Source organism: Heliconius melpomene, chromosome 19, assembly GCF_056956725.1.
Source record: "Heliconius melpomene rosina isolate 202511_hmr_F chromosome 19, ASM5695672v1, whole genome shotgun sequence".
In the NCBI taxonomy this organism is placed as follows: domain Eukaryota; kingdom Metazoa; phylum Arthropoda; class Insecta; order Lepidoptera; family Nymphalidae; genus Heliconius; species Heliconius melpomene.
The window spans coordinates 16,697,926-16,800,244 of record NC_140407.1 but is presented as its reverse complement, the minus strand read 5'-3'; the positions used below and the strand labels follow the sequence as shown (position 1 = coordinate 16,800,244).

Below are 102,319 nucleotides of genomic sequence, written 5' to 3'. Positions count from 1 at the left end.
ACCTAACCTAACCTAACCTAACCTAACCTAACCTAACCTAACCTAACCTAACCTAACCTAACCTAACCTAACCTAACCTAACCTAACCTAACCTAACCTAACCTAACCTAACCTAACCTAACCTAACCTAACCTAACCTAACCAACCTAACCTAACCTAACCTAACCTAACCTAACCTAACCTAACCTAACCTAACCTAACCTAACCTAACCTAACCTAACCTAACCTAACCTAACCTAACCTAACCTAACCTAACCTAACCTAACCTAACCTAACCTAACCTAACCTAACCTAACCTAACCTAACCTAACCTAACCTAACCTAACCTAACCTAACCTAACCTAACCTAACCTAACCTAACCTAACCTAACCTAACCTAACCTAACCTAACCTAACCTAACCTAACCTAACCTAACCTAACCTAACCTAACCTAACCTAACCTAACCTAACCTAACCTAACCTAACCTAACCTAACCTAACCTAACCTAACCTAACCTAACCTAACCTAACCTAACCTAACCTAACCTAACCTAACCTAACCTAACCTAACCTAACCTAACCTAACCTAACCTAACCTAACCTAACCTAACCTAACCTAACCTAACCTAACCTAACCTAACCTAACCTAACCTAACCTAACCTAACCTAACCTAACCTAACCTAACCTAACCTAACCTAACCTAACCTAACCTAACCTAACCTAACCTAACCTAACCTAACCTAACCTAACCTAACCTAACCTAACCTAACCTAACCTAACCTAACCTAACCTAACCTAACCTAACCTAACCTAACCTAACCTAACCTAACCTAACCTACCTAACCTAACCTAACCTAACCTAACCTAACCTAACCTAACCTAACCTAACCTAACCTAACCTAACTAACCTAACCTAACCTAACCTAACCTAACCTAACCTAACCTAACCTAACCTAACCTAACCTAACCTAACCTAACCTAACCTAACCTAACCTAACCTAACCTAACCTAACCTAACCTAACCTAACCTAACCTAACCTAACCTAACCTAACCTAACCTAACCTAACCTAACCTAACCTAACCTAACCTAACCTAACCTAACCTAACCTAACCTAACCTAACCTAACCTAACCTAACCTAACCTAACCTAACCTAACCTAACCTAACCTAACCTAACCTAACCTAACCTAACCTAACCTAACCTAACCTAACCTAACCTAACCCGAGTCCCGGTTGAGCCCTCGTAGCGATCAGACACGAACGCGGCTCCCTAGACTACCAAAACAAGATTTTTCGGACGAAAAAATTCATAACTCGGGATATACTAGTGCGATTAAAGTGAAAGTGACACTGAAAGTTGCGCGGAAGTGTACCCTATCCGACGGTGCCAAAAAAGTAATTTTTGGACAAGTGCGAGTGACAAAAATCATTAAAAAACTATTAAAATCTTGTGAAAAAAGACACTTTTTAGTTTTAAAAATTAAATTAAAAATACTAATAGTGAACTCAGCGACATGCCCGACCACATAGGGATGGTCTGGGAAGTATCCCTGTAAACTAAGTGTTTTTTGTGAAAATCCGAGTGCGGGAACCAAAGTTAGCGGGGTTTTTCCCACAAAAACGCTTAAAAAACACGTGGTTTTAAACAAAAGTGCGTGCGGCGCCGTTTTTAAAGCGGTACCCCCCCTTTTTTATTACTCCCCCCTGTGTGCCTGGTGACCCCCCAAGTCCCCACAAAATCTGGGATTTTTTCCCCCGCGCACCCCGGAGATATTGGAGTTTTCCTAAAAACCACGTGGAGACTACTTTTGAAACGGAGAGTCGGAGAGTGACACCAAGAGTGTCTTTCGACGCGGACGAACTTTCCCTTGACACCCCTGAAAGAAGATCGAAGATCCGTGAACCACAGAGCAAGTTATTTAGAAAATACTAATTTAAATTTTCGAATTTTACTCTTCCAAATTTTGTACATTATTTTCCAAAAGATTTTCAGCGGTAACCCCTAATTATTTTTGTATACCTAAGTAGCAGCACTCTTAAAGAATATACCCTGAAAGTTTCAGATTTTTCCAAGTAGTAGTTTCTGAGTTATAAAAAAAGTAACAACTTTGGTCGAAGCGCCAGTTTTTGTTCTATTTATAGAACAAGGTAACAAAAGTGTATCTTCGTTTATAACTTGACTTCCAAAAACCGGATCAACGTGATTTTTGGTGGGGATCATTTTTTAGTGGAGACCTACAAATTGAAAAAAGTTGCATAAAAATCGGTCCATAAATAAAAAAGTTTTTTTCGGAATCCACTTACGTAAACTAAAAATTTGTATATTAACAAACTGTGGTGTGTACACAGAGTATAAGAACAAATAAGATACACATTTTCACTTAATATATTGTAAATTTTTACTAACTATTTTTAAGATATAAATGGACTAAGCACATAGTTGGTTGGTATAGTATAGGAGACGGCAGTGGCTTTCTACACCACTACATTTTCTTACATAATCATATTTTTTTTAAGCTAATATTTTAGATATAATTTAGACTAAGTACCTAGATATTAAGTATAGTGTAGGAGACAGCAGTGGCTATTTACACCACTGCACTTTAATATTAAGACTAGATATTGAGTATCTAAAAGTTTATTATTTTATTTTTCTTTCTTTCCTTTAATTCTCTGTTGTGACCATCTCGGACAAAGTGTATAAATATACACATTTTTATTCTGTAAAATTGATTAAATTTTGAGACAAGTTTAATATAAACTTATATTCTTTACATATATTTTGACAAGTTATTGTAACACAGACATATACATACATTGACTAAATATATACACACAGATATATACAAATTGATACAAACATAGAGATATACATAGAGATATATACTTTTGACAAAAACATTTAATATTTACAAACTGACTGGTTTGGTTGGGTTGGGTTTCAATATCAAATAAATAAATATACTTATAAAAAATTTCAATTCTAACAAATAAAGGGGATAGTCTGCGGCTCCCTACACCTCAGACTATTTAGACCAGGAACCAGTGGTGGAAATTAAAACTTTTTGGTTTTATTATTTTAATTATTCTCTTCGTCAAAAATATACATATAAATACTTACCAGACTACTTAGACCAGGAACCAGTGGTGGAAATTAAAACTTTTTGGTTTTCTTTATTTTCTTTGTCAAAAATATACATATAAATACTTACCAGACATGTCGACGAAGAACAGCTCCAAGTTGACCGGCTCATCAGGACCTGCAAAAAAAGGAGAGATGTTAGAAACAGAAGGAAGGAAGAGGATTGTTCCCAAGGCGGCCCCACCCAGGGAGGTACAACAGGCTCACACCTCAGAGGAGGAACCTGAGAACCTCAGAGTGGTGGCGAACCGTCTTTTCCAGGACGCCAAGCTGCACCTGGAACAGTCAGGAAACATCAAAACCATAATAAAAGAGACAGTGATAGAAAATTTGGGGAGGATGTACGAGATTATTCTCAAACTGAGCGAGGACAGGCTCCAGCTCAGTAACAGACTCCTCCAAATAAAAGCAAGGACAGAAGAAGGGGTAAATAGTAAAGAGGTCATGCAGGAGATTATGGAGCAGAAAGCCATAGTCAAAGAGACCATGGAGGAGGTCAAGAACATGAGGAAGGAGATGGGAAAGATAGGAGAGGAAGCAAGGGAACACCGGGAAAGGGAAGGGCCTACCTATGCAGAGAAAGCCGCCATGAAATGTACCCCTATGCCGACCAGGGGTCCAGCCGACCTCCCGATCCACTCTATCGTGGTGTCGTCGACAAACGCCAAGGACAGCAGTGAGGATGTGATAAGCAAGATCCGCACTGCTGTCGAGGCCAAGTCGACAGGCATCAGGGTGGACCGGGTCAGGAAAGCCAAGGACCAGAAGGTCGTCATAGGGTGTACAAACAGGGAGGACCTGGAAAAGGTGAAAGGAAGGTTGAATGCAGGCCAGCCGGATCTAACAGTAGAGGAAAAGAAAAATAAGGACCCTCTGGTTATAATAAAGAACGTCTTGAGTTATAACTCGGACGACGACATTTTGCACGCAATTAAAACACAAAATTCCCACTTGATAGGCCATATTGCAAAAGAGGAGTGCAGAATGAAAATAAAATACCGAAGAAGAGCAAGAAACCAACTTGAGTGCCACGTGGTACTGCAGGTGTCACCGGTAATCTGGAAGGCGCTGACGGATGCTGGGAGGGTCCATATCGATCTCCAAAGGGTGGTCGTAAAGGACCAGACTCCCCTCATCCAGTGCTCCAGATGCCTGGGTTTCGGTCACGGCCGTAAGCTGTGTACCGAGACCATTGACATCTGCAGCCACTGCACAGGACCTCACTTGAGGGCAAACTGCCCAATCAGGTTGGCAGGGGGGGAGCCAACCTGTCGAAACTGTCAAGCTGCAAAGCTTGACAAGCAAGAGCATAACAGTTTCGACGAGGCATGCCCAGTTAGAAATAGATGGGACAGAGTGGCAAGGTCCACTGTAGCTTATTGCTAAAGTTGCTCCAGGCGACCAGGATGGTATAGAGACGTTTAAGCTCCTACAGTCAAACCTACAGAGAAGTAAGCTGGCCTTCCAGGAGTTCATACTCGAAGCAAGTAGGAGGAAGGCCAGCGTGGGGCTGATCCGGGAGCCGTGCGTCGGTACTGAGGGGTGCGTAAAGCGCAGACCGGGGTACCGAATAATACAAAAGATATTAAACAGTACCAAACCGGTCAAGGGCTCGGTGGTGGTATTCGACGACAATAATGAAACTATTGGAAATCAAATACCCACCGCCGAGACCATCGCTGCCGCAACCCTCAGGACCGACGCACGGACCCTGGGGGTGACCCCTGTATGCTTCAAACGCAATAAGGACATGAAACCGAACATCTGGCACGTGGGCCACATTATAAACATTTTGGGAGGTGTAGACATTATCTGCGGGGGGGATGAAAACGCCTGGAGCACCTGGGGAATAACAAAAGTACACTTCGAAAACACTTACGCGACCTTCGCACTCATTTATACTTGCATCAAACTAAAACGGAACTTACTACTTACTTATACTACTTACTATACTTATATGGAGGAGGAGATTCATACTGAATCAAACCCTCACAATATGCTGACAAAAAATAATTGTAAATATAGATATAGTTATAGAAATAGGATTTTGTATGCATATTACAAAGTGTATTACAGCAGACAAAGAGGAAGCACAGGTAAAATATAGTTAAAAAAAAAAAAAAAAATAATAATAATAAAAAAAAAAAAAAAAAAAAACCCACAATAAACAGAAGAGTATATTTGATATACTAATTGTATATAGCACATATGCAATAAAAAAAAAAATAAAAAAAAAAAAATAAAAAAAAAATAAAAAAAAAAAAAAAAAAAAACCTGTACTCCGACTACAAGTACTAAAACATATGTATAAGAAACTTTATATAGCAGATATAACCTGATGGTTATATCTACCAGATATAAACATCAGATAGTAAGCAATATGCATTAAATATAACCTTTATTAAATAATAATGTATAAAATAAAAACCGTAACTAATGTATAAATAAAATCTATAAAAATGTAAGTGTAAATTAGATAATAAGTATTGTGGAAAATGTATAAAATTAAACCGCACTTAATGTACTTATTAAAACATATAAAAATGTAAGTATAAATTAGACAATAAGTATTGTGTAAAATAAAAAGCACCAAATAGGCAGCCTATCTTTCCAAAAGAAAAGTCTCTTTAAATAAAAATTTAGATAAAAAATGGCCTTGGTCAAGCCAGGGGATCACTGGATCATTAAAAAAAAAAAAAAAAAAAAAACCTAACCTAACCTAACCTAACCTAACCTAACCTAACCTAACCTAACCTTTTTTTTTTTTTTTTTTTTTTTTTTTTTTTTTTTTTTTAACGTGAGGAAATCCTTTTACGGATACCGGCCCGAGTGGGGACTCGAGCGGGTTATGTGGGACTCGTGGACCGGCTGAAGGCCGATCCCAATACCCACTAAAACCTCACGGTGCTCCTCCTCGACCGCCACTGGCCGCAAGACGCGGGGACTGGAATCGTCCACGAATTGCGGCGGCGGGAGCCTGCTAGGCACGTCGCGGAGTCAAGGGTGTGTGGGCACCCTCGACGGCCTGCTCGGAGTAGCGCGCGGGAGCAACCTGCGCGCGCCTACTCGGGCCAGGTAGGTAGGCGGCCAGCTTCCCCAAGCTGACCGCCCTCTGGCACATTAGGGCGGAAGGCGGCGGTCGTGTGCCGCCCTCCGGCGACCCGGTCTCTTACGGCGGATGGCGACTTCGGCAAAAGCCTCCCTCGCCCGTTCCGCCGACTCCTTCTCGAGCACCACTGCCTCGCAGAAGGATGAGACCGCGTCCCACGACGTCTCGCTACCGGCCATGGCCTTGACCACAGCCGGCAGGGAAAGGTCGTCCCCGATGACGTCGCGCAAAGCGCGACGTTGAGACGCCCAAACCTAACCTAACCTAACCTAACCTAACCTAACCTAACCTAACCTAACCTAAGGTTATAGAAATACTAAAATAAAAAGAGTACACTATTCAAGGGGTTACGCAATATTTTCAAAACAAATAATATGGCCACGGCCGTTGTATAATAAAATTGTTTAAAACGTCTGGCGTTTTTTTCGTTTAAGTGCTAAGCTAAAATAAAAAAGATCCCGATCTATGTTTTAATATTACGCTAAGCTTTAATATTATTCTAAGTCTTTAATGTTTTCATCTTTGTAAGTTAATGTTCAAAATTAATCAATCAATTAAATAAACGATTAGATTAGAAATATTAAAATGAAAGGACGCTCGAGTTTATTCGATTACATTCAAACAAATTTATAGTTAGTGCAAATTAGTTTCATTTTCTTTATTTTTCTTGTTCATTCTGCAACGACTAACATTACTGTTGAACAAAACTTCCTATAGAATGATTCTGTTCTGTTCTGTTTTTTTTATTATGGCGTTAAGAGCGTGCCAGTTGAGCACAAAATCACTTCGCCAGTGTCACGTTGATTGGAGAACTCACAAAAGAGGTTGTACAGTTGGGAGACTTCTGTGCTACAAATGTCAACTGTCAAATATAGTACTGCAATGTGTCAATGTCACTGTCAATGTCTTCCGCTCCCGCTATTTTCATTTTGTTATTAAGTTACTAATTTAAGCGGGAAGATATATTTGGCCCCCATATACTTGAGGTTACACGTGTTGTAGTCGATGTGATTTGTTACTAGGTTGTTAATAGCTCATTATTAGCAAGTTATAAAGTAATTTAAATGTTTTAATTAATAAATATTGTGAATTGGTTAAAAGAGCTGCTATAATTAACACTGAGTAAATACCTACAGTGGGTAAAAAAAGTATTTGCACACCTAATTTTTTTGAAGTTACACCTAGAAAAACACAGAATGATTTCAGTTAATTATTGTATTTAATAGCTTAATCTATATATATTTAGAATTGATTATTAAAAATTCTTAGAAAACAGAAATAAAAAAATTTGATGGTAAATACACCTTTTTTAAAGTCAAATAAGTATTTGCACACCAACCATTCCCTAGATACAATGTTATTCCCGCGACATTTTGTCACTTTAGGTAAAATGTGAACATTGTATGTATACATGTGAACATCGAGAAACGTATTCTAATAACGAGACATTTGTTTAGTGTTCAGAAAAAATCCGGAAGCCAAAATGCCGAAAGAATTTGAACTGTCGTTATCGACGCGTGAAGAAATTATTTAACTCCGTAATGAAGGTTGAAGTTATCGCCAAATCGGGTCAAATTTAAAGTTAAATTACTCGACTGTGTAGTAAATTATAAAAAACCGAGAAGAAATGGGTAGTGTTGAAAATAAGGAAAGGTCCGTTCTTCCGAAGAAGCTCAGTACGAGAGAAAGGCGACAAATTTTAAAATCGGTACAAAATAAACCATTTACAAGCGCTCAGACCTTAGCAAATGATATCGCGTCAAGTTCAGGTAAGGTTGTCTGTGCCCAAACTGTAAGAAACGTACTGGGTAATGGTGGTCTTCGTAGCAGAACAGCGAGGAAAAATTCTTTCATAAGTGAGGCCAATATAGCAAAAAGACTAACTTTCGCGAAAGAATACTTAAATACCCCTTTAGAATTTTGGTACAATTTTATTTTTTTCTGACGAAAGCAAATTTTATCTTTTTGGAACGGACAGACAAACATTTGTGTGGCGCAAGTCAAATACTGAACTTCAGGCGAAACATGTGCATAGTACAGTCAAACACGGCGGTGGTCTTGTGATGGTTTGAGGCTGCATGACAGCAAATGGTATGGGAAACTTGGCTTTTATCGAAGGAATAATGAAAGCAGTAGATTACGGTAAAGTGTTGCGCGATATTTTGTCTTGCAGCGCATCGAAATTAGGCGTAAGTGAGACATACTACTTTCAGTAGGACAATGATCCTAAGCATACAGCTATGAAAACCTAAGGAATGGGTGATGTACAATGTCCGTAGAATGCTGAAAACTCCGCCATAAACGCCAGACATCCACCCAATTGAAAATTCATGGCATCTGCTGGATTAAAATTTGAGGAAAATGAAATTTTTAAATAAAAATGATTTGAAGGGTGCTTTGGTGGAGAAGTGGGCTCAAATCTCGATTTAAACAACGTCCAAATTATTGGAATCGATGCCAGGGAGATTGCAAGCCATCACTGATGCTAATGGAATGCACACAAATTATTAAGTGTCTTTTCTTTCATTTATTATTGATTTTTTTTACAAAATACGTACAAGCTGGTTGGTGTGCAAATACTTATTTGACTTTAAAATATGTGTTTATACCGTCTCATTCTCTAATTTCTATTTTCTGAGAAATTTTATTAACCAATTCGAAATATATATAGATTAAGCTATTAAATACAATAATTAACTAAAAGCATTCTGTTTTTTTTGTAGATGTAACATCAAAAAATTTGGGTGTGCAAATACTTTTTTTACCCACTGTATATGTGTTTTCGAATGTTGTTGGTGTTTTATATAGGTTTCTAGTTATTTAAACTTCAGTTTATAGTTATTTTGATTTTTAATAAATAAGATTGTATTTGTAACAATAGTGTTGTATAGTTTTCTTTTGATATTTCACTTCTGAAACCTAATTGTACAGTAAAAAAAGAAACATGAATATACTTTTATTAAATTAGTGAATCAATTTTGCATTTTTAAATATAAATTAGAAAAAAAATATATATATTATTACACAACAGAAAAATACATGTTTAAGAGATAGAATTATTGTTTTTCCTATTAAACACTATGGCGTGGCTTGTCACTCTGACCTGACACCGATCGCTGACAGAGAACACATTTACTCATCTTGCCATCTTTCCAAAGCGTTCGACTGTCTCTGTCCTTTTACAGAAATTAGAACGCATAGGAATCAGAGGAATTGTGCATGACATGTTTAAAAATTATTTGGTAGATCGTTACCAGTGTTTTAGGATTGGCGATGTCATCAGTGACCTAGAACCGCTAGTCTAGCGTACCACTCTCTTTCTAATTTACCTGAATGACTTATTTTAATTATATTTTTTTATACACGGAGAAACCTGGTCTGAGGCTCAGCGACATGCCGAGATAGCCCTAACTGGTTGTCCCAAAATATCCTAACCTTGAATGTATCGCCGACTAACTTTATTGCATTTGCCACTAATCCTACATCTCTTTCTACGAGCCTATCCTTGACACACCACACACGACTTTTTGCAACCTAAGGACGTGTTCATGTCGTCGACGTCAGTCGATTGCCGATGTGTCGAAAATCAAATACTTTGGTGTTTGGATTGACAGCCACCTGTCAAGGTCTGAACATATAAAACTTACGACGTCTAGAGTCAGAAAGCTCTTCTAAGAAGCTCAAAAATCTAAGATCGACCCTTGACGTGTCAACATTGAAAATCGTGTATTACGCCCTGGCACAAGCTGTATTACCTTATTGTATAACCGTCTGGATTGCACACTTTCTCACACCACACACAGACGTACATGCACACACGCTCATACTCAACTACTTTTTTTAATATTGTTATTTTAATCTTGCATGCCTTTACTGTAAATAAGATAGTACTTGTTACTTTTATCCTATTGAGGTGGGCGATAATGGCTGCAACACAGTTCTCACTAATGCGGTCAATATCGAACTTATTTAAATGTTGTACCTGTGTTATTTTTAGTTCCTAATAAAGATTATTATTTTTTAGTTACCAGTCCTATCTCACGGCACATGCACGGGGCCCAACGGACAAACTCCCCTCTGATTAGCATATGCAGGGCATTCCCCTGCGAGCTATTCTCGCCTCTTTCCCCCCGGGTACGCTGTCAAGACCAGTCCAGGTCAACAGCAATAAAGTCCATTCATTGCTTGTAGGCAAGGGCCGTGATCGTTAAGCTCGTGAGGTATTGTTATTAGCTGATATATATCACTTAAGTATTACAATTACGTAGAACCTCTTTAGAAACAGGCGACATGTATAGACACCGATCCGTTACGATTTTATTATAAGTATAGACTAATGGAAATGAAAGGTTTGGCAAGTTTACAAAAAAACAAAATAGTGAAAACTTCATTTAAATAGGTTAACGTGAACACACGCAGAAAGAGACAAAAATTAAATATCATTGTTGTGGGTTCTATTACAATTAAATATGCCCCCAATGATAGATCAGATTTATTTTCCACGTATAGACACCGATCAGTTAAGATTTTGTTTTATTAACAAACCGATCATTTTGGGCCTTTAGCCGCAGCGAAGAAGCATCTGCAGTTCACAGTCCACTCGCGCCCATTCACGTCACGTGTTCTCACATCCACAATGCACATGTGATACAATATGACATGTGTGATTACATATGTACACTTAATAATATCTTTATTTACACACTTATAAGATATACAATAATTGGTTGAGGTACTGTCCTCTTAGATAGGTTACAAAGTAGCCCGTAGTAAGGAGTAACAGTGCCGTGTTCCACGGGGTACTAAATGAAGTGTTTCTTTAAATACACGAGTTATCAAGTCTTAATGTACATAATATATTATAACCTAATTATCTCTTTATTATATTTTGGTGAGTATACAAGATGTGTGTGTATTTGTGTTATTATATGAGTATGTATGTGTGTGCATGTAGTATAAGATTTTTATAATATAGTTTGTTTGTAGAAATAATTCTGTTTCCTCTTATGTTTTCTCTTGTAAGAATGAACGGACAGTTGTTTTACATATATGGATCGATAAATTATACATAGAAGTACTTGTATTAATTTTATTATATAAGAAAGGGCCCAGATAGAAAAGTAACGTATAACAGGGAGAGGACAAACATTAACTTTACGTCGCTTAATTATTTTAACGTAGGGGGAACACCATAAGACACATAATCCATTTATATTATTTATTTCAAAACAATTGCGGTCTTTGACTGCAACGAGTAGAGTACTATTATTCTTAAAGTTAAATAAAGCAAATGACAATGTTTTACAAAATCAGTCTTAGTGTAAATAATGAACAACTCGAGGTGAGCGAGTGTCAGCAGTCCATGGGTTCCGGGGCGGGCGCCAGCGCGTGCAGCGGCGCGGCCAGCTCTTGCGCGCGCGGCGGCGGCGAGGCGCCCGGGGCGTGTGCCAGCAGCGCACGCCGCAGCTGCAGGAAGCGCCGCTTGAAGGCGAGCCCGCAGCCGCGCGAGCGCCGGAACTCCACCACGGACTGCGCCTCGCTCCCGGCGCCCCCCACAACGCCCGCGGGCAGCGCCCACGCGCGCATTCGTACCTCGTCCACGCACTCGATGGCGAACTGAACAAAACCAATAGACGTCATTAATTCCGTCATTATTACTTAGTCACAACTCATCAGTTATGATCAGTACTCACGATGCGCGGGTGCACGCGCCGCCAGACAGCGCGCGCATCGCCGAGCGCGGCGGCCAGCGCACGCAGGGCGGCCGCGTCGTCGCAGCGCAGCCACACGCGCGTTGCGCGGCGTACAAGCGGCGTGCAGGCGTCGGCTGGCGAGGCCGGCGAGGTCGGCGAGGCGGGCGCGGGCTGCGAGTAACTCAGCAGCGCGTCCATGTCGGCCGCGCTAAGGTCGCCCGCGGGCTGCGAGCACCACACGCGTCCGTCCGCTGCGCGGGCATACATGTTATGTAAGCGACGAGCTCCACTTTACTTATGAAAACTCAATTGCATGACTTAAGAAAAATAAATTCTGACAATGAGTTCCAATGTCTCACTGAGCATATAAGGAATGTGGACTCAAAACTGAGCTCTCACTTGTGGAATGGCTCTGCCGAGTAACGACAAGATAGTCTTTATATATGACTTTTAATTTTAAAACAGCTAAAAATTTGACAAGTATACACTCTTACTAGTCCTATTGTAATAACTTCTATAAATCCCATTAATTAAAAAGTTACGGAAATAAAAAAAAATATTGATTAAACAAAGGACTTCAGTCGTATTGAATTCATACAAACTTTATGATTTTCGTCTCTGATGATTTTCTCAAAAAAATTGATTATAAATACTTTTTAAAAATCTGTCAACAAATAAATTGTCTAAGAATATGAATATTTTTAATTAAAATCGTACGACTTTTTGAGTGTCAAAAAAATATTGTAATAAATTTTTACCAATAAAAATATTACCAATTTAAGATCTATTTAAAAAGAATGAAATAGTATATAGAAAAATTAAATATTAAACTCAAGTTAGACAAAATACTAAAATACATAAAATGGTAACTGATCGATGACTCTACATGGAAGATCTATCGGAATTATTATTACTCTTTGTGTGCTTTCGTTTTTCACGTTTATCTCAGATAATAAATAAAGTAAATGCAGTTTTCAATTTTGGATTCTGACAAGCTTCGCTTAACAGTTAGTCTTTTATTACAATCAACAATTAATTATGACGACTATGACTTAAGTTACGATGTACTTGGAGCATTAAAGTATAGACGGATAACGGACGGAAAGTATAGACTATACAATTTTTTTGTTTTTCTTAAATACAAATATTCTGGAGTCTGGAATAGCCTGGAGGCCGCTAGTAACATATATTTTTCCAAAAGTTCTTACCAAAAAGCAATTATGTAGAATTGTCTTCTGATGATATTTGCATCGACGCGATGCTTTGGTAATCTAGCTTTATGAGCATACACGCAACGTCATGGAGCTAAATCGCCAAAGCGTCGCATCGTGCGTCGCGTCGAGTCACGTCTCGCCGGCCCGTCGTCACGTCGCTGTCTCGTCATCGCCGCGGCCGCGCCGCCGTGCTGAGGCACGAGGCGTCTCTGAGACCATTCCACTCAGAGTCACCTAGTACCTGACACGACGCGCGCGGCCGCCCCACCCCGTCACGTCGCGCTGGCTGCATGCCCCGCCCGGAGTGACGCACTCACCGTGTCGCTCGCCCGACTCATCGCGCTCGGTCTCAGCCAGCCAGCGGTCCGCCTGCAGCTCGTCCAGCGATGCGCGCCGCGCAGCGTCGGGGTGCAGCGCACGCCGCAGCAGCGCCAACGCGCCGGCCGGCAGCTTGCGCCACACGCCGGCGGGCGCGGCCGCCCCGTCCAGCACGTGCGCGCTCCACGCCGCGTAGCGAGCGTCGGCGGCGGTGGCGCGCTCCCACGGCAGTTCTGCAAGCAGAGTACGGGTGAGGGGTGGCTAGGGCGAGCAGGGTGATTAGGGCGACCAAGGCGGTAGGGCAGAGGCTGGCTGGCGACTGGCCGCGCTCGGTGGAGGCGCGGTACGGCTCGTAACTTCGGTACCATAACTTTAGGGTACGAGGACACGCCTACAGCTAGGATACCAAAGAGACGAGCCGCGCCGGACGCGGCGTGCGGTTAGTGCTCGGGCTGGTTGCATGCTGTGAAACAAACACGAAGGACCTGCGAATTGTCCTTCATATTTATATAAAGTAATGTGATATAATTTTTGTATTTTTTCTCGGCTGCACACGGATTTGCGTGGGACATTTCACGGTCACTCAAAAACAAAGACAAAATAATACAAAGAAACTAGGTGCTGTCGCATGCAGTGGTACTGACCGCCGGCCAGCATGGCGAGCAGCACGAGCGCGGCGGCCCACACGTCAGCGGGCGGCGCACGGTACGGGCGGCGCGCCGCGCGCATCACCTCGGGCGCCGCGTAGGGCACGGTGCCGCACACGCGCGCCAGCAGGCGCTCGCGCGCGCCGTGCCGGAACACGGTAGCCAGCCCAAAGTCTGATATCTTGAGGTCGTCGGCGTGGTCCAGCAGAAGGTTCTCGGGCTTGATGTCGCGGTGCGCCACGCCGCGCGCGTGCAAGTAGGCGATGCCAGCGGTCAGCTGGCGCGCGAGACGGCGCGCGTGCGCGGGCGGCATGCCGGCATCGGGCTCGATGCGGTCGAACAACTCGCCGCCCTGCGCGTACTCCAGGAATAGGTAGTGCAGGCGCAGGTGGCGGCGCTCGCCCAGGCAGCGCAGCACGTGCGGGTGGCGCAGCGCGCGGTGCAGCGCAGCTTCGCGCGACGCGCCCTCATCCCCCGCCGCCACTGCCTTCAGCGCCACGCACGCGCCCGTGCGCGAATGCACAAGCAGCCTGACCCTATGAATACAAACAGCCTTGAGTAAACTCAAATGGATCTCAGATTAGAACCCGTCATGACTCAACCCACGCTCTGGGCGTGATTTACTCGTATTTAAAAACTTTATTGATTTAAGTTTTTAAGTCATTTTAATATGTCACTTCTTTATAAGCTTCACGCTTTATCCCGCATACAGCAAAGTAGGCAGAGGCAGAGGCAGAGGGAACCTAATGTTAAGACACTCTGTTCCTATTGTTCCACTTCTGTAGGCTGTGCATGTTGAGTGGCAGATCTCCACCGCTGTGCATCGAAAAATCGAATAAAATATAAATTTTTCATTTCCTAGAGTGGGAATCGTCGTACCAACAACACTAGTGCCCCTGCACCACGATTTTCCTCGGAGTCTCTTTTTAAATATTCAAAATTTATAAATTCAATAATATACCTATACTTATAATTATAATAAAATTGTATTTGATCACTGTAAAAATCGTCATCGGGAAAATACATGAGGAAACATATTATTTGGGGACATTTAAAATTTATGTAATAGAATCCAAAATTGTTTTAAAAAAAATGTTATGCTTGTGCGTTTGCTAACCTTAGAATCGGTAAATCGATTTAAGTGCAGTTCATTTACATCTGTCCATAAATAAAAAAAAGTAATATCTATATACTAGGGGACGCGCGCAACTTCGCCTGCATATTACGCTCAGGGGTGAATTGTAATAAACAGTGAAACACATGTTCAATGAAATATTTTTAAGAGTGAATTTCAAATTTAATAAGAATCGGTGCCAATTAAAAGATTTCCCCATACTAACTTTCAATCCCTTATTTGCACCCTTAGGGGGTGAATTCTAAACAACCATGAAACACGTGTTCAATGAAATATTTTTAAGAGTCTGAATTTAATATTTTATACCTTCTTAGTGGGTGTCCACGTTACGAAAATAAACATCTGTCCAAATGTCACGTTTCTACGCATAGCGGTTACGGATGTGCGTTCGTCTTACGTCAGTGTCAGTACATGTCCTTTTACATATAGACTAGCGGACGCGCGCAGCTTCGCTTGCTTATTTGTTCCCTTAGGGGTGAATTCTAATAAACCATGAAACATTTTTAAGTCTAAATTTAAAATTTTATAAAAATCTCTGGCGTATTAAAGTTTTTCCATACAAAGTCCCAACCCCCTTTGTTTGCACCCTTAGGAAGTGAATCCAAAAAAACCATGAAACACGTGTTCAATAAAATATTTTTAGAGTCTGAATTTCAAATTTTATAAAAATTGGTGCCGATTAAATTTTTTTCCCGTACGAACTTTCAATCCCGATTTCATACCTTTAGGGTTAAAAATTTTCATAATCGCTTCTTAGTGGACGTCTAGATTACGAAAATAAACATGATGATGAAGAGATGAAGATGTTTATTTTAGATTAGGTTCGACAATATTGCTACAATTTTGTATTCAATTGGCGTGATAATATTATTAGAACACGAAAAGAATTCGAATTAGCAAACAAATAATTGTGTAGTTCTAGCGGGTGAACCAGCGGATCGCTAGTTATTTAAATAAAAATTGACCACAAAATGAAAATAATTCTTCCACTATTCCATACAAACTAAAAGATATTGATAATTTCACTGAACAAAGATCTTCGAAACGTAATACCTACCTAAAGAGTTAATGAAGGCACTGCCGGTGTTTTCTAACGACAGTAAGGCGGCGGCGGCGGCGGCGGCACTGACCGCGCGGGGTGGATAAACTTTCAAGGATGCGCTCGCCTCCGTCGCCGCTAACAATCACTTTTTTCACCAAAGTTGCACTCTTAAATCTAGTTCCGCGTTAGATCGACACATTTCGGGGCTCTGGCCTATAGGAACTTGTACGACGCTAGCTCTGCGGGGCGGCGCCTTACCACACAATACTATCCATATCCATTATTAACTTCTTCCTGTAATTTCTCTCAATTTTACATTGACTTTCCGCCTAGTGTCAAAACACTCCATTCTCCACTAACAGGCTGGCTTTAATGTTTACAAGTCACAAGCATGGCACCGTTAACAACAAGAGATGACTTTTATTGAAGGAAGGTAAACCCTAAAGGCAACATGTTCTTATAATATAGGCACCCCGAGGTAACTTCAAATTAAATAAAATCAGATTTACTTTGCCTTATATGATTGTGAAGTTGATTCAGAGTGGGTTGGACTGCATTTATTGCAATTTGTAAATATGCCTGTACTGCAGGTGCAGTATCCAGTCAATAGTATTATTTATTTTTATTAATTAAATAATTATTATATTATAACATCCATCATGGTCTGCTAAAAGTTATTTGAACAAGTAACATTGAACTTAAACTAAAACTTCTCATAAAAGATAAATAAAAAATATTTAAAAAAACAAAAACCCCCGGCTGCATAAAACTAAAACAAAATTAACAAGCCCAATAGTTTATTAGGATTAACAATCGGAACCTCTTCAAATTGATTAGGTCCCGACTGTTAATCCTAATAAAGTATTGGGCTATTTTTCTTTTTAGTTTTATGCAAAGTTTTTAAATAATTTAGATTTTTCACTTTTTTGTTAGGATTCATTATGGTAATGATAATCATGATATTTTTGAAATCCTTGCGGTGAGCTCTTGAATTTGATACCCATATTGTGGTATTCAAAACCACCTACCTAAGAACACTTGGGCTGCTCAAACAAATCTAACGATATTTCAATTATGGAAATCCGCAGTTCTGGAGATATGAGGTAGCCCATCCTTAGCAGTTGGCAATAAAAACTTAAAATGAAGCACTTAGTAAACTGATGATAAATGTGCAATTTTGTTTGTGACCTTTTTTGGTTGATAACCATAATTGTAAATTTTTTTACATGTTTTCTTATAAAAATCAGCTTCACATTGTGTCCCCAACACAGATAGGTAGGCAGAGGGAATATTAAGTAATATAACAGTCAGTGAAGTATTATAAGTCTTCTTATACATATATTACTTAAGACAGACTGTCCCATAAGGCAAATTCATATCATGATAAAGTATTATTATATAAATGAATACAACAAAAGCATATTTATGTAAACATTCCAAGAGCAATGTTCAGTAGATTGTGTATTAGTTGTGAAAAGTGATTGTTCCCAAAGTATTGTAAAAATAAGAAAATTGTAATTTTGAAAAGATTCACTACACACACTCATTTGATTCCTTAGTTATTTTACGCAAAGGCAATAATAAGTTGTTTAATATTTAAAAGATGATAAAGATAACAATACGAAAATTGTTGACATAAAGTATCAACAAAGACACTCACTCTCCGTAGGCGCCCTCGCCGAGCACCTGCGCAACCAGCCAGCCGTCCACGAACTCTCCGCCCGCGGCCATGTCCCGCCGCCTGCAACACCCGGCACTGTCACCACGCCGCCTGCCACCCGCCGCCAGCCCGGCACGACCACGCCGTCAGCTGGACTCGGCTCATTACAGTATGACAAATCACTCTAACCCCGTAGATAAATACTAATTATTCACGCTTGCCAAAGATAATCCTACTAAGCATAGTAATGACTAGCTGCAATCTTTCTTTTCTGAAAATAATTCTAAATGGCGGAAGGCACGTGGAGTTTGGCGAACAAAGCCTCTGCTGAGCACAGCCGTCGCCCCGTCAGCCACCTCGCCCGATAACGGTAATCGCTTACCGTAAAAAATACAAGAATAATCTAATAAAGACTGAAAATTGAATGTATGTGACGAAAGAATCGAAATATTAAGTAACTAACCTTTTCAACGACTTCTACACCATTTTGCCATTTTCTTTTTCCTTCCCTCTACAATTCGTCCACCAATCGCCAACCAACCCGACCGCGCCATCGTTCCGTACGAGCTCAATCGGCTTTTTTTCGAATGAAAAGATCAATGGCTGCTTTCGTTCAGAAATTTTATATTTTAATAAATATTAAATATTGAAACTAATATTATATAGTATATTAGATGATATATATATATAAATATCTGTGTTACTTGTAATATTTTAAATTCTAATTAAAAATATTCGAATTGATTATACATACGGTAAGATACATATAGATACATTTTAAAAAAATAAATATTTCTATATAAATATCTTCACTTTGTCAATAAGCTATAGATGTTTATATTCCGCAAGTAATAGCTCTTACGGAGTGTAGGCCAACTATATACATAAATTTATATTCAACAAACTTCACATTATTACAATACTGTAATAAATATTTCCGTTTTATTTCCTTTATTTTTCCTTTCATTACTCATCAAGTGGTCAAATATCAATCATCACTTGTGCAGATGTTTACTAGTTACTGCATACGACTCTTATTTTTTTATTCAGTAGTTTAAACAGAGTGTTTTTGTCAGCACCACTTTAAATAAAACTATTCACAGTTTTAACTACTCTATAAAAACCTAATACAATTTTAAAAATCCCAAAAATGTAAAAATTTTATTTAAAACAAAATAAACAATAAAATTATCGTTGTAAAATAAAACGCCATTTGTTAAGGACGACGCACGCACACATTAACCTATTCGCAGGGACACCGTCGCACACGCCTCATTCCAAAATCGAGTCGTAGATATTAGCGATAAAGTTCAAAGTTGTTTAACCTTTAGTATTATTTTTGTAGTAGTAAGTGTTTACGTTTTTAGTCTGTGCGTAACTGCGTCGCACGAAATACAGATATGGATAAACTGTTGAGGTATCTTAATTAATTTCTTCAGGCATGGTTTTGAAATATTTTACACTATATGCTGTCCCCGTATAAGGAACGCTGACGCTTCCACTCTGTATATAATGAAAAAGAGTTGATAAAGACTAAAATAAATAGGTACAGTTGGCTTTATAACCAACAAATTTGATTTGTTAGCGTTATCAAATAAAAATAAGATACCTCAGAATATCTCATAATATCACAATTATATAAAAACGCTTTTTATGACTTTATATGCGATAAAAACATGAAGAAAATCTGATGGTTTTCATATTCACAATACAATAATTAATATCTTTATCAATGATATTTTTTTGGTAAGGTCTTTTATTTTAAGCATAGCAATAATAAATATTTTTACCGAAGTAGCGAATGAATTTAAATACATAAATTTAATTTACATTTTTCATTACTCATGAATAAGAAGGCCTTTATACTATTCTAATTATAAATGTATATTTTTTATTTTTAGAAAATTATATAAATAATTCGATTTCGTTCTGAAATTTCTTACTCACAATAACTTGCGTCACGTATATTTTTCTTAACTGTTTGTGATGTCGTTGTGTATCTGTTATCTGTATGACAGTTGGTGTACGCGGAACTAAAATACATAAATTTTTAATTAAATTAACTTGCTTGAAATTTTGATAAAATAATGGTAAAGTATTCACTACTCAAATATTTTATATTGTTATAGATTTTTTTTAATTTACACTTTTTTCCAGGCTGGTTACTCCGAAGATCAACTTGCAGGTGAGTCATACAAAAGATATTTGTTGTTAAGATATTTATTTATTATAATTATTTACTATATATATATAAGAGTAGTCTTAAATGAAATCTTAACAGAAAGTACGGTCGTTGAGGCACCGTCGCGCAATGCCCTATGACTCACGTCAATCAACTCTCTCACTAAAAGCATTGGCTCTTACAAGCGCCCTAGTTTCCTTATATGGTTTGTATTTTAATACATTTTTACTTGAGGCCATTTACTGTGCACAGTATTGCCATATCGTCTTGTCGAGCAACATGTTTATGTACGACCCACCTACAAAGCTAAAGCTTACTTCAGTAGAAGGTAATAAGAATATAGGTATTATATTCTTACTAAACTTAAAAAATACATATTTTATTATTTTATAGAGTTCCAGGAAGCTTTCCAGTTATTTGACTCCCGTGGAGATGGCAAAATTCATGTGGCACAAATAGGGGATGCCCTCCGTGCTTTAGGACAAAACCCAACTGAATCTGATGTTAAGAAGTGCACCTTACACCTCAAGCCTGATGAGAGAATATCATTTGAAGTGTTTCTGCCTATTTATCAGGTTATTTTAAACAAGCTATAAATATGTGATAAAAAATGTTAATTTTCCAATTATACCAAATTTTATCAATAATTTTTTAAAATAATTAACTTACTTTTTTTACTGAGTGTAACTTGTATAAATATTTTCAATACCATTTGTAGGCAATTTCTAAAGCCAGAAGTGGTGATACTGCAAATGACTTTATAGAGGGTCTGCGCCATTTTGATAAGGATGGTAATGGTTTCATTTCTTCAGCTGAACTCCGCCACCTACTTTCCACTCTTGGAGAAAAACTGAGTGATGATGAGGTATTATTTGATTTTATATTTTAATATGCATAACTACAAAGTTCACTATAGTACATTACTATACTTATTTTCTCCTTTACATTTTTATTTTATTGCCCTTGGTATAGGGAATGGGTAGTATACTGGTAATATTAAGCAAATGCAAAGCATTCTCTTCCACATTATTGGATATCTGTCAGGGCACCCTCTGCAGGCACACTATATAATAGTGTAAGTGTATTTATTATTGTATTTGCAGGTGGAGCAGTTGTTGCAGGGACAAGAGGACTCTCAGGGGAATATCAACTATGAGAACTTTGTACACCTCATTATGCAGGGATAGACGCGCCCACCTGCAGTCCACTGTTATATAGTATTATGTCATTTTATATTTATTTCTTTTTTATATCTCTTCAATTGATAATGCATTTATTAAAATGACTGCGATATGATGGCTCATATATGACACCATTATAATTGTGATTTAATCAAAAAGTGAAGAATATTCCGAACTGTACTTTATATATTTGACTAACAATATTTTTATTATTTCCATTACTTTACTATAATTTAAGAGCATATTCCAAGATTTTTACATAATTTTAATATATTTTGTGATTTAGTTAAGTTCAGTTGTACAAACACATGGTTAATAATTAATATTGTAATCCAAAATAAATTTCTAACAAATATGAATGTTTTATTTTTAACTCTAGCTTAGGTTGGTTGGTTTTACAAGGTTTATAAAATTTTGTATAAGTTTTTTAATTAAAAAATTGACATCCAAAAAATGTATAATTTAAATTAACTCCAACATCAATGTCATTCAACAGATTTTGGGTAACTTAAAAACTATTGATATTTTTCCGATCATTATATTATGAGATAAATTGATCAACTATTATAATTACTTTTACATCCTAAATTACGTAAAAAATATAAATTGATGTTTAAAAATATATATATAAATCAGCGATTGCTAATCACGCTGTGCCCGCACACAGCAAGGTAGGCAGAGGGAACCTAGTGTTAAGACACTGTCCCCACTTTCCGTTACATTCTGGGGGCATTGCATATTATGTTACGGAATTCAACGCCGCGCTTTGCCTGGACTCCAGAGCGAACAAATGGAAATAAATTTAATTAAATATATCATCTCGAGTGGGGATCGAACCCACAACCAGTCGAATTTACAGTCACACTTTATGCCCCTGTGCTATGTGCTACTACTGGCCTCGACTTATTGTGTGATCCATCCTAGGCTGGACGGCTTACAATGAAGCATATGTACATAACGAGATTATGATGTATGATTATTGGCTTTCTAGCGTTAATAAATCGGAAAGCTGATTTTATTATAAGAAACCCGAGAAAGCAAAATATATAAAAAAGTATTTATAAAATTTTATTGTTTGTATACAACGAACGTAGTAAAATCCCGGTCTCCTAGATATTATTTGTCAAACAAAGAAAAATATTTTGTCAATTTACCATCCATTCACGAAGCCATCGTGGCGCAGCGGCACCACGCCGCTCGTGGGGTTCCCCACTTAGCCGCTGATAACATAATTAGGTACTCTATGAGCAAGTGAAACGCCTCGAAGCTAGACAACTTACGAAGTATAACGCCCAAAAACGCGGTCATCTAATAAAACATTAAAAAATATTTTGTCTGTATATTTCGTATTTTTGACTGAAATGCATAAAGGGACACTTAAAAAGAATAATAGAAAGCAATTTTTTTTTTAAATTTCTTGTCTGTCTGTATGTATGGTTACGCTAATTTCTGAAAGTAATGAACCGATTTAAGTAAAACTTTCACCAATTTCTTTGTTTTAACCCAGCTTAACATCTAAAGTTAATTCAAGGTATGAGTTTGCCTGCAAATACCTATATAGAAATCCATATCTATACTGACTACTTATTATAAATCTGTATTTGTTTGTAATTAATCTGTATTTTAATCAGCTTTCAAGATAAGGAGGTTCTCAATTAATTATTTTCGATTCGATTAATTATTTTGGATTCGATTTCGATATTGGATTATTCGATTCGATTTGGGTTTTTTTTGTAAATTGTGTGATGATTGCCATCACAGTTATTTTACAAAGAATATTATTAATCCTTACCCAAATCCATAATTTAACATTTAAGGCTGTTTCTGAACGAGTAAATTAAATTATTCATTGACATCAACACATTTGACTCTCAGTCAATTCTGTTTATTAAATGAATAATTATGTAGTTCAAACGGGCAAAGCCGCGGGGGGCCGCTAGTCAATCTATAATTAGTAGTCAATATATAATTATTGATATATTATATAAAAAGACATGTTCCCACTGACTAAAGTAAGACGCACGCACAGCCGTAACCGCTGTGCGTAGAAACGTAAAATTTGGACAGATGTTTACTTTCGTATTCTAGACATCCACTAAGAGATTTTGTACATTACAAAATTTTAACCCTAAAGGGATGAAATAGAGGTTAAAAATTTATATGTTTTTTTTTTAAATCGGCACCAATTTTTATATTATTTGAAATAGGTACTTAAAAATATTTTATTGAAGACGTGGTTTTTTAGAATTCACCCCAATGGTGGAAATAAGCAGGCGAAGCTGCGTGAGTCCACTAGTTATTAATATATTCTAATTAATTATGAATTATACGCCACCACTGCTTACACTGCGTCTGCTCTCAGAGTAGAAAAGATCATTTGAAATTTCATACGAAAAATTCTACATAGGTATATTATATATATTTATAGGTATATTCTCAGTTACAATTCTGCGCTGAAATAGATCTCTGGAGACAACCGAAGAATGTCGACAGCGTGCGACGAGCAGGTACTGGCACTGGCAACGCCGCCCACGCTCAGGTGCTCCACCGGCAATCGTGGCATTGCATTGCATTGCATGTTGTCACTCGCGACCGCGACGACGACACGGCAATTAGCGACGCCGAGGGAGCGCCGCATTCGCGCGCGCCCCGCTGTCCGCGCAGGTCGTGATGGCACCGGAGCGAGCTGGAGCCGCGCCGGCGCTGGCGGCGCTGGCGCTGCTGGCGAACGCGCGCGCCGCGCTGCTGCCTCTGGACACGGAGCGCCTGCACGCCAGTGTGGGTGGCTACGCGGTTATGAACTGTCACCTGGACTTCCCGTTTGGAAATGAGATACCCTATCATCTACAATGGGACAAAGATGTGAGTGTTCTCGGCTTCGAGCTACGTAGTTAGCTATTTAATTAAATTTATTATTTATATTAATTAAATTACTGTGCACCTATAATTAATACTAAATTCCTATTTCATACCTTATTTAATGTATCAATTTAAATAACCCTTAATGTCATTTTGGTTACTCTCAGTCTGTTTGAGGCACTACGCATACGCAGATAATGTCACGCCTGATGCAAGAGACGCTATCTGCGTCTCAATTCTACTGTTATTAAATAAGCACGTTCTTTTCTTTTCATCGCTAATGATACAATAATTTCTATCTAATAATAATAATAAAAGGATAGAAAAATTATATCTGTACCTACATGAAAGATAGCTCGGTTCTGGCGTCGCGCGTCGTCGGTGCGGCCGAAATATACAAATTATTTAAAATATCGATAACTACTGGAAGTGAATGGTAATAGCTCAAGGCTTAATGCAATTACAAAGTTGGTAAAAAAATAACATAATTATAATTTTTAACAAAAAATACCGATTTCTTCAATTCTAACTGGATCTCATATTCAGAACTTAACCAACTTTCAGCAAACTACCCTTGCTGTACGTTCTCTCCAATAAAAAAAGAATAATCGAAATCGGTCGGGTTGTCGCACGTAATACCTACTAACTTAAATATCATCCACACCATCTGGATACGTGGCACTCCACTACTGTGCGGTTTCGTAGAAATTTCCTTCCACGCGCCACCGAACTGTGGAACGGTCTACCCGCGGCAGTGTTTCCAGGTTGGTACGATATGGGTACCTTTAAAAAGCGCGTCTATCTCCACCTCAAAGGCCGGCAACGCACCTGTAGCTCCTCTGGTGCTGCACGGGGTCGTGGGCGGCGGTGATCACCATCAGGTGACCCTAACGCTCGTTTGCCTTGTCCTTTTATCATAAAAAAAAAATAAATAACATAACTACTTAATGCAAATTTAACACTTATGTGATGTTCTCATGGATACCTGCCATTGTCATTTATTAATGTTTCCTGAATGAATACCTTCATAGCGTCGAAATACGCATTTCTTGCGGGCCATATCTGTTTTCTAAGTAAATATAGAAATATATTTTTATCAGGAAATCATGGGGCCGTAGATCTGAGTAGGTATATGGTTTGATTTTCATCCGGGTATCTCCAAGCTTTCCTCAGATAAAGAGAAATGGTCTGCGAACAATTTAAATTTTAGTGTGGTGAGGCGGTGAGGCGGTGAGGCGCTGAGGCGTTAGACTCACTTCATACCGGTACACGAGTGGGGATCGTCACACGCATCTACAGAGTGGTCCCTGCTACCAATATTCATATAAAAGTGGTGTTTGTAAATTGTAGATTGTTTACGTGAACATTGGACCTGGCAGTGGCGTAGCTAGGGTATTTGCTGCCCGGTGCGGCTTAGGAGATTTGATGCCCTTTAAAATGGTCTAAGGTCTAAAAAAACAAAGTGATCATCGACTTTGATGAGTTCAAAAAAAAAAACGTGATCGTCGACGTTCGTGAGTTCTAAAAAAAAAAACATGATCGTCGACTTTGATGCCCCTTTCCTTTTGATGCCCGGTGCGGCTTAAGGGACTTGATGCCCTTTAAAATAGTCTAAAGTCTAAAAAAACAAAGAAAATCAAAGTAATCGTCGACTTTGATGCCCCTTTTCCTTATGATGCCCGGTGCGACCGCACCGCTCGCACCCCCCTAGCTACGCCACTGGGACCTGGACTAGAACTGTACCAATTCTTATTAAATATACCTATTTATGATATTATTTTCAGTCATCAGTTTTATTAATATAATTATTTACGACATCACAGAACCCTCAACAATAACATCGTTCTCTACTGTACGGGCATCACCCTTCCTATTCCCATGTATCATGAAGTCTAGTAATTAAACATTAACGAAATATTACCATTTCGCTTTCAAAAATATTGACGGAGTGATCCCGGGCCCGGCACAGTAGCTAGTAGTAGCAGTCGTTCGGCCGGCTCAAACCGGGACATTGCGTGCGGTGGCAGGTGGCAGGTGGCAGGTGACACATACCGACATATTAGGTAAGGATAGTAAGGCGGGAGATAATCAGGCTTGCGAGGCTTCTCATTGTGTATTTGAGCAGAGTAGTTTCAGAAAGCATATGTTAATAAATCGATTATGATCCGGCCTATTTACTTTTGGCTAAGATTTGTCGTGGGGTCGGGTTCGTTCGTCGACTGCTTTGTAGTGTTGCCAGGAAACCCACAATGCCCCAATGAACGTAAATGGCGAAGGTGACAATCAAGTAGATATATGTACATATGTGTACCTCTTAATAGCAGAGATGATGTCCATTTGTTCCTATTCATTATGTGGTACGTACAGTGCAGGCGAGGTGTAGGTCAGACCGGGGAGAGGCGGAGGAGGGGAGGTGTGGGGGGGGGGGCTCGGCGCTCCCACTGCGTCGTCAGCTGTGTCGAAACACTTTTATTATGTGTCCACTTATGAATACCTACAAGCTGATTGTGGACAACTCATACATTAACTCCCGATTGTAGTCTCACAGTCCTCATCGATTGTTCTGTAAAGTGATAAGAGACGAAGTTGCGGGTAATGGAGACCCGCGACCGCATTGCGGTTGTGCTGTTTGACGGCGTTGTCTCTCCTCACTTCACTTCACTTCAATAATAACATCACATTTCATGAATCTATTATTGTTCAGAGTAGAAAACTTGATAATCCATATCAACTAATAAAATAAAAACAAACATTTTGTTTTGTTGAACGTCTAATTCATATAATAGAAAATATAAGTACGATTTGAAGAATATTTTTTATATTGGATTTATTTAGCCCATTTATCGAAGATGTTGAAAAAACTGCAGAACTCGAGAGCTTACGTGCGTAAACGGCTAAGCGGAGGTGTTGAACCCTGGCTCCCTGGCACCGCGTGGTGTCCGCCGTTGTTCCTCGGCCGTACCAATAACAATCAACCCGCAATAAGGTGCTACGCGTGCGCGAGTGTACACATTGACTTGCTTAATTAAGTACAATTCATTTGTACTCGTATGTAGGCGTCTTGAGCCTCTAGGGGAAAGGTGCTATTGTTTCATATTGCTAGCTCAGTTTATGCTATTTTTGTAACATAATTGTTTATATAGGTATCCGTATATATTATATGTAATAATACTTATCCAGTACTCCTGAGGTGGGCAAACATATAGACGAGGTGCGTGGGAGAGGGCCGACGACTGCGTGAATTGGTCGGCTCAAGGAGGTGCCTCCGTCGCTGGTGACATTGCTACACATTAGGCGATTACGTAGCGCGGTCCGGCTGCGGCGGGCGCGGCCGATTATCCTGTTGAATGCGGGGACGGGAGTGCGGGGGAGGGAGAGCGGGCGGTGAGGGATGGGGGGGGGTGATCAATATTGTCTCGTGTCTAATACACGGGACTGGAACTCGCGACGTGGTATTCACTTCTGAGGTGAACATTGTTGGATCTCGTTAGCGGATGAGGAGGCTGAGCGCGCATCGCCGCCGGGAAGAGGCAGGAAGCGCTATAATTTAAATGACCTACTATTTACTAGGCATGATGAAATTATACAAATCTTCCGAACGCCTCGTCACCGCGACACTGAGCAGTCCTTAAGTTGTTACTCTTTATTAATCTTTCTTGTTTTTGCATTTATGAGAATTTATTTATTTTAGATGATCAACTAAGTTATTGCTGTTTTTTTATAAGACTATAATATTATTGTGATGAAAACATTACATATAAATTATTCGAAGTATTGCCCATTGCTAGCTACAACTTCTCCTATCTTTCTGGCAGAACTTGAATACCGTTGCGATAAAAGTGTTCGTCATTTGAGGAAATTCACGAATGAAGTCATTTTTCCATGTCTTCATATACCTAAGCAGAACTTTTGGAACAAGTAATAATTAACCGGACGAGACAATAAGTATCTGTAGAATATAGCGGCCGGGGTCTGCTTGGCCATGTCTCTCGGCATTGTGGCCGTGCAGCCGTGCAGCCGTGCAGTTCTCGGCAGCAGATAACAGCCTGATTGACCAACAGCGAAATCTATGTATTTGAGATTGTTTCCATCTCCCTGGTCTGGCAAAACAAAGGTCAGATCTGATTTCGTTTCGGAATTCATAACGATAGGGCCCACTTCCAAACCCAACCCCAAAACTACCTACTACTACTTAACACCCAAATACTACTTACTATCCGTATACTCTGTCGCCCAACTTCGGTGAATGCGGGAAAAAATAGATGATGATGTGATGTGAGTGATGCGTGTGATGACTGGTGATGGAAATGACTTGATGTTACATCCTTTAAAGAAATAAATCATTACTTATTTATCCCATTCTTTAAATCTCAATAAGGAAGAGATCGTCACTCGTCAGTGCTATAAGTTGAACTATCGCAAAAATAGTTTTACTGTTGTTAACTTTGCTGTTGCATACTATGGGTACCTTCACAAAGTTACTTATAGAATTTTCATTCCACATTCATCATTTTATACATTTTTTAATGTGTTTTTTTTATTTTTTAGGCGAATTCGGAGTGCAAAAATTATTACCGTAAACATTTATTATCGAGCCAAAGTGCGGCGTAGCATTCCGCAACAGGAAACGCGATGGCTCGAATTCACGCGGAAAGTGTACAATCTCTCTTCTTCTCTTAATATTCCTCCCTGCAGTGCGTACCTACTTTGCTGTATATAAAGAGTAAAAGCGTCAGCGCTCCTTTTACGGGAACAGCATATGGGGCAAAATATTTTAAACCTAAAGAAATCTCAACAGTTACGCATAGATACCAATAAAGTAAACACTTACTACTACAAAAATAATATTAAAAATTCATCTTTGAACTTTATTGCCAATGCCTGTGTGTGTCGCTGCGGTTAGGTTTATGTGTGCGTGCGTACTGCGTACTGCGTCGTCCTTAACAAATGGCGTTTTATTTTGCAACAATAATTTAATTATTTATTTTGTTTGAAAAACTATTACACCACACTACATTTTTGGGAAAAAAATAATAATAATTGTATTAGGCTTTTATAGAGTAGTTAAAACTATGGTTTAACTTGAAGTGGTGCTGACAAAAACACTGTACAGTGCTGTGTACATACATAATTACATATACATGTTTTTTTCTCATGAAATAAAGAAAAAACATTTAATATAATGGCTGCTCTGCTGTAACTAAAGGTAGATTAAATTCATCGTCGTATCTTCATAACTAAACACCACAGACACGAGGTACGTACCTTTTTTTTTACTTTTTCACAAATTATCAGCCAATAATTTTATTTTTAGCTCTTACAGATATGACAGTTATAGCTGACGTTAAAATAATCCTTATTATCTTTTTAGCTCCACGCTGTATCCGGTCCTCCGCACTTCACAGGTAGGTAGAGAGATAGTTATAATAACTCCACTGAGGAGTCGGGCGATGTCACAAGCAGAAGACCTGCATAATAAGAGCCCGTAATAGTAGCTCCCCTTTCCAGGTATTCCACCATAACTTTTCCTTCAGTGTCCCAAGAAACGGACGCTAGACACTGTGGAGGGGCAAAAGTTCCCGGAATAAAACGACGCAAGTCTTCATCACGACTCACCAAGATCAAGATGTCTATAGCCGGATAAACGCTGCCTGGGCCAAATGGCGGGAGGTTACAGGTGTGATCTACGATCGTAGGATACCAGAGCTTCCACCGACCGATTCTTTTATACGGCAACGAATACTGGCCAGCACACTCAGGAGCTTTACATCACGGAAATGAACACGATCTGACCGCATACGTGCTATCTTCATAAGAGGAGGTCTGGGAGTCCGTGACGTAGCAGATTGGAGAAGCTCCAAGAGCAACGCTGGGGATAGTTTGGCCACGTTACTCGCCGGCATAAGAACTATGTCAGATGCAAGTACCTTGCTATATCAGTCCCTGGAAAGACACGTCCCGGATACCAAAGGAAACGCTGTTTGAATGAAGATGCAGGATATGAGAGCCAATGATATATCCACTGTCGGCCGTGCAAAGTGATGTAGGAAGACAGACCATGGCAATAGCCGGCACTAATGTCAAGAAGAAGTTTATGCATAATATAAGTATAGAGTCAATGGCATTTATTTTTGTATTAATATGTTGTTAGGGTGAAACAATCTTCTCGTGGTACAGCGGCGATGGTGAGCCGCGCGTCGCCGACCGCTGGGGAGGTCGCGTGAGGCGCGCGGGCGGGCTCGGCCTGGGCGGCGGCTCCGTCAACGTGAGCGCCGTGCGCGAGACCGATGCCGGCCTCTACCGCTGCCGCGTCACCTTCCCCAACCGCACGCCGCCCACCCGCAACAACGGCACCTTCTATTATTTAGACGTCGATGGTGACAATTATTGACATTTTTAGATAAATTCACTTGAATTCCCACCATCTTCGTATTCATTTCACTTTATTGATTTATGTCGTAGGAGGAAACTTGATCGTCACTCCCCCTATGAACACTACGGTACTAGAGGGAGAGCGCGCCGAGCTCGAATGTTTGCCAAAGAGTCCAGAATGGGCTGTGCAATGGTATCGCGAGGGCGTGCCGGTGGAAGCGCTACCAGAGTTAGCGTTGAGGACAGAGATGGCCATCAATGGCAGTCTGGTTATACGCACGACCGTAAGCACTGACCTCGGAGAGTACGAGTGTCGCATCAGTGCTCTGGACGGACAAGTGCAGAGCACCACTGCCTTCTTAGATGTTCAATGTTTGTATCAGCTGTAATAATATATGTATCCCGCACACAACAAGGCAGGCAGAGGGAATCTAGTGATAAGACTTAGAATAGACTAGAATTTTGGAGGCATTGCGTGTTAAGGGGCGGAACTACCCCGCGCTTTGCCTATGCCAATAGAAATATAAATTTTAAAAAATATTTCACTTCGACTACAGTTCGGGAATCGAACCCACAACCGTCGCGTTGCAGTCACACCCTTGTGCCACTGCGCCACTACGGCCTCAATGTAATAATTATATCTATTATGTTAATTTTCAGATAAAGCTAAAATTGTTCACTCTCCAAAAGAAAGATATTTACCATACGGGAAGGCGGCGAGTCTCGATTGCCACTTCAGTGCTAACCCACCTTTGACTAACTTACGTTGGGAGAAAGATGGGTTTTTGTTCGATCCATATAATGTTCCCGGAGTTTTTTACAGCAGAAATGGCAGTCTGCTTTTTAATAGGGTATGCATTTTTGAATATATATATTTATTAAAATATATAATTAATATTTTCAAAAACGATATTAAGTATTTTTGTACCAGGTAGACGAATCCCACGAAGGACTGTATTCATGCACTCCGTACAACTCTCTGGGTAGCGAGGGTCCGTCGGCCGGCGTGCGAGTGCGCGTGCAGCGACCGCCCTCGCTGGCCGTGCGCCCGCAGCCGCTGTACCTGGTGCGGCTCGGAGCCACGGTCACGCTGCCGTGCTCCGCCGCTATAGAACCTCACTACGCGCTGCCGGCCACACGCTGGACTAAGGTGTTTTGCATTTTTAATGACGGTTAAGTACTCGTATATAAAACATGAAAACACTTGTAACTGATAGTTGTCTTACGTAGAAAATTATTCATAACCTCGGTTATTAAAAATTAAATTAAGTCAGCTTTACTCTGTATCACAGAGCAGGCTAGGCAGAGGGAATCTTAAGACACTCCGTTCCCAGCTTTCCTCCGAATCCTGGAGGCATTGCGTGTTGACTGGTAAGGACTCAACGCCGCACTTTGCTTCGACACAAGAGCGAAGAAATGAAACTATAAATTTAATTAAATATTTCATTTCTTCGAGTGGGTATCGAACCCACAGACAGTCGATCTTACAGTCACACTATGAGCCCCTGCACCACAACTGGCCTTAACTCTAATTTTAAATAGTAGGTACATTAATAAATTATAGTATTAGTAATTTAAAATTTGATTTTATCGAAATGATGAACAGAAGGATGGTAGCGAGTTACCAGCTGGTCGCTATTCTTTAAATGAAGGCAACTTGACGATTAGTGAAGTGTCGGAGGAAGACCGCGGCGTGTACGTGTGCTCGGTGACGAACGAGGCGGACGAGCTGGCGGTCGAGACCGAGGTGCTCATAGAGAACGTCCCTCCCCGCGCTCCTTACAACCTCAGCGCTCTGCCTTCTCTTGAGTCTATCCACCTGTCGTGGGTAGCTGGTAAATATTAAAATTTCTTCTCTCTCCTGTTAATGTGGTATCTTATAAAAATGACTTCCATGATCATGATTTATATGTTAAAGGGCATAATGGACTCGACGTTGAGTACAACGTGTGGTATCGAGAGCGGTTGGACAGCGAGTGGCGGACTATGAAGATTCTCTCCCGCGGCGTAACAGACGCCACAGTGATAGGGCTGCGCCCCGCCACCGAGTACGAGCTGCGGGTGCTCTCACAGGACCACATCGGGGACGGACTGTTCAGCAAACCTATCTTTGTTCGAACTTTGGGTAAGTATAAGAACCTCTGGTGATATTTTAACTATCTCTATATATAATAAAACAGTAAAAATATTTTGTCTGTACATTTTGTATTTTTGTCTGAAATGGATAGAGGATAAAGAATAGAGGGGCACTTGAACAGAATAATAGAAAGCAAAAATATATTTTTTTAATTTCTTGTCTATATGTATGTATGATCACACTACTCTTCGAAAGTACTGAACCGATTTACTTGAAACTTTCCCAATTGCTTTGTTTTAACTCAACTTAACATCTAGTTTGTTTCATCAAAATCGGTTTATTAAAAAAAAGTTATAGCCATTTGAAGGAACTCAAGGCATGAGTTTGTCTGCAAATATAATAAATCTGTATTTGTTTGTAATTAATCTGTATTTTAAATCGACCTTAAAAACAAGGAGGAGGTTCTCAATTAATTATTTTCGATTCGATTAAGTATTTTGGATACGATTTCAATATTGGATTATTCGATTCGATTTGTGTATTTTTTGTAATATGCAATCATTACAGTTTCTTTGCAAAGAACATTATAAATCTTTACCCAAATCAATAATTTAACATTTAAGGCTGTTTCCGTACGAATAAATTACATTATTCATTGACATATACACATATGACTGTCAGTCGATTCTGTTTATTAAATGCCGAAGCCGCGGGGTGGCCGCTAGTTATTAATATTATTATTATAAATATTAATCAACTCGCAATGCCTCGGAAAATGCGGAACGGAGTGTCTTACTACTGTTCGGGATACAGCGTGAAGCTGATTTTTCTATTTTCTAGATCCTATGTTGGAAGAAGGGGAAAGCGCCACAGTTTTCGTGTCGTCAGCGGTCACAGAAGGCCCCACCAGCACGGCGATGGGGGGCCCCACTGGGGTGGCGGCCGCCGCGGGGGGCCCCGACGAGATGTCGGTGAGCGTGCGCCTCATCGAGGAGGGCGCGCTGGTGCGCTGGCGCCGCGGCGGCGACGCGCGCTGCACTGTACGCTGGTACGACTCGAGTGCGCCCGAGCGGCGCCTCCTCGCCACCGTCACTACGCAACAGGACTATATACTTGGTGAGAAGTCACTTTCTACTATGTTGTCCGTCTGTCAAGGGCGAGTCTTTCATGCTTTCATATAAAACGAAAAAAGTATAGAAAACCGAATTTAATATGATCATGTTTAATACCAAAGACAGACAAATATAATAGTTAACTACATTTTTAATAACAGGTACATTTCACAATACTCATAAACCTCATGCATGCATGCACTTGCAGTGAGCGAGGTGGAGGAGGGCGCGAGCTACTGGGCGCGCGTGGAGTGCGGTGGCGGGGCGGCGGTGGGGGGCGGCGGCGTGCGCGTGCCCGAGTACGCGCGGCTGCGCGGCGTGGCGGCGGGCGCGGCGGCGGCGGCGCTGCTGCTGGCGGCGTTGGGCGCCGCGCTGTGCCTCGCGCGCCGCCGCCTGCGCCCGCGCGCGCTCGACAAGCGCGAGCGCTGACGCAGGACACTAGCGTAGCGCAGTTATTGTCAATTATAGTATTAACTAATTGTACATAAACAGAAGTCTTTTGCTTTTTTAAGCAGTTGGCATAGTTGTTGGCGTTTTCAGTAATTTTTAAACTTTATTTTATCTAAGTTTTTTACCAATTTATTATGAGAATTGTTATATTTCGGCAGAATTTTTATTTTCTTCTTATGTATTAATTAATATTCTATATTTATTTAATTGCACTTTGAATTTATTAAAAAATATATTAGTGTTTTGGACGAGCGGACAGTCAAGGACGTAGTTATTCAAGTAAGTAGTGGTAGTCGGTGCTTACGACATCCGCGTCACACCAATGCTACCACTACGGATGGACCGAGGTCTGGTCGGGGAACGCAACTTCCTAAAAATAAACGTTTTAATACTTAAGTTGTTTTTATATAATTTCCTTGCCTTCCTTAAAAATGATTAAGAATGGTAGTCCCATTAATCATATTTAAATGTTTGTTAAAAACTTAATATATTAAATAATAGCGGACCCGTGCGGCTTCGCCCGCTTGTACTCTACTAATATTTATTAAATATAATGTAATGCAGGATAGCTGCCAGCAAATGTAATAGATTGTACCATTGATTTGAAAAGAGCAACTGTTGAGTTTCTTGTAAATAAGTAAAATACTCTTTATTGTACACCAGTTATAACAAGTACAAAGATGTTCATAATTATTGATATGATAATACAATATTATGATAGTACCTTATTGCTAAATGAGCTATGCCGGCTCTTCTCGGCAGAACTGCCTTCCTAACCGGTGGTAGCTTTTTGTTCATATATTCATTCGACGATTCAAAAGTGCTTGTAATACCTAGTCTATTTGAATAAAGAATATTTTGAATTTGAATATACATATTTATCAAAATATTTTCACTTTTCAATAGGATTAGTAAAAAAATATAAGCCTACATAATCAAAATGAGCCCAAACAGAATAATAAGTAGAGAAAAATCTTATTTGAAAGAAATACTTGGGTAATTGATGAATGCAAGAAAATAAGTAAAAGTAATAAGGAAATTCTTAATTTGAGGAAAAAATCCTAACTAATTAAAAGGAACAAAACTACTAAATAAACATAACCAAAGAAAAATATTAATTAAAAAACTAAACAAAACCAGCTATATTATCGATTTTATATAAGATAAATACATACATACATACATAGCTTCACGCTGCATCCCTAGCGGGGTAGTCAGAGAGAACGGAGCGCCAAACACTACGCTCTCTCTCTCTCTTCATGCCTCTTCCGCTTCGTCCACTGTCATCAACCTCTTCACACATGCCCTGATTATATTTTATTTTTAACTAAAGGAAATTCTTAATATTAGAAAAAGTACCTAAAGTTTGCCGTGCGCGCTGTTATATACTAGCCATGTATGTAATAACCCTTACTCCTGTAATTCCATATTTCTCTGTCAGCATCTTTTGCGAGTCTCTCAGATTGAGAAGAGTATCAAAGTCAGTCTCAATCCAACGACTCACGAGCACGGTAGCTCAAGGGTCCCATTGTAATATCCCATTGTAATTAATTATAATTAAGTAATATCCTTTTATAGTTAATAAATATCCTTTTATAATTAATAAATCTTTTTTTAAAAAGACATCCGCGTGGGCCCCTATAACAGCGCGTACTAAATATTTTTTTATATTAAATAATTATTAATTTGTGCGAACAATATATATATAATATTAAATAAAATTCCAAATGATTAAAATTACGATATTTTAAGTGTATAACATCGGTATAGATAACCGAACTGAGATTAATTAATTATATGCAGCAAATAATTACATAAAAAATAATAGTAATTCGAAAATATATAAAAACTAGCGACCCCCTTGCGGCTTCGCCCGCTTTTACTACTGGATTATTTATATAATGTATGTTTGCAAAGCAATAAGATAATGTGAAAATTAATTAAACCCTAATGCAACCCGCATTTTCGTAGTTTCAATAAGGATTTTCCAATTGTTTTACTCCTTTTTTAGTAGGTACCGTAATTTTAAATCTGTGCTACTAATCTTTTCAAGTACTTATTAAAATATATTTAAATGACTATTTTTAGATAGTTAAATGACTATTTTTAAACGGAAGAAATTATAAACAAAAACCTACCTACTAATAACTACTACAAAAAATATGAAACCAAATATATCGCGCTGAAATAATACATTCAACTCCAATTATCCAATACGTGCAAACGCATCTAAATCTTCGTTGCTATGCCTCTATAGCGGGCGGGTTTTTTTTTAGAGCTTGTGATTAATGTTGAAGAGGGTATTCTGTCCCTGATGAAAAGCAAGCACTAAGTGGCTGCCTGTGAGGAAAATTAAATAGAATGCATCGGCATGGAATCGAACCCGGGCCGCCCGCGTGGCAGGCGAGCATTCTACCACTGAACCACCGATGACTGCTCATGACGCGCTTGTATAAGCAAAACGTCGCGGGGCGCGTTTCGCAGCAAGGATGTTTTGATATTGTAACAACTTCTAAAGTACTTATTAAAATGAAACTATGAATTAAAATGAACAGTAAAAGACAGTTTTGATCTACATTAAATGGCCAACGTAACTAATACACTTATTTATATGCTAAGAGTAAGGGATAAGTAAAACTTGAGTCGGCACAGCTGATGAGTCAACGGCGTGATGTATCAACAATTAAATGCGGTTTTCTCTAAAACTATTCGCAATTTCGAAATAGTGTAAACAGCAAATTTTATCTTCGTTTAACGTAGAAAATTAATAAAGTATTTTAAAGGATAAGGATTAATACCATTATGGAAAAATATCCCTCACAATAAAAAATATATTGAAATTACTATTTTTAGACAGAAATATGATCACTACACGTTATCCTTAAAAGATAGAAATATACTCTCGCGGACTTTTTTGTAGATCTTATTAAGAGGAACAATACTCCAGTATTATTTATTATTTTCATGTAGTACTTACCATTAAAGCAGCGCATGCGCGAAAGTGTCTCAACGGGTAGGACTTTATACACATTTATCGTATTTATGTTAATTTACATAAGCATGTACAAATAATAAACTATATATAAACCTTCCCTGAGAAATACTCGACCTAATGGTGATAACCGCATAAAAATCCGTTGGGTGGTTTAGAAGAAGAAGAGTTAGAAAGTTCAGACAGACACGAAAAGCGACTTTGTTTTATAAGATATAGGATAGGATTTACAAAATCATCTTAGTCGGTCATACTATACCACTCGTAGGCTAGGTCATTTGGAATCAGTGACATCTTAATTATTTATTAGAATGTTGTACAGTAAACTATAATTTCCATCAAGATGAAATGCTAAAAGTGACTATTATATTTATTTTCATAAGGATGAATATCAAATTAAAGAAATCATCTAATTTTTGTTAATGTATACAAATCTATATCGGCGCGCGCCATGTATGCATTAAGCAAACTCACTTTGGGTGACGTTTTCTTAAAACAACAAACTTTGCAAGCCGTTGCTTAGCAACGCGTAGCGACGATTGTTATTAACATGGCGGAATAAATTGCATGTCAAATTAATTATTTTAATATATTGGTATATATCGAAAATATTACAAATCTGAGAAAAAAAGTATCCTATGTTCATCCCGAGACTCTCAAGTATCTCTGTACGAGTATTTTATCACAATTAAATTAGCGGTTTGGCCCTGATTGCGTAAAAGACAGACAGACAGACAGACAGAGTTACTTTCGAATTTATAATATAGGTATGGAAGGTATGGATCTATGAAAATAGTGTTAGTTTAGAGGGTCAATCCTAATAAACCACGAAACACGTGTTGAATTAAATATTTTCAAGAGTCAAAATTTCAAATGTTATAAAAATCGGTGGCTATTTAATTTTTTTTCCATACAAACTTTCAACCCCTATTTCATCTCCTTAGGTGTGTAATATTGCAAATTCCTGTCTTAGCAGGCACCTACGACGTTCTATAAATAACTCCTCCAAGATAAAAAGAAAGATTCCAAGCACATGTAGTTTCTGAGATTTCATGAGTCAGTGACCTTTCGATTTTATATATATAGAGAAGAGACCTTTAATTTAGTTTTAAAATTATAAATTTTTTTAGATATTTTTATATCTTGCGGTAATTTATTGTAAATATGTGCTCCTTCTTAAATACGGTTAAATATTTTTATTTTTCTCAAGAGATTTACATTACTTACATTATTTACAAATAAGTTACTTACAGAGAAAATTACAAAACACTAAGTACAAAATATATATATCGAATAAGTAAGTACTAAGTACGCGTACACATACAGAGCACAGAGCATGCAAACAAGTATGAACATGTTGTTAACAGTTGAAATGACAGCAACTAAGGCAGGTGACACATTCAATGTTTTACTTATCATTTACATTATTCTTATTTTACTTTGTTTTGTTTAGTATCTTGTTAGGTGAAATATAGTGTAGCATTGTATTGTAATAAATACATACATATATTAGTTATGACATTAATGCACTATTTTGTTATATATTAAATATATTTTAGGAGAAATAAAAATAAATAATATTATTTTTACCAAATTGGTTCTTGTGTTTGGTAAGTATAAATTTTTTCCTCGTCTAAGTGATCTTTTTGTCCCTCTATCTGAATTGGATAATTCAGTAAAAAATACTAAATGTACAGACAAAATATTTTTACTGTTTTAATATATAATAGAGATGTTAATGGCTTAAAATGGAGAAAGAGTTTTATTATTTTATTTTGAATAATCAGCGAAGATTTTAAAAGCGCTAGGCTCCCTCTACTACCCTGCTAGATGCGGGATACAGCGTGAAGCGAAATAAATGTCAAATTGATTTAAATCCGAATAAGTAATTTTTATACATAATAGAGATCCTCTAGCTCTATAAATCTTATTTAAAGCCCACAATGTTATCGTTTGTGATTTTATTATTATAATGTAAAGTTATTTTACTGATATTTTATTGCTAAACCTTATTAGAATTATGGTACAATAAAGTTGTAATAATATAAAGGTTGTAATAATAAAAGGCATGGAATTGGCAGTTCGCATTCGTTCTTTGCCTGTGCCTTGACACGTACACTTCTACTTCACGACACAGTGGTGTATAACAAGAAATTATTAAAGAGATAGGAGTGAAGAGCTGTTTCTTTTATTTAACTACCCGGGGAAGCTTTTAATAATGTATTGTAATACTGCAGCTATTTCTACAAAGTTAGTGAATATATACATAATTATTATATAAATGAAAGATATTCTTAATAAATCGCTTTATTACAAAAGTCTATCATCACTCGACAGCAACATCCAGACTAATCTCTAAGTCGCAAACTGCACTAATCCTACGAGCAACCTTCACCTATCGAATGAGGTTAACTTACCCTACTACTTACTTGTTGTCGCAGCTCTCAACTCGTGTTACTTATTACAGCTTGCAAATATTATTTAAGTAACTACTTAGAAAATTGTTTGTATCTTTTGAGCGTATATTAAAGTAAACAGAGTTAGTATATTTTATTAAACGAGTTAACAAACTTTACAACACGTTTAAACAAAGGCTTAAAGAAAGAGTCACACGCAGACTGCGTTCATACAGCGCATATACCCCGCTACTAACACAAATGCACTATATATACGAGTATACAGGCCGACAGGACCGCTCATACATATATCTTTATAAAAACTACTTAGTGTAACTTTTGGTATGGAGCGGGAAGTGACGCGTGACGTTGTACGATGATATGTCTCCAGCGGGCAGCAGCTCTCGGCCGCCTTCTCTGGCGATGTCCATTTGAACGCGTAATCTACTCTTATATTATATATACCAACGCGGAACTTCCCCGCACGAGCCTTCTGAGATTTGCTCCTACTTACAATAACTTAAAGAGTTTTCGCCTTTTCTAACAAATCATTTATGAATTTCTGAAAACAAATAAAAACAATTTTATAAATAATGCACATGAAATTTGTCTCACAAAGTTACAAAGAATATATAAATTAAATTGCAACTTACATGTACATCTTTCTGTGGTTTCTTAGCGTCTGCTAATAATGTCTGGAAACAATTAAAATATCATTTACTCAAAAACAATATTATAAGCACTTCAGAGTCGTTAATGAATATAAGAATAGCAGGAGCTCACCGCCAGATGTCGCCGCCTTATCTCGTCGCTGTCCATGTCGAGCAGCTCGTCCACGTCCACCTCCACCTCCTGCGAGTCGGCGGCCGCGTCGCTCTGCAGACATCACAATTAACACTTATTCCTGACGAGACGAGACGAGAGGGGAAATAACTAATCAATGTTCGCATTTCCCTCGTCTAGTAAAACAAAGCGCGATAACAAGCAACCACTGTAGAGCGATAGTAACGGCAGGCAGTACCCTATATAGACCGAGAGAACCTCTTTAAAAAGTTTTACAAAGACCGCCACAAGTCTTCATCAACCAAAACTTGTTGTGTACTCACAGAAGCCCCATGGACGTCGCCTACGCACACTGAGAGATGTATCCTGATATATACTCGTCTAAGAAAGCACACGGCATACACACTGTGTCTCACATTTACCCAGGACGAGAAAGAATCTCTGATCGGCCAGGGATGGGGAGGCGAGGCTGCAGCTGCATTACAGCATTTCGCACGCCGTCGTGAATGTGAATTCGGAACGGGACGGGGGCAGCGACTAAACACATTGTGGAATATAACTTAAAGATGGCTTTGAAAGATGGAAGAGGAACGCAGCGGTCATCTCTTCCACCACAGCGATCATGCCTTTATCGTAGTGCAAAACTCCTCACGGTCCAGTCAATTATTATAATAGTTTAGTATGTAATTATATGTACATTTAGTATTTTTCACTGAAATGGATAGAAGGGCACTAATAGAAAGCAAAAATATATATTTTTTAATTAATTGTCTGTCTGTCTGTACGTATGTATGGGCCCGCTAATCTCTGAAAGTAAAAAAAAACTATACTTATAATAAATCTGTATTTTTAACTGACTTTCAAAACAAGGAGGGGGTTCTCAATTACATATTTTCGATTCATTTATTCGATTAATTATTTTCGATTCGATATTCGATTAATTATTTTGGATTCAATTTCGATATTGGATTATTCGATTCGATTTTTGTAATATGCAATCATTACAGTTATTTTACAAAGAATAACACCTTAGATCTAAGTAAAATTTTATAGAACAATGTTAAGTTAAAAATAACATTTTCTTATAATAGGTATTAATTGTATGTGTAAAAACAATAATGTAAGTATTATATGTGATAAAATAATTAGATATAATAATAAAGTAAAAAAGGGTACGGACCAACCGTCTGTAATACTGAAATAAATAAATAAAACAAGCTTTTAAAAACGAAAAGCCTATAAAATGTACGAAAAGTGAATAATGGAGTTTTTTGGCACTCAGTTTATACCATGTTAAAACGAAACAACCTACCGGAGTTTCGTATAGCTTCTGGAGCTCGTCGTAGAGCCACATCTCAACAGCGAGGCGTTTCCTGATCAGTGCCATCTGGTGGCTCCCGTATTTAGCTGTTAGGAATTTTTCTCTTCTCTCCTTCACCTGAAACATGTTACAATTTTTTTGAATAAGATATGAACTTGCATATTACGATTACTCAAACAAAAACCGGTCAATTGCGAGTCGGCATCGCCCATCTCGGGTCCGACGACAGGCACTCCTTAAAAGATAAATATTCCACGCGATGTAAGTTTTATAGCATTGTGCGCCGTTATCCACGTGCTTATAATGTGAACTAGTCCTATACCTATATGTTCCATATTACAAAAGGGTAGCGTTTTGAAGTTATTACATTGTAACCCAGTTTTGTCACTGCAACGGAAGGGAGGTCGAAATATAGGAAAAGGGCGCCTGGGGATCCTATATGGTATCTTAAATTTTAAAAGTTTGAGTAGCTGGGGGCAGTCAATATTGAAATAGGCTGCTAACTAAGGCGTTGCACAGGGTAATACGTGTGTGTCACCGTTTAACAATATTATCTATATGAGGCAATATTATTCCCAGGTCCCTGATGTTGTCTACTTCCTGAAATGCCTTGCCGTCGATAAGATCCTATTAACACGACACCAATTACATAACCTGTCTCAATCGTGCTGCAACATAAGAACATCAGCTTCAGATTGTATAGTTCTGAGGTTATATTATAAAGCGTCGATTCATACCCCTTAACAACTCAATCAGATAAGGGCGAATCCAATTGTTACAGTTTCCCGCAAAGCCGTATACAGCTAGTTTGTCAACAACGTCTACATCATGGTTGTCAAGAGCTTGCTAGACTAGTCCATATTTAGGGAACCCCCTTACCCTACTGATTATACAGAACCCTAGGTAGGCGAGCCCGACTCACGCTTGTCCGTTTTTTTTCTTTTGAGGAACCTTAAGAGTAGTGGGAGTCTAGGATTTATTTTACTTACCTCGCCCTTATCGCTAAAGTTGACGTGTAATCCTGCTTTCGCGGGTGACCGCTCGGTGGGCGACAGTGCGGGGTGCGCGGGGTGCGGGGCGCGCGCCGCTGCCGCCAGGCCGCACTCCATGCCGCCGCTGCTGCTGCCGCTGCTGCGGCTCTGTTGGAGAACATAGAAACCTGAAGCCAGAGATTTCATACAAAGTATACGAAATTGCATAAAAAGCTATTAAATGCTTGTAACCTTAAGCATTGTGTTAGTAAATTTATTTGTAGAATTGAGGTTTGACACAAGTAGTTGTTAAAGAGGTGAAGAAATAACGCGTTCGTTGAACGCCGAGAATAAAGAGGGACGAGGACTTAACATCCGTTACCCCTCTCCGGCGACGGCGAGTGAGCCTGCCCCCCGCCCCCCTCTTTGAGGCGCGTAAGCCCACGTGAGATTGTAGGATTGGGAGATGGCTATCGCACTATCGCACTCAGCCGAGCGTGCGTCCTGCCCTCCGCAACCGCCGCCGGATCTACACTATCGTATATGTTATCTAACAAATAGTAAAGAGCTTCTTAGTTGTTCAAATTTTTGCTACAAGTACACACACAGTGCCCACACCAGAGCGCGCGATGCCAGACACCCCGTCATTAACAATTCATGTTGAAAATTGTTTTTAGTTTTCAATACTTATATGCACAAACTTAAACAAAACTTAAATGGTAGAAAATAATACTTCATTGTAATTGATGAAAAGAAAAGAAAAGGAAAGAAAATTGAAAAATAATAAGTGATTTCTTTTGGTAATGTTTTGAAAAACCGTGGAGTTCCTCTTTCTTGAAATTTTAACGTGCTTCAGTCAATTGTTATCTTTTCATAATATCGATACAAGGAATACAATGACAAATCAGCTTACCCGAATTACGTGATACTATCGCACTTTAGCTTTCTATAAGGTAGTATATGACAGTACCCACCGAAACCTCTAATACACCGTTCCAATTTCAGTATTGTATTAAGTTTGCGTGCATAATGTAAACTCATTTTGTATGAAACGAACTACTCATATAAGCTTGTAATATATTTTATTCCTGTGAATTACCTATAAATTTTCACTTTTTGGACTTTTTGCTTTATTATTATTGTAAGTGTCACTTCACGTCAAGTCACATGTGAACAAATTGGATTCCGTTTTTACCTTTTGAGGTTATTCTTCCTCCTTTTTGAAAAAAGAAATCGGTTAAAAATAACCGTTAGAGTCAGCGCTCTCGAGGCAAGTTTTACTCGTACATTAATATTAATAAAATATACATTTCTGTAGCTCATAGTATACCTAAATAGAATATTTCGTAATTAATAAGTGGAAATGATGAGAACACAGCGAAGCGAAGCGCATTAGCCAGGAATGAAGTAAGGCGGAAACGGCACGAGTGGTACTCGAGAGAGAGCTCAGCTCGAGCATCTGCTGGCTGCGCCGTGAGGGCCCGCGCCCGCCCCCGCCATCGCACATCGTATGAACCAGACAAGGTACCTAGTAACATTAAATAAGTACATAATATGGGGAGATCCGACAACTGACGCTCTGTATATACCACACTGAATTGTAAACGCAATTGTAACTCTCTGCTCTTTGTCTAAGAGCAAATGTCATAAGTAGAGTCGCCCTCCCGCCTTCCGCCCTCTCGCCTGACTAGACGCCTCTCTAAAAATATTTCTTTTTCGGAAATTCATAACCAAAAGTAATTGTTAGTAAAGTAAACATTACTAGTAATATATATATTTGTAGGTTGCTTGTGACGCTCACCGCGTTAATCAATATTTAATTAAATTGAAACTTTAAAAATTTAAACTTAGATTTTACATAATTAAATTAGTACTAGTTTAGTTACACAAGTAAACCGCGCGACAAGCTTTTATGGTCATATAAATTGTGTACAATGAGGTTATGAGTTGATAGTTTAAATTTAAGAGACAAATTTTATTTTTTCCTTTTCAAAGCGTTTAAATAAAAGCTTTTTCTAAAAATGATTTTTTGCTTTTAATTTATTATATTTTTACTCGAAAAACAAATTATGAAATAATAATTTAATACTTTTCATATAACTTACAATTGTTATTTGATGGTATTAGAGCGTAATTGATCCTTGCATACAAACGATTCCAAAATGTAAAGAAAAGGAAGACGAGAGGTGCGCCCTTGTGACGAGTTCAAAAGAGAAGATCAAAAGGAATTTATCAAAAAGGAACGCTTATAATTATTACTGAGTCGTTCATCTATATGTTCATTTAAAATATTAGTTTTTCTATCAGCTGTATAATAAAACACCTCCAGGTTAAGAGTACTTGTATAGTACCTTGCTTCAAATGGAACAAAGCGCGATAAAAATCTACCGTCTGGAACGTAGCCATACAAATGCATCTATTTTGTTCTTTTTCGGAGCTTTCTTACCGCGCTCTCGTGCGAATGACATGTTAAAAAATCACATATAAAATGTGCGAATAAAGAAATGTTCATATTTGTAAAGTAGCTTTGCTAGACGAAATAAAACAACAAACCTCGACACGCTACATCTCAAAGGCCGCCTCCCGGCCTCCCCGACCAGTGTCGCTGTAGAAGCCAACAGGGCACCATTAACCTCGTGACGGAAATAAAAAAACTATGTTTCTTTTTTTATGAGAGGTTCTGATTTTGGGATCCGGTTGAAATAGACTAAAGTCGGTACATATTTTGCTAAGCTGTGCATTACCAGGGCGATCTTTGTTTACAAGGAACAATGCTCCAGTGGCTTAATGTAACGAATGTGAGTTATTGTTGTGCAACACAAACGTCATGCGTGCACCACCACATCACATCACATCCAGATACTAAAACAAGAGCCACAATCTATATAGCACTTAAATAATTATCTGTAAATATAAATATGATTGATAATTGTTGACCTACGAAGTAGATAGATACGGGCAGGGCAACCGCTGTCACCGCCGTCATCGCCGGGATCTGTGGACGCGGTATATTGCCCGATGCCCAAACGTTAAGTTAATCCTGATTTATAAAGATCCATAACATTTTACTAATGATAATCTAATGTATTGAATTTTGCATCTTCTCAAAGGAACATTTTGCGTAAGCTTTGCTTAAATAACTGTATTTTTTCACAATGTCTACATTTATTTACGCATTAATTATATTTATTATAAAAGTCATAATATTTGAACATTGTGTGGCCTAACTCCCTCTCCCTCTTTATTTCATTTAGTGAAGACGCGTCATGAACCACGGGGCCCCGGAGCGGCATCGCCCGCGCTGTAATTAGACAGTCCGTGTCGAATTACCGTTAATAAGATAAGATATAACCTTCCCGCACGATGTGGATTTTCCTAAATAAAAAGGAAATTTATAGCTCGCAGTATTTTAGACTTACAAAGCTACTGGATTTTAGGGCTCCTTCTGGCGGATATTTTATACACATTAAAGTGGTCGTAGGTGCCGGTCGGGGCAGGTCAGCGCCCCCGCGACTCTTCAGTGTTCACTCGCGCACTAGTCGACACTGCGCGCATGCACTCGCAACGAGGCGTGGACCGCGACTGATGAGGGCGCGGGCGCGGGCGGGGCTGCGCGCGTCGCGGCAGGGCTCCGGCCGCGGCCGCGAGGCGCTCAAACGAACTTGGAGGTAATTGACCGTCCTACAAGGTCTTCCCTTGTTAAACGTAATCAATATTCGATTCCTAATTATTATTATGGGGAACTAATTAAGAGACAAATTAACTTTTTTAACCGCTAGCTAGGATTTTACGGAAAGATCTCTGGTCTTTACAATTTTCCACCGCAGTCAATATTTCCAAAATGAATACATCATCTCGGTTCCGGGGACATGGATGTTGTTAAAATGCAAAACGGAAAATTGTCTTTGTTTAATGCATTATCAGTATCAAAGATTAAAAACACAATAAATACATTATTAGTATTTTAAATTATCATTTAGGATAATAACATTTAGTAACATAAAATTCGTGTGAGAACACCGCGTAAAATCTAAATCAAAATATAATTTATTGAACTAGACTATTAGACTTCTGAATAGTGAAGTTACAGTGACATGTCCTACTGGAGGACTGGAGGCTGGAGGCCACCACCGACTCCGACGGAAGTCCTGCGCCTGCCAGAAGCACCGGCAACAAACTCAATGGTTGCTCTTTTTCAAATATAATCTACATTTATCTATACTTGTAATAGACTCGGTACTGATAGATGTCCGTCTGTTCATGGTAGATATATGAGATCAATTGTTATTGATGCTCCCATTGTAATAAATAGAACCCAAAAAAATATAAGATTTTTGACTGATTGTCTGTTCGTCTATGCGTCTGTGCGTTTGTTCACCTTAATCTAAAAAACTACTAAACCGATTTAAATGCAGTTTTCACTATTGTATTTTGAAAAACTTCCCTTAATATTTTTTTATTCCAATCGGCTCGTAAATAAAAAAGCTATATTAATATAAAGCATTTTTTTCGAATGAATAGCTGTAGAATATCTGTTTTAAAAAATTGAGTAAAAGTTTAATTTGAAAGGTTCCGTACCCAATCAGTGAAAGTGAACTATCACTGTATTACTACGACTCCAGCATCCGCTCGTCATCGTGCTTTCATCAGATGTTCCAGATCTTCAATTTTGATATGTTAATGGAAAATGGTCAGGGATCAAACCCACAACCGTCGCGTTACAACCACACCCTTGTGACATTTCATATAGTGATGACTGACTGCCGCTGCCCCATTAGGCGTGGCAGGGGAGTTCTAAGGTATTAGTACAAGTGAACCCTATAACAATCCACGAGGCGATTGAAATACAAAAACATACTAATCTCAATAGACAAGACGGTTACAGTACCAAACTGTTACCGTCGCACCTACTGGACGTGACAACGATCTAATAAAGCTGTTAGATAACAATGGAATATAAACAAAATAAACAGTTCTGTCCGCGGCTCGGTGTGGCGGGCGAGGCGGGCGAGGCGGGCGAGGCGGGCGAGGCGGGCGAGGCGGGCGAGGCGGGCGAGGCGGGCGAGGCTCTCCGCGGTGACCTCTCAGCCTCTGCCGCGCGCCCCGCGGCGCACATACATAATAGTGTCCCTGATATTACGTCCCGCGACGCAATCAATTTTAATTTTATTTAGTAGAGTAAATAGATATTATTCAACCGAAATACGCACCACCCACACTAAGTGCAGATATTTCTCAAAATCTATCAGCAGATTGTCTCACTTTATATTACTTAGTTTGATAAATTAGTGATATTTACAAAACACTAGTAAATAAAAAGTATCATTTTAAATCCTAAAACTTTAAATAATTAGAAATTGAGTTCCACTGATATACTGATATATATTTAATAGTTGTTATCTCTATAAACAAGGAGAGTCCTGGGCGTCCACGTAGGTCGTCGCACACTGGCCGTTCTCGTTGGCTCCTTGCTAAGTTTTATATATATAAAACTTTGAATGCATTCAAACGTGGGTTCTATTAAACAATGTGAAGAGGCAAAGATATGGGGTGATGTTACTCACGCCGCTCCGGAACTTGAAGAATAGCGACATGAAGAGGCGGAGGCGGACAATGCGCTCTGCGGCCACTCGCGGCCTCACTGCCGGGAGTGCCGGGAGCGCCGCGAGTGCCGCGAATGCCGGGAGCGCCGCGATGCCGGGAGCGCCGCGATGCCGGGAGCGCCGCGATGCCGGGAGCGCTGACGCGCTGTTAGAATTGTTTACTTGTTTAGTGGCGCTTTGTTACAATTTTTTTGTTTATTTGAAGGCTCACTTCTGTAGCATTGCAAATTAATAATCATATGTTTATTACTCGCAACGTAATAGCCACAGAATGATTTAAACAAACAAATGGATGGTACGTGTCCTTTGTACATTATCGAGCTACTCTCAGCTAATTTATCAGAGCCACATCGTACTGTAATCTCACACGGGGAGTGTGGTGTGAGAGTGTGCTCCTTCCTCCGTGAGGGCGCCTGCTGTCTGCCCAGCGCGGCGCATGCGCGGCGGCATCGACCGTGCCGTCACAGACCGTACACTCTTCAAATTAAATAAACCACTCGCATCGCCGACATGTCGGCCAATGAAGCGTGCTGGTGGTGGTGGACGGTGGTAGCGGCAGTGGTGGCGGTGCTGGCGCTGGCGGGCGCGCACGAGCTGGACCCGGCGGCGTGCGCGGCGCGCTTCGACGTGCAGCGCGACAAGATCATCCGCACGGAGGAGTCGCGCGAGATGGGCGCGCGCTACCTGTCCGAGCTGGACGTGGGCGCGCGGCGCGAGTGCCTGCGCCTGTGCTGCGAGACGGACTCCTGCGACGTCTTCGTCTTTGAGGAAAAGGTATATTTGTTACGATATATTTAATCTATATTTATTATTATACGAGTTGTTTATACCTACCGCTACCGTCCCGAACGTGTCCCCTACGTGCAGAGCCCTGGCAGCTGCTACCTGTTCAACTGCGGGCCGCCGGAGGACTTCCGCTGCAAGTTTACGGCGCACGGCAACTTCAGCAGCGGCGTGCTGGCGCTGAGCCGCCGCCTGGCCGAGTTGCAGGACCAGGAGCGCCTCGCGCACCACGAACGGGAGCTGGCGAGCCTCAGGTGTGGTGTCTACACCAAATAATCTCATCATTGTTTGTAATATTTTTTTTCTAGAAACGTTGTCATTTTCAACTCAATAAAACGATAATGTGATGGTAGTAAAAATTAACAACACATGCCAATATATATATAATCAACGTTTATAGAATTTTGCAAAAGAATGATAATATTTATATATATATATATATATATATATATATATATATATATCAAAGTAGTGAGTGCCACTTCATTAATCTATAACATTGACGTCTCTTAAAAACTAGGGAGAAAAATATATTTGAATATTTAATTAATACGAACTGATGAAACAATAGCTTTAAATGTTGTTTCTCTTTTCAGGTGAGTTTGTGATAGATTAAGGTTAAAGAATATTTGTAAAAGTGTGGACATTTATTTATGTAATAAATCTCTTTTCAGAGCAACTCAATTCTAGTTATAGTTTTAATGTTCACTCTAATATCCAAGGATAATTTTGAAACACATTATAAAACAATATTTCTACAGCTGATTCCCAAGAATTTACAGTTCGAATTCATGGCCAGGGCCCCTGAACATGTGAAAACTAATATTATTTGTGTAACGTCAATGACATGATGCAATACTACAGACACAAATCTTTCAAAAAGTGAAGGCTACATTACAAAAACGACATGACCGACGACAGGTGTGGATATCAGTGAGCCCAGAGACGAAGGCGGTTTATTGTGATGAAAATGGAAATATTTCAGCTTCATTGCTAGAGATTCTTACAAGATTATCATATAAATATACCTATACAGCTCTGAATTAAAATGCAGTTTAAATATACTTATAATATCCAAATAATTGTCACCATTCTAGAAGTCCGAGTACCACCACAGTGAGCACTACACAAGTCGTACATACGACGGAGCCCCCGCCGCCGCCGCCGGCGCCCCCGCGGCCGCCACAGGAGCCCGCATTGCCGCCGCCACTGGTGCCGAGTAAGTCTGGTTCATTACCTTCAGTACTGAGCTAGTACCTACTACATATTTCATAACAACTAGGTCAACTGGAAGTACCATAATAATTTAGATTTCCTTTACAGTATCGAAATAAGCGTTTTTCGCTTTATAAACGGCCATATGGTTTTTTTTAAGTAAATGTAGAAATACGATTTTTTCAGAAATTTCGATATCTTTACGCTCCCGATATAAAGGCTCTTGACAAACAGACGGACAGACAAACGGACTGACGGACAACAAAGTGAACTTACTTACGGTACGGAACCCTAAAAATAATACAAGAATATTACAATCATTACACTAATAAATCGTTACAGAAAAACTCTTATTTTAAGTTTAAATTCATAAAAATAATTGTTCATATTTACAAGTTGGAGTTCACGATATTTCGATTTAATTGTGTATCTATTTGTTAATACTGTTAAAAAGTATGATGAGCAGGTTCAAAAACAACAGATTAAAATAATAAGTATACCCACGTATAGAGTTGTGCTCGTGGTCATGCTCACTAGTGCACTAGTGGAGTAGGAGGTACATACTACATGGTCTCAGGTCTGGAGTCCGTTAGGTGTGTGCCAATGTACATAATTAGCATGTGTTGGCCGTATGAAGCAGGGCGCTGCAGCCGCTACCAGTTCGAGTGCAAGCGCGGCGCGGAATGCATCGCCGTGTACAACGCGTGCGACGGCGTGCCGCAATGCGCCGACGGCAGCGACGAGGCGCCCGAGTTGGGCTGCCCCGCGCCCCCGGCGCCTCAAATGTCCTCAGCGCACCACGCGCCCCATACACCCCCTGTGACGAAGCCTGCTTCTTCGCCGCCTTTATCACAGGTAACTGACGATGATGTAAGCGCGATATCCATGGGCTCAATCCCCTTATAGAGATTCATGAAAATTTTCATTTTCCCCCTCTAGTGAGGCAAATCACGATGTTGGTTTCCGCCGGTTCCTCACCACATTTCGAAACTGTCAAATATCTCGAAATAGAGCAAAGGGTGGCTAACGCTCTTCTCTCTGCCCAAACTTTTCCCAATTTCCTCAGCAGGATTGCTTAGAAAGATATACATGGAGCTGGTTTTTAATGTTCTCAGTACCCTAAACCTGCTTATCATCAATTTGTTTTTACGTTTACTTTAGCAGGCGCCAGTTCTAGACAGCAACGAAGAGTCTAGTGGACCTGTAGTAGCCGTGAGTAACGACGTTTTAGTGGAAGGCGCTGATATTTGGCCCCATCGCCTTACCCAGGCGCAGCCGCAACACAGGTACAATGCAGGTAGGCTCAAACAACAAGTACGTAAGTAAGTAAATAATAACTAAATATTTTAAAAATTAAAATGATGTACCTACATTATTTACAGTGAATGGTGACGGCCTTAGCGCGTCGCACATCTTCAGTCACAAGGGCGGGCTGCTGCAGGAGAGCGCCTTCGAGGCACCCGCGCCCAAAGCGCCGTGGCCGCATCGCGTCTGGCAACCCCCGCCGCCACAACCAGGTGGATAACATTTTCTCTTTTATTAAACAGATATTTTTATTGTTGCAAAACTTTTCTTTTTAATTTTCCTTAGAACACTAAATTATAATGATGAATGACGATTATAATGTACACCAGAACTAAATACATTCTTTAAAGCATTAATATCCTAAGCTGCAGATAGCATGGAAGGTTGGAATGTGTATGGGAGACTGGACTGGCCTGACGTCGAGTCTCAACGCTCCTGGCCGGTGCCTCAGCCGCGACCGGAACCGGTAAGCTACGAGATAAAGTTACTAGTGCACTGCCATTACCATGCCAATGACATGCCATACCACTCCTTTTTAATACTAGGATCTGTCACATGCTGTGCACGGCGGGTATTGGGGATACTTCACTGGGATCACCGTTCATCCACAACGTTTCTGCCCGTTTCTACGTCATTTTAGAGCTGTAGGTTTAACGTTCTAGGAGGAGTAGCATTACAACGAAACTCACGTTTGACCACTAAAATAGGTAGATAAAATATATGAGCCCTTTTCAGGAAACGCCCGTGTATATTCCACCTAAAACGATGCCAGAGCTGCCCATGGTATACTCTCAACAGCAGACATTGAGAGATAGTCCCAAGAAGGGGTTTGAGTTGATGACAAAGAACAAGATGCTGGAGTTCCCTACGGAGCCGCCGCACGCGCCCCTTGCGCCTCATGCGCCTCTGGTGGATAACACCATCGACCAGAGAGAAGACAAAATACCTTTAATAACAGAAAATACTACGAAAAAGAAGGTTTTAAAAGATATTGTAAGTTTCGTCCTGCTATTATGCTGTATATATTTGAATAAAATATTAATTGTAGCATTCTATAATAATTGTAGCATTGTATATAAATAAGTTCTATATAATATTTCTGTGCGTAATATTTCTGAATATTAGTTTCTTAATGAAATTTTAAATTTAAAGAAATATTTTCTTGATAGTATATTCTGGAAATATTTCTAGAATATACCATCAGCCAAAACTGCGAGCACAGCAACCGCCAGCGGCGCGGCGCACGCGCAAGCAGTGGTGGCGGTGGTGGCGCAGGATGCGCGCGAGCGCTGGCCGCCCGACGAGCGCGACGGGCTCAGCGAGCGTCCGCCCGCCGCCGTCATGCTGCTCGTGCTCGGTACACAACTCTACTCTGAACATAGTTGAAAGATCAAAAATTAACAAAAGATACCGTCCACGTGTCAGTAGTAATAGGAAAAGTCAACAATATGATAAAAGAAATAATACGCCCTTATCAAACTAACCACTTTTATCAGCACCGCTGTCTATCTGTCTATCTGTCCCCAGGCTCCGCGCTGACGGCGGCGCTGGGCGCGCTGCTGGCGTGCCGCGCGCGCGCCGCCCGCCGCCGCCGCCGCGCGCACCCGCGCCTCGCGCTGGATGCCGACTACCTCGTCAACGGCATGTACCTGTGACCACGAACTAAAGAATATCTTTATGTAGGAAGTGCTATTTTTTCTTATTATATAAATAACACTATACCTTACCTAACTAACTTTATTGTAGTATATTTTAAGTAAGCATCTTTTAATAATTAAAGATTTGTTTTTTTAACCGACTTCTGTAAGAAAAGGAGGTTATCAATTCGACTGTATTTTTTTTTTTTAATTTATATTGTTCACTTACATGCCAGGTATGCTATATGCATGTTAACGTAAGATCATATTGTTTGTACAGTTTAAATCTTTAGATAATAATAAATTTAAAATTAATATAATAAGTTCTTTGGTTTTCACGATTATTATACATTTTTATTTATGCGTTTATTTATGATAATTACCTACATATTTTTGGGAACCCGTTTCGAACACTTTACAGTAGTCCGTGGTCACGGGTAGACCTACCCGTGGGTGGGTAATTTATTAATTATTATTTTTATTATATTATTTACTGATTAATTCGGTTAAAATAGTTTAATTTAAAATGTTAAAATTAATTTGTTTGTTGTATTATTTTAAACAGTACAGCAAAAATCTAGGTTTTAAGTCAGTTCAAAAGTTTGGCATTTACTTACTATGCATCGTTTTTGCTCTACTATTATGAAATTCGCCGCGTAATTAAAACTTATAGGGTACTTTTCATTGAAATACAATTACGAAATTTTACATGATTAAGGGAAAAATGCGAAAACGGAAAATTTGTTTATAAATTTATATTTTTAGTTTATTTGTATACGTCCATAAACTTAAGTTTATTTATTTATTCATTCATTTATTTATTTATTTATTGACATATCAACAATACATCAGTGGCGTAGCTAGGGGGGTGCGAGCGGTGCGGTCGCACCGGGCATCAAAAGGAAAAGGGGCATCAAAGTCGACGATTACTTTGTTTTTCTTTGTTTTTTTAGACTTTAAACCATTGTAAAGGGCATCAAGTCCTCTAAGCCGCACCGGGCATCAGAAGGAAAGGGGCATCAAAGTCGATGATCACGTTTTTTTTTTTAGAACTCACGAACGTCGACGATCACGTTTTTTTTTTTTAGAACTCATCAAGGTCGGCGATCACTTTGTTTATTTTAGACCTTAGACCATTTTAAAGGGCATCAAATCTCCTAAGCCGCACCGGGCAACAAATACCCTAGCTACGCCACTGCAATACATGTAACTTGAAGTATAAAATAATAATTCATATATCGGTTCTGTTACAAATATCAATTACAGATACGTACAGCATTCACAAAATAATCCTGATTAATTACCAGTGATAATAATTTAAAATAACAATTAGCAATAGATAAAATTACAAACAGGTCGACACCTACAGGGTACTTCCACGGGAAGTAGGTATGTCTACGAAGACGTACCTATAATAAGAAAATTTATTGAAAAGAAAAAAAATATTGAAGATAAAAACTTTTGCGTCACAACACCCTCTATCGGTCACGAAAAGTCCCATAAAAATCAGTTCAGCTGTTGAAATTCAAATGTTCTTTATTCAAGTAGACTATTACACTTTTGAATCGTCGAATGACCATATTAGCAAAAAGCTACCACCGGCTCAGAAGGCAGTTCTGCTGAGAAGAGCCGGCAAGAAACTCAACAGTCGCACTTTTAAAAGTCAATGGTATATTTTATTATTACATTAGTTGGCAGCTATCCTGCATTACATTCAATGGATATTAATTCCATACATGTTTATCCTCTAAATATTCTTGTACAGTGTAATAAGCTTTACTTCTTAGAACTTTTCTTACGGATTGTTCAGATGTCAAGTTGTTGTCTCAGTGGGCGAGCCTGAGTCGCCCTTTACGAAATTTATTGTTAAGTATGGGTAAGTATGATAATAGCATAGATTACACAGAACATGATGGCCATCTCTGCTATGTGCGGGAAACAGCGTAAAGCTAATTTAATATGTACTTAAAAATATGGTCAGAGCGCTGACCATTTTAAACCCTATAATAAAACGAGTATTTTAGAACAACATTTTATTAGAGCAATGTGTTACAATTTCACACACGCCGCACGGCCAGTGAACGAGAAGTGCTGAGGGCGTCGCTTTTGGAGCTTCAACTGATAGTTATTCGTAAAAAATGCAATATAAATATAAAGAAGGGTCTAGGGGTCTAGACGAGGCCGACAACATGTCTCTTGTCAGGAGTCGTCACGTCATTTTTGATAGGCACAAGGTTTGATGGAATTAAATGTTGTCAAGCGACTTCGTCAATTTGAGGAGATTAGAAAATATATGAATATATAGGTCATATCCTCTAGTGTACACTTAAATGCAAATATTGATAACAACTGATACAACATTACAAATAAACAAGGAAGTTTTCAATAACGTACTTGTGATATGAAGAACTAACACAATGTGTTATAAATTAATATGATTCGCTTATAATACTATACAAAATAAGTATTTATATTATAAACAGAAACTATTCTTATATATATAATAGACACAGAGTACCTTGTTAGTACCTCGACCCACGTGGCTGATAAGAACATGTTACGGTGGCGTTATCTTAGTATATATTAGTCGTCACAGATTATTGGATCCGTTCACATCGTTAGTCGTCTACTTAATCACCGTCTGAACTAGCATTTTATGTATATTTTATTTGATATACAAACTAAATAATATAAAATGATAGGAAAAATAGCGTACATCCGGTGCACGCTTCACAACGAGTGAATCACTTAAAACTAAACAACGTGCGCGTCTCTGAGACCGCACACACACACACACACGCACACACGCACGTACATACCATCAACTTAGGCCATTACCAATATAACCGGAGATTAAATTAAGATCAATAAATTGACAATTTTGAGTATGTTTTTATGTAAAAATGTATATGAAATAAGGAAATCGAAGAAATACTTATACATATAAAAAAATAGATTCTGCATAGAATATTTGGACCTCGATTGCAATTGCCAGTTTACAAGCATGTACTTTAGGAAAAATTCATCAAATGCATTACTTTCATTTCAACAACTTGATAGTATGACCAAACATCAATTTGTATTAAAAAACTCAATATCTAAGGCCGCTAGTGCACTTGTATTCTTTAAATATATGAAAGTCATTGAGTGTGGATATGTTAGGAACTTACATATGAGCAACAGAACCTACATGTGAATTAATTAACTCACAAGTCTACAGATTATACATTGTTTTTATAATATTAGATAATTTAAACAGTCTGTCCATGATGCAATATGCGTACCCTTAGAATCTAAATTACTTAAAATTCTGTTATGTACTTGATTTTACTAAATCTGCTTGAAAAGCTTATAAAGATAAATAAGACGACAAAAATTCTTCCAAAAAATCTAATTAGCGGGTTAAACATTAATTCTGAGTCTGTCTTTTCATACTAACACTACAATATATAAGAGTGCGGCGCGCGTCAGAAACCGTTCCAATATCACAATCAAGTAATTATTTACATTAACTTAAAATAAAGAATCACAAGTCGATTAAGTAATCTATCTGTTAGTAAAATTAATATTTTAATACGTATTTTTCAAATAGAATATCGTATATAATGCTACAAAGTTAGTATTGTTATACTATTTAATAAACGTAAATCAATATTAAGCCCTTTCACAATGAGTTATAAGTTCTATTTTTATTATCTGTATCGTTATTAGAAGCCACTAAGAACGTTTGATTGTACTTGAACCTAATATTATACAAAAGAAAGTAAATAACGAGCCATCTCGTCGGGACGGAGACGGAGAACTTAAGAACAACAACAGTGTAATAATAAATTCCAATCAACATACATATGTCCACTAATAGTATATAGTAATGTTATATACAATATTGATTATATATTACTCAAAGGCACTTTCATATCCGCGGCTTTTTAACCAACAGATGAGTCAGTCCTAATTCAAAAATAGTATATTATTAGCTTATACTAGTTAAAAATAACTAATAAACAAATAACTCTCTACATGTATTTATATGGATTTTCGATTTAAATCATCTTAATTATCTTAAATGATCACAATTAAAGAGCTTCAATGATTTCTCTTCATCAAAATCAAAATATAATGTCCATGATAAGTTATATTTCTATCTTGCTGTTTAATATATAATGCTCCCTGCGTTGTCATTATGGAGCGTCTTGGTATAAAGTTGCATAGGGCCGGAGTCTAAAAGAAACTTGTTGACTGTTGTTCAACTATCAAAATACATAAAACAGCTGTCACTAACAAATTCTTTTAAAAATAAATCGAGTCTAAAGTCTATTGTTAACAACCGAAATTAGCTTCATAAGCTAACAGATAATCTGAAATAATTTTAACTCCGCAAACAAAACTAGTATAATATTTGTTTCATATCCTTATCAGATCTGAAATGTTACATTCTACACAGTCGATGTAATCATATTACACATGAAAGAAATAATAATCTCTATGAAGGAAGTGCCTCGAGGTGTATAGCACAGTTACTATTGACAAAACAGGCTGATACAAGTACTGAACCCGCTACAGCGAAGGTCTCGGCCGCCGCTGATAATCTCATTACTCGAGGCACAATCCATTTAGTGCAGATTAGGGGCCGCCCATACATGACGTCACACATTAAGGGCGAGGGAGGGGGGCAGGGGGTTTCACATATGCGACTGTTGAATCTGTAACCAGGACAAGGGAGGGATTTAAAAAGTAATTAAGTAAATAAATTAAAAACTCTTGACGTAGTGACATTACAATATGTGAGCTAAATAAAACCATTTGTTTATTTAGTTTTCATTTTGGAGTTGGTACGTTTTCAGGCGAGTATATGTCAGGGCAGGCGCGCGGGGGGCAGCGGAGGTAGGCGAGGCAGGTGCGCCAGGCGACAGTTCTCTATGTACAGATCCTTGACCAGCAGGTCGGCGGCGGCCAGGCGCGCGTGCAGTCGCTGTGCCACGCGCTCGGCACGCGCCGCGCGGGCCCGCAGCGCAGCCGCCTCGCGCCAGCGCGCCGCGCCGTATGTCGCGCCCGCTGCCCCGCCCCCGCCGACGCCCGCGCCCCCTCCTTCCGGCTCCGCGCTGGCCGCCGAGTTCACTCGTCGCTCCAATTCATCTGTTTTGGCTTTGAGTTGTTTGATTTCTTCAATCTGTAATATTATTATTGATAGGTTAAAAATGAATAATCATTATTTTAAGCTTCACATCTATATTAAGTAACTCTGCCTATAAATTCAAATTCAAATTCAATATATTCTTTATTCAAATAAACTTATAATAAGCACTTTTGAATCGTCAAATGAACATATGAACAAAAAGCTACCACCGGTTCAGAAGGCAGTTCTGCTGAGAAGAACCGGCAAGAAACTCAACAGTTGCTCTTTTCAAAATCAATGGTACAATCTATTACATTAGTTGGCAGCTATCCTACGTTACATTCAATAGACATTAATTCCATACATGTTTGTCCTCTAAATATTCTTGAACAGTGTAATAAGGTTTACTTGTCAGAATTTTTTTTACTGATATTTTAAATTTTCGAAGTGGAAGTGGTTATAGCAACCTATGCAGAGAAAACCTAGAGTCAAGATACTTCATTTTCCAGTTTCAAAGCAATCTAAACATTAAAATACAATATAAAACAATACACTAATATACCTTAGTCTTCAACTCAGCTTCTTGCTCGCTCTTGTATTTAGCAAACTCATCCTCTAAGTCGCTGAACTGCAGCTCCAGGCTGTATGTCTCGTTGATGGTGGGCAGGCCGGCGTGGGGGGTGGAATGAGGGGTGAACTGTCGCTCGTAGTCGGCAATCTTCGCGACGAGGTCAGCGAGGCGTTCGTCACCGGCGCGTTGTTCCTCCGCGAACAACTCGCGCTCATCATCCAACTTGCACGTCCAGTACTCTTCGCACTTGTCGTACTCCAATTTCATTTGTTCTAAGCTTGACTCCAGCTCCCTGTAACATGGTCATATTTTTGTTTAGTCTATTATATCACATATATCAATTTTCTTGTTGCCAGAACTAGGAAACATAGTATTACAGTCAGACACTATGTTGCTGCGCCACAACGGCCACAACATGTTAAATGTTTATTAGAATTTGATTTTATTTTTATATTATCTGTATAAAATTTAATAGTTATTCTAGAAATAGTAATAATAACAAAATTTAGGTGATTACTTTATCACAGATCTCAAGTTTTTTTTATCCGTCTCATGCTGCTTTTTGACTTCACTTAGATCTTTCTTCAGAGCTTCAACAGTTTCACCATTCATCATAGATTCTGTCTGTAAGGGGATATTGCTCCTGTGTGTATTTTGATTCAATGTATCTGGCCTGACTATTTCATCACCTAACTCCTGAATCATTTTTTGGACAGAGGTAACGGTGTGTCCTACAGTGCTGCACATTTGACAACCATCTTTAATTTGTGAGGGAAGCCTTGCAACATTGTCTATAATTTGTTGTATCCTCTGTAATACATCAATCGAATCTAGTGCCTTCTTCTCTTTTGGTGACAATGATGAATCTGACATCTGAAAATATATTTCCCTTAATTTGAATAAAATTTACAAATTTTTACGATTTGATTTAGAACACCTTATTCATATTGAGAGTGAATGGGCCTTTTTTTAGTATATTGTTAGGAATCGGAAGCAGTTAACATTGTTAAAAAAAACAAGTTAAAACACATATTGCCTATGTTTCTAATAATTGCAATAAGTGATATTACATCAGTCAATAACAATCTTTCACAAAGTTAAGTTTTCACCTACAAGCAACTGCCCCCATTTGATCACTTTCTTCCTGCTGGCCCTGCTTGAGAAGCATAAGGAACGGCCTCAGGGTGTGGCCCTCTGCCCCCGTTTGACAGAATTCCACTGCTTTTATACTCTTTTTCACATACATTTACCCTGTCTTATACAAGTACACTAACAATATATTATTATGTTACATATGAAAAAAAAGATTAAATCTGATTTCCTGTGCACCTCTCGTTTGTTAGTAGCATTAGCGTGCATGGGCACGTCCTGCATGGCGACCTCGTCCCGCCAGGAACGCGCACGCGGCTGAGCTCCGGCAGCGTCGCGAGCTGTTGCCTCCAGTGCCGCGCACAGCTCGTCGTTGCGGTCGCGCAGGCGCTGCGCCTCTCCGCGCAGCTCCCGCACGCGCGCCTCCAGCGCAATTAGCGCGTCACGCGCCTCCTCCGCCTCCTGCCCAGCGCGCGCCTCCGCGCCCGCCATTTCCTCCTGCAGCCGCGCCTGCTCGCGCTCCGCCTGCTGCGCCCGCGCCTCCGCACCGCGCGCGCTCTCCTGGACGAAAATACAATATTAAATACGTCGCAAGGGCTATGTCCTTTTACTTGATACACAATTCAAAACTAACAAGGGTTGGCAACAAGATCCAGCAAGCTGTTGCCAGTCAAACCAAGCACCGTGTTTACACGCTCGATGCTTGTGGATTCTTGCTGAGCCTTGCCAAGAATGTAAATGTATCATTGATGATTATTTATCACTCAATTAAAAAAGTATAGACTTTTTTAATTGAGATTATTTATCACTCAATTAAAAAAGTCTATACTTTTTTAATTGAGTGATAAATAATTGTATAAATGTAGAAAACCAACCTGGAGTTCATCAATATGTTCCCTCAGTGCGGCGGTCTCGGCGCGCAGTCGCGCCTCCCCCTCGGCGCGGCGCGCGGCATCGTCCTCGAGCGCACGCTGCGCGGCGGTGGCGCGCTCGCGCTCGGCGGCGGCCTCGGCGGCAGCGGCGTGCGCAGCCTCCGCGTGGCGCGCCTCCACCTGCCGCAGGCGCGCCTGCAGCTCGGCCTCAATGCGCGCGTGGTTGTCGTCCACGTCCTGCGCCAGCAGCCGCGCGCGCCGGTTCGCCTCTGCGAGGTCTTCGCGCAGCTTGCCGCGCTCGGCCCGCGCCACATCCAGAAGGCGCCAGGTGGCGTCGAGGCGCAGGCGCGCCAACGCGTGTGCGGCCAGCAGCAACAGGGCGCGCGCGTCGGGCGCGGCGTCCGCGGGGAGGTTGAGGGCCCGCAGCTCGTCGTCGAGCGCGCGCTCCAGCTCGTGCGGCCGCAGCCCCGCCGCCGTAAACCCCAGCTCGATGAGCAAGCGCCTCGGGCTGTCCACGCCGGCTCGCTCCCAGGCCTCCACGACCGCGTCGCTGGAGATCACCTCGGTCTTCAGCTTGGAACTATCGTCCACCAGCACTGACGCGGCGATAGAGGTCGTGAGGGAGGAGTTCAGTCTATCAAAAAATTCACCGACAGATATCTCGTCGACGGATGAGGTATCGAAGACGCGGTCGACGAGGCCGGCGTCGACGCCGTGCATGCGTAGCCCGCGGCAGAGCGCCAGGGCGCGCGCGCGGTCCACGCGGCGGCCGTGGTCAAGGTCGGCGTCGCGACTGTCCCTCTCCATGGCGGAGGCGCTGCGCTTGCACCGCATGCGGGGCCGCGCGCGCTGGCCGTCCAGGCGCGACTCGGAGGCGACGCGAAGGCGCGGCGCGTCGTCGGCGGCGCGCTGCGGCCGAGAGCGGCGCCCGTACTTCTTGGAGCCGAAGACGAACTTGGGCGCCACCTCCCGGCCCGAGGAGTCGTCGTCGCTGGGGTGCTCCTCGCCGCCCAGCACGGTGAGCAGGCCGTTGCGGAACTGCGCGAATGTGACGCGGTCGGAGGACCGCTCGAACAGCGTGTCGACGAGCGCCGCGCCGCGATCCTCTAGCTGCAACGTGTCACAGAGCTGAAGCACCGCCGATCTGTCTAAGGCTTCCTCGTTATCTACGTCGAAGGTTTTGAACACACTGTACAGCTGTTTTTCGTAATGATTCATAGACGCGCTAGCCATATCTCGGGGAAGTTTCCGCGTGAGGTAAGCCACTTAAAACTAATACAAGCTAATATTTACGTGTTAAGGATCACATGTTGCGCTAAAGTAAAACAACCACAACCGACATGGCCCAGTGAGAGTCCGCCTTGGTGCAATTGTAATCATGGACAAGTGACTAGACGTCACAAGTCAAGGTGACAGTGACAGAGCAATCAGAACCCGTCTTCGTCAGAAACTTCTGATAAGGCATATGCATTCATATTTAAGTTTTATTTACACTATCTATATATTAGTTTTATATACACTTCGAATAAATTAAAGACAAATTATTTTGCGTTATGGTTTTGAAATGTTTTATTTTTATGAAAATTTAATAAATAGATATTCATTACAGTAGCGTTCAAAAATATCCCATACGGTATTGTATTCAATTTATTGTAATACATAACTTAAAGATATATATTTAATAATGGATGTTGAATTATTGCTTATAGTAACATATATTTTTAAATTCAAAAAATAAAATAATGTAATAAAAAATTATGCATGTCGAGTGCAATCGATCAATAAATTTTCAATGACGTTAGTAAATATTAAAGTTTAGGAACGCAGAGTCGCTGACGCTGACCTTGTTGTTTAATGGAACAATAGTCAGTTTATTTATATCTATTTGTTTTTAACTTTGTTTTTGTATAAATTTGAAAATTGACACTGTTGTGCTAGCATTTATTTCATTTACTAATTCTGTATTGTAGTGATAAAAGATATTGTGTACTTGTGAATTTTACTTGATATGCAAACATAAATCAATATGGTTTTTAAGAAAATTCAGAGTGGTAAACGTATTTTACTTCAATTTAAAGGGAATAAAGAAGTAAATATAAAATCTATCGCACGTAAACATTATTTCATAACAGTACTAATTGTAGTGGCTGTCCCAGCTGTGTTACTGGCGATCAGCCTACTCACGGAATTGCGAGTACCCATACTGACACAGCTAATATGTTGGAGCATACCTAAATACATACAAGATGAGAATGAGTACACAAAAGACAATGGTGTAGTTTCATGTTACTACAACTTCCCGGACAACCGGGCCCAAAACAGCTCCCAGCTCATGCCATTTAATATCCATCCTCAACTGTGCACTCATATCAACATTGCATTTGCACAAATAAAGAATAGTCAGATATATTTAGAAGATTCACAGTATGATGTTCTACATGATATACTAAAAATAAAAGAAGGTAATCCTAAATTAAAATTACTTCTATCAGTTGGAGGTGCTGGAAATCATGCAGGTTTTTCAGAAATGGTAATAAACCATGCTGCAAGGAAAACTTTTATAACATCTATCAAAGGTATATTGAGGAATTATTCATTAGATGGCATAGACTTAGATTGGGAGTTCCCTGCTATAGATATGGACTTAAATAGCTTTAAGAAACGGGAGAGGCAACATTTCTCACAGCTGTTGAGAGAAATAAGAGCTGAATATATCAGAGAAAAAAGGGATTATTTGCTAACAGTTGCTGCGGCAGCCCAGAAAATAATAGTTGATGCTGCATATGATGTGGATCAAATTAACATGTATACAGATTATGTAAACATCATGACCTATGACTTTCACACTTACACAAAATTCACTCCCTTTACAGGTCTTAATTCTCCACTTTATGCCAAACATGATGAAGAGCTTTATTTCGGAACTCTCAATATTAACTATACAGTGCAGATGTACAAAGATAAGGGACTGGATCCAAAGAAAATTGTTGTTGGAATACCTACCTATGGACACTCATATACATTAGTCAACTCTAATAACAACAAAATATCTAGTCCCGTGCTAGGGTTTGGTAGTCTCGGTAACTTAGGATTTGTGAATTACCCTGATATATGTGCTTTCTTAAGAAAGTATGACAATAATGCAACAGTGAAATTGGACCAAGAAGCTAAAGTGCCATATTTATACAAGGATACTGAATGGGTATCATTTGACAACATGCAGAGTGTAATAGCAAAGGCTAAATATATAAGAGACAACAAGCTGCGAGGTGCAATGATCTACTCGTTAAATGCAGATGATTATGATGGAGCGTGTGACAAGTTATCAGGCCCGGTTAAGTTTCCACTCTCTGTTAGTATCAAGAATGCCCTCAATGAACGACAGGTCATCGTGGATTCTTATTGCAAGGGAAATGAGTTTATAAATTTTTTTTCATATTAACATAAGTATGCATGTCATACCTTGTTCTTCCTGGCCACATATGTGATTTTGTACTTCGCACAGGATTTCATGTTAGTCTCGGCGCGTCGAGGGTCATTGTGGCTTAGACGGCGAGGGAGGACGAGGGCCGGCAGCGGCGCCCACGCTCAGTAGCACAGAACAACAGGCGCGCGCCGCATTCATCGCATACCGTACTTTTACAATTACAAAAAACATAAGAAACCGCTCCTTTGCCAGTGCTCTCGCAAGTGGGGGTTTCCACTCGACCGGCTGCGCGCTGCCCGCTCGTACGCAACTTTAATTACCTAATTATAAAATAGTATATTGACAGTTATTCCTTCTGAAGGTATTGTATCCAGTACAGTAAGCTCATTATGTATTATAAATTAAAATTAGGAGGAAAATAAATGTGTAATTCAGTAATATGTGTCGTAGCTCGATGTATTTGCCGTAAATATCTCAATAGAAATAAGTAACGCGAACACTAAGTGAGCACTGTGCTGAATCCCGTAGTCCCGTTATGGTACAAATAAATTATAAAATTACAAATTATAAAAAAAATAATGGATTCCATTATTAGCCGATATGTCGATATGATGATAATTTTGTCGCTAAAATTACATACTTATAAATATGTTAAAAACTTGAAGAAATGTTTATTTAATAAGTTTTTTTTTAATTTCGTATTATTTTATAATGGCTGTGAATAATTTATATTATTATATTTCTTTATGTTACCATTTGTTAATTAAATGTTTTAAAATCTGAATTGATGTTTTATCTCCCACATGCAGGTGCAGGAGGAGAGGGGAGGGGAGGCAGTAAAGTGCGAAGGTTTTGCACTATTAGATGATTATATTGTCACATCCATACTTTTTTAAAGCAAATGCTACTGATGCTACTGATTCTTGACCAGATAGGTATAAAATATAACAAGTAGGTATTTCGATATAACCTCTGATTGTATATCCCTGATGTTGAAATATTGCTATTTGTATATCTTTGGATATGTAAATTATAAAATTAAGTATATAAGTGGGTAGATTGTGACATTGAAAATTAGTAATGACTACATGAGTGTGGGTAGCGTTTGATGACATATTTACTAAGACGCCTTTAAATGAAATATACCAATATTATGCTTCTAAAATCTTATAGCAAAATACATGTTACATGATTATATGTACAAAAGTTGTATATCATGAAAATTTAGAGTGTACAATTTGCACCATCTCTGGCGCAGGCGAATTGAAATAACTAACTTGTGTATAGCGTCAACACAACAGATTACAAGAAATAGCTGTAGAAGATTGTTCAACAAATAAAACAATAATTAAAAAATAGGAAGCTCTTTAATATGGCACTACCTTACAGTACCTACCTAATGTCTATGCGCGAGATACGATGATATCGAAGACTTCGCCGCCGACTCATTTTGGAATTATATTTGTGTTGAATTGACGGATCTTTATTGATAAATGAAAATGACTCAACTATGTGGTAAAAATTGTGGCGTTACATATTGTTCCTATTAAATATAAAATAATCAATAAAGGCTCGCTCAATGACCTTCCACATTAGTCCTTTAGACCTTAGTAATAATTTTAAAAGTAACAACTATATACAAATAATATAGAAAAAAGCCTTTAATTATACTAATCAGATCAGAAGATCCTAAGAATGCAAAAAATAAAAATAATAAAGTAAAGTTTTTACTGTTTTCCAATTGTATGCTTACTGCACTATTTCATTTTAGTTTGTTACACATGATGTATATCTGTGTTCTGGTAAATGATAATGTCGGAGTTAAAGCACCAGTAACTTTGAATATTACGATTCTTACTAGATCTATTAGCGCCATCTACATTGTATAATTTGCACTTAGCACTATTCTAAATCATAAGGATTATGGCCAGAGTGTAACCGGGCAGTCGGGCACAGGCACTCAAGGAATACTAATGGCCACTTACTATAGATGTGATATAGTTGAGTGTTTAAATATAACCCTTAGTGTAAATAAGAGAGCAATTATTGAGTATTAACATTTTAAATGCAACATTTGTGATAGTTTAAATGTTTTTTTTGTATTAAACAACTAATATGATTCCAACGAGAACAAGGAATGTGAACAAATAACAGGGAGTGCGCCTCACTGTGTGTCTGTGATGCGTCAAACACCCCCAAGCCGACACCAGTGAGAGTATCATGCCTCTTCTTTACTTACTCTAATTCTTAACACAGATAATATTGTAGATTTCGCACAAAATGTAAATTCATTGTATCACAAACTATAGGTATATATACTCTATACTTCTCTATATGCATATATAATATAATTGAGTATCTAAATATTAGGATATGGCAACTTAATAACAACTTATTGTCTAGTGGAATATTTATCAACTAGTGTGCAATGTAGAGCTGACGTTGTACACACATGTCAATGTCAGCCTCATTGCACCGATCTTAGCCACACAAGCTCATTTTTAGTATAAACAACCTTCACTTATTCATTGACACCTAAATTCTTAAGTATCAAAATTTATACCAACCATTTTTGTTACAGAAGGCAAAATTTTAAAAAGTCAAATATTTTAGAAACTATATAAAATTTGTACAAAACGATTTGAACCTGCACCCGTTAGATTCCATTCAAGATTGAGAAGTATGAATCTGTCCAATTGTAAAAAAATGTTAAATATTTAATTATTTTTACTGTAGAATAACACTCAATTTTTTTAAAATCAATAACATGAAATATATATTTCTTTCTTTAAAGTTTTTCATGTGTTTCATGTTACCTCAACATTAAATATCTTCATTATGACATCTATAGCAGAAAAGGTTGATATAATTTGTTTTTACCAAAATTTTGTAGTTTACAGCCATAGGTGTAAAAAAGGGGGGCCAGGAGGTCTATGCTATGATGTCTGCCTTTTGGCCATCCCTGAAATTTTACTCAGAAAAAAATAGTACACAAACATATTTTGTTCAACACTCTGGCCCTCCAGAAGAAAATATAACTAGATACACCATTGTTCTTAGCTGTTTTTCTTCAATTAGCAAAAGTAATTTAAAACAAATTTTACCAAATTATTCTTATAAATTAAGTAATCATATCTAAGCTACATACTTCAAAAGTGGGTACAATAGACATCACCACAATTACATTCTTATATTACATACTTGTGTTGATTCTTCTTGTTATTGTGATATTTATCCACATACAACAAACATGAACATAAACTGGCTTCATATATATATATATTAGTTATATTTTTTAAATCACAAAGAGCCTGTAATATTAAACAATTATATTACATAATGTTGTCTATAGTCTACAACAGGACGGTTTTACGACTGATGTGCTATTATTGTACAAAAGCAATCTCTAATTTGATATGTGTAAGCTATACTCGGTTACTCACCACTCGGATACTGTGATTGTGTGATTTTTAGTTAATATTCATAATATCGGTAAACAATACAGCCAATGTCCTTGTACAAGTGTGACTGGAGATAGGGGCCAGGAGTAGGCGTGCTACGTCTGCGTCTGCAGCCAGTGGAACATGAGGCTGTGCACGGTCTGGTAGTCCAGCTCGGTGTTGGGCGCGCTGAGCAGCTCGCGCAGACTAGGCGCGCGCGCAGGAGGCTCGGGGGGCCCGCGCGAGCCGTCGTCGGAGGCGCAGTCCGAGGAGGACAGGTGGCACAGCGTGGGCGGCTCGTCGCCGTCGCTGGCCTCGTCGGCGGACACGGCGCGCGAACGGCTGCGGGCGCGCTCGGCGCCCTCGGGCTCCGTACCCCCCGAGTGCTGGCGCCGCGCGTTTTTTAGCGCCCGGTAGCGCCGCGAGCGCTCCCGCTGCAGCCGCCGCTTGCGCTCGTCCGCACGCTCCAGCTCCTCGGGCGTTTTCTTTGTTGCATTCTTTCCAAAAAAATACCTCATGAACGACTCGTCACAGTTACGTTTGGACAGGTAGCTCGCCATCAACTTGTAGTAGTACTGATTATCCATGACACTGTTCTTATGAAACTGAATTAAAAGTAAAACACTTAAATTATAAAGATATTCTGGAAATTGCGAAATAAAAATAATGAGAACAAGACTGTCGATCATGTGACGTCACTGACATTTCATTTTCGACGTTTTGTAAGTGCCGCTGCCGACAGTCCGACTCGCTGACTGCGTTTGTAATCTGCATAACATTTCGAAAAGATTATAGAATATATATATATATATGTTAAACCTATGTGCTATAATTCAATTAATTCAATAATTACGGCTTTTATAATTAGTTTAATTTATTCAATAACCTATCACACGGTCTTAGTTTTACGAAATATTGCGAATTTTATAATAAACAGATTTTTGCGTTGGCTGATTGATATCTACCTGAGCTTTTAAAAAAAAATCTATCAAAAATAAATGATTTTATCTTTTTCTAACATGGCAACATCTGCACTAAGATAAAAACTTGTACTTTACAAAGGAGTAAACAAAAAATATTAACGATAAAAACGTAAGAATTATACAAGATCTATAATCTAAAAAACTTATAATTGGTTATTTTGTAATTGTTAAAATTAAAGATAGCAAATGGTCTAAACTCTAAATTATTAACCCATTATGAACTTAATTTAATTGTTTTCAGGGTTAAATTTAATATATTTTTAATATAATCTTATTAAAGATTATCTAACACGTTTATAATTATTAAAAGTTGAGTCGAATTTTGAGCTTTGGAAAAAACAGAAGGTGCCGTATGGCGCCGCTAGACCGATACGTGGTCGCAACATTCTACTTTTAAGTAGATACATTGAATTATTGTTAGCTAATTATTTCACTTTTTACTGATAAAATTATTAATATTCGAAATAATATATGGATTAAATAATAAATTTAAATAGAGGCAGGTGTGTGACTCCGTGACTGTAACGCGACGGTTGTGGTTCCCTCTGCCTACCCGCCTACCTGCTGCGTGCGGGACACAGCGTGAAGCTGATCTATTTAAATAATAAAATAAGATATTAGTTTAAGAAGTTTCACGAAGGTTATCATTATTACTATATTGTTAGCGAACTCCCTCCATCCCCTAAGTTGGACAAGTTCAGGTACCTTGGATCCGTCATGCACGAGTCTGGAGGCATCGATCACGATCTCCTTGGCCGGATAAGAGTTAGGACGGTATCCTGCGATCACAGACCACACCAGTGACCTCCCGCCACTTAGCCCAGGCAACGCTTATCCGACTTAGGGGCTGGCCCAGGACTTATAAGGACAGTGCTCGAGCCTGGGCTCTCGCAGGCCATATACTCGGTCTTTGACACATTGCCAATATGCATTTCATTCATGGAAAATGGTTATGTAACGCAAATGCTGCAGCTAGAATGTATCGAAATAGATACCAAAAAGCTGAACATCATCCCGATTATCGTGTATTTCGATTTTTCTCTCTTCAACAAAGAAGTACCTAATCCAGCAAATGTACCATTTCGGAATCCAGATTAAATGCGCCAACTTTTAAAGTTACTTGCAAAAACAGTGTAGTAAATTTTTTTTAAAGTACAGTCGGTTAAAGTTGGGTGTAGTAAATATTTTGAATTTAATGTTTGGCAAAAACACCACATTTTATTGAAAACTGATGCAGGTATGTTTCAATCTTAAACTGTTATTCACAGAAGGGTTACTCATGATTACATTACAAAAAAAAATATAAAGAAAGAGTCATATTTGTAGTCTTAGGACTTGAAAAATCATTACAGGGTGTCGGTTTTCCCAATATTTTTTAAAATCAATATAATATGAAAAATACATGACAAAGATTTTTATATATTTTACTCATAACTGTCATGACTTGGTCTATCACCTGGTTTCGTTTTATCGTTGACTCCTGGGACACTCTGTATATTAAAAACAAAATGAATATTTAAAAAAATAAGCATTGAGAACTGTAGGTTTAATCATGTCTAGTAGGTACCTACTATAAAATGCACCTAATGATGTCAGTGATGAGTGACACATATTTTAGCTATGTTTCCTTTTGACACAGTTTGAAATAATCGTAAAATAAACATACGCAAAAATTGTACTTAAAATATATTGAACATATCAAAAAACAGGTATGTCGGTCCGTTTGACGGCCGACAAGCCGTCGTCCCACGTGAGCAGCACGTTGAACGACAGGTAGAGAGCGACGGCTGAGAGGATGTGCCACAGGTCGTGTGCGTCGTAGAACTGCAACACGAGGCATTCATGATTCTTGTGCCGCGACACCGCCGGCGTCGCCGACCAGTCCGACGAGCCCGATAGGAAGAAGTACAAGGCAGACACCCAAGCTGCGGCCGCTGCTGCTAGCAATGCCCAGGCGTATGCTCGAAGACGTTCACCGTGTACGATTTTCATGCCGAGGTAGAAACCCATATAGACAAGAGCATTTCCAAGTAAAACCTGTAGCATATGTCCAGCGAAGTCACTGCCATGACGTAGTAGGCCATAGGCTGCGAAGGCCCAGTTGAGTGCGTTACCCGCTATCAGCATGACGAGGCGCGCGCGGTAAAGTGGTCTGGTGCCTTGACGGAGCGAGCTGGCTGCTGTTGCTAGGCTCTCTTTTTCTATAACACAGATAAAGACTAGAAATTATATTAGAGATTATATACGAAAGAAACCATTACATACAACGGAAGGAACAATATAATGGAAGGAACAATATTTTTTTAAACAAAATAAAGCACGCTTCTGGGTAATATCAAAAACTGGACATCCTAGCAAAGAAGAACAACAGGTTTATCATATGAAAATGATGTATCTGTTATTATAACTCATGTCATCTTCAAAAATAAATAAATAGATGCAGGTAGAGGTAATAAAACATTTTAAAAAATAATATTAAAGAAATCTCACCAAGTCTGAACTGTCCCACGAAGTAAATGCGTAAAGAGAGCAGCAGGAAAGTGAATACATGGAGGACCGTGAACACACCCCAGAACAGCGCGCCGCCGTCCAGCACTCCCCATACCACTGCAGGGTACAAGCTATTTCAGTTTTTCATCATTTAATAAAATACTATAATCTATACTATACTATAATACTATCTATACTAATATAATAAAGCGGAAGAGTTTGTTTGTTTGTTTGTTTGAACGCTAAGATCTCTGGATCTACTGGATCGATTTACTTTGTTTTTGTTTTGTATGAAAGCTGCATTCTTCAGAAGTGCTATAGGCTATATAACATTACATTACACATATATACTAATATATTTTAAAGTATTTTCTAATTTGAGATGCAATTTATTCCGCCATGTTAATAACAACCGTCGTTGCTAAGCAACGATTTGCAAAGTTTGTTGTAAGAAAACGTCACCCAAAATGAGCTTGCTTAACGCATCTTTCTATTGAAAACTGAAAATTATTTCATAAATATATTTCATAAATATTCGTATAGTTCAAGCAGGCGTAGCCGCGTTTGGGTTGACTAGTAATATATAATAATACGTTGAGTTTCGCCACTTAATACGCAATATATCAAAGATTGAGCTGAAAGTTTGAGGGAACGCTGTGTCTACCTGAGCCCTTTTGCCGATCCTAACAGAAATCCGTAGTCCGTGATCACAGGTAGACTCACCTGGAGGTCATAATAATAATATTATTAAGTCTTTAAATACTTTTATTTAAAATGTGTAGAAATCGTGATATCCAAAGATTTTATTATTAATAACCTTTAAAAAAATATGCAAATATACATATTTAGACATTTTTCTTATATCTGTGCGTCACGATGTCCTTACAACATATGAACATAGTTACCGAGAGCTATGAGCACGGCCAGCACGCCGAAGGTGGCGTGCGCGCGCGCATTGACGTCGGGATGTCGCGACTGGTAGATCTTCACCATGATGAGCACCGCCAGAACGTACATGAATGACGTGTCTGCATACAAAAACACAGAATTCTCTGACCGTAGGAACATCGATACAGTAGTTAACAGTAGCACGAGGCCACTCCTGGCGTCGTGTTATGGGTTCGATTTCCACTTAAGGAAATTAAATTTATACGTAACTATAGTATACCGTATCGGTATCTGTACATGGAAGATGGTGGATGGAGAAAAATGTTACTGGTGGCATTTCATAACATAGTAGAATCAAAAATAATGAATTTTAAAACTCTTGTATGTTTGTCTGTGCGTTTTTTCACGCTAATCTCGGAAACTGCTTAACTAACTTAATTGCATTTTTCACGATTGTATTTGGCATGCTTCCCTTTACATTTAGTATTTGTTTTATTTCAAACAGTTTATAAATTAAAAATATACCACTTTTAGGAAAATGTCAGAAAAATAAGCAATTACATGCTTCGTTAGATGCTTCATTTTTTGAACGTCAAATAATTACCACCAGTTCACTAAAGCCTCAGACCTGAGAAGAACCGGCGCAAGAAACTCAGCGGGACTTATTTTTTAAAATCAATTTTATACAAATACCTACATACCTATTTAGTTATTTGTGACAATGATGCCTTTGGAACAGACTGGAGCGAGTATTTCATTCCCAAGGCGTGTTATCATGTATAAAATCATTACTTTGGTAATAACCTTTAACATAAATATGTCTTATGCAATTTTTTAAAATCGTGATATAGATAATTCCCCGACGTTTTCTAGGATCCTATTGTAAAAGCGTACACATTGTCCCATGAAAGAATTACGGATTCGATGCAATCTAGTTACAGTTGCACTAAGATTAAGCCTATTCCTGATTTCAATATTATGGGCATCACCAATTTTGGTAAAATCAATAATCATTAATGTTTTTTTTAACATACATAACATTTTCAAAAATATATTGAGATTCAACTGTCAATATATTCATTTCTTTAAACTTTTCCCTTAAAGATTCTTTAGTGTCAAAGTTATAAATCAGTTATTCTGCACGAGTAACTCGCTTCTGCAGGACAAATATTAATACCGGCTCCATTATCCCAAGTAAAATCCCATATGACATAATACTATGGAAGTAGCTGAAGTAAACAAGTCGAGCCGTTTCCACATCTGTTAATAATTTTTTTTTTGATCGTGAAAGCTGCTGAGCTATGTCTATTCACCGATCCATCAATATGGGGTCCCCACTTTAATTTGGAGTCTATGGTGATACCGAGAAATACCGTAGAACCGACAGGATCCACGAGTTTTCCATTCAAGAGTACATCGACTTTAACAATGTTCTAAATATAAGAAAACATATAACCAACCAAATTGAAAATTGAGTCGATTGGGGCATATATGGTAGCTAGCGGAGAGCACCGCCACCACCATCATGCCGGCACCCAACGCCGACAGCAATCCGTAATGAGCCGGAATTCCATAGTCCTGAACAAACGGGCGACATGGTTAGTGCGAGGGTGCAGTAATGGGGGTGTGGGTGTCAGGCGGGCGGCGTACGCAACTACGTACCGGGTGCCGCGGTCGCCGCTCCCGGCGCAGTCGGCGGCGGCGCACTTGCAGCAGGAACAGCGCCCCGAGCAGCAAGTAGCCGAGGTTGGAGAACACGTGGTTGAAGTCGCTGAGCGCGCCGGCGCTGTGTGCGCACAGGAAGTTGTAGTAGCAGATGTCCAGTGACCCCGATACGTTCAGCACCTATCGTACAGAGGGACGCATGTCTATACCAATATGGAATTTATTTTACATTATTAAAATGTTATTCCAAATTTAAGAAAAAAAAATACTTTTTAGAAAATATAATAAAAAAATTATAAAGTAGCGGGTTTTGAACCCGCGCCTCTTGGAACCCGTCCAAACCCTCTGACCAACTAAGCCATACGTTCTCATCGGGTTACGTCGAAATTCTTTTTTTTACGGAAAAAGACAAAGCAAACGAGCGTACGTGTCACTTGGTGTAGTGATCACCGCCGCCCACGACCCTGCATAACCCCAGTGGAGCTACAGGTGCGTTGCTGGCCTTTTTTAATTAGTTTATTCTTATATGCTTGTAATGCCAATGCTAGCAACAATACGTTGACGATAAGAACGTACTGCTTAGTTAGTCAGAACGCTTGGACGGTTTAAAGAGTCGCGGGTGCAAATCCCGCTACGTTAAAATTTTTATATGTTTTCTAAAAAGTATTACATATACCAATGTGGATGCCCAAAAAGTGTACTTGTATAGATAATTAATATCGTAGTTTACATTATTAGTTCCAACAATTGTCTATCATTTTGCAGCACTTACATTATAGTAAAATACTAAAGTGAAGTTAACAAACTTAACAAACATGAATCAACAATGAAATCATTTTAGTTTACATAATGTGAATAAATCATTAAACAATATAGAATACTATACTCACGATCTGGAAGGCAATGACGAACTGCACGACGGGCAGCGCGTAGAACACGGCGACTGTGTACAGCGTGTAGAGGTAGCGGTCGGAGCGCGCCCGCAGAGTGCGCGCGCGCCGCCGCGCCAGCGCCGCCAGCCGCAGCCGCGCCGGCAGCCCGAACGGGCCCTGCAGACCGACAAGAGGCTGATGGTCCATTATCCATCGGATAATTTAGTAGCTTTTACGTACTTTACCTAGAAAGGGCAACTCGCATACGTTTAGGCATTTTTAATCGCGATTTGAATGGCCACAAAATTTTATTTGTTTACTAGCGTCTTGACGGCAAGACGGATGGACTTAGTAGTTTATAATAGTTGTAGTTCAGTAGTAGTTCTTTAACTTCAAGTTTCAATTTGTAGAAAAACTCTTGATATATTTATCTTGATTTATATTTGATTTTTATTAACTTAGGGAATGAATTTCATAATAACTCTTCTTCTTATAAATTTCACATTCATAGGTGAAATTGTTACTTAAATTTAAAATTTCACTTTCAATTGTTTATATAAAGACCTTACCTTACCTTTATGACTTTACCTAAGTTTATTACCTGAGTATCATTTTCATCAACTTGTGATATCCGTTGTGGGTTTTGTATATCAACACCGTCGCTAACTGATTGCACTACTACAGTTTGTTGCGGGTCTTGCCCGACGTCATTTTGTATGGGCTCAGCAGCGGGTGCAGAGACTGATGCGGGAACGGCAGCGGAGATGGAAGCGAGAGCAGGGGAAGATACAGGAGAACCGGAAGTTATAGAAACAGACGCGGCTGTGGGCGTGGAGGTAGCAACGGCGCGCGTTCGACGCTCATCTTCCTCATCAGAATCGCTGTTATCGCTACTGTCAAATGTAGCATCTGAAAATTTTAAGTAAATGACAGTTAACTATAAATTTATAGTTCCGACAATACCTCCAGAATTCGGCGGAAAGTGGGGAACGGAGTGTCTTAACGCTAGGTTCCCTCTGCCTACCCTGCGGTGTGCGGGATACAGCGTGAAGCTGTTTTCTTTTATTTTAATTTATAAATATAGTATTAATCTAAATATTAATCACTAGCGACCCCCTTGCGGCTTCGCCCGCTTTTACTACTGGATTATTCATATAATGTATGTTTGCAAAGCATTTAAGATAATGTGAAAATTAATTAAACTCTAATGCAACCTGCATTTTCGTAGTTTCAATAAGGATTTTCTAATTGTTTTACACAGCAAGGATTTTTTAGTAGGTACCATAATTTTAAATCTGTGCTACTAATCTTTTCAAGTACTTATTAAAATATTTTTAAATGACTATTTTTAGATAGTTAAATGACTATTTTTAAACGGAAGAAATTATAAACAAAAGCCTACCTACTAATAACTACTACAAAAATATGAAACTAAATATATCGCGCTGAAATAATACATTCAACTCCAATTATCCAATACGTGCAAACGCATCTAAATCTTCGTTGCTATGCCTCTATAGCGGGCGGGTTTTTTTTTCGAGCTTGTGGTTAGTGCTGAAGAGGGTATTCTGTCCCTGATGAAAAGCAAGCACTACGTGGCTGTAGCCTGTGAGGAAAATTAAATAGAATGCATCGGCCGGGAATCGAACCCGGGCCCGCGTGGCAAGCGAGCATTCTACCACTGAACCACCGATGACTGCTCACGACGCGCTTGTATAAGCAAAACGTCGCGGGGCGCGTTTCGCAGCAAGGATGTTTTGATATTGTAACAACTTCTAAACTACTTATTAAAATGAAAAAACAGTAAAAGACAGTTTTGATCTACATTAAATGGCCAACGTAACTAATATACTTATTTATATGCTGAGAGTAAGGGATATGTAAAACTTGAGTCTCAACGGCGGGATGTGTCAACAATTAAATGCGTTTTTCTCTAATACTATTCGCAATTTCGAAATAGTGTAAAAAGCAAATTGTATCTTCGTTTTACGTAGAAAATTAATAAAGTATTTTAAAGGATAAGCATTAATACCATTATGGAAAAATATCCCTCACAATAAAAAATATATTGAAATTACTATTTTTAGACAGAAATATGATCACTACACGTTATTCTTAAAAGATAAAAATATGCTGTCGCGGACTTTTTTGTAGATCTTATTAAGAGGAACAATACTCCAGTACATTATTTTCATGTAGTACTTACCATTAGAGCAGCGCATGCGCGAAAGTGTCTCAACGGGTAGGACTTTAGACACATTTATCGTATTTATGTTAATTTACATAAGAATGTACAAATAATAAACTATATATAAACCTTCCCTGAGAAATACTCGACCTAATGGTGAAAACCGCATAAAAATCCGTTGGGTGGTTTAGAAGAAGAAGAGTTAAAAAGTTCAGACAGACACGAAAAGCGACTTTGTTTTATAAGATATAGGATGATTAAACTGACCGGAGCCCCGTCTGCGAAGTCGCGCTGGCGTCGTGCCTGCAGTAGAGCCATTTAACCTACTCACTTGAGCTTCTTCTATCACTGAAATTAATGATAAATATTTGTTAATAAACAAAAATTATTATAATAAAGCTTCCTGATAAGACTCCTCTACGCTATCCCTCCTCATACGGGTGCGCAGCCCCGGAATCCCGGAGTCTCTCATATCTCCCCTCTATTCTATGAAAGTCATCCTTCCAAATTATTCACTAATTTCCACTTTACCTAAATATATGACGACTTTTAAACTTTCGTCTCATTGAATATAAATAATTAAAATAATTTACTGATAATAACTTAGAGAAGCCAGTCGTAGCGCAGGGGCATAATGTGTGACTGTAAAATCGACTGATTATATTTTCATTTCTTCGATCTGTTTTCGAGGCAAAGCGTGGTGTTGAGTTCCGCCACTCAACACGCGATGCCTCAAGAAACTCGGCGGGAAGTGGGGAATGGAGTGTGGAATCTCTTAACACTAGGTTGCCTCTGCCTGCCCTTCAGTGTATCCCACACACCACATCAATGACTTAATAAATCTTATTATCTTAATCCTTGTATCGCCCAGATACTAAATCGCAGGGCCACAAAAAAGAAAAAAAGAAGATGATGAAAAGATGAGAGATTATACTTTAAGTATAATACAGCATATTTTACAAAAAATATGGAGCTCATGAGGAAAGAGGATCGTAAACATTTATAAAAAACCGCTTTTATGTCAACTTAGTACGAGTACTTACCAGTGGCATCACCGCCGTCTTGATTATCAGCGAGCACAGCTTTGGGCAGAACGTACTTGGCGAGCGGCGCCCAGCGCTGCGCCAGCACCAGCGCGCCGAACAGCGCGTAGAAACCGAGGAACACGAGCAGCAGAGTCACCGCAGCCACCGCGTACTGTCCGCGAGTCAGAGCTGGCTGCCAAATACAGAGAATTTATATTTATTATAACCTCCCATATATAAGGGATGAACCGATTTTTATCTATTTTTTTCTTGATTAAATGATGACTAAATCGAGAGTGCTCTTAGTCATGATTCTAGAAAATATGTAATAAGACAATAAGTTCTTTTCCAGTTGATAAAAAGATGTAAATAAAAGAGGTGTGTGTCTTTGGTGTTTCTTAAATAATATGTATATATTTTGGATTCACATTAGAAAAAAATAACGGATTAACGGACCTTAGAACGTGGCAGTCGTTTTGTTAATGTCACATATCACAATATACACACATCTACCTCAACAGTAAGAAGGAAGTCCTTCTCCCTGGCAGCGAGCCGCTTGTGCTGCGGCTCGTCCCCCAGCAGCGCGGCGGCCCACAGCCACGCCGCCTGCGCGCCCTCCTCCTCGCCGCAGGACGCCTGCGACGGCAGCACCAGCGCCACCACGAGGAAGCCCAGCGGGTAGTCTGAGCGCTGGAAGCAGTGCCAGTAAGTTAATGTTGTAGCAGTTACAAAATGTTTTGACTTTTTGTGGAATTCTATTCTGTTGATTGTTTTTTTTTCCATTTTAAACTATTAGTAAAAATAAAGCATTATGTTCATCACGTTATTCGTGTAGGCACTGCACTCACCGAGAGCTGCACGGCGCCGGAGCGCATCATGGTCATGCGCAGGCCGCTGGAGGACAGGTCCGCCGACGTCTGCGCTATCGGGCACTGAAACAACGGTATTCTACTATATCATTTGATCGATCTAATATTAAACGGTAAAAAAAGTTATTGTATTGTCAAAACTACAATAGTGGGATATATGGTATCGTATACAGGAAACCGCTGGAAGCGTCAACGCTCCTTTTACGGAAACAGCATATAGGGTAAAATATTTCAAATCCATACCTAAAGTTATTAATCAAGGTACCTTCATATTTCGTGTGACGCAGTTACGCATAAATACGTAAACACTTACTACTACAAAAAACTGAAACTTAGATCATCAAAAGTAGAGAGAAGCAATATGCAAAGCATAGTTACCGAATAATTTTGTACAGCTAGGACAGCGCAGAAGTCGGTTTCGGAGGAGGCGACGAGCCGCACGCTGTGCTGGCCTTCGCGGAAACGGTAGTACGTCGTCCGCGGCGCCGACTGTCGAGTTGCAAACGTCTTATTTATACTAGAGGCTGTTACGGTGCAGTGGGTGGTTGAGGATTCTATCATACCGGTTCAACGAATGAACAGAAAACAGAATGTCTTCTGCCGACCGTCCTTCTGCAGAAATGGGGAGAAGTGGGATTCTACGTTTTATATTTCACATAAATGAAGTTGTGACTGTTGTGAGGCGCTCTTACTATGCGAGTATTGTTTATCATAGTATTAGAACATACCATGTTGGCGACGAGCAGCACGGGCTGCGCGAAGGGCAGCGTCCACAGCGGCGGCCGCGACACGCGCACGTGCGCCGTCAGCGCCGCCACGCACGACGTGGACACGTGCAGCGTGAGCGCCCCCGCGCCGCCCGCACACTCAGCGGCGCCGGGCGCGGCCGTGCCGGCCGGGCACAATGTGCGCTCCAGCTCGTGCAGCGCGTGCGCGCCCGCCGCGTACGGCAGCTGCCACGTCACCGCGCCTGCAAGTGAGCACACAATACACAGCCGCGCTCTGTAACCAGCGTAGTAATTAAAATATTAAAGAATTCATTGCCCCGAGTAGGAATGGAACTCATAATAGACTATTTGACAATGTGAGAAGTAAAGATGCTGTTATTGAAGTAAAATGTCCAACTAGTGACATTTCTAAACGATGACCAGAAAAGTAGTAAGTATAAGTTATACTAAGCTCAAAGTAAAGTGCAGTTTGTGGTCACGCTCAAAGTAAAACAAAGTGGATATCCTCAATCCTGACAATAAAGTTTTAAAATTAATACTTATGTAAGTGTGTAATCTCTATCTCTATATATAATAAAACAGTTAACATATTTTGTCTGTACATTTAGTATTTTTGACTAAAATGGATAGAGGGGCACTTAAAAACGTACTACTAATAGAAAGCAAAATTTTTTTTATAATTTCTTGTCTGTCTGTCTGTATGTATGGTCACGCTAATCTCCGAAAGTAGTGAGCCGATTTACGTAAAACTTTCATTCTTTTTAACTAACTAACCTTCATTCACTAATTTCCTTGTTTTAACCCAGCTTAACATCTAAAGTTTGTTTCATCAAAACCGGTTGATTAAAAAAAGTTATGGTCATTTGAATGAACTCAAGGCATGAGTTTGCCTGCAAATGTATAGCAATCTATCTATACTTATACTTATGATAAATCTGTATTTGTTTGTAATAAATCTGTATTTTTAACCGGCTTTCAAACCAAGGAGAGAGTTCTCAATTAAACATTTTCGATTCGATATCCTAATCAATTATTCGATTAATTATTTTGGATTCAATTTCGATTTTTGTAATAAGCAATCATAACAGTTATTTTACAAAGAACTTATAAATCCTTATCCAAATCAATAATTTACCATATCAATAAGGCTGTTTCTGAACTAAATTAAATTATTCATTGACATCAACACATTTGACTGTGAATTCTGTTTATTAAACGATTAAGCATGTAGTACAAGCGGGCGAAGCCGCGGGGGGGCCGCTATTTTTTACTAAGCGAGTTTTTGTGGCTATTAGAGGAAATCTTTTTGGAAAATAAATATTCATCCTTATTAAGAAAATGTATAAAAATTTGAATGTAACTCGAATTTGCGCCTCCTGGAAACCGACCGGACGCTCTAACCACTAACGCCCGATGTTAATAATGTATCTCCTATCTCCAGTTAACGTCAATCTTGGATTGTTCGACATATCTATCCAATCTCTAACCTGCATGGCAATGAAAATGAAGTAGGGGAGAGCGGGGCCAAAAGTTCCGATTTTTTTTTAATCTCAAATATTGCTACGAATACTTGATTTTAGTATTTATACAATATAATCAATTTCAACTTACATATCTAGACTTGCAATTAAAACAGTAATTTGGGGTATTCTTTGTAAGACTTTTTTATTATGATTTTTTTTATGACTGAAGTCGGAAAGTAACAACTTACCCCGACTTGGGGCAAGTTGTTAACAGACCGGGGTAAATTGTTACCATATTTTTAAAGCTATTATTTGCAAAATAAAAAACAATAAATAATCGAACAAAGCCTGTTTATTTAAGGAATAATCAATAGTATCATTATAACTATCAGGCGCAAAAGCAAATCTTTTTTAACCGACTTCTGTAAGAAAAGGAGATTATCAATTCGACTGTTTCTTTTTTTTATGTATGTTACTTAATAATGTTACTTACATAACTTTTGATTAGGTGAACCGATTTTGATGATTTTTTTTATTTGAAAGGTAGTTCCCCATGTGGGAACTAAATTTTATTTTTTTTATTTGAAAGGTAGCTTCACATGTGGGAACTAATTTTTATTTGGTCTATTTTTGACAATGGTATCTATGAGCAAATCATATAAGTATTAAATTTGTATTGGTACGTTTGCGACAAAATGATGAATAACTCAATATCACGCCAACCGATTCTAATGATTCTTTTCTTATTTGAAAGGATACACTTCAAGATAGTTTGATGAAAGTTTGGTTAGGTTCTGATTATAAAATCCGGTCAAAATTAAGAAAATTTGTTTTTATTTTGGTAAATATTCATTATACTAGAATAGTTACAAGGGAAAACTTTGTTAAAATTATTGTCAGAAGTAAGATTCCCCATCGTTGCATTTCTTTTCAACCAACCTCAAAAAAGAAGTTTTCATTTTCAACCGACTTCAAAAAAGGGAGAGGTTCCCAATTGGCCCGAATATTTTTTATGTATTTTCTTGTTAATATACCAAAATGTTAGTTTCCACAAAAATAATACCTAATTGAGTCATTTATTACATATCACAACAGATGCCACTCGTTACCAACCACTACCACCACAACCAACACTCGTTTAAGAAGTATCCTTTTAAGGTTACTTATCACTTAAAATCGTAAAAAAAAATAATTTTTAACAAAAAAAACCGAATCGAAAAACAACGGAACTAAAAAGTAAAAGATAATTTTACATAAAATAAAACTTATTTTGATTTTGTTAAACCAAAATAATAAACAAAAATTTATACCTTTAGATTTTCGCACTTAATATGTATATGTAATTCTTTGGTAACAGTTTTTATCTTATTCCTGCAATCTTTGAAAAGTACATCCGCTGCTTTTTTTTTGATTTCCGAGCATAAGTCCGCATGTTACTAAATTACAATATTTTTTAATATGAAAAATTACAATATTTACATCCCATTATTGGTACAAATGAGTTGGTGAAAGTTATTCGTCACAACAACAGGTCACAACATGCCCCAAAAAAAGGGAACATCTAGCCCCAAAAACACGTGTTGAAAAAAAATTAAATATAAATAAGATATAGAAAACATAAATAGTTTACAAATAGTGTTCCGAAATAGTAGGTAATATAATGTAAAAAAAACACTAACATACTCGAGGCTATTCGTTAAAATTTGTGAGACAGACCAAAAATATGAAATGCAAAAATATTTACAATCGTGCACCAACGACACCCGTGTGCTATTCCATTGGTTTCGGATGCTACTGGATTGTTCAATATGCTGGCCATGGGTGCGCTATCACATTGCATTTCACTATATGTTTACTAAATATTCCTATCACTTTTCTCCGCGAAATTATTTCCATCGGAACAACTTACCTCGGTAACTTTTAGCCCCGCTCTCCCCTACTTCGATAGGTTATTGGCAAGTTAAACTCAAAAAATGGATTGATATTTCAATCTATGGTCGCAATTTATGGATTAGGATTGATTATTAACATCGGGCGTGAGTCATACGTTGTTATCGAACTATGTCGAAATTCTTATACGCTTGTTACAACTTATTTAAATTGTTAGCATCTCTGTAGGAAGATTTTTTTACAAAAATTGTACGTTTTCTTTATAAGTATTTTCTTTCATAAGTGTGGAATAACACTTTAAAAATGTTAAAAAATATTTATCCACTATTCAATCAAAGTATTTCATGTAAGTAGGCAATTTACATTTTACCTGAACGAATAAAATTTCTGTCATGTTTAAATTTTCTATTTATTATTTCTAAAAATCATAAATAGTTTAATCCTAATAATCATAAATAGTTTAATTTAATTAGTAGAATCTTTGTCTTGAAATAAATGCTAAATTGTGTTTTTCTGTATTACCAAATACATTACCATAAAAATGACAATCTTATAATATTTATATACTTAGGTGTTGCAAATAGGTACAAGTGATACAAGCATGTGACGCCATAGACAATAGCCCGACGCCATCTTGTATAATGAAGTTTTCGCGGGATAATAAAATTCTAAATATTTAAATTAGTTTTTCAAAGTAAATACTTAGTTAGAATTTAAAATATAAGTGCATATAGATTCTATAGTCACACGCTTTGCCACTGCGCCACGAGTCACAACTACGCTATACTGACCGGCGCCGTGCCTCGCGGTGACGAGCACGGGGTGCGCGCTGTCGCCGCCGTCGCTGCGCGCCCACACCACGCTGGGCACGCTCTCGTCGCCCGTCTGTATTATGATGCATTACTATAGTTTAGTCAGTACATTTCAGTAGGGGCGGGAACTTTCGGGATTTATTCGACCGCGTCAGATTAAGATACTGGGGATTCTTTGTATTCGGTTCCGTACTTCCACCAAATGTAGGCTCCATATATATATGGCCGCGCGTCTAGGATAAAGGATCAGATTAGTAAAAAAAAAATGATCATCGGACATTCTCGAGCGCATCAGGTTAAGGTAGGGTAAGTTCAGGTTAAGGTAGGGTAAGTTAGTTACATGCTAAATCCTGTATATTCCACTAATCTGACAATTTGAGAGTGACGCAAAGGAGGAGGAGAGCTACAAAATTGTAAAAAAAACGTTATCTCGACATTCTCGAGCGCGGCAATTTTTTTTTATTTTAGAGGGAATCATTCAAGGATTACGAAAAATATATACTTATCAGGTAAATTCACAATAAATTCACAAGCCGAAGTAATAGAAATTGATTGATAAAGTTTAATGTACCTAAGAATTGCCTATATTCCTCTCTCTGTATTTCTATTCCTCTCTCTCTTTTTCAACTCATCAATAAAGATGATAATTTTAAAAAACACTTGAAAAAACAAATTTCCTATTTAGTTTTTTTTTTATAAATACAAGTATTCTATTTAAAACATACATTCTTTTATTTACATTCTATTTCTTGTGCTTTTCAATTGATTACGTTCAATGAATAAAAAAATATAGGCCAGTCGTGGCGCAGGGGCACAGAGTGTGATTGTAAAACCGACTGGTTGTGGGTTTAATCTCCATTCCAGGAGATGAAATATTTATTCAAATTTATATTTCCATTTCTTCGCTCTAGTGTCGAGGCAAAACAGCGATGTTAAGTGCTGCTACTTAACATTCAATGCCTTCAAAATTTGTCAGAAAGTGGGGAACAGTGTCTTAACGTTAGGTTTCCTCTGCCTACCCTGCTGTGTGCGCGATACAACGTAAAGCTGACTTGTTTGTTTTATTGGTTTAAAAATTATTAATAATTGTCAGATTAAGAAAGTCCCTTCAGATAATTGTCTAATTTTGAGATATCACGTCTAGGGCATGAAGATGAACCATATATATCTTAATCTGACGCGCTCGAGTATTTCAAAATGACGATTTTGAAATACTCGAGCATTTTGCATATTCCAAGAATGATTGCGAGCTTGTGTCACATTCAAATAGTCAGATTATTACATAAGAGCTTTTTTTCAGGTTCACTTAACACCCCCTTAGAAAATCCGACGCGCTCGATAATTTTTTTTTGTCATTTTTAACTCTTACGTACGACTACCTCCACCGTGGAAACTGTCAGATTAACATATTTGCATATTTAAGAAGACGTAGGAAATTGATGATATCAATATCTGACGCGCTCGAGTATGTCCATGGAACAGTTTTTTTTTACAATTTTGAAAATCTATAGCCCCTTACCCCATCGGTCAAAAGATATGTACTTATTATATGATTTTTTTTTTCTTGTTATCATTTAAGCTTCGCAACCCAATAGTTCTCAGTGACGCTCGAGTAAATCCCGAGTTTGCTTCTCCCTCCCTAACTATAATAGATTGTCAGATATCAGCGAGTCCGAGAGTCCAGAACCAGCGTTGCCAGACGTCTTTTTAGACCAAAAATTAAATGTCCCGATCGGGACAGGCAATATTCCGCTTTTCACGGATTATTCTACGTACTGTGAAAAATCCTTTTTATTGCTTAAAGATTTTAATTACTTAGTTACTAATAATTTTATACAAATAATTATATTCGTAAATTATTTATAATTATTCTGGAGACTTAACTGCCTTATATATGGTAAATCAAAACATCGTATATCACCATGCATAGTGCATAGCTTTAAAAAACATTTTTAAAGCTTCAAATGGTGATAGATATTACCCATTAAAGCTATATTTCAAACTTCAATAAATGGATAAAAAAATTGATGATTTTGTCCCGCTTTTGGCGTAAGCGTCCCGCTTTCTGGCAAAAAATGGCTGGCTTTCTTCAAAAAATTTGGCAACGCTGTTAAGAACAAACGTTAAAGTAGGGGAGAGCGGGGCCAAAAGTTCTGATTTTTGATTTACCTCAAATATTGTTACGAATATTTGATTTCAGTATTTGAAGCCATATTTCGAGCATTTATTAAGCTAAAGGCCAAAAGGCCTGTAATCAACGAAATAGCATAGTTGTCTGTAAACACTTTGGCGTCATAGGGTCAACGGGTCAAATACTAGCTCTTCTAAAAGCGCTCAATATGTATGTAATTCTTTGGTTGTTGTTGTGGATTAAGTTGTTCCGAGGTCACAACATGCCCCAAAAAAAGGGAACATCTCTATATCTAGCCCCAAAAACATGTGTTGAAAAAAAAATATATAAATTAGATTAGGAAACATACATAATTTACAAATAGTGTTCCGAAATAGTAGATAATATAGGTAAAAAAACACTGAGATACTCGAGGCTAATCGTTAAAATTTGTGAGACAGACCAAAAATATCATATGCGGAAATATTTACAATCGTGCACCTACGACACGTGTTGCTATTCCATTGGTTTCGGGTGCCACTGAATTGTTCAATATGATGGCCATGGGTGCGCTATCACATTGCATTTCACTATATGTTTACTAAATATTTAGGTTCCACTTTTCCTTGCGAAATTATTTCAATGGGAACAACTTACCTAGGTAACTTTTAGCCCCGCTCTCCTCTACCTATCGATAACCTATAGGTACGCATGTGTGTTGCGTTATGTTTTATAATAATATCCTTTTGTCACTAAATTTATATAAAATATTTTAAAAGTTATTTTAATTAGTGGGTATATAGGTTTTTAAGAGAAATGTTTCTTTTTAAGACATCAGGCAGTCTGACGGTACCTTCGTTGTTCGTATTGAATGTAAGTATTAAGGGTGGGATGTGCTCGTACTCACCGCCGCCACGTCCAGTATATATTCGACGGAGCTGTTCAGGGGCAGCTCATACGTTTGCTCGTACACTAACCTGAGCAAAATTATTTAAACTTAGCACACCAAATAAAAGAAAAGAATCAACGTTCCGTTGTCCTGTTGATCCCATTTAAATATATGATAACAATAACACCCAACACAGGTTCACGCACATTAAATACATCAACTTGCGAAGCATCCTACATGGCGGTGACGAGGAAACAAAGAGTACAAGTGTGCGCACATGCTGTCGCCGCAAACTTTGCTAGAGAGTACAGATATCTATTCAAGCAATGAATTTTAGGTCAAAAAATTTTATATTCTTATTGCTTTAATCAATTAGCGAATATGGGTCCGGCGAAACCTTGACCCGCCAAAAGATATGGGACCGCCAGAGCTCGCGGCCGCCTCCCTTATCACTAACTAAACAGCTCACTGGTCGCGGGAACGTTTTATTTAGTACTGAACAGGAAATTGCGAATGACAGAATGGCCGAGATTTATGGTAAAGTATATTTTTCTTTAGCATCCTTTAAATATATAATCTATTTCAAGATAAGAAAGGTACTTACTGCATCTGCACCACGACGACGCCAGCGGCAGCGCGCGCGCCGCCAGCCACCACCAGCGCCGTCACCAGCCACCAGGCAAGGACCACACATGCCATGGTCGCTCCGATTTCACACACTTATCCAATATTCACAATGTATGATTTTTCACTCATAGTGCAAGTTTCGAATGTGTAATTTAGGCTTATTATATAATCGCCCTAATTATTTAAATGAACTCTAAAAATAAAAATCTAAGAATGTTTTATTTAATTCTTACTAAACCGTGGTGCTAGAAACGAGGTTATCGTTTCTTCCAATTTGAACTAAGTTATTTTAAAAATAATGAGGCAGGCGTTGGAAGCGTTTAAAATATTTGAGTTTAAAGTAAACAAATGAATCGCAAGTCGGCCAAACCTCGCAGTCGTCCGTCGCCGCCCGTCGTCGCCGCTCACTCAACACCGATATCAGTTATCACCCTAATTCCATACCGGTATCTGATAAAATACAGACTCATCGATATTCTATGTATATTTGTCAAGTCGGGTGAAGCACCGAAATGATATATAAGAACTAATGACAGCTTCGGGCAGTCATACCCTGTAACGAAGGTAAGTAGAGCGTCGCGTCAACGTAAGCAGAGATTAATCCTTTCTTGATAACAAGTGATGTAGTACACCCACAACGATAAGCATAATATTGTATAGTACTTGTATTGTTTGGATATTAATAAAATACGTTAATGTTAGTAATTGGTATTTATTTAACGAAGCGACTACTGTATACAAGCATTCAATACCGACTGAGCAGCGGGCGTGGACTTAGACCAACATGCTAAATCAGCTACATTGTGTCCCTACAATATCAATATCATCATCAGCCTGTCCTGGTCCACTGCTGGACGTACGCCTCTCGCGAGGCGTGGGTTTGATGACAAATGTGACCAGCCCACTGCCACTTCAGCCTGATAATTCTCTGGGCTATATCGAGAACATCGTATCTACATAGTAGTGTTTGATGTTGTATTGTTTTTGTTATGTTATTTATCCTACTAAATAGGTGCCTAAATAAAAAACAGAAACATGTGAGAAAATAATTTATTGTGTATAACAAGTATACAACGTATTATTTAAGGCCCTAAATAAAGGCCTCGTGGGCCCTGGGGCACACACACGCTCAGGGAGGTGGAAAACATAACACTAGTCGAAGCCACAGCCACATCACAGATTCAAATTACCTTACACTGGTCTACTAGGGGGTTTGGGAGGACAACAAATATGTACACGTTTTACACTCTCTGAGGTCTAGCGACGCTAATAACACATTTGCATTTATCAATTATCTACTCGGCCAGGGCCGGCGCGGGGTGTCGCGAGTACCGCAGGCCCAGTTCGTCTACGGTTTCCTCGATGGCCGCCAGGCACTCGTCCAGCTGTTCGCGCGTGTGCGCCGCCGACAGGCAGAACCTAGAACACCGAATGAATACGTAATGTCAAATTACCTACAAATTACATATATTCGGTGGACGTTTTGGACTTCTCATTCTTTAATAGATTTAAGGGGCAAAAGAAAAAAAAATCAAAGAATTTGCGGATAATTTGAAGTTAGAACATAACACTAGTGAAAATCGAAGTACCGTATGCGCGCCTTGTTGAGTGGCGTGGCGGGGAAGCCCACGCCCACGGTGGCCACGCCGCGCGCCGTGAGCCGCTCCACCGTGGCCGCCATTTTGCTAAAGGTGTACACCATCATGGGCACCACTGGCGACTCCGCGTGGCCCAGCGCCACCACGCGCAGCGCGCGCAGGCGCTCCCGGAAGTAGCGCGTGTTGGCACGCAGCGCGGACAGGCGCGCGCCACCCGCTGCCGCCAGCGCGCGCGTTGCCGCCAACACCTGCGCGGCCACGGGCGGTGACATGGCGCCCGCGTAGGCGCAGGCGTGGCCGCGCGCGCGCACAGTGCGCACCAACGCGGCGCTGCCCGCCACGTAGCCGCCCGCGGCGCCGAAGCTCTTGGTGAAAGTGCCCATGAGCACGTCCACGTCGGCGGCCGGCACGCCGCACAGCTCAGACACGCCGCGCCCGCGCACGCCCGTGGCGCCCACGGAGTGCGCCTCGTCCAGGTACACGTACAGCCCTAGCTGCTTCTTGAGAGCCACGATGGCCGCTAGCGGCGCGATCGAGCCCTCCATGCTGTACACACCCTCCACTACCTGCGCACCACAATCTCAGAATCATAGAAACTATGTAATTGTTTTTTACATGGGAATGCCCTATGTAAAAAACAATAGTAGTGAATGCACTATCATCACAATCCAGTTTTCTCTATAACAAATAAAATTGTAAGAAAAAGAAAAACAGCTAAAATAAGATAGTCGTGTGGAAATAGGACAGTACTTAATTCGACCCGACGATTGTGACTAAAATATCCAATAAGTAGAATAAACTATTCCTATTTTTCTTCTCAAAGTTGAACATATTCTGTCTCCCCTGAAATAAAATGCGACTCACGATAACAATCTTAGTCCAGTGTCCCTCTGCGATGGCGGCGCGCGCAAGCTGCTCGAGGTGATGCACGTCGTTGTGGCGGAACACGCGCACGGCCGCGCCCGCCACCCGCAGGCCCAGGATGAGCGAGGCGTGGTTGTTCTCGTCGCTCAGCACGAGAGCGCCACTCGGTACGAGCGCGGCCATGCCCAGCGCATTGGTGGCGAAGCCCATGCCGAACACGACGGCCGCCTCCGCGCCAAGGAACTGCGCCAGCGTGCGCTCCAGCTCCTCGTGCAGCGGCGTAGAGCCGAGCTCGCGACGCGCAGAAGCCAGCGCGAGGCCATAGCGGCACGCGGCCGCCTCCGCCGCCTCCGCGCACTCGCCCGTGGGGGTCGCGAATCCCAGGTAGTTGTAGGAGCCCAGGTTGATGCAGCGCTTCTCCGCGCCCGTGAACCTGTAACCGTGTGAACTTGGCAAGTGGAAGGTGCAGGCGACAACGGTATAGTTGTTTCCCTAGCCTCACCGCCTCGCGTAGGTACTGTGATATCGATACGAGATAAGGCGAAGCTACTAGAGTGGACGAGAATACTGAGCATCAGGGTTACATAATGCTATCTTGTTATATATCTAAAATAGTACTAATAGTAATAGTAGTATAGTACATGCCGCTAATTGGTGTTACATTGTATAGTTGGTGACTAAGTGTACCTGAAGGTCCAGTTGTAGTCGTCGGTGCAGCGCTCCTTGAGGGTGACCTCGGCGCCGGGCGCGGAGCAGATGGGGCGGTTGAAGATGTGTCGCACGCGGCGGTACACGTAGCGGGAGAAGAACTGCTCGAATGGGTTGTATAGCGGCGCGTAACCCTACGCAAGAGACACACACACCATGTGTTCTTTATATATGAACTTTCCGCATTGCACATTTCATCTTGTTATCAGAGCAAAAGAATGAAAATTAATCGGTTTCCAAAGTGGTAATCAAACCCACAACCGTCACCTTAACAGTCATATTCAGATGCTATGTGGTTAATTTTATTGTAATTTTGACATGATTTTACCATACCAACACATACCTCAGAACCTACATATAAAATATGTCTACATACAAATTATTGAATAACTTACGTAGCGTAAATGAAGTATCAAAATTCTAAACTTAATTATTTTTAAGCGAGCTTTACCTTCGGAGACGCCGCGGTCCCCGCGCACCTAGCCCGACTAATTAAGTAAAAGAACGGTGAGAAAGAAGGGGGACAATACGAATACCGAGTCTACAGATTCGCATTAGCAGTCATGTTATCGGGAAAGGCGTCAACCCAAAACTGTGCAGTTTGCACACACCGTCGACCATGCCGATGTGTAGATAAACGGCCTTGAACGATGATGCGGACGAGATGGACAATAAATTTAAAGTTAAAATAAGCTTTTCGTTTTAATGCGTCAAAATAAATAAAATAGTTTTGTCTTGAAAACTTTTACTATAATTTATAACGTCATTATACATTTTTTTAGTTTTAGGTAGAGGGAAGCTGGAACCTTCCATTGTCCCTTCCTTTCTCTTTCCGCTGCATTCTGGAGGCACTGCGTAATGAGTGGCGCAACTCTCCGCCACGCTATGTGTCGTTATCAGAGTGAAGAAAAGAAAGAAAACATGTAAACATAAAATATTTTATTGCACCGAATGGAAACCGAATCCACAACCTGACTCGTTTACTGGCTGCGCCACGACTGCGTCTTGCGATTTTCTTAAGCGAGTACGTTATATAAAAACTTAGTGTGAAACGAAATAAATACGACTACGTTTATCGCGAGATCTAATCTTACGATAATCGTATAAATCACTAATTGAGCGATGATGTCATAAGTTGATAGTAAATTTATTTTACATAAACGTAAAAAAGTTTAAATTAAATATATATACTTTAAATTGAATGAATATTGTATACTAGCCCCCCCCCCCCGCGGCTTCGCCCGCTTGATGTCAATGAGTAATTTAATTTACACGTTCAGAAACAGCTTTAAATGTTAAATTATTGGTTTGTGTAAGAATTTAACATTCTTTGTAAAATAACTGTAATGATTGCATATTACAAAAATCGAATCAAATAATCTGAAATCGAATCCAAAATAATTAATCGAATAAATGTTTAATTGACTCCTTGTTTTGAAAGTCGGTTAAAAATACAGATAAATTACAAACAAATACAGATTTATTATAACTATAACTATAGATATGGATTGCTATATATTTGCAGGCAAATTCATGATTAGATCTTAGGCTGGGTGAAAATAAATAAATTGGTGAAAGTTTTACATAAATTAGTTCAGTACTTTCAGAGATTAGCGTGACCGGCGTTCCGCCCTGGGCCGCCACTGGGCACAAGCGTAGTATATCATTTTTAAAATTATACAAAATAATGATAATTCAGAAACAATAATTCAATTCAGTTCATCAAAGTATGCCATTTTTTCCCAAATGTTATGTTATAACGTTGTCACGTAAAATGGTATCACTCGTAAGCCGACTTTACCGCGGCACTCATGTCGATAGCGACACTGCGAAGTGCCATTACTCACTCATCACGAAATCTCAGAATCTACCACAGCTAGGAGTTTCAAATTTTGCACAGAGGTTATTTATAGGACGCAGGTGCTCGCTAAGACGGGAATTTGCAATATTCGATTCCTAAGGGGTTGTATTCGGGGTTGATAGTATGTATGAAACTATAAGTGTTAGCAGTTTACAATTGTGCATATGTGTTAAGATCAGTAAGGATGTAACTTTGGGGTAAACAGTGTATGTTAAACATCGTTCGCAGGCCGTCGTGGCGCTACGGTTATTGTGCCCCTGCGCCACGATGGGGGAACGCCAGTGTTTCGGGAATATTATTTATTAGTATGTTTTTTCGCTCTGGCACCAATACAAAAGCCCAGCGTTGAGTTCCGCCATTCAACAGGCAATGCCACGAAAAATTCAGCAGTGTGTTAATACTATGTTCCCTCTGCCTACCCCTCTATGTGCGGGATACTGCGTGAAGCTGAAAAAAGATAAAGAGGCCAATCGTGGCGCAGAGGCACAAGAGTATGATTATAAATGCGACTGGTTTTGGGTTCATTCCCCTCTCGAAAAAATGGAATATTTATTTAAATTTAGAGTTTCATTTCTTGGCGCTGGTGTCGAGGCAAAGAGCAACGCTGAGTTCCGCCAGTCAACACGTAATACCTTCATTATGTAAAAACATTTTTACAAAGGTTTACACTTATAATAATAATTTACAATAACGCTTATCTCAACTCGCCTGAAACACCTACCTGTTTGAGGGCAACAACTAGCGGCTGTAAGACAGGACGTCACCGACGGCGGCGGGCGGCGGGCGGGGGCGAGAGGCGCGCGCTAGATAAAGTAATACTCGTGGGTATAATCTATATACTTATAATAAAATCGTAAGAGGGTCGGTGTCTGTACTTGAAAGACATTTAAAAAAATGTTATTGGGAACCTTTATTAGCGTAACTAGCAACCGCCAGCGGCTTCGCCCGCTTAAACTACACAATTATTAATTCAATATACTGAATTACTTTATGTTGTAATATTTCATGTTGTTATTTAGTGATTTCTAATATGCACATTTCAATAACTTTGGTACCGTATTAGCGTACTTGTTATAAGAATTTTGAATGGTTTAAAAGAATGCAACCTACATTACCTACTATTTAAGATCAGTTATAAGATTTTTTTTGTAAATATATATATTACCGATTTTTTTAGAGCGTATATAGCAAAATATACGCAAAGATATGGTTAATTTTTTTATTCTGGTTAATATTGCAAAGATATGGTTAATTTTTTTTTACTTTTTTTTACTTTCACCATATGTTAAAAAGAAATATAAGTATTAATTTGAACTATTCAAATAATTTACAATTGCATAAACAGACTTAAAGACGAAATAACTGGCCTTGACAGGGATTCATTCCTGATAGGGCTCTTATCACTTTTATGTAAATTTTTGTTATAGAGTATTATTAATTTAAACAAAAAAAAGTGTTATTCTCATATACTCCCAGTATCAACATGTTGGGCTTTAACGTTTCGAGTAACTATCAGTCAGTATCGTGATCATACGGAAACCAAGAGCAAGTTGGTATCAAAGACACTGGGAGTCACCGGCAGAGCGAGACATTACTTTAGACGGCCTCATATGAAGTACTGTTCTGTCTCGAGGCATGCGCCCCAGTATCATTTGGAACCATATGTTTGCAGACAACTCAGAACCATTTGAATCGGTGAGCATCCAATATTCTGTAAAAGGCTTGACACTTTGGTTTTGCCAGCATCCATCATACCAGTCATTTTTGCATGATTCGCGATCGGAGACAAAAGTAGTTTTAAGCCTCTATTATCGATATATTAATGGACCTAATTCCTAAGTTTTTATATTTTTATAATCAACTTCACGCTGTATCCAGCGCACAGTGGGGTGGGCCGAAGGAATCTAGAGCTAAGATACTCCGTTCCCTATTTTCCGCCCATTTCTGGAGGCATTGCGTATTAAGTGATGGAACTCAACGTCACGCTTTGCCTCGACACCAGAGCGAAGAAATGAAAATATACATTTAAATAAATATTTCATTTCCTCGAGTAGACATAAAACCTACAACCAGTCGCATTTACTGTAACACTTTCGTGCTTCTGCACCACGACTGGCCTCTTTATCTTTCTTTTTTCAGCTTCACGCACTGTACTCCGTACAGAGTATAGGCAAAGGGAACCGAGCGTTGAGACACTCCTTTCCCCACTTTCCACTAAATTTTTCGAGGCATTGCGTGTTGGGTGGCCGAACTTCACGCCTGGCTTTTGAATTGCTGCTAGAGCGAAAAAATATAAATATTAATATACAATAATGCATTACCTCGAGTGGAAATCGAACCCACACCCTTGTGCCCCTGTGCCACGAAGGCCTATATTTTTCATGTGCAGATTTCGCTTTTATATCCTTTAATTATGTGTAGAATATGAAATGCATTATATAGTTAACAGATGTTTTAACTTATATCCCAAAAACACACCCTTAGGGGTCGAATTTCGAAAAAAAAACTTGTTTCAAAATCCATGTCAAAATCCCATCTAGGGTAGCACGTAGACACTAAAATAATTCGTATGTAAAATTTGAGATTTTTGACCAGCACTTGTAATTACGAAATTGCATATACAATATCAAACCCCAAAACTATATGCTTAGGTATCAAATTTAGCAAAATCTCTTCTCGTCTTAGTTAACAACTACTTCCTATAAGTAACGCTCATGCAAAATTTGAGACTCCTACCACTTATAGTTACGAAGTTTCATACAAACTATCAACCCTAAAAACAACCCTTTAAGGGTTGAATATTGGAAATTCCCGTCTCCGTGTGTACTTGCGTCCTATAAGTGACGTCCATAGAAAATTTAAGACTCCTAGCGCTTATAGTAACGAAGTTTCATGCAAACTACCAACCCTAAAAACAACCCTTTAGGGGTGGAATATTGGAAATTCCCGTCTCCGTGTGTACTTGCGCCCTATAAGTGACGTCCATAGAAAATTTAAGACTTCTAGCGCTTATAGTAACGAAGTTTCATGCAAACTACCAACCCTAAAAACAACCCTTTAGGGGTGAAATATTGGAAATTCCCGTCTCCGTGTGTACTTACGTCCTATAAGTAACGTTCATAGAAAATTTAAGACTCCTAGCACTTATAGTAATAAAGTTTCATACAAACTATCAACCCTAAAAACAACCCTTTAGGGGTGGAATATTGGAAATTCGCGTCTCCGTGTGTACTTACGTCCTATAAGTAACGTCCATAGAAAATTTGAGACTCCTAGCACTTATAGTAACAAAGTTTCATACAAACTATCAACCCTAAAAACAACCCTTTAGGGGTGGAATATTGGAAATTCCCGTCTCCGTGTGTACTTGCGTCCTATAAGTGACGTCTATAGAAAATTTAAGACTCCTAGCGCTTATAGTAACGAAGTTTCATACAAACTACCAACCCTAAAAACAACCCTTTAGGGGTGGAATATTGAAAATTCCCGTCTCCGTGTGTACTTACGTCTTATAAGTGACGGCCATGCAAAATTTGAGACTCCTAGCATTTGTAGTAAAGAAGTTTCATACAAACCAACAACAATTTCAACAATTTCAACCCCAAAAACAACCCCTTAGAATTCGAATATTACAAATTCCCGTCTTAGCGAGCACCTACGTCCTATAAGTAACTCCTATGCAAAATTTCAGATTCCTAGCACATGTAGTTTCTGAGATTTCGTGATGAGTGAGTGACCTTTCGATTTTATATATATAGATAGAACCCAAAACAATGATTTTTAAAATTTTTGTCTGTTTGTCCGTTTGTCTGTGTGTTTGTTATCGCTAATCTCAGAATCGATTTAACCGATTTAGATGCGATTTTCACTATTGGATTCTGGCAAGCTTCCGAAAACATATATTATTTTATTGCAATCGGATCATAAATAAAAAGGTTATGTCAATTTAAAGTATTTATTTCGACAAATTTGCTAATTGCCGTAACAGTTATTTTATACAACTGTTTTACTGAATTGACTGGGTCTTTAGTTTTTAATTTGTTTATTAATATTTGTATTTCAACGGGCCCACTATTACCATATACTTTATGGTACTGGCCTTTAGTTTACGTTTAAACCCACAACGACCACGGCCGCTCTAATACAAACATTCATATTCGGCAATCACTTCACCCGTACACCGTACATTGAGGATGTTTTCTTTTATGTATTTATAGAGCTCGAGGAAAACAATAAAGTCTGAGTATTATACTTTATTATAACATATTAAACTCATGTTTGCAAGCACTACTGCTACTGCCGTGCCGCCGCGTGACAACAAACTACTTTTATTATTCTGTCATTAATTAGTATCAAGTTATAAGCATTCATTAATATAATTACGATTTAAATTTGTGAATATCGATGTAATAATTTTTATAATTATATTTGCGAATTTTATAAAATTGCACATTGTATAGTAAAAAAAAGAAATAATTAAGTACGTTAAAAAAACGAACCCAAGCAAGAATACAAGAAAATAAGATTCTTTTCATATTTAAATTTATTATTTTCCTCATTTTCAAATAATATTTTTAAAACTTGACATGTAAAAACATCCAAAAGTAAATATAAATAAATGACATACTATAATTACGACTATCATAATTAAAACAAGCGAATATTTTATATTAAAATATTTTGTCATCCGTCAGTATATATGTGCTATTCTCATATAACAGCAGAGGCTTGTAAAAGGTGCATTTACCATGTGTATATCACATACGAGTATATGATCAATTTTATAAAGTTGATGTGAAGTATGTTGATGTTGTTGTGTTACCCTCCTAGTTAAGTACGTTGGTCTTTTATATATAACATTACAATGTTTGAGATCAAGCAATAACACTGCAAATTTTACATTTAAAAATAAATAAACGGGAGGTTTTTCCTTCGTTAAACAAATTAAATAGAAATTAAAATCTCTATATATAATAAAACAGTAAAAATATTTTGTCTGTACATTTAGTATTTTTGACTGAAATGGATAGAGGGGCACTTAAAAATAGAAAGCAAAAATATATATTTTTTAATTTCTTGTCTGTCTGTCTGTGTGTATGGTCACACGAATCACTGAAAGTACTAAATCGTTTTACGTAAAACTTTCACCAATTTCTTTGGTGCCCAGCTTAACATCTAAAGTTTGTTTCATGAAAATCGGTTCATTAAAAAAAGTTATAGTCAACGAACGAAAATGAACTCAGGGCATGAGTTTGCCTGCAAATATTGATATATATTATCTTGATATATATTATCTTATATCCACATCTATACTTATAAACCTGTATTTGTTTACAATTAATCTGTATTTTAACCGAGTTTCAAAACAAGATGGATGTTCTCAATTGATCATTTTCAATTCGATATTCGATTAATTATTTTGGATTCTATTTCGATATTGATATTATTTGATTCAATATGGGTATATTTCGTAATATGCAATAATTACAGTTTCTTTACAAAGAATATTATAAATTGTTACCCAAATCAATAATTGAACATTTAAGGCTGTTTCTGAACGAGTAAATTAAATTAACACATCAACATTTGACTGTCAGTCAATACTGTTTATTAAATGAATAATCATGTAGTTTTGACACGCTCGAAACGCCATAAATTAAGAACTGAACTGACCTATCTAATATAAAAAAGTTTGAGAAACAGAATTTCTTTCTTTACATTTTGTCTCATGCCATAATAAATAGAGTATAGATGAAGCTAATAAGTAATAACATATTATAGAAAATATGCTTAATATTTACTTAATTAAAGGGCTCACCTCTCTATTTCTTTCCGTTGCGACTTTAGGTTTGAACAGCAGTTGGTTAATAAACCCCAGGAACATAAGTATATAGAGGCCTACGTGAGTGAGTGCTGCGGTCCAAAGGGAACTCTTCTCGAACGACCCCGGGAATATGTCATGCTGCGACCAGTCCATCCATGGCACTGGCTCGCTTAGGTCCACTGGCATTTTCTGAAATGTATGTAAATAATACTATTAAAACAATGTTTCTTCTAAATGATTAAATTACATCTAAATTAGCTGTGTAGTGTCAAGGGCCTTTGACATTATTATTATTTTAAAGAAATTCGGAATAAGTTGTGAAAGAAAAAAATTATAAATGTAGCCTAGTGAAACTCTTGAATGCTCTTAATGATAATATCAACAAATATATTTGCAATTTTGACAAAATTCAAAAAGAAAACTATTATAACAACGAAGAAGATAAATATTAGAAAAACTAAAACGAGTACCAGTAAAGTACTTGCTGCAGCAATTTATATAATATTTAAAGAATTGGGTCGATTCGTTTACGAGCGACCACGTCGGCGCGGCGGTCCGGGCCTCGAGTGAGGCTCAAACATCAGTGTGGCGAGGCGGTGGGAAACAATAATTAAGGATAAAAATAAGGAAATTTAGTTGGAACTTACACATATATATACCTACGCGGGAAAACAAACACATTACGTAAGTCGTGACCACAAGTATACCTACGACCGCTCATTTAATCAATGTTCAACTCTCACGCAACAACTTTGAACTTTATCGTCAATACTTACGACTCGATTTCCGAATGAGGCGTGTGCGGCGGTGCCCCTCTGATAGGTTTATGTGTGCGTGCGTCGTCCTTAACAAATGGCGTTTTATTTTACGATATGGTATTCGACTACAAGAGAGCCGAAGTGGTAGACTGACTTAGATGCATAAGAGCACAAAGTTTTAGTGTATGAGGATAGAAGTGAAGAGCTTAGCTATTTAAAACTAAAGTATTCTGGTAACCACATGGAAAACCACTCATTACTCTCACGCCCAATAAAAGTGGCTCAGACTGCTTACAACGAGAGATGGAATAAGAACAAGCCATTCACCAGCAAGAACCGATTGCAGCGCCTTAATATCGATCGCAGGAGGCCTTTTGGGCAAGAAAAAAATACGCGATAAAGAGGCAGCAATAAGAATAATAGCACCCAGGCAATCAGAAGCAATATAAAAGATAGTTCAAAGATAGTTCATTTCTACATATCAGTTTATATGAAAAATAAAAAATGTGATAATCTATACTTATAATAAAACACTAAAAATATTTTGTCTGTACATTTAGGGTTTTGACTGAAATGGATAGAGGGACACTTAAAAAGAATCTCAAGAATTTCTTGTCTGTATGTATGATCATGCTAATTTCTAAAAGTACTGAAGCGATTCACTTCGAACTTTCACCGATTGTTTGTTTTAACTCAACTTAACATCTGAAGTTTGTTTCATCAAAATCGGTTCATAATAAAACTTTGGTACATTTTTGAATAAAATCAAGGCATGAGTTTGCTTGCAAATATAAAGCAATCCATAACTATACTTATACTTATAATAAATCTGTATTTGTTTGTGATAAATCTATATTTTTAACCAACTTTCAAAACAAGGAGGAGGTTCTCAGTTTTTTGTAATATGTAATCATTACAGTTTCTTTGCAAAGAACATTATAAGTCCTTACCCAAATCAATAATTTAACATTTAAGGCTGTTTCCGAATGAGTAAATTAAATTATTCATTGACATTTCACCCATTTGGCTGTCAGTCAACTGTGTTTATTAAATGAATAATCATGTAGTCGAAGCGGGCGAAGCCGCGGGACGGCCGCTAGTTTTAAAATATATATTTTTTGTAAAAAGTAGTCAATTGTGAAATGATCAAGTGAGAATAACTATGCAAATGTAAATGAGCCTTTATGAACTTGTATCTTACACCTACATCTATGATTTTGCAACTTTTAAAAGTCTAAGGGGACCTTAAATATTTATTTAGGACAGCTTCATAGTAGCAAAGTAAGGATTTTGATAAAAGTTATCTTTAAAAATCCTCCTTGCATCTATTAATTGATCAATGAGGTAAACCTTTTCTGATTTGCTTACCTTTTATCTCCCTGAATAGGGTAAAGCTCCACACTGCTTCCCACATGTGTAGCTTACTAGGCAGAGGGAACTGAATGATAAGAGACTGTGCACCACACACTTTTTGCACATACTTTTCTGTCATGTGGTGGAAATTAATGCTTGCTTCATCTTGTTGTCAGAGTGACGAAAAACTATCTCTTCTCTCTACATAGTCATTATATTAATTAAAATTTTATCCTACTATATTGGGTACAAATAGTAAATATTTTAACTTTATTTCAGCCACCACATGTTTTTAAACATTACAAAAGAACTGAAATTTCACATATGCTATTATTTACAGTATATATTTTATTAGAGGTATTGCCACAGAGGTATAGGTTTTTTAAACGGTTTCATAGGTTCTTAGGACTGAAATTGAATCAACTTTTAATATATATTTTTGAACTACACAATTTTGTCAACAAAATTTCTTCTCAATTTAATGGCCTCTGTATTGCCATATTCCTAATTTTACGAACATGATTGTAACAGGTTTTAATGGTGAAACAAAACAATGCCATGTAATGTAATTGCTATGTACTTGACTTAAGTAATTTGGCTGATATAGGAACCACAAAAATATCAATAATTTATGTGGGAATCTGGTTCCACTATATGTAATACAAAATGCCATTATAAAATAAAAATTGATTTGAAAATATATTTGAAATATATTACTAAATAGATTACAATGCTGCTGTTATCATCTTTACAGCAATCAACATTATTGGTGTGGCCTTGGCAACAATTCTTCTCAAAAGCAAACAGAATCTAATGAATCGCACCCTTATCCCTTGCGACTGCAAGGTCAGAGGGCTAGTGGCTAGTGGGACGTGTCAGCCTCGGCTGGCGCTTGCGCCTGGCTGTCAGGAATATCTCCTACTCGGCACTAATTATACAGCGAAAGTGCATTGCAGTGGAACAGAAAAAAAGAAAATAAAATATTCTACTTACCGTCACATCATTAATAATATGCGTTGATTTAGCAAAGCCATTTTTGTCGTGAAGAATTTCCCCATTTACACTTTTTTCATGTATGCCATTGGATTTTAAATTTTTAGTTTCAGTTTCTGTTTCATCGACTTCCACACAACCAATCACTTCAGTGGCCGCCATGCTTATAGATTTGGCGATGAAAAGCTAACGTCAGCTACGCTGTAATTAGATAATGCTTTTCTTATATATTTTTAAAAAGCTGCATTAAAGCGTTGCAGCGCGTAATGTGATAAATTTATTAATTTACATTACTGTTTTACCGACATTACTGTCATTTGTCGGTGACAGTACTCTAGCAGCTGTAAACGGGGATGGAGTTAGTATCGATTTGTCATGTCGATTTCTTAATGGATCTTTGTCAAGAAAATTTATATATAGAATTGAAATCATTTAAATATGCATTATTTTAAATATATAACTTCTAAAACATGCATTATTTTTTTCTTTAGAAATGAATTGTGATGTACACACATACATAAATACTTTTGGCATAACTGTCATGTAATTTATATAAACGCTTTTTATTAAAAATGTGATAATGCATAAATACTGAAAAGCAACAATAATTAATCGTTTAAATATTTGTTTAGTAACTAAAAAAAAGAACAAGACAAGATCACAGACAGTTCCCCAGAACACACCCCATTATAAATGTAGTAGGGACCGCACAATGAGGATACGTCTCTACGCATAGCCAAAGTGTCAAGCCTTTCACAGATCATTGAACCCCCAACGATTCGAACGGCTTTACGTTGTATGGGATCAAATGGGTCAAGCTGATACTGGGATGCACCACCCTAGAGATGAGAACAGTGCTTCATATTTGGCCAAACCAGGGCCCTATACAGGGCTAAACGATGTTTTAGCGTGAAGTACTGTCTCGCTCTGCTAATGACCCCCAGTTTGTTTGCGGCCAACGTGGCCTTGCTTTCCAGAGGATCACGATACAGATCGGGCAGTCCCTCGAAACACTAAGGCCCAATGTCACTGGCGATAGAACAAATGAGGTGACAGAAAAAAATGTTGTGCAGAAGAAACAGCGTAGGGGATAGCACGCACAGAGTTCTGGGCAAAAATCATCGACAGTGATCTTGATGCTGCACCCAGTAAGAAAATTAGCGAT

The 102,319-nt window shown here is 38.8% G+C and overlaps 10 protein-coding genes across 25 annotated transcripts; 4 read left to right on the top strand and 6 right to left on the bottom strand.

Moving 5' to 3' along the window:
- Positions 1 to 11,436: 11,436 nt before the first annotated feature.
- On the bottom strand, positions 11,437 to 18,561 carry grp (serine/threonine-protein kinase grp). Of its 4 annotated transcripts, none has more exons than XM_085202671.1 (6): positions 18,406 to 18,561; positions 17,943 to 18,023; positions 14,103 to 14,641; positions 13,458 to 13,691; positions 11,927 to 12,177; positions 11,437 to 11,849 (listed from the first exon to the last, which is right to left on the bottom strand). In XM_085202671.1, the coding sequence occupies exons 2-6, from the start codon at positions 18,011 to 18,013 to the stop codon at positions 11,586 to 11,588; spliced, it is 1,359 nt and encodes a 452-aa protein (XP_085058797.1). In that variant the 5' UTR covers positions 18,014 to 18,023; positions 18,406 to 18,561; the 3' UTR covers positions 11,437 to 11,585. The 4 variants fall into 4 exon arrangements, with proteins under 4 accessions (XP_085058797.1, XP_085058799.1, XP_085058800.1 ...); XM_085202673.1 differs by having other exon boundaries at positions 17,943 to 18,126; positions 18,406 to 18,550; XM_085202674.1 differs by having other exon boundaries at positions 17,943 to 18,092; positions 18,406 to 18,538.
- A 1,334-nt stretch (positions 18,562 to 19,895) lies between these two features.
- On the top strand, positions 19,896 to 21,660 carry Mlc-c (Myosin light chain cytoplasmic). Of its 2 annotated transcripts, XM_085202665.1 has the most exons (5): positions 19,896 to 20,032; positions 20,100 to 20,127; positions 20,518 to 20,699; positions 20,843 to 20,989; positions 21,228 to 21,660. In XM_085202665.1, exons 1-5 carry the CDS (start codon positions 20,030 to 20,032, stop codon positions 21,309 to 21,311), a joined length of 444 nt encoding a protein of 147 aa, XP_085058791.1. In that variant the 5' UTR covers positions 19,896 to 20,029; the 3' UTR covers positions 21,312 to 21,660. The 2 variants fall into 2 exon arrangements, with proteins under 2 accessions (XP_085058791.1, XP_085058790.1); XM_085202664.1 differs by lacking the exons at positions 19,896 to 20,032; positions 20,100 to 20,127 and adding an exon at positions 20,239 to 20,452.
- Positions 21,661 to 23,859: 2,199 nt separating this feature from the next.
- bdl (borderless) lies at positions 23,860 to 34,571 on the top strand. 2 transcript variants are annotated; one of them, XM_085202639.1, is made up of 9 exons: positions 23,860 to 24,167; positions 30,316 to 30,541; positions 30,627 to 30,908; positions 31,197 to 31,387; positions 31,468 to 31,686; positions 32,143 to 32,371; positions 32,455 to 32,661; positions 33,454 to 33,729; positions 33,934 to 34,571. In XM_085202639.1, exons 1-9 carry the CDS (start codon positions 23,976 to 23,978, stop codon positions 34,152 to 34,154), a joined length of 2,043 nt encoding a protein of 680 aa, XP_085058765.1. In that variant the 5' UTR covers positions 23,860 to 23,975; the 3' UTR covers positions 34,155 to 34,571. The 2 variants fall into 2 exon arrangements, with proteins under 2 accessions (XP_085058765.1, XP_085058766.1); XM_085202640.1 differs by having other exon boundaries at positions 23,864 to 24,167; positions 33,887 to 33,951.
- Positions 34,572 to 39,458: 4,887 nt separating this feature from the next.
- Positions 39,459 to 48,334, bottom strand: LOC146529058 (protein phosphatase 1 regulatory subunit 14B). Of its 3 annotated transcripts, none has more exons than XM_085202669.1 (6): positions 48,203 to 48,334; positions 42,657 to 42,806; positions 41,659 to 41,784; positions 40,347 to 40,439; positions 40,217 to 40,258; positions 39,459 to 40,125 (listed from the first exon to the last, which is right to left on the bottom strand). In XM_085202669.1, exons 1-6 carry the CDS (start codon positions 48,230 to 48,232, stop codon positions 40,084 to 40,086), a joined length of 483 nt encoding a protein of 160 aa, XP_085058795.1. In that variant the 5' UTR covers positions 48,233 to 48,334; the 3' UTR covers positions 39,459 to 40,083. The 3 variants fall into 3 exon arrangements, with proteins under 3 accessions (XP_085058795.1, XP_085058794.1, XP_085058796.1); XM_085202668.1 differs by lacking the exon at positions 48,203 to 48,334 and adding an exon at positions 46,058 to 46,237; XM_085202670.1 differs by lacking the exon at positions 48,203 to 48,334 and adding an exon at positions 46,058 to 46,195 and having other exon boundaries at positions 42,657 to 42,826.
- Positions 48,335 to 48,751: 417 nt separating this feature from the next.
- On the top strand, positions 48,752 to 53,504 carry LOC146529057 (uncharacterized). 5 transcript variants are annotated; one of them, XM_085202644.1, is made up of 10 exons: positions 48,752 to 49,015; positions 49,109 to 49,278; positions 50,122 to 50,243; positions 50,880 to 51,094; positions 51,401 to 51,536; positions 51,622 to 51,756; positions 51,910 to 52,010; positions 52,280 to 52,537; positions 52,736 to 52,901; positions 53,072 to 53,504. In XM_085202644.1, exons 1-10 carry the CDS (start codon positions 48,752 to 48,754, stop codon positions 53,197 to 53,199), a joined length of 1,695 nt encoding a protein of 564 aa, XP_085058770.1. In that variant the 3' UTR covers positions 53,200 to 53,504. The 5 variants fall into 5 exon arrangements, with proteins under 5 accessions (XP_085058770.1, XP_085058773.1, XP_085058771.1 ...); XM_085202647.1 differs by having other exon boundaries at positions 50,877 to 51,094; positions 51,404 to 51,536; positions 51,916 to 52,010; XM_085202645.1 differs by having other exon boundaries at positions 50,877 to 51,094; positions 51,404 to 51,536.
- Positions 53,505 to 55,199: 1,695 nt separating this feature from the next.
- Positions 55,200 to 65,466, bottom strand: LOC146529056 (uncharacterized). Of its 2 annotated transcripts, XM_085202638.1 has the most exons (6): positions 64,292 to 65,466; positions 60,833 to 61,939; positions 60,198 to 60,518; positions 59,386 to 59,741; positions 58,860 to 59,160; positions 55,200 to 58,351 (listed from the first exon to the last, which is right to left on the bottom strand). In XM_085202638.1, exons 1-6 carry the CDS (start codon positions 64,340 to 64,342, stop codon positions 58,037 to 58,039), a joined length of 2,451 nt encoding a protein of 816 aa, XP_085058764.1. In that variant the 5' UTR covers positions 64,343 to 65,466; the 3' UTR covers positions 55,200 to 58,036. The 2 variants fall into 2 exon arrangements, with proteins under 2 accessions (XP_085058764.1, XP_085058763.1); XM_085202637.1 differs by lacking the exon at positions 64,292 to 65,466 and having other exon boundaries at positions 60,833 to 62,308.
- Positions 62,594 to 65,614, top strand: Cht11 (chitinase-3-like protein). The gene has a single exon (XM_085202650.1). The coding sequence runs from the start codon at positions 62,856 to 62,858 to the stop codon at positions 64,269 to 64,271; it is 1,416 nt and encodes a 471-aa protein (XP_085058776.1). The 5' UTR covers positions 62,594 to 62,855; the 3' UTR covers positions 64,272 to 65,614.
- On the bottom strand, positions 65,605 to 68,653 carry LOC146529054 (uncharacterized). 2 transcript variants are annotated; one of them, XM_085202667.1, is made up of 3 exons: positions 68,550 to 68,635; positions 68,400 to 68,464; positions 65,605 to 68,301 (listed from the first exon to the last, which is right to left on the bottom strand). In XM_085202667.1, the coding sequence occupies exon 3, from the start codon at positions 68,281 to 68,283 to the stop codon at positions 67,813 to 67,815; it is 471 nt and encodes a 156-aa protein (XP_085058793.1). In that variant the 5' UTR covers positions 68,284 to 68,301; positions 68,400 to 68,464; positions 68,550 to 68,635; the 3' UTR covers positions 65,605 to 67,812. The 2 variants fall into 2 exon arrangements, with proteins under 2 accessions (XP_085058793.1, XP_085058792.1); XM_085202666.1 differs by having other exon boundaries at positions 68,400 to 68,653.
- A 1,699-nt stretch (positions 68,654 to 70,352) lies between these two features.
- LOC146529053 (SID1 transmembrane family member 1-like) lies at positions 70,353 to 88,088 on the bottom strand. Of its 2 annotated transcripts, none has more exons than XM_085202635.1 (17): positions 87,566 to 88,088; positions 87,173 to 87,388; positions 86,587 to 86,656; positions 83,549 to 83,642; positions 79,405 to 79,646; positions 79,055 to 79,165; positions 78,656 to 78,739; positions 78,321 to 78,497; positions 77,826 to 78,000; positions 77,050 to 77,130; positions 75,196 to 75,503; positions 74,613 to 74,771; positions 73,720 to 73,902; positions 73,518 to 73,635; positions 72,075 to 72,197; positions 71,170 to 71,286; positions 70,353 to 70,880 (listed from the first exon to the last, which is right to left on the bottom strand). In XM_085202635.1, exons 2-17 carry the CDS (start codon positions 87,265 to 87,267, stop codon positions 70,378 to 70,380), a joined length of 2,640 nt encoding a protein of 879 aa, XP_085058761.1. In that variant the 5' UTR covers positions 87,268 to 87,388; positions 87,566 to 88,088; the 3' UTR covers positions 70,353 to 70,377. The 2 variants fall into 2 exon arrangements, with proteins under 2 accessions (XP_085058761.1, XP_085058762.1); XM_085202636.1 differs by having other exon boundaries at positions 87,173 to 87,287.
- Positions 88,089 to 88,229: 141 nt separating this feature from the next.
- On the bottom strand, positions 88,230 to 101,409 carry lace (serine palmitoyltransferase long chain base subunit). 2 transcript variants are annotated; one of them, XM_085202648.1, is made up of 6 exons: positions 101,155 to 101,409; positions 98,045 to 98,239; positions 90,345 to 90,499; positions 89,658 to 90,090; positions 88,785 to 89,359; positions 88,230 to 88,614 (listed from the first exon to the last, which is right to left on the bottom strand). In XM_085202648.1, the coding sequence occupies exons 1-6, from the start codon at positions 101,314 to 101,316 to the stop codon at positions 88,491 to 88,493; spliced, it is 1,644 nt and encodes a 547-aa protein (XP_085058774.1). In that variant the 5' UTR covers positions 101,317 to 101,409; the 3' UTR covers positions 88,230 to 88,490. The 2 variants fall into 2 exon arrangements, with proteins under 2 accessions (XP_085058774.1, XP_085058775.1); XM_085202649.1 differs by lacking the exon at positions 101,155 to 101,409 and adding an exon at positions 98,521 to 100,290.
- Positions 101,410 to 102,319: the final 910 nt, after the last annotated feature.

What these genes read in the sequence shown, in the direction of transcription:
- LOC146529053 (XM_085202635.1), bottom strand. Translation starts at nt 87,267, where the DNA reads ATGGCATGTGTGGTCCTTGCCTGGTGGCTGGTGACGGCGCTGGTGGTG. An exon ending in CCGGCGCCGTGCAGCTCTCG is followed by an intron (nt 78,498 to 78,655) that starts GTGAGTGCAGTG and finishes CACTGCTTCCAG; the next exon opens with CGCTCAGACTACCCGCTGGG. An exon ending in TCGACTCAATTTTCAATTTG is followed by an intron (nt 72,198 to 73,517) that starts GTTGGTTATATG and finishes TTTTGTATGCAG; the next exon opens with ACACGTCATTCATGTACGTT.
- LOC146529054 (XM_085202666.1), bottom strand. Translation starts at nt 68,283, where the DNA reads ATGGATAATCAGTACTACTACAAGTTGATGGCGAGCTACCTGTCCAAA.
- Cht11 (XM_085202650.1), top strand. Translation starts at nt 62,856, where the DNA reads ATGGTTTTTAAGAAAATTCAGAGTGGTAAACGTATTTTACTTCAATTT.
- lace (XM_085202648.1), bottom strand. Translation starts at nt 101,316, where the DNA reads ATGGCGGCCACTGAAGTGATTGGTTGTGTGGAAGTCGATGAAACAGAA. An exon ending in ACTGGACTAAGATTGTTATC is followed by an intron (nt 89,360 to 89,657) that starts GTGAGTCGCATT and finishes TGTGGTGCGCAG; the next exon opens with GTAGTGGAGGGTGTGTACAG. An exon ending in CTCAACAAGGCGCGCATACG is followed by an intron (nt 88,615 to 88,784) that starts GTACTTCGATTT and finishes TCGGTGTTCTAG; the next exon opens with GTTCTGCCTGTCGGCGGCGC.
- LOC146529058 (XM_085202668.1), bottom strand. Translation starts at nt 46,105, where the DNA reads ATGTGTATAAAATATCCGCCAGAAGGAGCCCTAAAATCCAGTAGCTTT. An exon ending in CCCTAAAATCCAGTAGCTTT is followed by an intron (nt 42,807 to 46,057) that starts GTAAGTCTAAAA and finishes GTTCTCCAACAG; the next exon opens with AGCCGCAGCAGCGGCAGCAG. An exon ending in AGAAGCTATACGAAACTCCG is followed by an intron (nt 40,440 to 41,658) that starts GTAGGTTGTTTC and finishes TGATGTCTGCAG; the next exon opens with AGCGACGCGGCCGCCGACTC.
- grp (XM_085202671.1), bottom strand. Translation starts at nt 18,013, where the DNA reads ATGGCCGCGGGCGGAGAGTTCGTGGACGGCTGGCTGGTTGCGCAGGTG. An exon ending in TGAGTCGGGCGAGCGACACG is followed by an intron (nt 12,178 to 13,457) that starts GTGAGTGCGTCA and finishes ATGCCCGCGCAG; the next exon opens with CGGACGGACGCGTGTGGTGC. An exon ending in GGCGCGTGCACCCGCGCATC is followed by an intron (nt 11,850 to 11,926) that starts GTGAGTACTGAT and finishes GGTTTTGTTCAG; the next exon opens with TTCGCCATCGAGTGCGTGGA.
- bdl (XM_085202639.1), top strand. Translation starts at nt 23,976, where the DNA reads ATGGCACCGGAGCGAGCTGGAGCCGCGCCGGCGCTGGCGGCGCTGGCG. An exon ending in ATCTACAATGGGACAAAGAT is followed by an intron (nt 24,168 to 30,315) that starts GTGAGTGTTCTC and finishes ATATGTTGTTAG; the next exon opens with GGTGAAACAATCTTCTCGTG. An exon ending in CTATTATTTAGACGTCGATG is followed by an intron (nt 30,542 to 30,626) that starts GTGACAATTATT and finishes TTTATGTCGTAG; the next exon opens with GAGGAAACTTGATCGTCACT.
- LOC146529057 (XM_085202643.1), top strand. Translation starts at nt 48,752, where the DNA reads ATGTCGGCCAATGAAGCGTGCTGGTGGTGGTGGACGGTGGTAGCGGCA. An exon ending in GCAACACAGGTACAATGCAG is followed by an intron (nt 51,537 to 51,621) that starts GTAGGCTCAAAC and finishes CATTATTTACAG; the next exon opens with TGAATGGTGACGGCCTTAGC. An exon ending in CTCAGCCGCGACCGGAACCG is followed by an intron (nt 52,011 to 52,279) that starts GTAAGCTACGAG and finishes AGCCCTTTTCAG; the next exon opens with GAAACGCCCGTGTATATTCC.
- LOC146529056 (XM_085202637.1), bottom strand. Translation starts at nt 62,062, where the DNA reads ATGGCTAGCGCGTCTATGAATCATTACGAAAAACAGCTGTACAGTGTG. An exon ending in AACATATTGATGAACTCCAG is followed by an intron (nt 60,519 to 60,832) that starts GTTGGTTTTCTA and finishes ATTTTCGTCCAG; the next exon opens with GAGAGCGCGCGCGGTGCGGA. An exon ending in AAGCTGAGTTGAAGACTAAG is followed by an intron (nt 58,352 to 58,859) that starts GTATATTAGTGT and finishes ATAATATTACAG; the next exon opens with ATTGAAGAAATCAAACAACT.
- Mlc-c (XM_085202664.1), top strand. Translation starts at nt 20,254, where the DNA reads ATGCCCTATGACTCACGTCAATCAACTCTCTCACTAAAAGCATTGGCT. An exon ending in AAAGCTTACTTCAGTAGAAG is followed by an intron (nt 20,453 to 20,517) that starts GTAATAAGAATA and finishes ATTATTTTATAG; the next exon opens with AGTTCCAGGAAGCTTTCCAG. An exon ending in AAAAACTGAGTGATGATGAG is followed by an intron (nt 20,990 to 21,227) that starts GTATTATTTGAT and finishes TTGTATTTGCAG; the next exon opens with GTGGAGCAGTTGTTGCAGGG.